The sequence below is a fragment of the Peromyscus leucopus genome, chromosome 5, assembly GCF_004664715.2.
Source record: "Peromyscus leucopus breed LL Stock chromosome 5, UCI_PerLeu_2.1, whole genome shotgun sequence".
Taxonomy (NCBI): domain Eukaryota; kingdom Metazoa; phylum Chordata; class Mammalia; order Rodentia; family Cricetidae; genus Peromyscus; species Peromyscus leucopus.
The window spans coordinates 26,096,931-26,218,826 of NC_051067.1; the positions used below are offsets into that span (position 1 = coordinate 26,096,931).

General features: G+C 43.6%; 3 protein-coding genes and 1 pseudogene across 10 annotated transcripts; 3 read left to right on the forward strand and 1 right to left on the reverse strand.

The window, feature by feature from the left end:
• Positions 1–20,052: 20,052 nt before the first annotated feature.
• Positions 20,053–41,602, reverse strand: Riok1 (RIO kinase 1). 2 transcript variants are annotated; one of them, XM_028856535.2, is made up of 17 exons: positions 41,335–41,602; positions 38,151–38,349; positions 36,430–36,520; positions 35,269–35,338; positions 33,846–33,888; positions 31,465–31,557; positions 30,852–30,964; positions 30,683–30,763; positions 29,746–29,832; positions 29,246–29,383; positions 28,318–28,421; positions 27,919–28,025; positions 25,058–25,123; positions 23,949–24,068; positions 22,439–22,492; positions 21,166–21,318; positions 20,053–20,385 (listed from the first exon to the last, which is right to left on the reverse strand). In XM_028856535.2, the coding sequence occupies exons 1-17, from the start codon at positions 41,403–41,405 to the stop codon at positions 20,275–20,277; spliced, it is 1,701 nt and encodes a 566-aa protein (XP_028712368.1). In that variant the 5' UTR covers positions 41,406–41,602; the 3' UTR covers positions 20,053–20,274. The 2 variants fall into 2 exon arrangements, with proteins under 2 accessions (XP_028712368.1, XP_028712369.1); XM_028856536.2 differs by having other exon boundaries at positions 38,151–38,386; positions 41,335–41,561.
• Positions 41,582–79,546, forward strand: Cage1 (cancer antigen 1). 4 transcript variants are annotated; one of them, XM_028856537.2, is made up of 12 exons: positions 41,582–42,025; positions 52,795–52,882; positions 54,042–54,562; positions 56,580–57,632; positions 61,015–61,161; positions 63,794–63,904; positions 65,181–65,261; positions 65,812–65,919; positions 70,783–70,887; positions 71,736–71,806; positions 77,610–77,678; positions 79,419–79,546. In XM_028856537.2, exons 1-12 carry the CDS (start codon positions 41,756–41,758, stop codon positions 79,501–79,503), a joined length of 2,709 nt encoding a protein of 902 aa, XP_028712370.1. In that variant the 5' UTR covers positions 41,582–41,755; the 3' UTR covers positions 79,504–79,546. The 4 variants fall into 4 exon arrangements, with proteins under 4 accessions (XP_028712370.1, XP_037061685.1, XP_037061686.1 ...); XM_037205792.1 differs by having other exon boundaries at positions 41,933–42,056; XM_037205790.1 differs by lacking the exon at positions 65,812–65,919.
• Positions 79,547–87,748: 8,202 nt separating this feature from the next.
• Positions 87,749–113,460, forward strand: Ssr1 (signal sequence receptor subunit 1). 4 transcript variants are annotated; one of them, XM_028856528.2, is made up of 10 exons: positions 87,749–87,927; positions 90,000–90,112; positions 93,566–93,653; positions 95,421–95,683; positions 97,388–97,464; positions 98,162–98,240; positions 99,862–99,955; positions 100,226–100,240; positions 101,853–101,916; positions 112,707–113,460. In XM_028856528.2, exons 1-10 carry the CDS (start codon positions 87,849–87,851, stop codon positions 112,729–112,731), a joined length of 897 nt encoding a protein of 298 aa, XP_028712361.1. In that variant the 5' UTR covers positions 87,749–87,848; the 3' UTR covers positions 112,732–113,460. The 4 variants fall into 4 exon arrangements, with proteins under 4 accessions (XP_028712361.1, XP_028712363.1, XP_028712362.1 ...); XM_028856530.2 differs by lacking the exon at positions 112,707–113,460 and having other exon boundaries at positions 101,853–103,657; XM_028856529.2 differs by lacking the exon at positions 100,226–100,240 and having other exon boundaries at positions 87,750–87,927.
• LOC114682597 lies at positions 93,281–93,430 on the forward strand (annotated as a pseudogene).
• Positions 113,461–121,896: the final 8,436 nt, after the last annotated feature.

Sequence of the window (121,896 nt, forward strand, 5' to 3'; positions counted from 1 at the left end):
AGCCTGAACTTCACAGTATTAGCCTCCCTCGAAAAAACAGTAAGAGACAGAGACAGAAAGGAGAGGGAGGAAGGGGGGGGCTTTAAGTCATGGGCATTTCAAGATGTCTTGATACTCAAAGCAAGGGTTGGGTATCATTTGTTGCCTGCCACATGACAGACATCTGTACATATCTAAAGACACGGTTAAAATCCATTATTATTTAACTAAAAAAAAATCAAAGTTTCATTTAATTATGTCCTTTCTGTACACTTCTTACACATTGTCCCTGAGCCTCCCCATCTTATCCCTTCTTCTCCTCCCCTTGGCTTGCTTTTCTGTTTACTCATTTGCAGTGGGGGGGAACCCAGGGCCTCACAAACGCTAAGCACACGTGCTATTGCAGAATGAACCAGGCTCCCTTGCCTCCCTGTCTATGACTACACTCAAGGGTTTCCCAGATCACCACAGGCCTCTCCTCCTCCCGCTCCAGTACACCTTTCCTTGCTTGATCACTTCAATTTTTTTTTTCATTTCTCCCATTCGCCAAGATATGTAATCATCACTCTGGAATTAATTCACTAAGGAAAAAATTAAAAAGCTGGCACACCCAGGCTTTACTTGGATAGTCATTTTTGCCATTTGCTCTTGCCCACAAGGGAAGAGGTTTGTTGAAACTGGTCTGTGCCTCCTCCACCACCCCGTCTGGGGTAAATGTAAAACTGGGGTAGTTTTCAAAACCAGGCTTACTGAGCTCAAAGAGATAGTCTTAGGAGAGATTAGGATCAGCAGGAAGCTGGATAGTGTTCGGCTCCAGATAAGATTTGGAGAAGCAAGAGTTCCAGAGAAGTCACTGGCACACACATGCACAAAAATGCATGCATAGCCGGGCGGTGGTGGCGCACGCCTTTAATCCCAGCACTCGGGAGGCAGAGCCAGGTGGATCTCTGTGAGTTCGAGGCCAGCCTGGGCTACCAAGTGAGTCCCAGGAAAAGCGCAAAGCTACACAGAGAAACCCTGTCTCGAAAAACCAAAAAAAAAAAAAAAAAAAAAATGCATGCATAAACACACAAGTACACATGAACATACATGAACATATATGCATATGTTTGTACACACAGGTGCAAATGCATGCACAAATGCACTTTCGCACACACATATCTACCCATGAATGCAAACACATGCACTTACACATGGGTATACTATGTGCACACAAGTACACATGTGCACAAGTGAATACACGTGTACATACATGCCCATGCACCACCAATTATGTATGTCCTCTCCTGGAGAGCTTAGAAACTAAAGCAAATCCTCAGCATCCCCATGAGAACTTTGGCTCTTCTCCTCTTGTCTCCTCCATCTCCAGAGAGAATTCCACCCACACTACAGAGCAGGCTTGTCCACAGAGTGGCATCCTGAGACTGAGAGGTCAGAGGCACAGACCGAATCTTGCTCACACAGGCAGGCTATTCAGCTACAGCAGGAATGAAACTTGTTTACGTTTCTCTTTTATTCATTAGAAGGACTCACAAGGTAGCCCTGGCTGTCCTGGAGTTCATTATATAGATAGGGTTGGCCTCGAACTCACAGAGATCTGCCTGCCTCTGCCTCCCAAGTGCTGGGATTAAAGGTGTGCACCACCATGTCCATCTTATTTAAATTCCTTGATTGATTTTTGTTTTGTTTTGTTTTGGGGTTTTGTTGTTGTTTTTGTTTTTTGAGGCAAACTCTCCCACTGTAGCCCTGGCTGATCTCAAACATGTTGCGATCCTTCTGCCGCAGCCTCTCACAGGCAGGAACTATGGGTGGGAACCACACCACCCACCTTCCTGGGATTTTTAAAACATACATGTTCTCATCCTATCAGAATGTCCTCTGGTGGACAAATACACTATCTTCTTTAGATGCATCTTTTGCATTCCCACTCTGGGTGAGGCGACACTGACTCGTTTGATCTGTCCTCTCTTCTCGCTTGCTTTATCTCATCCACCCTGTACCCTTCATCCTCCTGCTTTCCTGCCTTGACAGTCCCCTTCTGCATCCCATGTCTCCTGGTGCCAGCAGGACAAAGTCCACTTTTAAGGTCATAGGACGTGCCATGATTGGGTCCTGTTTGTCTTCCCAGGACCCTCCCACATACCCAATTCCAGCCTAGCAGGTCATTTATTCTCTTCTGTGCACCCCCAAGTGCATTCCGGGTTCATACTCCCTACTCTTGGTCCAGAGTGCTCCTCGGTTCCTATTCAACAAAGTCCCCACCAGGAGCCAAGAGCCGGAACTTCATATTGATACAGCTGGTCCTGGTGGCTCACGGGAAATGGAGCGCGACGTGAAGTGGGCTGCAGATGGCAAGGTGGGCCGGTACTGGGAGGTGGCCGGAGGAGACCAGTTCGAGCTCTATTGCTGAGAGCTCCCAGCGTCCTAGGGAGTGAGACTGAGACCCAGCACATGCCACTTCCGCTCTTAGCCTTTGCAGGTCACAGAGACCCAGGTGAGCAGGCCTGGGGAACATGAGCTCTTCTGCGTTTCATTTGGCAAGCAAGGGTGCCGGCCTTGTTCTCGTAAGCGTGTTTTAAGTGGAGCATGCATGCTTCAGCTTGCCCCAGAGCTGGATACACTATTCCTGTGGGCAGGGCAGAGTTTCATAAGCACTGGTTTGTACAGAGTAGGCAGTCAATAAAAATATCTGCTGAGTGAAGGAGTGTGAATGAAGGTAGTCATGGAGCCTCGGTACCCGTTCACAAGGGAGCCCTCCAGCAAAGGACCCGTCCCACTTCCCAGGAATGCTGGGCAGCATAATTCATTGTGTCCATAAGGAGACCTGAGCTCTTCAGATGAAAATGAGTGAATCTTGCTGGCTGGGGAGGGAGGGTGCATATGGAGTATGTCTTACCTGGTAATACTGACTACATTTAAAATGTGTGTGATGTCTCCTCCCAATGAAAACGAAAATACAAGCAGTAAAGAGCACAGAATAAGGTAAAATCCCTTTATATTTTTTCTCTTTATTAAATGTCTTCCTCCCCTGCCCCCCAGCATCTAGAACGATCTCTGAGTACTGGGTGTGTGCTGCAAAAGTATCAGAAGAAATGTGTAAGTAGCGCAGAACTGAGCTGGCGTCTGCCTAAGGGTGAGGCAGCCCGGCTTCTCCAGCTGGTTCTCAGGGACACTAAAGCTCTTCACTCAGCAATTACATCTGCTGGAGTCACGCCCAAGCCTGGAGCACCCTCCTGCCTTTGTCTCTGGGGGGAAATGCTGCTGAGCACCAATGAAATCCTCAAGGAGATTACAAATAATTAAGGAAGAGCCACAGTTTGACTCTCCTCCCCTTTTTTCTGGGGCCTAAAGCTGCCTGCTCCCAAGGCGCAGGGCAGGATGGGAGGCAGCCTTCCCGAGGAGAAGGCTGTTGGGCCTGCTTGACCACATCCTGCTTGTTTAAGGGATCCTCCCTGTCTGAGGGACACTAGCCCCCACCCCACCCCACCCCACCCCGCCCCTTTTCCTTCTTGCCAGTTTTATTTTGTTTGAGACAGGAGGATCTCATGTAGCCCAGGCTGGCCTTAAAATCTCCGTCCTCCAGCCTTCCACTTTTCAGTACTGGAACTACAGGTGTGTGCGGTCATGCTTGGGAAATGTTTTGTTTGGGCATTTTTCAGTCACACTAGGCAAGCGCTTCACGGCTCATCTTTGTCTCTAGCTCCTGCAGTCTTCGGACGCCATCGCCCTGTCTGTCTACCGCCATGACTGTCCTCCTTCCCGCTTTAAGACTGACGGTCTTAGCCGGGTGGTGGTGGCGCACACCTTTAATCCCAGCAGTCGGGAGGCAGAGGCAGGCGGATCTCTGTGAGTTCGAGGCCAGCCTGGTCTACAGAGCGAGCTCCAGGACAGGCACAAAGCTACACAGAGAAACGCTGTCTTGGAAGAAAAAAAAAAAAAAAGACTGACAGTCTCAAGCCTCACCTTCTCTCTGGGTCAGTCATTTATTTCTCTGCTGTCAAATACCTTCTCCTCCATCAGGGAGCCCCCAAATCTTCAGATCTTTATACCCATTTACACGGTTGCCTGTTCGTGATGCCCGAAGTGCCACACACTTTCTCTAAAACCCAAAGCTCTGCTTCTCCGATATGGGTTGAGCCACTGTTTACTCTGCATCTGAGAGATCCAGCCTCCTCCAGCCATTCCACTTCCTTCTTTATTTGAGGGTGGAGGTGACAGTTAAAACATGGGCTCATCTTTTCTGACAGTCCCCGCCTTGGTTCCCGCCCATGGTCTCCCCATCATGAGCCTCTCAACACAACCTCTTTGCTTCCACTGTCTCCCCACCCAGCTTCCCCAATCTGGCTACAGGGCTGTTTCTTCACTGGTCTGATTGCACGGTTTCACTCCTGAGATCCCTTGAACAGAACCGCTTCCTGAAAGGGTCATTTTAAACCCCAGTCTCCACACTTGGGGGCTTTTAAAAGCAGACAGTTGGAAATCCCACGGGCTAAGTCAGGATCTCTGGGGGTCTCAAGCAGTTAGCCCCACTGTCTTCAAAATCACTAGCCTGAAGACTGATCTTCAAAGGTCTTTGTAAGACCTTGGCTCTAGCATACACCCTCCTTTTTAGGCAGACAGGATGGCTTCGTTCCCTTCTCTGCAGACACTAACCTGATGTCTGGATGCCCTGTCTTGCTGCTGACTTGTTTGGTGCCTTAGGGGAAGATCAATTCCGTCCTCTTTGGAACTCCTCTGTAGCTTGGAAACCTTGACTAAACCACCTTTTACTCTTCCTTTTCTCCTCCTCCTCCTCCTCCTCCTCCTTTCTCATCCTCTTTCTCCTTCTGTGCTGCTGGTGGTTGGACTTAATGCCTCCCACATGCTCTGCACAAACTGTTCCACTGAGCTACAGCCCTATGGTGCGTGCTTTTAAAAATATGTCTCTCTCTTCAGCTAAGCAATGGGTTAAACCTCCTAAGAGGCATCTTAAATAACTTTACTTCAGCTTTTCTCATAGGGCTGACATATAAATGGCTTTTAATAAATATATACTAAGTATATACTTGGTTAGGGATAACCTTGAGAAAAATCAACCATGTTCACAGGATTTTAGACAGAAAGATAATTAGAAATAATAGTTTCTGAAAGCTTTAAAACTCCAAAAACCCTAGAAACTTTCTATATTTTGCCTGAAATACAAACTTTTACCCCATTATTTCTGAGTCATTCTTCCTAGGACTCCAAAATGATGGCGACCTAAGGGAAGCAGAAGAGGTTAAACGAAGGTGTTGTGTACGAAGATGCCGTCTGTAAGACAGCAGGCCAATCACAGCCTCCTTTGGCTCTCAAAACCACACATGCTGACAACCATTTACTTATTCTTGGTGCTGGCGTTGAACCCAGGGCTTTGTGCATGCTAAGCACATGCTATGCCGCTGAGCTACATGTGCTGGGAATTGGAAACAATATCAATCAAAAAATCCTTCTGGTCCTTTTCCCAATCAAGTAACCCTGTCCTCTAGTGAATCCTGAGTTTTCACTGTCATAAGTAGTAATCCCTGTGATCCTTAAAGCTTCATCAGTTGTGAGTGTGTGTCTGTGTGTGTGTGTGTGTGTGTGTGTGTGTGTGTGTGAGAGAGAGAGAGAGAGAGAGAGAGAGAGAGAGAGAGAGAGAGAGAGAGAGATGTGACTAGTCAGAAAAAGCTGCAGATAACTGAAAACTACATCATCTGCCTTCTTGGCCAGATTGATGAGGTTTTTAAGATAATACAGAGATGATAAAAGAATTAGACATTTATCTGATTATTATATTTTTAAATTCCCTTTCTCCTAGGAGCACTCGCCAACAAAATAAAATATTTCTGCAGTGTTTGCATCTGAACAAGTCTGTTCAGACACAGCTCTGGATAAAGATAAGTAGCAAACATGTCTAATTTCCCTTCAGAAATGCTAAAAACCAAACTGACCCTGACAAGGACAGGGGGAATCAGGGATAAAGCCTCAAATGCTGGAAACGGGTGAAGTGGTAGAACAGGAACTTAGAGGAATGTTGTCACATGGGAGGAGGCCGAGAGTGGAGCCATTTACACTACAGAGTCCTCACAGACTCAGGAACAGACATACCAGGCATCCCTGAAACCAAGGGAGCAGTGACTTGCCACCTAAGAGAACAGCATGCTGGTGGAGGTTAGATCTGGGATTAGCCTGCCCCACAGGCACAGAAGCCAAACCTATATTCAGGGGAGGGCAGAACAAGAGGTCCTCAGGCTGGGGGTCACCAGGCAGAGCTGGAGGAGAGAAGTTGCTGCTGACAGAGAAGGCGGCTGGCCAGAATGCTCACATCCCACAGTGAGATGGCACAGTCCCACCCTCCCCTCTTGTCAAGCAAGACTGTTAAGGATTCTCTGGTGGGTGGGTGTGGGGGGGACGGGAGATCACACACACACACACACACACACTAATCTGGCTAGGAAAAATTGATTCTTAGACTTAGGGACTTAGAAAACAAATTCTATGCAGGGACATTCCTATCATCCTGCAGTGGCGTCCTCAGCCCACATACCTGACAGTGTTCCCAGAGGTCCCAATTTGGGGCTTCATCCCAATTCTGAATTTGGAGTGGGCCAAAACTGTTTAGCACACCTTTGACAAGGTTTCTAATGTCAGTTACTAAAAGGAAGGGAGGCAACTTGGAGCAGATCGGACCCTCCAGGGAGAAAATAACTTCTAAAATCTAGTGGAGTATAAGAAAGAGGAACAGACTACCAGGGCCTCAAACAACTGAGTCAGGAGAATAGGCTTTACAATTTCTTAAAATAATTTATTTTTATTTTATGTGCACTGTGTTTTGCCTGCATGTATGTCTGTGTCAGGGTGTCAGATCTTGGAGTTAAAGATAGTTGTGAGCTGCCATTGTGGGTGCTGGGAATTGAACCTGGGTCCTATGGAAGAGCAGTCAGTGCTCTTAACTGCTGAGCCATCTCTCCAAACCCCGGGTTTCACAGTTTTTAAGGGTTCGTTTAAATTTGTATTTTAGGGGCTGAAGTGGTGGTCCCAGCAGTAAAGGGCACTTGCTGCTCTTGCAGGGGACCTGGATTCAATTCCTGGTACCCACATGGTATTTCACTATCATCTGTAATTCCAGTTCCAGGGGATGTAAAACCCTTTCTTACCTCTGAGGACACCAAGCACACACATGGCATACATACATACGTGTAGGCAAAACACTCACATATAAAAAATTTTAAAAATAAATGAAAAAAAAATTTTTTTAGGATGGGGAATAGAGCTTGGTGGTACAGTACTTGAGGTCCTAAGTTTAGTCTGAAGTACCACCACTAAAAGGGGGGGTGGGCTGGGCGGTGGTGGCACACACCTTTAACCCCAGCACTCAGGAGGCAGAGGCAGACAGATCTCTGAGTTTGAGACCAGCCTGGTCTACATAGCAAGTTCCAGACTAGCCAAGGTTAGCTACATAGCAAAATCTTGTCTCAAACAAAAACAAAAACAAACAAAAACAAACAAAAAACCAAACAAGCAAACAAGGAAAAGAAAAAAAGAACTAATAATTATTTTACTTTTAACTGATACATAAAAACAAAATTGTAGATGTGAATAGGATGACACACATGCTTCAGTGCCTTAAGTGCGGGGTAGTGTTTAAATCAGGAAAACATACCTCAGCCTAGATAAGAGTCGCCTAACTATCTCAAGATCATTCTAATTCTCTGTGCACTGACCAGTCGTGGGCATCTGTACTGATGGCCATCTGCTGAAAAAGGAACTTCTCTTATGTGGCTAGAGAGCCGTGCTGAGCATTCAAGTCTAAATGGGATATCTCCATCACATCCCTCCCCCAAAAGCTGAGGGATCATGGAGGAAGAATGTGGGAAGACTGCTAACAGCACTTGGGAGGTAGAGACAAGAGAACTGGAGGTCAGGGCTAGCCTCCGCTATACAGAGTTTGAGGTCAGGCTATCGTACATGAGACCCTGCCTCAAAAAACAAAACCATGAAAGGGAAAACAAAAGATGTATTTTCCCTATATACGCAGTAAAAGAGCCTTTAAAACCAAAAGAAATCTGGGTCTGGTGGTGTGTACCTGAGATCCCAACGCTCAGGAGGCTGAGGCAGGAGGATCTCCAGTCTGTAGGTTTCAGGCTAAATAGCAAAAAGGGAGACTAAGGAAAAGTCAGAGTTGTAGGAAAGAGAGAGGAGAGAAGGCAGGAGATGTGGGGGAGGGTGAAAATGGCCAAAGTACCCGATACACTTGAAAGAAATTGTCTGTAGAAAAACAAATAACTAAGTCTAATTAGAACTTTTTAATTAAAATACCCATGACAGACAGGCAAGGAAACTGAAGAACTCCATTTCTTTACAACTGAAAAAAGCTGCTGCACTGTGTGTGTGAAAAGGCCCACGGTTCTTTCCTCTGCACACATCCACGGCATACACTGTACCACACAACCTAGCACTTCGAGCCTTGTATTATTTCCAAGCTTTCTTTGTGTGTGTGTGTGTGTGTGTGTGTGTGTGTGTGTGTATGTGTGTGTCATATTCCCCAGAAGACATTGCACAGGGGTTAATGTATAATGTTAGTATATCCTCCTAATAAAGTAAGTCTGCTCAGCATAAAAGTTAAGTCTGGGAGTGGGGTAGGCTGGAGTTCGGGGTGGGGTGGGTGGGAAGGAACTGGGGGGCAAGGTGTCCTGGAGAGATGACTCAGTGGTCAAGAGCACTTGCTCTTTTTTTTTTTTTTTTTTTTTTTTTATTTATTTATTATGTATACAGGATGTATGACTGCAGGCCAGAAGAGGGCATCAGATCTCATTACAGATGGCTGTGAGCCACCATGTGGTTGCTGGGAATTGAACTCAGGACCTCTGGAAGAGCAGTCAGTGCTCTTAACCTCTGAGCCATCTCTCCAGCCCATGTACTTGCTCTTCTTGCAAAGGACATAGGTTTACACTCTGGCTCACAACCATAACTCCAATTCTAAGAAATCCAGCCAGGCAGTGAGAGTCTCTTGAATGCCTGGGGAGGGGCCTTTCTAGAACTCAGGAGAACACTGCCTCAATACTCCCTGGCACTGGAAGGGGGAAAAAGCCTCATGAGAGGAAACCAATGAATGAATGGGTGGTATTTCATTATGCTGTTCATTTTTCCTACTTAAAAAGCAAAAGCAAAGCTGGACAATGGTGACACACACTTTTAATCCCAGCACTCAGGAGGCAGAGGCAGACGGATCTCTGAATTCGAGGCCAGCCTGGTCTACAGAGTGAGTTCCAGGACAGCCAGAGCTACACAGAGAAACCCTGTCTTGAAATGGTCCCCACCACCACCCTCATCCCCCTCATCCCAATAAATAGATAGATAGATAGATAGATAGATAGATAGATAGATAGATAGATAGATAATCCCCAGCACTCAGGATGCAGAGGCAGGCAGATCTCTGTGAGTTCAAGGCCAGCCTGGTCTACATAGAGTTTCAGGACAGCCAGAGCTACACAGTGAGAAACTGTCTTAAAAAAAAAAAGTGTGCGTGTGTGTGTGTGTGTGTGTGTGTGTGTGTGTGTGTGAATGATATCAGCCAACGTGAGGAGGCCGAGACTTGTCTGCTGTACAGGTTAGCCCAGCACTGGCTCAGGGGCAGCACAGATCCCTCTCAGGAAGGACAGGGCGCTGTTGGCCTTAGAACTGAGATGGGATGGTGACATGCTTTCTATTTCTAGTCCCACTCTCTTAGAGTTTCCTGTCACAGAGGAGAGTCTAATGAGCCAGAGAAAGCCGATGCTGTGCTACACCCAAGGCACAAGGAACAGGACATTTCTGCCACTGCCACTGAACTAATCAGGCTGTGGCCTGAACAGATCAGCTTCCCAGCTTGCATTGAGGAGCTTGTCTGTCAGAAACAACTCAAGTGTAGGCTAGAAGTTACTGGATCAGAATTTAGAGAAGAGTTTTAATAAACAGACTCTGTGGACACAGAGGGCAATCATAACGGGAAAATTCTGAGGAGATGGGGCAGGATGGGGGGTGAGGTAAGAGAAATTCGGCTCTTGAGAAAGACAGGGTCCTTTCTGAGAGCTAAGAGAAATTACCTGGCCTTGCCTCTGGGCGATGTGATGGGGTCCTAACTGAACAGAGGTCAAGGGGGCAGTTCCCAATCTTGAGGTAGTAAATCTTACAGTGCCCTGAGACTAGCCTTTGAGATGAAGGGTCAGGACCCTTAGGAGTTAGTTGTTTGAACAAGACATCACAAACCATTGGGTCAGGCTCTGAGCTGTTAAATCTCCCTGCTAAAGCTAGGGGCAGAGAGTGCTGGTTTTTGTTGTTTTTTGGAGGTTTTTTTTGTCCCCTTAGACTCTATTGAGGTGATATGACAAGAGGGAACACAGCTCAGGTGGCCAGATCATCACCCAAGAATTCCAGTTTTACCCACCCAGCCTCTTGGGCCACCCAAGCGGTGAGGCTGTGGATCCTACCTTTAACTTCTGTAAGTATAGGCAGTTCTGTTTGCTCCAAGCTGCAGGCCTCATGACCTGGGTGGCCTGCATTACTATAACCACGTGTCCTGTCACTTTTCCAAGCACATGGCCGGCAGCCCCACCCACAGCTGGTCTCCAGGAGCAGTGTTGCTCGGTGTCCTGCTGGTTCTTCTCCCCTTCTAAACACAAGGTCATGAAAATAAACTCCTGGGCTTGCTCAGACCCCAACAGAGGCTGCCCCAAAGCCCACTCTAAAGGAGGCGTGCCCCTCAGGAAGTGACTGGGTCAGAGACTGCCCCCTGAGATAGGGTAGAGCCTCCCTTTGGCTGGAACAGAGAAGCTGCTGGAATTTCAAGTCTGCAAATACAGTCAGCTCAGGTGTCTTCTGGACTTGCCCTCTCCTCAGGGGCTTGTCCTTCATTACAGAAGGTTTTCCCATCATTCACATGTTTTAATTACATTTTATTCGTGGAGCTGGGGCACACAAGTGGGAGTCAGAAGACAATTTGGAGAATCAGCTCTCTCCTTCTACTTGTGGGTGCTGGGGATCGAACTCAGGTCAGACTTGATGGCGAGTGCCTCTACCTGCTGAGTCATCTTAAAAAAACATTTTACTTTATGTGTGTAAATGTTTTGTCTGCATATACATATATGCACCATGTGTGTGCCTATTGGATCCCATGTTACTGGGGTTATAGATCATTGTGAGCCACCATGTGGGTGCTGGCAATCGGATCTAGGTCTTCTGAAAGGGTAATAAGTGTTTTTAACTGCTGAGACATCTCTCTAGGACCCATGTTGAGCCATCTTGCTGGCCCCCATTTTTAAGGTTTCTGAAGGCTTTCCTCCTGCCCTAGACACACAGGTGACCTCCAAAGCCACAAGTTTTGTATCTGTAGATCCAAGTAGTCATGGATCAAAAAATTCAGAAAGGGACTAATGAGATGGTTCAGTGGGTAAAGGCCCTTGCCACCAAGCCTGACAGCCGGAGTTCAATCCCCAGAGCCCACGTGGTAGAAATAAACAAATCAGGAAAAAAAAAATGTTTTTCTAGAAAGTTCCAAAAAGAAAAATTTGAATTTGCTGCACTATGAATACTAAGCTGAATCCACACAGATGGTACATTCTGCTGTGGCCTCCCACATCTTCCAGGTCCTGGCTCTCCAGTTCCCATTCTTTCAGCATTGTTTACCTGTGTCTTATGTAAGTGCTATTATTAGGCTATGACGGCTGCATGCACCAAAGATGTATCTACTTTTTTTCTTGTAATTATTCCCTAAATAATTGGCCACACACTATTCACATAACACTTCCATGGCATTAGATGTTGTAAGTTATGTAGAGATTAAAGTACACAGGAAGATAAGTGAGGGTTCCGTGCAAATATTAGACCATTTTATTGAAGGAATGTAAGCATCTATGGATCTGAGTGTCCTTATGGAGTCCTGAATCAATCCCCCCATGGGAACCGAGGAATGACTACAGATGTTCCTAAAATGCAGCAAAACCATAGGGAAAACAATCGTGAACACAGGGAATAGAGAACCCTAACCACATGGAAGGGGGATCCTAACCACAGGGGAGGGGGACTCTAACTACAGAGAAGAGGGACCCTAACCACAGGGAAGGGGGGACCCTAACCACAGGGAAGGGGGGACCCTAACCACAGGGAAGGGGAGGACCCTAAACACAGGGAAGGGGGGACCCTAACCACAGGGAAGGGGAGGACCCTAAACACAGGAAGGGGACCCTGAGAAGAGCTGAATTTTCCAACAGAGGAACAAGCTCCTGGTTTTCTCCTTCATTCCAGATATATAGATCTCCACAGGCTGCCATGAAGCCAGAGCGGAGAGAAGCAAAGGAACTAAGCACCAGACAACAAGGTCCCTGTTCTCCTCCAAGGTCCTAATTAGCAACCAGCTCAAGCTAGAGACCCTCTGGGGACTCTAACCCCACAGTCACATGCTTGACTCTGCCCCACAGTCCCACCCTCTGCATGAACATGTGTACAAGGCTACCTGGAGCTGCACCACAGATCTCTGTTCCAACCCCGTTAGGACCCCCAAGCAGCAAGAGTAAGTCTCAAGCCCCAAGTGGGGAATGACTCTCTAACACCAGGAGAAGGGCATGGCAGTCACCCAGCTCTTACTGCGGTGTTAAGCTAGGGCTGGCCTGGCCCCAAGGAAAACTGTCGAGTCGGTAGCTTTGGTTTTTGGACATCTCCACCCTCACCTTTCTGCGTCTCTTCACTTCCTGCCACACCCCTTCCAGCATTCCATGTCCCTTCACTATGTCAAGGTTTGCTCAATGAGAGTGAGCCATTTAACTGAAGTAGAAGTCCTGGCTGGGTGTGGTGAGGCACACCTGGAGTCTTAGCATCAGGGAGGCTGAGGCAGGAGAATCAGAAGACCGGCCTGGGCCTACATAAAGCAAGACTGCCTCAGAACTCAATGGTGGGATATACAGTGGTTGAGTACTTCCTAGAATGCATGACATCCTGGGTTCAACTCCCAGCACCAGAAAAGCCTCCTGCTCTGGAGAACAACATTCCCAGGAGCAAAGCGGCGGAAGTGGTCATTTTTATTCCTTTTCCAATGGCTATACTAAGAACTTAAAGACCAATTTGCATATACATATTCTTTGAGAATTTCATACATGTATACTGTCTTATTTAGGGTTTCTATTGCTGCGGTGAAACATCATGCCTAAAAAGTAAGTTAGGGAAGAAAGTTTATTTGGCCTACATTTCCACAGCACTGTTCATTACGGAAGGAAGTTAGGACAGGAACTCAAACAGGGCAGGAACCTGGAGGCAGGAGCTGATGCAAAAGCCATGGGGTGTTGCTTGCTGGCTTGCTCAACCTGCTTGTTTATAGAACCCAGGACCACCAGCCCAGGGATGACACCACCCACAATGGGCTTGGCCCTCCCGCATCAATCACTAAGAAAATGTCCTACAGCTTGCCTACAGCCCAATCTTATGGAGACATTTTCTTAATTGAGGGTCCCTCCTCTCAGACGACTTTGTCTGGTGTCAACTTGACATAAAACTGTCCAGCACATATACAATGTATTTTAATAATATTCACTGCCCACTCCTCCCCCTTATTTCTCCAAGATCTGCCCAGGAGCACTGTTTTTAAGTACCAATTCCCAGGAGCGCTGTTTGTAAGTACCAAATTATGCTCTTGAACACTTATCCATTTACTTTTTTCAGGGAGACATGCATTCTAGTCTGGCCTTGAACTCTATGGAACCAAGGATGACTTTCAACGTCTTATCCTCCTGCCTTCACCTCCCAAACGCTGAGATTACAGGTGTACACCACCATGCCTGGCTTATCCAGTGAGAAAGCAAACCCAGGGCTTCCTGCATTCTAGGCAAGATCTCCACCAACTGAGCTACATCCCTAGCTCACACTGCATTTGGGAAGTGACACTGTGTGGGGAAATTGCATAGATTCCTAGACTTCTTCAGACACAGCACCATCAGCAGTGTTTCCCAAATGTCAAGTCTTGAACTTTCCCAGGCATCACCTTTGACCTGCACACTCTCCTCATTCAGATGAAGGGCTGAGTCCATCCCGCTCACTACTTGATGGACTTTAATCTCCTGGCCAATCCCATTATGGAGAAGAGCTATGACCAGGTGAGAAATGATGCCCACTGCTTATGAGCTCAGTTCACACATCTGCGACCCACTCACAACCTTCTCTGGGCTCAAAGAGACCTAGGCAGGTCCGCTTCTCCGGCTCTGCCATCCACAGCACACATAGCTTGTCTAGGCTCAGGTCAGCTCAGGTACTCCACACCTGCTGCTAATGGTGATCATCTACCAGTACTCCAAAATGTTGGGAGTTTCCACTGCACTTGTGGTGTGGGGGAGGGAGAGGAACCTTAAATAACCTCCTATCGCTTATAAGTCCATCATCCGGGAAAGTCAAGGCAAGCCTCGAGGCAGGAACTGGAGCAGAGGCCATAGAAGAATGATACTGACATGTTCCTCATGGCTTGCTCGGCCAGGATCACCAGCCCGGGTGTGGCATCACCCACTGTGAGATAGACCCCCTACATCAACCATCAGTCAAGAAAATGCCTTACAGGCTTGCCCACAGGCCACTCTGGTGGGGGCATGTTTTCAAAGAGGGCATTTCCCTCTTCCCAAATGACTCTGTGTCAAGTTGCCATAAAACTAGCCAACAGTTTCCTCCTTCCACGTCTGAAATCATAGGTGGGTCACCAAGCCACCTGAGAGTTATACAGGTTCTAGAAAATTCAAGTTCCTATCCTCATGCTTTTGTGGCGATCAATTTATCCACTAAACCATCTCCCCCGCCCTCTTCATTTTTTTGGGGGGTGGGGTTCGAGACAGGGTTTCTCTGTGTAGTTTTGGTGTCTGTCCTGGATCTCACTCTATAGACCAGGCTGGCCTCGAACTCAGAGATCCGCCTGGCTCTGTCTCCCTAGTGCTGGGATTAAAGGCGTGTGCTACCACCTCCCAGCCTTCAGTTTTTTTAATAAACATTCATGGTGCTAAATTAATTACCTGTATTACAGCTCACTTAATCCTGTTGTACAATTATCGAATTGGCAAAAACTCAGACATACTAACCTCACAAACACAAACTTCCAAATAGTTTTGACAGTCCTGATGTGCCCACTGCATGTTAAATGTGTGATTTCCTGAGGCATCATTCTCATAATCGAAAACCTCAAAAATATTTCAATGGGAATTTATTTAGTGAGTGGAATGAAAATTTACTTGGGATTTTTTTGTTTGTAAAACAAGAGATTTAAGAGCCACACCATCCTTGGAGAAAGATGGTGTGGAAGGAAGCTTGGAGCCAGGTTCTTTTTCCTAATGACTTTTTGAGATTTTATTTTTATATTATGTGTATGAGTGCCTGAGTGTCTGTGCACATGTATGCAGTTCCCATGGAGGCCAGAAGAGGGCACTGGATCCTCTGGAACTAGTTACAGATGGTTGTGAGCCACTATGTGGGTGCTGGGAATTGAACCCTGGTCCTCTGGAAGAGCAGTTGGTGATATAATCATTAAGCCATCTTTACAGCCTGTCTTCCCTAGTAACTTTTGGCAGAAAAATCTGAGCAAATCAACAGACTAACCAAGTACTCTAGAAGAAACAAAGAACAATGTAAATGTCCCCAAATTTAAAATGCTCCAAAATCTGAGTTTTTGAACAATGGCATGATGAACAAAAATTTCCAATTATGAATCAGAATGCTCAACCAGTAAAGCCTATGTAAAAAAATGCAAAATCAAAAAACCCTACATTTCTGGTCCCAAGTATTTTAGATAACAGATACTCAATCTCTACTTCATGTCTTGTTTGTTAAGAAGCCATTTTCTTGTACATAGGAGCCTGCCTACATTTAAAGAGCCACTAAAGGCAACTGAACCATTTTGCCACCTTTATTCTTTAGTAATTAAGATTCCTTAATAAGGAAAATTGAAAAGTACAGAGAATTGGTTTATACAGATTGAGGAAAAATCCCATTTCTTCCTATTCATGTACATAAAAAATCCCTACATACAGAATTTACTTAAAAATTACTATACACACACACACACACACACACACACACACACACACACACAGAGTATAGTATATATAGTATTGGGGGGAGGAACAGGCATGTGCCATAGCACATGTGTAGCGGTCAGAGAGCAACTTTTGGGAGTCAGTTCTTTCCTTCCAGTGTGGGATCCAGGGATTAAACTAGGTTGTCAGGTTTGCCAAGCAGACTCTTGTCCACCGAGCCCTCCAGCACCACATACGGAATTTCAATGTTAATGGAGACAAACCAGCCCAGCACATGGGGATATCCTTTTGACACGTACTCAACTAACAAGTTACTGTTACTTCATTGTTTTCTAAGTGTCTTCTCCACCAGCCATGCTCAGTGCTCTGCGGCCCCCGAACAGTGCGGCCCCCGAACAGTGCGGCCCCCCCGAACAGTGCGGCCCCCTGAACAGTGCGGCCCCTAAGCCGTTCTCTATTCAGTCTTGATTGGATAGCTGAGAAAGGAAACCAAGGTCCAGCAAGATGAAGTATCAGCAAGTGAACAGCATGCTACACCGTCAGTCTACGGCCCTTCAGGGGTGTGTTTCTGTAAACATCTTACTGAATGTGCATCATTTCCAAGGGAAAAACCCACTTCTGGTGCTGTGGTTTTGAGACAAGGTCTGATCTTGGCTAACCACCATGTGACTGACCTGCCTCTGTCCCCCAAGTGCTGAGATTGAGGTATGCTCTACCACACGACTCCATTCTTGGTTAACTACGACTTCTGCAAAGTATATACTGAGGAGCAAGTTTGTCAGGGGCTCCAAGCACCAAATGTGCCATTATCAGGCCAGTTAGTCTTTAGGGAATAGAGATGAACTTGGCTATGAACTTGGGCGCCCTCTGTGTATGTAGTACAGCTCTGCCACTTAGCGCATCTGCTGCCAATCATGCTGGTTAAACATCAGAACTCAAGGACACGTCTCCCTCTAGTGGAACAAAATGACTTCGAGGACAATTAACAGTATTCCATGGCAAAACAGCATGCTAAAGGCTGCCTAATGATTCATGTAATAGCAAACCTGACATGTGCTGGCCTGCACTTTAAACCCCTTTATTTTAGTTCTAATAAACAAGAAGTGGTTCCAACCTGGCCCTTTGGTGTTTAAAACAGTCTTTTCAAAAACACTGATCTGGTCTTTGAGTTCAAGGCTAGTCAGGACAACACAGTGAGACTGTCTCAGGAACAAATTCATTACACCAATCTGATAGATTTTAAAATAATTTTAGGTCAGGGATGGTCTCACTTCATCTAGTGTATGCACAGCCTGTAGGAAGCCTGGGTTTTAATCCCTGCACTGTATACAACAGGACGTAAGAACATGGTCCAAGAATGGAGTCATTTGAGATTTCTGAGTACTTGTGAAAAAACTCCAAGAAACGAGACAAGAGTCTCAGTTTCTTCAAAACATGGAATTGTTCTCATATTGTGCTTTTGGGTGTCCTTCCAGGTGTAGTGAATAGACGAGTGTGCTTCAGAATGTCACAGCTGGCCATTGTTATGTTTCTATGCCTCTGTGGAAACAAACTACTCACATGACTCCTCTTACCCCTCAGAGTAAAGTTGGCTACCGCATGAGACTTTAGTCCACCTCATTTATTGGCTCTTCTCTCAGGTCTCAAAAGCCTCTAGCGTGGCAAACGGTGTGGTGTCACACTTATACTCCTAGCACTTGGGAAAGAAACAAAAGCATAAGGATCAGATTACACAGGGAGTCTGAAGCCAGCCTGGGCTACATGAGACACTGCAAGTGAATCAATTTTAAATGATGTTTTTGTGATCATTTGGTCCAAATCCCACAATTTACACATAAGGACTTCTTCCCCAAAGGGAAGTGACTTCCCAGTGTCAGAGCAGGTTATCAGAACAAGTAAGGGAGCTTAAGGCTAGAGTTGGCACCCCACCCCTCAGAAAACTTTGACACTGTTCCATGCCAAGGCATCAGAATATGGACCAGGCTGCCCCATTCCCGTCTACATATGTACATGGATTAAGTGAACTAACCTTTGGGTTGAGCACTTTCCGTGGTAGCCAAATGGCCTTATGGCAAGCTTGAGTGGTACATGTTGACCACATCAATTCCTAATTTCCATCTTTATGAATAAGAGGCATGTGTGATATCCTTGCCTTTGCTTAGTTGACAGATCATCAATTAAACATCTACTGAATTGACTATGTCTCAGCACATGAAAGGTGCTGGGATACAAAACAGCAAAGACAAATCCCTACCCTTGTGAGGTTACATTCTGGTCTGAGGTCATATGTGTAAGTAAATTCAATATGCAAGGTACTTGGTCATTGGTAGTTACAGAAAAATAACATAAAGGGAGAATGATGAAAGTTTGCAGCAGCTCAGGGACATAGACGACAGTACCAAACCAAATGGGTAAGACAAACCACACTGAGTCTGTGACTACATAGCCCTGGCTGGCCTGAACTTGTTATGCAAACCAGACTGGCCTTGAACACATCTGCCTCTGCCTCCCCAGTGTTGGGATTAAAATAGTGTGTCACCATGACTGGTCAACACTGTTTTAAAAGTGAAGATCTGGGTAAAACTGAAAGTGCTATCTGCATTTTTGAACATACAAGTTCCCTAGCTCTGTCCACAAGTGGAGTCTGGATTTCATAATACAAAGGGCATATGTTATGTTTCTTGTGGCTGTGCAAAACGGCTGTGCAAAATACCAGATAGAAACAGTGTTAACAGTAGCAGTGAGTACCTATAGTGCAGTGTGCCTGAGCTAAAGATGGGTGGTAAAGGAGAGAACAAACAAACATTCGTTCTGACTTGTGACGCCTGTGCCGAGACAGTACATTAAGGCAGTGATGAAGGAAAGCTGCTAGCATTACTGTGGCCAGGAAGCAGAGGAAAGCACCAGGATCCAATATTCCAGCAAGAACACTCCAAATGACCGAAGCCCCCTCCCTAGTTCTACCCTTACTCAGCAATACTGCTACCAACTTGGGACCAAGCTTTTAACATATGGCCTCTGGGGGACATCTAGGCTCTAACTCCACATCCACTTCTAGCATCCTAGGCCAAGTTCCCAGCATCTTTCACCTGAACTGACAACAAGCACAGCCAAGCATCTTCCATCTCTGTCTCAATTCTCCAGCTGCCAGAGCAATGCTTTCAAAATACAAGCATGATCCTGTCACTCCTGTGCTAAGAAAAACTCCATGAGCAGTACACCATCAGCTATGACTTCTCCCTTGATTCTGATGCTGCAGCCATTTCTGATCACTGCAGACATCCTTTTGCTGCAGGGCCCTTCCCGTGGCTGTTCGCGTCACTTGGAGTACTCTTCCTTCCGCTGTACTGACTTGGCTTTGTTGTCTGCATCTTCAAGTAGCCCAGGCTGGCCAGAACTTAGAATCCTTCCATTTAGCCATGGCAGGGCCAGGAAGTTCAGTGGGACTCAGCTTCCAGCATTTTGTCAGGTATCTCACTATGTGGCCTGTGTCTCCCCAGGCATTCTCTTTACTCAGCATTATTTCTCTATATAATTTGTAACCTAAGGGAAGAATGCTACTTACTTTGTTTAATGTTTCATTTCCCTATGAGAATGCAAACTATTCAAAAGTAGTAATTTTGTTTTGTTCACTGTTATATCCCAGTACCTAAAATACCTAAATGTTTGAACATGACAAATGGCCGGATGTGAAATGCTTCTGAACTGAAAAGGTCTAGCTGGAAAGGCATTCTAAAGACAAGCGGGATCACATGACAAACAAGCAAGAGAATACACAAGAACAGAGTTGCTGTGAATTACAACACCATGGCCAGATGAATTCTCTTACGAGTGGAACTCCAGGCAGTAAGCCACAGCTTGGTAATCAGTTGATTTCAGACGTGTCTTTGGCATGTACAAAGAAAACAAATATTCTCAAGTCTGTTGGAGTGCCTTTATGATCAATTTTATAAAGACTGTGGATGTTCATCACATTTAAATATTTATGATACTTCTGAAAATTTGTAGGAGAAAATATATAAAAATAAAATGTACCAAGTTCTTCATTAAAATAGTACTTTAATAAATCCATTAAAAGCAGGGCAGTGACTGGATCCCGAATTACGGGCTTTGGGCTTTCAAGGCAGCCCCATGACCACACCCAGTCTTCCCCAACAGTGAGATGGAGAAGACTAAGATTTAGTCAGGAAGCCATCCTCACAGCAACAACTTCTACTTGAGGTTCACAAAGGAGCTGAGGATGTCCACAACATGGCTCTGCATTCTATTTGCCTTTTTTGGCCTTGGCTGTTTTTTCCTTTCTTTTTTTCACATGTTTAGGGATTTTATTTTTCCTCTTCTCTCTCTGGGCTTCCTTGACCAGCTTTTTTCTTTCCTGTAAAAAGCAAACAACACAACCCCAACAAATTTCATTCAGAGTATTCAAACTGTTATTAGAATTAAATTAAAATTCTTATGTTAACAGGATAAAAGTAAATGTAGTATAAAAAATAACAATTACAGGTTAGTGAAACGTGGGGTACCACTTTTCTTTGCGGCTCCCTCTGTCTCACTTCTTCGCATCCCCACCCTAATACCCCTGCCTTCTTCCAACCCTCAAGAGGGTCTCACTTTGTTGTCCAGACTGTTCTTGGTCCCCCACCCCAACTCCAGCCCATCTACCACTGAACTACATCCTGACCCTTGAACTTTGCTGAAACTGCAGAGTCCAAATCACTATCCCTGTATGTTACTTGATGTTTACAAACTCCCTATTTTAAGAGAAATAAAGATTAGAAAGAAACAAATATTTGCTTCTAGTAGGCAGACATAACCTGTTCTCTGTGCGATATTGAAGAAGCTCCTAATAGAAGCCAAGTCTCTAATTTACTCCAAAAGTAAAGTTCACATTTAGTTATGGAAACTACAATTAAGGGCACTATTGATGCCCACAGTGGTAACCCACGCCTTTAATACCAACATTCGGGAGGCAGAGGCAGGTGGATCTCTGTGAGTTCCAGGCCAGCCTGGTCTACAGAGTGAGTTCCAGGATACCCTGGGCCACACAGAGAAACCCTGTTTCAAAAAAAAAAAAAAAAAGCCAAACAAGAACAAAAGAGGCATTATCGATGCTCCAGAGCTCCCACACTCAAGAGGAATAAAGACCTTGGCTAACCTTTTTATCAACGTCAGGGTCAGCAGTGTGTCTTTTGCACTGGGCATTCTCTCCCTGCTCTTCAGAGTCTGTGTCAGAGCACTCGGAACTTTCAGCATCTTCTGAATCAAAACAAGTCTTTTCCTTAACTTCACTTTCTAGGAGTGCAGGGACCTTGAAGTTATTACAGAACCATGTTACTTGAAGCCAATTACTTATCTATTTGTTAGTCAACATGTCAATGCCACCATTTTATATCAGCATGCCAGATACATGTTAAAGTCATGTACTGAAACATCAAAATAGCAGAATCAACAGAGAAAGATGGACAGAATCCATTGATACCAGTAGGACTCAAGAACATATGCAAATAAGGGAACTAGCACAGGTGTTCAATATTTTGACACTACAACATGATGCTGTCATCTACAAATGTGTGGGGCTATATTCACAGCTAGCCTGGCACACATGTGGTCCATTGCCAAAGGCTGGGCACATGCCTGATTACTAGGGTTATATAGGTGACCTAAAACAACAATGTAAGTCTGCAGTTACTTTTAGCAAGCCAAATGGTTGGGATGGGATTTGGAAAGGATGTGAAATACAGAGGCAAATAATAATAATAATGGTGATGATGATGATAACAACAACAATAATAAAGACCTACTTCAGTGACTTCACAACTTTTTCTATGAAATGAACAGTCAACCAAGAGAAAGTTTCATTTTCCCTGAAATTTACCACATTTACTCAACTTTTTTTTCTTTTTTGAAACAGAATCTCATTACATAGTCCAGGCTGACCTTGAACTTCCCATTTTCTTGTCTTACAGGTAAGTGGGTGAGTGATGGTAGCTGAACTAGGTCTTCTGGAAGAGCAGCAAGAGCTCTTAACCACTGAACCATCTCTCCAGCCCTGACATGTTTCAAAACTGATTGTAAAACTACCAAAAACAGGGAATGGCTACCAGTAATACCCCAGACCAATGCAGATCAGAATTAAAGACAAATATTGCACTTTTAACTGAATTCAGGGACAGAAAAAAATAGGTTCATTTCCAAATTTAATTCTAATACTACTTTACATTAAGTTTTACATCCACAGGCTGGCAAGATGGCTCATCAGGCAGACTGACAATCTAAGTTGGATCCCAAAGACCTAGGAGGTGTAGAGAGTCAACTCCCCAAAGTTGTCCTCTGGTAACCCACCACACATGTGCTATGGCACACTTATGAGTACACACACATAATAAATGTGTCATATATAAAGCAATAGTAACACGTGTTCTCCATACCTTCTGGACGCCTGACAAATCTTTTTTCAATCCCGTGACAGTCTGGTATAGAATCTTGTAACAAAAAGGAGAAAGACAAATATAAAAATTAACAATGATATGTACATACTACACCACTGAACACTGAACTAAACACTGTGATTCTGAGAATGTACTCAAAATCTATCACATAGTAACACAGAAAGGAGCTTGCACTGTTATGTGGCAGGTATGCATGTCCAGGCCCAGCCCAATCAAAGCCTGATAGTGTTCAGATGAGCTTGTAACCCACCACGTGACAGCAAATACTAACTCTGCACTTTTTTCAATGTTACCCAGTCCACAAACAATCCTATTCTGCTCTCATCAGTAGACCCACATAGCAAAAGTTGTAGTTATGACTGAAAGTGCTTCAAGGGGCTGGAAAGACAGCTCAGTGATAAAGAGTACATGCTGCTCAATCACGAGGGCCAGAGTTAGGATCCCAGCACTGATATTTGATGACTCAGAAAGCTCCAAGGGCCCAACAACTTTTTCTGGCCTGGGGGCACATACACAAATGTGTACATGCGATCACACAGACATATAACTAATAAATCTTTTTTTGTTGTTGTTAAAGTGTGTTAGACCAGAGAGCTAGCTCAGTAGATAAAGGCACTTGCCATGACACCCTGACTACAATCCTCCGAAGCCAAACAAAGGTGGAGACAGGGACTCCTGTCCACTGGCCCCCTCCTACAGGCACCACGGCACGCGTGCTCTCTCTCTCTCTCTCTCTCTCTCACACACACACACACACACACACACACACACACACACACGCTCTCACGCACATATCTAACACACATAGCAAGAATTTTTATAAATGCTTTTGTTGTTCATGCATGAAAATCTGGAGGCCGTTTCTTCTATCTTTCTAAAAACTTACATAAACACCTAAGTTTTTCTACATGGCTGCAAAGCCTCAAGGGTTTGTTTACTTTCTGGTCCATTAACAAACAACTATTCCAAGGGGACTGGAGATGCACAGTGGCTAAGAACTTGTTCTGTTCTTGCCGAGGACCTATGCGGGAGGCTTACAATCCCCTCTTAACTCCAGCTCCAGGGCAACTTAACACCTCTGGCTTCCAAGGACACCCAAATTCACTCATGTGCACATACCACCCCCACACATACACACATGACTAAAAATGACATATTTTAAACATTTCTTCAAATGTGTGTGGAAATGAAGCATAGCTTATCAATCTACTACAACTATTTTTATCCTAGACTTCTTTGTGAATCTGTTTTTTTTTTGTTTTTTTTTTTTGTTTTTTTTTTTGTTTTTTTAACGAATTATAGTTCTCTGAACGCATGCAAATGCATCACTCCCCGCCCCTTAAATCCAGGAGTATTCCCTTTACAGCCACCATGTATGGAAGCATGTTTATACAAAGGGGTTGACCATCTCACTGGCACCAAGCCAGGATTGAGCTCAGGACAGTCTCTTTTGTTAGGACTGGCTCTGTAGACAAACCAAGCTACTCACATTATCTTGTTGAGTATTCAAAGCCATGTCTTCTTCCTTCAACCTCATCATTATATCCACATCTCTCTCATAATTTTTCACTTCATTCAAGGTTCTGGGAATGTATGCTTGTTTGAACACCTAACAGAAGAAAGCAAAATTAAACTATTATTCCTATTCCCCTCCATCCCTTCAGTAGCCTCAGCTCTATTAATCATGCAGAAATCTGTATTAGCATTTCTAACACGGACTTTCAGTCAACTTGTATACCCACTGGTACTGTCTCTGCTATGTGGTAAGCTAAAAACAATTTGATAAGATAAAAATAAAATTTTATAACTGATTTAAGGAAGAAAAGAGTCTATTCCAGATGATCCGTAGAATAACGCTCCTCTCGTACATTTTCAATTTCAAAAAACATTTTCCGAGAGGAAGGGCAGGATGGAGTTATAGTTAGCAAGGATTGCCTGCCTGTAAGCAATTGAACACATACATATATTCTTACCATGTAGGACATTACCACCCATCTGCTACAAAACTTCTGATCAGAATAAACTACAATAATAAAAAATATAGTAATAATAAGCTTACTGTGGACCTTAATAAAAATGTCTTGACTTCTTAGGACTAGTTTGATTTTATTTTTTAACAAAATGTCAATATTTAAAGTCTGTTATAATTATAGAATCAGTACGTAGGTCATTTAAAAATTCATACTTGAAAATTAAGTCTTTTCCTTCTTGATTCACACACCCCACAAGCTCTTTCAAAACTACCTAAAAATTAGGCAAAGAGGCTGCTGAGTAACAATATAATTGAATGTAAATTATATGCCATGTATCTATAAAATCAAGTTCATGCTTTACCAACAAAAACAAAACCAGGAAAAACCCTGTAACACCAGAATTAGTTGGGAATGGTGGCACACACCTGTTACTCTAGCAATCAGGCAGCTGAAGCAGAATGAGTGTGACTTTGAGGCTGGGTTATTTATACTACATATCAAGATTTAGAACAGCCTGATTTATATGAAAAGACCCTGTCTCAAACACGCCAGAACACCCCACAGTCCCACAGCAAACCCCACACACAAGTACCCCCCACGGCTGTGAATACATAATCACCCCCACCTCTTCATCCACATGATCCTGACTCGTCTTTTCTTCCTTGGTCCTTTGGGATGCTATTTCCATGGCCTTTGAGAGAAATCAAAAAGTTAGTTTCCTTTACATTCACCCTAGAAAAGATAGTTTTTATTCTGTAATGAATTTTTTTTATCTTAATAGGTGTCATGTCTTCACACTTCTCAAAGTACCTAGAACGAGCATCTACAATATAGGTTGGCTCTCTACCAAAGACTTGCCAGTCATTTAAAAAGAAACAATAAATCCTTCTAGTCTCAAGGTACCTTTAGTCCCCTTCTTCCAGATCAACACTGGGGTGCAGCTCAGTGGTGGAACACTGGCCTGGGCTATCCAAAGCTCCACATCCCAGCACCGGCATCACACTCACACTCAGACCCAACTCATGGTGTCTCTCCACAGCAATAGAAACCCTAACTAAGACAACAGGTAGTTAGTTGCCTAGTACATAGTCAGGTACTGACAACCCACAAATAAAATGTCTGTCCCTCAACGGTTCATAACCTACCAAACACGGCGGTGCACAGCTAGGACCCCCCCCACACACACACACACACACACCCGCACTGAGCAGGCAGCAGCAGGAAGAGCATAAGGTCGGGTCAGCCTGGGCTACAGATAAGACCTAGCCCAAAGAAACAAACACCCCAAAAAGAGACCAAGCCCACCTGCTGTCTTTTTAAATGGTTGCTGCCTTTTAAGTCACAGCTGTCTGAATCAGCAACCGCAACTCTGTTGCTGCCAGCAGTGGCCAGGCCGCAAGGGCTGAAGCCAGAGGGAGTTCCGTTCCCTCCGGTTCTGACTCTTGCAAAGCTATGAAGGGAATTAACTAGACCTCTGTCCCTCTAAAGAACTCAAGATTCAAAGGTTAAAGTGGAATTCTGCTCTTCAGAGAGGCTGGACAAGTAGCTCACCTCCTCTCTTTGATCGTGTCCTCCAAAAAGCCCCAATGTGTCTCCTCGGCCCTCTTTTATAAACCCTTTCTCACCTGGCTCCTCCCTACCACTTCCTGTCAGTTGCTGATGCAGACTCTTGACTGCAGGTGAATTTTATTTAATCAAACACATCTATGTGTCATTAAACATAAACGGTTCCAGAGCATAAACAAAAGTAACACACCTTGAAATAATATCCTACAACACCAACCAACCAAATAAAGGGGCTGGAGATGTGCTCAGTTAAGAAAGCCAGCACAGCATGCATCAAGCCCTTGGTTTGATCCCAGCACTGTAGAAACTGGTGTAGAGGTGCACACTTAAAATCTCAGAGCTCAGCAGACAGAGGCAGGAGAATCACACATTCAAATTCATCCTTAGCTACATAGTTTGAGGCAGCCTGGGATACAGGAAATACCGACTCAAAAAAGAATTTTTAAGAGAAAACAATACCCCTGAAAACAGTATTTCTCCTGAATTTTCTCTTGAGACAGGTTTCTGACCTGGGTTTTAAATTTCACCAGGCAGAGCAGGATGAACAAAGGCCAAGATGGAAAGGCATTCCAGGGGAAGGGGAAATAGGAAAACCCTTACCTGACTCAGAAGTGACTAGAGTAACAAGAGATAAATGGACTATATCAAGATATAAAACGTCTGTTCGGGGGCCAAAGGGTGCACTCAACAAGAGGGAAAAAGGCAATGCACAGGCAGGAGAACAGCGCCGCTCAGGACGAAAAGTGAGCAGCCAGGTTCACACCAGGACAAATGGCCTGCCTCAAACGGTCTAGGCAGGCGTTTCTCCAGGAGAAACATGAGAAGGTGTTTAGTGTCAATCATTATCAGAGGAACACTCAGCACACTCATACCAAGATGCCACCTTACACCCATTAGGACGGCTCCCCGGTGAGAGGGTAATCAGTGCGGGCCAGGATACAGAGAAAAAACGGCAAGTCCTGCCGTGTCAGCAGAACTGGAAAACAGTACAGTCAACAGGCCCCAAACTTGAAGAGACATTTATATGCTCATATATGCTCTCACCGGATTCGTCATGATAACCGAATCATGTGGAAGAGAGCCCGAATGTCCCCTGACTGATGGGACCATAGACAAAGTATGGTCCATACAAATGGACTATTACCCTTAAACAAGGAAGGAAATCCTGTCACACGCTAGAACACAGATGAGCACTGAACACGACGAGCAAAATAAGCCACAAAGGTCAAACAAGGAGCTGAGGGATGGCTCAATAGTTAAGAGTGCTTGCATCTCTTCCAGAGGACCCGAGATTGGTTCCCAGCACTCAATTCAGGTGGCTTCATAACCACCGGCAGGTCTAACTCCAAGGGATCCAAGATACTTCTTCTGGCCTCCTTGGGCATCTGCACACATAGCACACAGTCCCAGAAACACACATATATACATGAAAATAAAAAACGAAAAACTTTAAACTAAAGGAAAAAAAAGAAAAACAGTGTGTGATTTTACTAATTAGCAGCACCAAGAGCAGCTCAATGACACCAGAATGGTGGTTTCCAGGAAGGGGGGGGGGGGATTTAGTAAGCACAGTTTCAGTCTTTGATGATTTTAAAAAAAAGTTCTACAGATAGAAAACTAATGATTTTCACAGTACCCGAAATGCATTTAATGCTTAGCACTTAATGGCATGCATATTTTGCCACATGCCCTGGCAGTTTTCTTACTAAACATTCATGGAAGTTGACATTCTGTAATCTTGCCAGTTGAGTAAGGTCTCAAGAAAGCTGGCTTTCCTGACATCTTTGCTGTCTCTAATTTCACCGTGGAATGAGAAGTGCTAAGCGGCTATGGAAATGAATAATTACACTAGGCAACTCAAGTCCCCCAGATGTGCACACAAGGCAGGTCATACTTATTCCTCTCCTCAGCCCATCTTACCTTTTCGAGATAAGCATCCATGTTCTCAGGGGTGATGGAAGGATCTGTGACAAACTCGAAGAGCTCCCGAACGGTCATCACAGCAACAGCACGTTTGAAAAAGAAATCTGTCAAAGGAAAGCCATTAATGACAGCTCCACAAGGGGACGTTACTACTCCAACTAGGAAACAGAAAAGGAAGGAAAAATGCACCATCTCCAGCCAATGGTTTAAGTGGTTCTGTACTGGACAATTAAACGAGACTTGTTTATTGGTGCTGGTGATCAAATGCAAGGTCTTCCGGTGAGAGGCAAACATAGTGTTCTAATGCCAGACTACATTCCCACTCAAGTGACAAGACCTCATTCTATGCATGCAGGCACAGACGCACGCTGTCAGGAAATGCCACTTTCTACTCACCATTGACATTAGCACAGTCTTTTCTCAAGAATTCCAGTGCATGTGGGTGATCATGCTCCACAGACTGAGAAACATCAATGATGTACACATCTCCACCATGGTACCTTGTGGACAATGAACAGAGGTTAGAAGTTACTACTAGATTCTTGTTTGTTGTTTTTTTTCCCAACTATTCTGAAGCTGGTTGTGGTGGCACACACCAGCAGGATTTGCTGAAGGTGACAAAGGTGGGAGGATCAGGCCAGAATTCAAGGCCAGCCTGGGCTACACATTTTCAGCTTGGGTGTAGTGGTATTCGCCTTTAATCCCAGCACTCGTGAGGCAAGGCAAGTGGATCTCTTTGAGTTTGAGGCCAGCCTGATCTACAAAATACAGTCAAGCTATGTAGAGAGACTCTGTGTCCAAAAAAAGCCAAACCAAAAATAAATAAATAAATAAATAAAAATCTATTCCTGTTTTTTGTTTTGAATAGGGTCTCTCTATGTAGCACAGGCTAGCCTCAAATTCTTAATCTTGCCTCAGCTTCCTAAGTGCTGAGATTCCAGGTATGCCTCTATCTGGCTTAAAAGAAAAAAAATATTCACCTTAAGTAATTCATAAATGACTACAGCAGATAAAAAAGGGCTATCTTGACTAATAAAAAGATAAAAACTGAGAAAATTTCAAAGCTCATTAAGTCAGCTAAAAATGCACCCGTCCCGACACCATGTGGGGCTGAGACTGGAATCCACAGGCTCACATACACATACGAGGCACTTGTTCTACCAACTAAGCTACAACCTTAGTCCTTCACAGTGGTCTATTCTGTGACTAAGGTCACTGAAGGCAGTGACCACATCTTACTTCCTACCATGGGGAAGCCAACAGAAAACAGTATGACTATTGTTACAATAATAAAAGGGCATTTTCTAGGAAACAAATCACTCACAGCATGTTGAATTCACTGAGATCTGCATGGACAAGTCGAGCATCCTGATACATTTTCCTCATGTACTGAATGACCTGCAGGTACAACTCCCGTGCCTTCGATTCTGACAACTGGACATTTTTCAAAAGTGGTGCGGGCCTTGAATAAATAAGAACAATGATAAAAATTATCAAGTTTTCTCACCTCATTCTACAGTTACATGCACCTCTCTTCTGTCATTTGTCATGTGAACTGACTATGGGATAATGGATGCCACTCCAAAATGCTGACAATTACAGGTACTTTCCAGAGCTTTAGGAAATTAAACATTCCTCAAAAACAAGGTTAACTTTGTTATTCTGAAGCCCCATGAAACTTCACAATGGTAAACCATAACAGTTATGCACTAACACAGTAGGAAACACTCACGAAAGGAACTATGAGAAAACTTACTAGTACAGAGCTCACTGGACTTAAGATACAGTTTCACCATGAAATCTTTTGACCTTCCATATACTTACATGTCGTCTTTGCCAATGAAGCCCATGAGAAGAACATGACTTTTTAGCCGGATTGGTTTTGGACATGGTATGTTTGCTGTACTTAGCCTGTGATGTAGATAAAAGGACAACTGGAAGTCAAAAGACATATAAACAAATTATGAATGCTGCTGTTAGGAAACAGTACCAAGTCCTCTCAACTATATCGCTTTTCCTAAACCAGTGGTTTTAAGTGGCACTAGTATGTGCCACCAAGAACATCAAAACTCTGATAAACTATCAAATCCCATAACTTGTGGTACCAAATCCACTTCTAGAGGTGTTAAACTGTGAAAAATAAAAAAGTACATCTTAGAATTGATGAGACATAGCAGCTAAGTCGACAATTATCTTTTGAATTTACTAATCCAAAAATAAAATCACTGTACACAGACCTAGTGGTTAGCTGGCTACAGGAAGATTTCAAAGGACTTCCAAACCAAATGGTACTGGCTTAATAGCAAACTATACTTACGGATATCACATAAAAAGTTAAAAGACACTGGAAAGGGGAAAGAAAACTCCACAAACTGAGAAAACTAGGTAAATGTCCTTTCTTTACAGTAGTTACGGCAAAATGACTTCATGAATGTGTCCCAAACTGGACTAAGAAAAGCAAGTAATTAGCAAAGAGTTTAGGACCTGACAAAATTTATCTAAAAGCCCTGTAATTTCTTTAAATGACAGCATTATCATCGCCATGTCACTTACTACTGTCTAAACTCCTGTAAAAGCCTTATCTTCCTCAAACAAATTCCCCATGTTTTCACATGGCATCAGACTCTTCAGTTGGTCAAGCGTATGTAATAGAGCTCCATGGTCCAAGGCCTCCCACTCTGTGGAAAGGGCACGGCACAGACACACAGACAGACACAGTTAAGGGTGTGCACCACCCCCACCCGACACACCCCCAAGTCACCTGGATAAATTCCTCATTTCCTTTTCTGCCCATGTCTTCACCATTTTTCTAGGGTTCCCTTTACAGTAGCCACGACGAAATCTAGAGTAAGAAAACATGTGTTCCTTTAGTCTCTACATTATACTATTTTAGCACTCGAGGAAAAAGGAATTCAAGAATCTGGACTCACCTAAATTCCCCGGTTACGTACTTATCACGATCTTTGAACACCAAAATAGAAGTTTTGTATATTTTGATTGCTCTGCTCTCTCCACTGGCTGTGCTAGCATAGTATACATTAGCCTATTTTAACCAAAATCAAAGGAAATGAAGCATGTGTTAAGTAACTTATGTCAGTTTTCCAGTTGATTCTAAACTCAAAAGTAAGCTGAAACAACATCTGTATCACTGCCATCTCTTAAAGGTGTGAATTAAAATATGAAACATTGTATCACAATTAATATACCTCCAGGTGGCATTCATGTGCCACCCACCCTGTTATGTTCTGGTCATTGACGGGCCCCATATATCAGAATGGTTCCATAAAATTGTATTACCTATAGTGATATCATAGACAGTTTTTCTACTACACAAAACTGCTTAACGACTCATTCCTCTAAATGTAGCCTATTGTTACATGAGGCATACTGTATACAGAAAAGTCCAATTTAAGTGTAATTGGTTTCACACATGTATCTCTAATGGTAATTTTCTTACATCTAATTAACTCCCACAGAATGAGTTGCTAATTGTGATGGTGTGAATGAGCTGTCTTTCACAGGCTCATGGATCTAAAAGCTCACTTCTTTTCCAGTACTGATACAGCCATGGATCTCTGCTATGTCTCCTTTATCCAACATCTTGAATAAAATCATCCTTGTCCTGGGATCCAAAACCTGAAAAAAAATGTTTGGTTTTGTTGTTGTTTTTAAGTACAATCATGAAAACAAATCAGACAAATAAATTAGAGAACAACAAAGTACATACCCAGGGTGATCAAGATGGTTCAGTGAATGAAAGTGCTTGCCACACAGAACCCACCCATATAAAGGTGGATGGTTGGAACCAACCCCATGAGGTTGACCTATGACCTCCACATAGACACCACTGCACAGGAGCTGCCTCCTCCATCATGCACATACACAAATTCTAGTTTGGTTTCTGTTGCTGTGATAAACACCATGACCAAAACAACTTGGGGAGGAAAAGGTTTATCTCATCTTACACTTCCAGACAACAGTTCACCGCTGAGGAAAGTCAGGGCAAGAGCTCGATGTAGGAACTGAGGCAGAAACCATGGGGGAAAGCTGCTGACTGGCTTGCTTTCCAAAGATCGCCCAACTTGGGGGGCGGGGGAGCAATCACCCACAGTGGGCTGGCACACAGACTTGCCTACAAAGCCAACCTGATGGAGGCAATCCCTCACTGGAGGTTCCCTTTTCCCAGGTGACTCTAGTTTGTAGCAAGTGAACAAACAAACTAGCATACAATAATAAGTTAACATTATAAATAAGATCTTTTCTGTCCAGTGATTCATCAATTCCACAAACTAGACTGCAGGTTAGCTTCTACTTCCTTGGGGGTACAGGGCAGAGGGGTGCTTAAATCTTAAGTCAAGAAGCTGCTATTTCAAAATGTGGAATAGTACATTTACATATAGGTAGAGGAGAGCACAGGTAGGCAGCTGTGGGAGCCCGTTCTCGGGTTCCTCGTGGCTTTACCCAGCAGGTCCGAATAGAGGATGATCAGGACCACGGGCCTGAGTGCAGGTGTCTGAGATGGTCTGCACTTGGCTGTGCTGGGGGAGGAGGTCTTTCGCTCCACCCCCTTGGCGTCTCTATAAAAACCCTGGGCCAGAGACAGTCGGGGCCCGTTGGAATAGGTTCCAGGCCCTCTCGAGGCTATCCTTTATTTTCTATCTGTTTATCTCCGTGATATTCTCCGCAATAAATCCTTCTATCTAATATTTCCTGCTGATTGTACTCAAGAAAAGTCTGGGGAACTGTGGGGGTGGTGGGTAAACGCCCCACAGGCAGCAATAATAATAATCCAAACCTTTTTTTTTTTTTTTTTTTGGTTTTTCGAGACAGGGTTTCTCTGTGTAGCTTTGCGCCTTTCCTGGGACTCACTTGGTAGCCCAGGCTGGCCTCGAACTCACAGAGATCCACCTGGCTCTGCCTCCTGAGTGCTGGAATTAAAGGCGTGCACCACCAACGCCGCCCGGCCCAAACCTTTTTTTAAAATCATTTTCTTCACATCAAAAATCTAGATCAGGTGGGCCGGGTGGCGGCGGCGGCAGCGGCAGCAGCAGCGGCGGCGGCGCACGCCTTTAATCCCAGCACTCGGGAGGCAGAGCCAGGCGGATCTCTGTGAGTTTGAGGCCAGCCTGGGCTATCAAGTGAGTCCCAGGAAAGGCGCAAAGCTACACAGAGAAACCCTGTCTCAAAAAACCAAAAAAAAAAAAAAAAAAAAAAAAAATTCCTAGATCAGGTGACATACACCTTTAATCTCAGCACTCAAGAGGCAAGAGGCAGGCATATCTCTGTGAGGTTGAGGCCAGCCTGGTCTAAACAGCAAGTTTCAGCCAGCAAGGACTACAAAGAGAATCTTTCTTTCTTTCTTTCTCTCTTTCTCTTTCTCCCTCTCCCTCTCCCTCTCTCTCTCTCTCTCTCTCTCTCTCTCTCTCTCTCTCTCTCTCTCTCTCTCTCTCTCTCTCTCTCACACACACACACACACACACACACACACAAGAAATTAGGGACTAGCACCCCACCCCCTGCAAAGAATAAAGCACATGTAAGAAAGAGGTCTCCATAATCTGAAGGTATTGCTCTTTTTTCCTTTTCCCCTCATCTATACATGCCCCAGACACATGGCAGCTACTCAACCTATTTCACGGCACATATTCAACCTATTTAATGGCAAAGACCCTAGTCTGCTAGTCTCTGCCTTCCCCACCTGAGAAGGGGAAGCACTGATCGTAGCTTCAAGAGTTACGGCCAGACCATGGTTCTACCTTACCTAAGTGGTCCTATTATACAGCAAAGTGCCACTCACTGAACTTTACTCAGGAGTAGTTTTAGGTGAGATTAGCACCAAGCAAGGAAGCTAAAAGCAAGGCACAATGCAGAGGACAAGGGAATGATAGTTCCAGACAAGACCACGCAGCACGCATCAAGCATACCTGTTCTACGGTTGCTCTGTCGGCCTTATCTTTAACTCGATACCTAAGCAAAAACAAAGAGAGTCAAAACTCAGTGAGGAGCCAGAATGAGACTTCTAAATGTAAACGACTCTGTGACAATTCTTAAGCAATTTTTCGTAAGAATTTTTCATCCTAATTTGATATTTACTCAGTAAAACTCCATTTCTCTGAGCATGCAAGTCAAATTTCCTTAGCAGACATGTCCAATCTTCTGTAATTTCATTTTAAAGTTATTTTTTCCATTTATTATTCTTGTGTGTGAATGAAACGTAGATAAGAGCAAGCCACTCTGCATATGATGATCAGAAGACAAGTTTGGGAGTTGGCTCCTCTTTCCACCATCAGGGATCAAACTCTGGTTGTAAGCTTGTGTGACAAGCACTTTTACTGTCCCTTCTCTCCACCATCTCCCAGGACCCCTTTTGGTATTTCTAGAGGACATGTCATCTACAAAGCTCACACTCGAGAACCATGTAATCAAGAAACAACAAAAACAACAGATCTCATGTTTTAAGTAGGTTTATCATTTCCTGTTGGACCTCATTCATTATTATCCTCAGTCACATGCACTCAAATATGAGCCCACAGCCACGCACATACATGCACGCACATACACACAAATATATATGTGTGTGTATATAATGTTATGTATGTAATATAATACATTTCACATATGCATACAGAGAAAAGGGAGACAGGGAGAGTGGAGGGAGGAAGGAGGGAGATGGGGGAGTAGAGAAAGAGAGAGAAGAAGAGGAGAGGGAATAAGAATGTGTGTGTAAGAGGAAGTCTTTCTACATTCTTGAGGCAGTACATACAAGAGCACCTGGAGTACAGTGACAAGGGAAATACTCAGTGTGGTCATACTGTTCGTTAACTCTTTAATGCGGACGGACACTTGATTTGCTTCAGCTCATATACTAGATAACTCAATCCAACACACTATCCTAAACTAACAAGGGTTCAAATACAAGGAGGCAGACAGACAGGTCATTGAAATACCAAGTGACTAAGGTGTCACTTAGAAAGTAATTATCTCTGTGGACACAGCAATAAACCAGAGGAAAACTGATTTTCATGTTCAGTTTTAACACTGCTATTGAATTAATGTTATTTTCTATACTGTAATGATCATCCCAGTTATTAGCACATGAGAGAAGTCAGCCAGGTCTTAGTCTAAACTGGAATCTACAAACACTTATCTTTATGAAAACACATTTATGGACTTCACAAGATTGTACTTTTACTACTTAAGACTGATTTAATATTTAGATTTACAAAAGTATACAAAAGCACACTCTACGCTAATAAATGAAAGCACATCAAGATCCTTTGGAGAACAATTATGCTACTCAACAAATTAGTCTCCACCAACCATGCTTATAATGAAAACATTACTTACGAGTCTGCTTCTTTTTGTCTAGTTTTTACGGTGACTTTGTTTATGACAGAATCAGTAACATTCAGTTTATCTAAAAGAACAAAAACTCACAATGTAAACAATACAAGAGGCAAAAAGACACTAATAGTCTCTGAACAGGGTACTTCCCCCTCTCTTCCTCCTTCTACATATATATTTTTGGGGAGGGGGAGGTTCAAGACAGAGTTTCTCTGTGTAGTTTTGGTGCCTGTCCTGGATCTCGCTCTGTAGACCAGGCTGGCCTCAAACTCATAGAGATCCACCTGGCTCTGCCTCTTAAGTGCTGGGATTAAAGGCATGCGACACCACCGCCTGGCCTATATTTTCTTGATAGAATTAAAATATATTTTACTTATGAGGCAAGCAACAAGTTAAGATATTGTCTTCATAGTATGCATTTATAGCACTATAGGTGTGATTTTTGAGCCAGAATTCTAAACTCTAGATAAAGACAATACTCAAAAACATTGGATCTACATATTAAATCTCAGATACTTACTATTTTGCACAATATAGATAACACAAGTGTCTGAATTCAAAGTATAACTCTGCAAACTTCAGTTTCTTAAGTTACATGTACATCATGATGACCGTGAAACACTTACATACATTAATCTGATATTTATGGACAGTGTACATGAAAGACACAGGGTAGGTTTAAAGAATCAAGATAGTGCAAGGAAAAAATGATGGCCTTGCATTTTTAAAGCAGTATAGTTCAAATAGGGCTGGCTTTCAACTAAACCATTAACACCAATATAGAGTCTAACCAAACAAAACAGCATTTTTAGGCTATTTTAATTTAAAATCCAATGTAGAACAGGTAAGAATCGGAATGAGTATCTGAAACTTCATATTACCACAATATTGAGTCGAATACATGTACATCTTGAGCCAACAAAAATGCCTAACATTTCAGCATTTGGAAGTATCTCTTCACAGCCCAGTTAGGCCATATTTTGTGTTTGCTTGTTTTTTTTAAGACAGGGTTTCTCTGTGTAACCCTGGCTGTCCTAGAACTTGCTCTATAGCCCAGGCTGGCCTCGAATTCAGAGATCCGCCTGCCTCTGCCTCCAGAGTGCTGGGATTAAAGATGTGAACCACTACCACCCAGGCTAGGCAATGTATCTTTAAAAAACTTACTTAGATTGATTTTATTTTCAAATTTTCTCAAGGACTTTTCAATTGGAGTAGACATTTTGGCTGAATTGTAGTTAGAAGTCTGTCGATTTGCCTGTAAGAAATTAGTTTAAAACAGGATTAGTTGTAAATTCAAGCCTAAGGTTCGCATTACGTTCTTTCTTCCCTTAGTTATTTTTTTTTATATTTTGCGGGGAGGGGCACCACACATATGGAGGTGAGAGGACAAATTTTAATTGCTGAGTTTCTCCTTCCACCCTGGGGGTCCCAGAACAGCTCAGGTTGTCATGCTTGATGCCGAGTGCCTTTACCTGCTGACCCGTCTCCCCCGCCCCAGTTCAGTTAGTTATGACTTGACACCATTACACACGGGAGCATAAAAGAGAAACACATTTTCTAAGACTTTTTTTTTAAGGTGTTTATAGCTGGAGAGACGACTCAGCAGTTAAGAGCTCTGACTGCTCTTCCAGAACGGGTTTGATTCCCAGCACCCACGTGGCAGCTCACAACTGTCCGTTCTAGGGGATCCAAAACCTTTTTCTGCTCTCTTCGGGCATTTCATCAACTGCATGCACATGGTATACAGATATACATTATAAAAAATAAAATTAAAAAGAGGCATTTCTAAGAAAAAGTTAAGGTTACTGACTAGAACAGAGGTCCCATGTTATTCTCTTCAATGTATTTTTTGTTATTATGAATAATAAGGTTATATTTGTTTTTTATTTAATTAGTTTCTAGATTTGATACTTGAGAATATTCATTTACCTTCAAAGTGTTTAATGAAGAGCTAAAGCTAACATTAAATTCATTCTAGCAATATTATTATTATTTTTTTTTTTTGGTTTTTCGAGACAGGGTTTCTCTGTGTAGCTTTGCACCTTTCCTGGAACTCACTTGGCAGCCCAGGCTGACCTCAAACTCACAGAGATCCGCCTGCCTCTGCCTCCCAAGTGCTGGGATTAAAGGCGTGCGCCGCCGCCCGGCTCTAGCAATCTTATTTTAAGCCTGACACTCAAGAAAGGAAAAGGGGAAAGACAGCCTGAGGCTCAACACTTATATTGGTGCTCTGCGTGTATGTTTATGCATCGCATGGTGTCTGGTGCCCACAGAGGCCAGAAGAGGGCATTGGACCCCCTAGAACTGGAGTTATAGATGGTTGTGAGTTGCCATCTAGGTGCTGGGAATTGAACCCAGGTCCTTTGCAAGAGCCTCAAATGCTCTAAACCACTAAGCCATCTCTTCAGCCCCTTTAACCTTTAAAATAACTTTTGGCCTTGGAATATAGATCAGTAACACAATACTTGCCCTTGGTTTGATTCCTAGCACCACAATAAATAAAAATCAAACACGTTTTCTATCATATACATGTTTGACTAATTGATTTGATTTTTGTCATGCTGGGATGCATGGCAGGCAAAGTGTTCCAACAATGCACTGTACCTACAATCTAACAATTTAATTGCTGTAATCATCAGCAACCCAAAGTAACAACTAACATTAAGTCTATATACATCAGAACACAATCCATGCTGAAATTACCCGGTCTCACCAGTGATTCAGTGGAGGAGCCGCCAACCCCCTCCCCCCCACACACACAAAGAAAAGATAAAGTGGAGAACTAATGAGGAAGATACCTAACATCTGCCATACACACACACACACACACACACACACACACACACACACACACACACAAGCACATTTACAGAATGACTCCGTACCTGAGGGTTACTGCCTCCATTCTGGGTACAGCCCTTGGTGAGTTTTCCAGTTCCATCATCCCAGTACCAATCACTGTCGTAATCATAGCTGTCTTCCTCATCGATCTCACCTTCGCCCCTCACCTCTGTCACATCATCCGGAAGGTTTTTAAGTAGGATGTCGTCCTTTGCTTGAATTGACTTCACTTCTACGCTTTCACTAGACATAAGAGTGTTCTGGCATGTTTATACACCCTCTAAGGGAAAAACCATACACATACATACAATCCTAAAAATTCCCTTACATTTCCCAACCTGCTCCATCTTTCCCCTCACTTTTTGTTATTGTTGTTGTTTTTGTTTTTTGATACATGGTTTCTCTGTGTAGTCCCAGCTGTCCTGGAACTCACTCTGTAGACCAGGCTGACCTCCAACTCGGAGATCCGTCTGCCTCTGCCTCCAGAGTGCTGGAATCAAGGAGTGCACCACCACACCCGGTGCCAGGTTCCATTTTCATAAACTTAGTGCATCCCAAACAAAACACATTCTAGCAGATGTTCTGCGCAGCTCATGCTCAGGACGCTGGGGCTGTTGACTGGGGCTCTAGTTCCCTCAAAGACAGAAGCATTCTTTATTCAAAGAGGTACCGCCAGGAAGTTAGCCGCCACCCTCCTGCTGGCAAGTGCCAGCTCCTACAGTTCCCTTTCCTGTCCCTTTATGACCCAGGATGGTCCTGGCGTCCACTCTTATGTCCTCTGGGGAATTGTTCCACCCTTCTGCTGTAGCCCACACCACACATTTGTCAATAATCTTTGTCACACTGTCTCCAAGTATCCCAGGAACATGCCAGCCATTTCTGATGGGTCTCTTCTAGATACCTCACGTGTCTAAATGTAAGTTTAAGTCTCAGGTGAGGATTACCACTGGAAGGTTTACTGGATTGTTTAGTGAAGATGATTCATACAAATGAGAAAGCTTAAATAAGTGTAAATTTAATGACGGGAGTGTTAGCAACATCATGACATCTGAAAACCACTGGCAGCATAGGGAAGCTGACCACAGCCAATTCCCAGAGAAGCTGGGCATTCACTCAGGGGACACAGAAGCCCCGCTGAAGTACTAGGGTCGGCAGCCAGCTAACACCAAGGAGAACTTCTGGGTACCACCATGACAGGGGCTGTCACAGTCGGCTGTTGCTTAATGGGTGCTATTCAAGGATTAGATCATACCTCCCCACTTTGACTCATCAAGTACCTAAAAACTGCCACATCGCCTGCACTGAGACTGTGGCCTGTGTGTGTGTGTGTGTGTGTGTGTGTGTGTGTGTGTGTGTGTCTCAGAGTTGGGGGGTATATGTCTTACCATCCACTGGCCATGGAATGCTAGACTCAGTTTCTCTCATAACATTTTATTTTGGCACTGAAGACACTTCCTACTGTTGTCCCTGGCCTGTGGCTTCCAGTAAGCAGCCAGCCAGTAACTGGGTTGTTGCTCCTCTAGATGTAGTTGTCATTTTCCTCTTGACCATGTCAAGATTTGCCTCAAGGAAGTAGCTAGACAATACAATCCCCAGCGTTGTACTTAAGCACGAACCGCTGCTTCTTCCAGATATGACAGACAAAAGGTCTGCCCGGCAGGCAAAGAAGTTCACAGAACACAACCATAAATCCTAGGCATATATAAAAAGGGAGTATGTGTAGATAGCACAGGGATCGGAGGCCGAGGGGCTCAGCGAAGGACAGGGAGTCAGACAGTCACACCTTAAAAACTCAGAGGAGAGTCAGTTGCAGGAAGACTTGCTCTGTAGACCAGGCTGGCTTCAAACTCACAGAGACCCGCCAGCCTCTGCCTCCCAAGTGCTGGGATTAAAGGTGCTAGGATTAAAGGTGCTGGGATTAAAGGTGCTGGGATTAAAGGTGCTGGGATTAAAGGTGCTGGGATTAAAGGTGCTGGGATTAAAGGTGCTGGGATTAAAGGTGCTGGGATTAAAGGTGCTGGGATTAAAGGTACTGGGATTAAAGGTGCTGGGATTAAAGGTGCAGGGATTAAAGGTGTTGGGATCAAAGGCGTGCTGCGCCGCCGCCGCCTTTTTAATGGGAACTTTTCCATCACTGCTTTCATCAGACCTTACATCCAATTTAACCTCAAAACCTTGACATTGCTACCTCAATATCATTCTATAATCACAGCTCTAGGAGCCATCGTGTTTGAACCTGGTTTTCGTTTGTTTTAATTGGTTCTCTGTTCCACTCTTACTCTCCAAGAACATCTATGTGACTGACCAGTTCCTTTATTCATAAATCAAACAACTCCCTGAACCTGCTAAACGCCTTCCTCTGGCCTTATAAGACCTGAACAGGGCCGGGCGGTGGTGGCGCACACCTTTAATCCCAGCACTCGGGAGGCAGAGCCAGGCGGATCTCTGTGAGTTTGAGGCCAGCCTGAGCTACCAAGTGAGTTCCAGGAAAGGTGCAAAGCTACACAGAGAAACCCTGTCTCAAAAAACCAAAAAAAAAAAAAAAAAAAAAAAAAAAAAAAGACCTGAACAATACCTTAACTACTCTCAACCACTTGTAAGGGTCTATTGTAAGGGTCTATGTGGCTGGTCTCCCTTCTGCCTCAGTTCTCTCCACTGTGTTCTAGGCTCTGGCCTCTTGCTTTTGTTTTTACAGCCAAGATGAATCAACTATAGAGCCTTCACTTGTCCACTCGGTCACACACGTTGTTTCTCCTCTGCTTCTTCTAGCGATTTAATCTGAACTTCTTGTGGGTTTAGTATTGGAAACAGAATCAGAGCCCTGTCTGTGGCAGGCAAGCGTCCTCCTGAGTTACTAAATCTGGCTCTTTCCTGCTCATTGCATCCCATTTACACTATCTGCTTCTGCCCTCCTTTCCAAATAGACAGTGGAGACTTGATTTATCTTGTTCATCACTATATCTCCAGTGGAAGACAAAGATCTGCTGAGTGTTATGTGGAACCCTGTATGGGGGGGGGGGGTGGTGAAGGCCTGTGTTTCTCAACTATCCCCAACTCTGCTTCTCTGCTGATTACTCTGGGAACCCAGACTCCCTTGACAGGTAGCTTTCACGACCTGCCCAGCTATAAGGACAGACCTTGGAGAAACCACAGCCCAAACCAGCCAGGCGTCAGGAATGCGGAGCTGGCAGGATCTGAGCAGTCCGTGTGGGGTCTCCAGCAGCCTACCTGTCAGAGGAGTCCGCGTCGTCGAACTGCCCGGGGACCACCGCGACCATCCTATCCCGACTGCAGTCCATGACAAGCGGGGCGGAAGAGACGGCTTTTCACCCGGCGAACCCAACCGCGTCTCCGCGACTCCCGCCTCACACGAATCGCTCGGCAATCGCCAGGCGCAAAGCAGCAAGCATGCGCCGCGGGGTATCCGGATACACGATTTCTGCAAACACCACACAGACAGACCGGAGGTTCAGTGCCGGAAGTGCGTCACGAGAAGTTCCGCTCCATGCCGTAGTGCCCTCCCGGCGCATGTGCGTTACGGTGGCCGGGGAAGGCCAATCCGCGGTGCGATGTGGGGGGTGTGTGGCGTTGATTGTAGGACCGGACGTGCGGGGTCCGTTCTTCCCCAGCCTTTCATTCTTGCGCCAACATGGTGTTTCCCGCCTCAGAAAGTCAGGCTGCTCTTGAAGACTTGCGTCCGTTGACCTCCTTCCTCCGGACAACAGAGAGGCCCAGAGGACGTCACACTGGGACGTTCGAGCTCCCTGCGACACAGCCAGTTGGAGACAGCCCTCGGTGGGGACGGTTGGAAGGCGTTCTCGCTCCCGCGGAGCCGGTGTGCAGAAGGAAACGCGGAGTCTTTAGCCGGGGTCAGAGAAGCTCCATGGATCATGGAAGAGAAGCTCCATGGATCATGGAAGTGAGCACAGTTTTGCGCCCTAGACACGTTGGTGCGTTGTTTTGAGATGCAAATGAAACAAGTGTGTGTTTTTGTTTTTAAGTTGGTGTTAGTCCATTGAAATCCTAAAGTCAGAGTTTTGCGTTTGACAGGAACTCTCGTGACATCTGTCACTGTCTTTTTTTTCCCCCCTTAATGTTTAAATGTTATGTACGACCGCTCGCGCGCGCGTGTGTATACAACAGCACATGTGTGAAGTTCAGAGAACAAGAGTCTTGGCGCCTTCCACCTTGGGCTCCAGGAACCGAGCTCAGGTCATCAGCGCTTTTCCCTGTTTAGCCCTCTCGCAGACCCTTACTACCTATCCTAAGTCGTGGGGTTGGGGTGGTGGCGCACGCCTTTAATCCCAGGACTCTGGAGGCAGAGGCAGGCAGATCTCTTGAGTTCCAAGCCAGGCTGGTCTGCCTAGCTAGTTCCAGGACATCCAGGGCCACACGGAGAAACCCTGTCTCTAAACAAACAAACAAAAATAACAGCTTTAGAGCTAATGGCTAACGGAACATTTGAATAATTTTTTTTTGGGGGGGGGGCGTTTCGAGGCAGGGTTTCTCTGTGTAGCTTTGCGCCTTTCCTGGAACTCGCTTTAGAGACCAGGCTGGCCTTGAATTCACAGAGATTCACCTGCCTCTGCCTCCCGAGTGCTGGGATTAAAGGCGTGCGCCACCACCGCCCGGCTTGAATAAGTATTTTTAAAATCTAACATTTTCGAGGGACCGAAGTGAAAGATGGAAACGAAGTCCTTTTTTTTTTTTTATTTTAGTAAATTGGCAGATTGTACAGAGCCTTTGGAGGCATGAACAAACCTTTAAAAATGTAATTAGAGCAGATGGCTAAGCGGTTAAGTACATGGGAGTTTGGTTCCCAGCACCCAACTGGGCCACTAACAACTACTGTAACTCCAGTTCCAGGTAGAAGTATAATTGCAAGTCATAGGTCCATGGAAAAGAAAAACGTTTTGCATTTGGAAAACGACTTATGAGTTCCAGGACAGGCTCCAAATCTACACAGAGAAACCCTGTCTCGAAACCCCCCCCCCCCAGAAAAATGTGTAATGAATCTGATGATTGTCAGGCAATATTCACCCCTGATAACATCACACAACTGGTATTGTGCATGCCATTGTACCAACCTACAACAACAAACACTACACCTCTGTTCAGGTTTGAGACTTATATGTTATGATCTGCAGTGTTTTTACTATGCCTGCAGTTTTCTGGTCTGATAGAAATAATCGTTTCATTACAGAAAAGAGACTTAACATTTTCCTACTCTCATTCTTCGGCATACAAATATCAAAGTAGTATATCTTTGGATGGTATTATGTCAGATAAATAAACATCTGATTAATATGTAAATTTGCTTTCCTATTTAACAAATGGTAAAATTACTTGTATACCAAAAATTGTTTTAAAATAAATATCTTTATGATTTGTTATCAGTGTTTTATTTACATGTAGTTTCACAGAAAAAAAGACTGAGCGGAAAAAGTTTTTTTTTTTTTAAGCTGTGGTCTAATCTACACCATTTGATGTAGAAAGAAGAGACTATAAATATGAAAATTAGGGCCTAGAAAGATGGGCTCAGCCATTATTACATACTGTCATATGTAATACATATGTAATACATACACAGTACATACTGCTCTTACAAAGGACCCGAGCATGGATCTCAGCACCCAAGTCAGGTGGTCCACAACTTCTGTAACTCTAGTTCTAGGGGATCTGACACCACTGGCCTCCAAGGACACATCGAATCACAAGCACATACCCACACAGAATCAAACACATACACATAATTAAAAGTGAATCTTTAAGAATAAAAGGAAAGTTAGTGGGCCGGGGAAAGAGGAGGGCTGACATGGGACAACACTGCCTGAAAAGCTGTCAATAGAGTCCTTGCCAGACAATTATAATGTATAAATGGAAAATTAGTAATGTTTGTTTTTGCTCTTTTGGGGGCCCACCACCCAGCTCCCAAATAAATCACACACAGAGGTTTATACTTAATTATCAATGTCTTGCCTTAGCTTGGCTTGTTTCTTGCTAGCTTTCCTTGACTTTAACTTGTCCCACCTACCTTTTGCCTCTGGGCTTTTCTCATTCTCATACTTCTGTAAATCTTACTCTTTCTCCGTGGCTTACTGTGTAGCTGGGTGGCTGGACCCTGGAGTCCTCCTCCTTCTCTGGCTACTTCTTTCCTCCCAGATTTCTCCCTCTATATATTCTCTTTGCCTGCCAGCCCACCCTATCCTTTCTCCTGCCTTGCCATCGGCCGTTCAGTTCTTTATTAGACCATCAGGTGTTTTAGACAGGCTCAGTAGCACAGCTTCACAGAGTTAAACAAATGCAACATAAATGAAAGTAATACACCTTAAAATAATATCCTGCAACATAGTGACACCCTTTAAGTAGTAGTGAAGACTGAACAGTAGCCCAATATTAGGAATTATGAGAAAGCAATGCAAAGACTAATGAAACACAGAAAACTTAAAACCAGATGGACGGTGGCTGGCTTTTGTCAGCTTGATACAAACTAGGAACAGGAAACCTCAAAATTGGGAACTTACTCCATCAGACTGATCTGTGGGCATTTTCTTACTTATTGATGCTGAACGGTCCAGCCATCCCTGAGCTGGTGGGCCTGAGTAGTGGGGAAAAAATGGTAGCTGACTAAACTAATAAGCTCCTTTCTCTTCCTACCTCTGCTCCTACTCGAGTTCCTGCTCAGAGTTCTGGAGTGATGGACTGTGAACCAGATGTATTAGCCAGTTGTTTTTGGTTGTGGTGTTTAGTCACAGCAAGAGAAAGCAAACTAAGGCAGGGTCTAGGAGAAGCACAGACTCGGAGAGATGACTGGGATGGTAGGAAGCATCCCTTTGTAGGGAAATGAGCCTGATCTGCTAGAACGGGGAGTAGTATTGGGTAAATGATGTGGGTGTGGGGTGTGAAATGCCTCCAAGGACAAGAAGAAGAATTTGGACTCTGGTTGGACCTACTTACCCTGTCTCCTGACAGATGTGTATGTTATTAGATCAGCAGAGACACGATGGACTGGAACGTGGATTACAGACAAATATTTTAAAGGAAAAATGGGCACAATTTGGTGACAGTAGCTATGGGTGATGCAGGACTTCTAAGACACCTCCAATTATTCAGACACTTGCCCAAAATGCTGAAAGTAAACCAAAACAAGTGGAAACCAAGGCTGAATGTCATGGTGGCACCACATAATCTCAGCAGTCAGAAGGCTGAGACAGGAGGATTGTCATGAACATAAGACAAGGTGGGGGGGTGCAAAACCAAAAAAAAAACAATTTCAACCCCCGTCGATTGAGAGAGGAGGTGTGGTTTGGAAAAACTGTACAGTGTTGGATTTGACTTAATGATGTGATGTAGAAGGCATCAAGCAGAAATGCAGCATTTTATGAAAACTAAAAAGCTTCTGATAGTATTTTGGAAGTAACACTTTGTAGGACATTATTGGATAGATGCTACACACATTGGCTTGTTTTGGTCAAATCACTATTTACTGCCAGACCAAATCAGAAAATGATGTTTTAAAATCTGGAGTACTGAACTTTACTAATTTTTTAAAATTATTATTTTAAGTGTATGGGAGTTTGACCTGCATGTATTGTCTTTGTACCACATGTGTGCAGTGCCCAAAGAGACCAGAAGAGGTGTCAGATCCTGCAGAACTGGAGTTACAAACAGTTGTAAGCTGCAGTGTAGGTGCTGGGAATTGAACCCAGGTCCTCTGAAAGAGAAGCCAGTGCTCTTAACTGCTGAGCCACCTCTCCAGCCCCCTTACTGCTTTCTTATTGTGAAGAGGAAAGTCGTTGCACATAGTGATTGACATTAAAAGTGTGTCTTTCTCTTTTGTTTGCTTGTTTCTCAGAGGCCTTCCTTCCATCATTCGGCAGTTAGAAATAAGGACTCTCAAACCTTTTGGTAATCATCCCAAAAGGGGGGGGAAGCTATTATCATCGTCTTCAGATCCTGTATGTTTTGAAGTAGATATTTTCCATGAAAATTTAGAAAGTCCATCAGAGTTGGAAACAATAGACATCAGTGGTCCTTCTCAAGACATCTCTGACTCAGACTCACTCTTCTGTACAGAAGCCAGCTCTGTTGCTTCAGACTTGCCTCGGGTGTGTTCTCTGCAGTCAGAAGTTTGAGGGGATAACCCAGATTGCTCTCATGTGAACGTGTTTTTTTCAAAACTACAAGGGATGGTAAAAGATCTCCAGTAGACACAGAAGGAAGGGGCGTGCAAGGCCTGGTTTTCTTAGTCTTGGTGTGCAAAGGGTGGTGCAGTTTTACACATGCTGAAACAGATCCTTTCTGCTCATGAAGTTCCAGGCGTGCAGGACGGGGACATGGCCACAGCTCAGTCACAAAGAGGATGAGAGCCTAAACAAGGGCCTGTCTCCTGCTCTAGTGCATCTTCCACTGTGTCTGCAAATGAGTGGTTGTTGTGCAAGACATTGACAGCATCCATCCTGTATCTTCATGAGAGGTCCTAGTGTCCTTTCTCATGAAATAAAAGAGATCATGATGTCTCAGGATCTTCAAGAATGTTGAGTTTTGTAGACTGTAGTGGGTAGGTGGTTGAGCAATGCCCTGAAGCATCGCCCCTAGTGAGGTAGCAGGTAATTGTTAACACCTGCCTATGACCTTAAGGTACATGCCTCTGGGGTGTGCCCGCTTGGGGGACCCTTAAGACCTGGGATGCACACTACCTGGTGGCAGCATGGACCCCAAAGTTGGTAGGGTAAGTGTGACTCTCCTGGGTACCTCTGCCATGTTGGGAATCTAAAGTGGGCGGAATCAGCTGCCAGGGCTGCCACTTTAATCCTAGCCATACTGCAGTTTGCAATGATCAGAAAAAGATTATAGATACACAAAAGACATATTCAGATGGAATAAACCTATAAATGGTATATATTGTGTGTAAAAATATATATAGGCTTTCAAGAGAGAGGAAAAGGAGGATAGACAGTTTTATAAAGAAACAGTTTTAAAAATAAAGTCTTTAAAGAGAAAATAAAAGTAATATAATAAGACATATAAAGATGGAAATCACACAGAGAGACTGGATTGTCTTTGGGATTTTTACTGCAGAAAGACATTTGATTGTAAAGGCTGTTGAGTTAAACTAATATGTATATTTTACATGTATCTTGACTTCAAAATTTATGTCTAAGGATACACTGCTTTGGAAAAGAGGTTCTGCTTTGTTTCCACAGAAGATGAGAAGCTATGGATTGCTTCCAGGCTAATATGGTTTGATCAGCCAAGAACCCCTGAAATGTCTCTGATGACACCATGACCCAGATGATCCAACATCCAAAATCACCAACATCCAAAATCAGCAATCAAAGCAACTGGCTGAGATGATCCATCCTCACAGGCTACTACAGCCAAGATTTAGCTATAATTCTTAATTTTCTCAGAATCCCCATAAGGTTACCAGTGCTGCCAATCAGCAGGAAGTAGTAGGAAAAGTCATGCTCATTACTATACACAATTATAATTCCTACAAACCTATATCTCAACCTTCTTTATTTTTTAAACTACATCTCAAACCTAGTTAGAAAAAAACAATCTTCTCTATTTAAACAGTTCCATTTTTACATAAACAGTTCTATAAATCATCAACATTGATAGTCTATATACATAAGTAAATTCAAACTGTACCATTGTCATTTTTTAAACTAAATCTTGAACCTATTTAGAAAAATGAAATCATTACTGTCCATCTCATTTCTTAAGTTCAAAAGTTCAAAAAGAGTTCTGGTCAGCTGCCCTTAAGTCTGTGTATAGCAAAAAGCTCCAAATATGAGGAGTTCCATAACTGAAACTTTCAGTTCAAGCAGGTCTCTCTGAAACATTCAGTTTTCAGCTGCTGCTGCGCTTTGCAGTCTGCAGCCTTCCGTAACCAGGCTGTCTCTGATCTCTGTGTCCTGAGGTCAGAGAGCCTCCGAACAGCTCCCAGCCACATGGGCTCAAGGCTCCTTTCAGCTGCTCTGAGCTGAACTGTGGCCCTTCCACAGCAACCCTGGCTCTGGGCGGAAAGCCATTACCTGCTTTGCTGATGGTCCAAGCGCTCAGCCGACTGGGTCCCAGCAGCAGATCTTCAGTCAGGCTCTTCAGCCTGGAGCACCCAGCAGCTCTCACGTGTCTCAGCGGTTCGTCAGGCACTGACACTATTCTGCTGTCAGCCTCCGAAGCATTCTGGTTTCTACAGTCTCTGCTGCTTGCCGTTCACCCTTCCAATAGCAATGCAAGCTGCTGGGCTCTCAAAGCCACTGTCCACCATTCACTTTTCTCATGGTATAGTGGTATAGCGTCTTGTCTGGGCTTTTCAAGCTGCTGCCTGCCATTGGCCTTTCTTATAGCTTAGCATGTCCACTTCTCACTATGGCTTCTTCACAGCCAAAAGACTGCAGACCCTCTTGCTGGCTCTGCTTTGGCTGGCTCTTGAGGTCCACTGCTTGGGAAGCTATGATGCTCCATGGGTCTCAGCCATGGACACTTGGCTGCTACTTTCTGAAGCTGTTTTTGTTTGTTTGTTTGTTATTGGTGGCTTTTGGAACTGCTTAGTCTGCTAGGGATGCTACTTTCTGCATCCCAGGTTCCTACTTTACTCTAAATGACTTTATTAAACCTTCACCATATAATCCCTCTATTAAACCTTCACCATATCCTTAGACCTAAAGCCTATTTATACTTTATTTACAATTCTTATTTACAACTAGCATGGCCATTTACTACGTGTCATGGCCATTTTTTTTACATTAAACATTTAGACTCACATTCAACATTTAAGTATACTTCTTACAAGCTTATGTTCTTAAGGAAATTCTATAGGGCCACATTAGCAAATATACTTCTTACTCTTAACTAACTTACACTAGGAAGGATCTCTTAGCAAACTCTCTATAGGGCTACCATTAGCAAATATCTAACTTAGCAAACACCTAGAAGATTTCTTAACATTTACATTCTCTTCCAAGAAGACAGAGAGTAATTTTCTTTGGAGTTCATTTCAAACCCAAAAAGAGAATGGGAAGAAAAACCTCCTAAGGAATACTCTGTTTCTGAATTACTTAACTGGCAACTCAACAGATTTCCAATCATGAGAAGATAATTGTCTAAGTTGGAGTGAGGTTCCAGACCTGCAGCTTTCAACAGGTTCCCCTGCTGGACTATTTGCCTTGAAAGCTTAACATATTTCTAAGTGACTTCATTGCTCTTATAGGTAACTCTTTGTCATCCAGCTACCATACAAAACACTGTGCAACTTATAGGCAATATAAGGCATTTTCTCAAAGGATCCTGTATCTATCTGCCTCTGGTTAAAAGTGGCACGGCTCGGCCAGGCTGTGGTGGCACATGCCTTTAATCCCAGCACTCGGGAGGCAGAGCCAGGTGAATCTCTGTGAGTTTGAGGCCAGCCTGGTCTACAGAGCGAGATCCACAACAGGAACCAAAACTACACAGAGAAACCCTGTCTTAAAAAACCAAAAAATAAAAAAATAAAATAAAAAATTAAAAAAAAAAAGTGGCACAGCTCCAAGCTCTGTTTCCTTACGGTTTTTCATTGGAGCTGATACTCAACAAACTCTCAATTTTCCTCCTTCTTAATTTTTTAAAAGCTGCATTTTAAGTTTACTAAGAGCATCTTTTAATGTTATCAATGTTTCTATGGAATATTAAACACAACTCAATCTCATAAGATATTTTTTTTTAATTATCTCTTGTGAGGCAAGCTGTTTATTTGCTCTCAACTTTTTGGGAAGTAAATCTAAGCTTTCTAGAAATGCTTAGGAAGGAAGTTTTATTTCCAGTTTAAAAAAACAGTTTTTCCAGGCAATATCGCCATCTTTAGTGGAAAAACTACCTTTCCCAGAATGGATTTCTCTTGTATCGGCCCGCTGTTACGAGCTACCCTTTGGACTCCATTTCCCATAGTTCTTTTTGGGTCTGGGAGTCGACTTCCGGTTCCCTTTTACCGGCTTGCTTTCAAACAAGCTTTTTAAATACACTATGTGAGGATTCTTGAGTCAAAGGATTTCTGTTCTCTCTGAGGTGATCTTAATAGGTGTTTTTCTTTCATCTAATACTGACCCCAGATCAGAATCACACCTGCCTCGTTAGCACATGTTGAGGCTGGCATCCCTGATTCCAAAATGTCCGCGGGGCTTGTTCATTTGCTTCAGCCAGACAGTGAAAAGGAACAAGAGCACTTAAAGCAAAGCTTTCCTGCAGCTCCTTCAGAGAGACTTTCCCTGATAGACATCTCGTCCTGCTTGTTATTAGGGGAGGTTTTTGTTATCCCTAGCCTCCCATTAGGAGAGGTGTACTTCCCTAATCAGAACTTTGACCTGGCCCAGTCCCCCATTGGGTTGCATTCGTTTGTCCATGTGCTCTCAGAGAGTAGCTTATTCCCAGAGGCAACCACCCTTCAGGGCTTCACTCCCTCGCCTCACCCGGAGTCAGTGGGGGAAAACCAAAAGTGCTTGAAACAAAGCTTTTCTGAGAAAGGTCCTTTCTCTGACAGAAAAAAAAAAAGCTTTCCTGGATAGTTCTCCATCCTGTCCTGGCTCAGATCCTCCCCCCAGACAGAGTTTCTGATGCTGCTTCTGCTGCAGCTGCAGACATAGCTCAGCTTCTACCATGCCAGCAGCTTCCTCAAGCTGCCCTACACTTTCCTGAGCATCTTTCTAGCTGCAGAAGAATTCTGGCTAGGGTCTGAAGTAACTGCTGTTTTTTCTGGTTCAAAAGAAAGACAGAACTTAAAGAGGTTTTGCCCTGTTCCAAGAAGTTTGTTGTTTTTTCTTAGAGTAAACCACTGGTGAATTCCTGCACTAATATCTCCAAGTGATTCTTACTTTTGTCCTTACAGAAAGAAAATCTTAGAGAAAGTTCTGAAAGGCTTTCTAGTTTTTTAGAGAGAGATTAAGTTTTTAAGAAAGCTTTTAGTTTGAAAGAAAAAGATTAAGTTTTCCCAAATTTTCTGTTCTCTAAGCTTTTGACTTCATGGTAAAGAGGAAACTAATTCTGTTGGTACAATGTTGTAAAAGTGCTCTCAGGCATTGCTGGCAGAGCAGAGGATTTTTCTTTCATTCATCCGCATCTGCCACAAGGGAAATTTCCTTCCTCTGCTGCTTGGACTTAACATTTTAGCTGTCCTCAGGCTAAAAGCTTCCATAGGAATCTTTTTTCTGCCTGATAAACTCAAAGAAGAGCTTTTTTCCTGCCCAATAAGCTCAAAGAAGAGTTTTTTTTCTTCCCGTTAAACTCAAAGTGGACAGATTTTTCCCTGTTTGTGTTCCTGGCCCCAAAGTTAGAAAAATAAAGATTTAGTTTCTCTGTCCAGTTGCATATCTTATTTTCTAAATCTTTCCTACACTACCTTACTCTTCTAAGTTATACTTCTTACACTATATATTTCTGACTTTCCCTACTTTTCATAGAAATTAAGAGAGAGACAGACAGAGAGAAATCTTGATAGAGAAGATTCTATGCTGCAGCCTCAGACATCCAGTCTGTTTTTTTCCTTTTCTCCCAAGGAAAACCCCCTTCCCTATTTAGCTTTCACTACAAAACCAGATCGTTCTCTCTTCTTTAACTGGCAGAGCCGCACTCCCACTTTTGCCAAGCACCCTGGATATAAATGTCTATATTCTTTTTTCTTTTTTCTTAGTCTCTTTTCAGTGGTGCCATCTGTGGGGGACCATCCCTCACCCTCACATTTCCCCCAGAGTACTCTTGAGTAGGAGCAGCAGGAAATGTTAGATAGAAGGACAGAGGGGAGGGAAACAGAGAGAAGATACAGGATAGACTAGGGGGCGGGGGCCCAACTGTCTCTGCCCTAGGGTATTTAAAGGAATGCCAAGGGGTGGAGCAAAAGACCTCCCCCCAGCACAGCCAAGTGCAGACCATCTCAGACACCTGCACTCAGGCCCGTGGTCCAGTCATCCTCTCCCTGCAGACCTGTTGGGTAAAGCCCAAATGTGCTGCAACAATATGCAATAGAAATGAACTAAATGCACTAAAATTCACATTCTGTCTGTGAATAAAAAAATTCATAAAAAACTATAGAGTAGGAATGCAAACTTGTACAACCACTGTGGAAATCAGTATGACCATTTCTCAGAAAATTGGGATCTACCTCAAGACCCAGCCATACCACTCTTGGGCATATACCCAAGGAATGCTCAATCATACCACAAAGATACATGCTCGACTATATTCATAGCAGCATTATTCGTAATAGCCAGAACCTGGAAACAACCTAGATGCCCGTCAACTGAAGAGTGGATTAAAAAAATGTGGTACATATACAGGCAAATGGATGGAACTAGAAAATATCATCCTGAGTGAGGTAACCCAAACCCAGAAGGACAAACATGGCATGTACTCACTCATAAGTGGATACTAGATATAAAGCAAAGAACAATCAAACTGCAACCCACAGAACCAGAGAGGCTATATAGCAGGGGGGGACCCTAGGATGACTGTGACTTATAATAAGTTTTGGTTTTACTCAATTACTGGCAAGCCTCAATGAAACATTTCACTAGTATAAGAATTTGTATTGTATCAAGCTGATAATAGAAAAAATAAATAAAAATGAAAAAAAAACTATAGAGTAAATTCTGTACTCCTTTAGAAGAAGCTGATATTTTCTTGAAGTATTAATGTTTTTAAATTATTATACAGGATGAAACAAAGAATATAAAAAGGGAAAATGAGTCTACACACATACTCTCTGAAGATATTTATAGCACACAAGACAGTTTGATAGGTGGTAAGTATCCTTTACTGCAATATAAAAAACAGAAAAACTGTGTGTTCTGTGATAATAACAACAATATCCAGGTACTGAGATTTATATATATATATATATATATATATATATATACACATATATGTTATTAAATAATTATAAAAATATATAATAACATATATATGTTATTAAAGTAAACCACAGGTAATCATATGAAATGTTAGGGTTTTCTTTTTCTGAAATAAGAGTACATTATATTTACATTTTGCGTTAAGAATCTGATTTGCTCAGAGTCATGTATCTTTAATGAGCACGCTGTGATTCAAATCGTCTCAAACACTAGAATACCACACAAGCATTTTAGGAGATGTGTATTGATATAACCAAAATTTCTTATTTTGTCTTAAACTGATACTGGGTTAAAAGCTAGTTAAGAGTTAGTTATAAAACACACTAACCATATTAATCAATGAAAGCCCAAATAATATATAGAAATTTGTTTTAATAACTATAAAGAATAGTAATTTTAAAAGATTTGGGAAACCTTACTCTAGAATTCATTATACACAGGAATAAGAAATGCAAGTGGTGTGAGGATTATAAAAAGGCAGACAAGGGCCTATGAAATGGTTCCATAGATAAAGGTGCTTGCTATGCAAGCCTGGTGACCTGGGTTCAATCCCCAGGGTCCACATAAAAGAGAAAGGAGAGAATTCCACAGAGTTGTCCACTGACCCACACATGTGCTGTGGCATGTCTTCCCACACATCTATACATATACAATAATAACAATTTTTAAGTTAAAGAGAAGTGATATTTGTAAACATGATTTTTCTACATAAGAAATTAATAAGCACCTACAAACTCCTAGAACCAATACGAAAGTTTAGAAGAATTTGCCCAGGGGTTGGTGGCACACACCTTTAATCCCATCACTCGGGAGGCAGGGGCAGGCAGATCTCTGTGAGTTCAAAGCCAGCCTGGTCTACAAAGCAAGCTCCAGGACAACCAGGACTGTTACAGAGAGAAACCCTGTCTCGAAACAACAAAAAAGAATAGAAAAAGTTGTTTTGTTTGAAATAACACACCATCCTTAAAAGATTTCAATATTTAGTTTTAAGTATAACAGTTACAACATATGTTTATGGTAACTCATCATCTACTTTCTTTTTCTAATAAGATGTCAACCTTGGGAATTACTCAGAGAGTGTGCAGAATCAACCAGCTAACACTAGGGTTTCTTCCTTAAGACAATTTGAACCCATTTGCAAATTTCACTGGATAGAAGCATTTAATGATGAGATGACATTTCAAGACCTGGGGGAGGATTTTTCTTACTCGGAGAAGCCAGAGTTGCAAAGCCAGGAATATAATGATACAGCAGATGCCAGCGAGAAGCTAGATGCATATAAGGGAGAAAGTCCAATGGAAGATAGCATTTCCGAAAATAAAGACCAACTTGCTGATGAGCACCTCAGGAGATCTCCTCGAGGCCTTTCTCTGAATTACTACAGAGGAGAGACACAGCCATGTGTGGAAAAGTCACTGGCTAGAAGCACTGTTGTAGATGTCGCCCTCAACATCAGTCAGTCTCAAAGCTTTCTGTGTAAAGAAAATGTCTGCGGAAGTAGTGAAGATGCATTTGATGGTGAGAATTGCTTAGACCTGGTTGACTTCAGAACTAACTATGAAACAGAGGAGGTAAGATCGAACATTGGTGTCATTAAAGCCTGTATGTAGCGTGTTAATGGGTGCAGGGGTGCTTTCACTGTTTACAGACACACAGTCTGAGACTTTCCAAATATCGTTAAATCATCAGGTCAGTTCAAGGGACTGTACTTCCATGGAGAGCTTAACCAATCAGATACAATTTTTCCTGATAAATTCAGTCCATACCTATAGAATAGCTCTACCAAATGGTTATTTCTCTAAGGATTATGACTCACTGTCCTACTCTTACTCTTTACATGGCATAGTACCAACATGGTGCCTTACACCAAACCAGCTGAGACTCAAGAGTCGGCCTTGTGGGAAGGGTTGAGAAAGGGAGGATGTACAGAGGTATTTATTAAATTATGTGACAAAAAAAAAAAAGCAAAAGCCTTGTCTGTTTTGTTGGACTTCTTTGGACAAGCAAATACTTATTGTCTTAGGTGTCATTGGTTGTGGTCACCTGTGATATCCTAAATGCATTGATGACATCAACAGTAGAAAGTCTGTGTGATCAATAAACAACCTCAGCAGAAGAGTTTAATCCAAGAGTAGTGGAAATAATCACTTTGTAGTATGAGTTTCATAAGAAAAGGTATTACTCATCTGTCTGTGACTATGAGCAGGTTTTTTTGTTTATTGATTTGGAAATTAGCAGTATTTGAAAGAGAATTTCTTAGAATGTTGATTTCTAGAAACCAGCATTTCCAAGATCTGTTTAATTAAGGTTTCTCAAAATTGTGTATTCCTAAGCCGGGCGGTGGTGGCGCACGCCTTTAATCCCAGCACTCGGGAGGCAGAGCCAGGCGGATCTCTGTGAGTTCGAGGCCAGCCTGGGCTACCAAGTGAGTTCCAGGAAAGGCGCAAAGCTACACAGAGAAACCCTGTCTCGAAAAACCAAAAAAAAAAAAAAAAAAAAAAAAAAAAAAAAAAAAAAATTGTGTATTCCTTTCCCCACTGCATTTAGTCCCCGTCCCCCCCCACACACCTGCCAAGGAGTTAACAGGTACTCTTGAGAATCTATTGTGTACAAGACAGCTATGTAATGGTTATATAATGTTAAAAACAACCAAATAAGAAAAACACATGGCTCTTCATGAAAATATCATCCCAGTAAAGGAGACAGCTATTAACCAAACAAGCACACAAACCACTGTACACTTGACTCTTAGAACTGTACAGGGTGATGGTTGCCTCTGCTGAGGGTATTTCACCAGGCAAGAGAGTGTGGGGAGGCTTCCTTGAAGTTGTCCTTGGGCTGAGCTCTGATGGGTAAATAAAGGTCCATTGAACAACTGTGGATTGGAAAGCATTCCACAAACAAGGGGTAATATCTTATGGACTCCTTATACCTGCGAGGTCTGTGATACCTACTAGGACCTCAAGGAAGCCTAGAGTCTAGGAAACATGGAGCTGCAAGGAGCAGGGGGTATGGAAGAGGAGGATGACAGGGTACTAGGGTATGCTATCAGTAGCAATTAGCAGGGTCTTGGGAACCTTGGTAAGATAACTGACTTTATCCCAGGGCAATGAAAAGCCATTAAACGTGCAGGGGCTCAGCATCTCTAAGTTGTATAATACTACCCCTGCAGATACTTCATACAGGGGTTTTAATTTCATATTCATTTCAGTGTTCTATACCACAACTTTGCAGTCTTTTGTTACATACACGCACCCAGAAAAATTGTATTGTGGGCATAAAGACAATCATGAAGTATGTCTGCCATTCTAATGTTCATAGGAGTCAGCATGGATGAAGTATTAAAGATCTTTATAGTGTATAGGGTAAGTAATACATTTGCTTAATTGATTTTGAAACCAAAGAAAGCACCTTATATGTGACCAAGGTTTACATCATAAAAGATGATGAGAGCCCAAATGTAATTTTTCTTTTATCTAAGTAAATATGATACACATGTCTAGCTTATGTCTATGCTTGTGTTTGCCATGCTGTTGGGAGTTATACTCAGCAGTCTACTCTTTCACATTTATTTACTATAATTTACAGCCTGAAGTTTCTTCAAAAGAAATAGAGAATTCTGGGGAGATTTCTGAGATGTCAGTTAGTCACCAGGAGGAAGTCACAGAAGATGGTGTAGACAGCCTAGCCATTACCTCATCTTGGACTCCAGCGGGCATCTTCAAGAGCAGATCTCAGGACAAGTGTATGACGCCTGATAGGGAGCTAAGCTTTGAAAACTTGGAGCCTCTGGAAGAGGACATGGCTTTAAACGAAGCCTTGCAGAGATTAAAACAGACTAACAGAAAACAGGAGAAGCAGATCCAAGACCTCCACGGTAGGAACCTGCACTTGGAAAACAGGCTTAAAGAACTACAGATGAAGGTCACCAAACAGCAGGTGTTGGTTGACATCATAAACAAACTAAAGGAGAACATGGAGGCGTTAATCGATGACAAATACAACGTCCTCCTAGAGAAGAATGATATCAACAAGAAATTTCAGGATCTGCAGGAGGTTTCGGCTACCGCCAAAAAGCACCTTCAGGAATCCAAGAAAGACAAGGAGACCTTGCAGCTCCAGGTTAAAAAGATCAAGGTCCATTACGTCCGTTTACAGGAAAGGTACATGGCCGAGATACAGCAGAGAAACAGGTCGGTCAGCCAGTGCCTGGAGATAGAGAAGACCTTAAGCCAGAAAGACCAAGAGCTACAGAGACTGCAGCAGCAGAAAGGCGAGCTGGAGATTGCCACCAGTTCCGCTTTGGGCTTGTTGAAAAGGGAGAAGGAGATCCGGGAACAAGAGTTCGTGGCCTTTCAGGAGGAATTCCAGAAGCGGGAAAAGGAGAACCTGAAAGAAAGACGGAAATTGAAATCTAAAGTTGAGAAGCTGATCGCGGAAGTGAAAAGTTTGCTCTTCACCTGCGAGAGCGAGAGAGCTAAAAGTACGAAGCTCCAGCAGCAGGTCGACGAGCTGAAGCAGGAAAAGGAAGAGCTCCAGCAGCAGGCTGCAAAGGGGGAGGCACAAACTTGCACCCCTAACTTTGAGATAATCCAGTCCAGGGAGCAGCTGGAGGAAGTGATGGAGGCAGCCGGCACCCAGGTACTGATGCAGATGCTGAGTGTCTAATGCAATCCCCAAAGTTTCAAGTGGTCAGTGTTGGACATTTAGACTTGATACTCAGATATAGTACTTGTTCATAGGAAGAATTATTGTTTTTTTAAAAATAGAAACAGAAGGGGAAATGTACCACAAATTTAGAGAAGTTTCTACTGGTTTCTGGGCACTCACCTTGAAGAACAATAATTCTTGGCTTGGCTTGATTTTGGTAGAGGTGACAGTTAACCTGGGAGTTTTATGGGTACCCATGACCACTCCTAAGAATCATCTCTACAGGAATTCCTTGAAAGAGGGTTTTCTTCCTTCCTTCCTTCCTTCCTTCCTTCCTTCCTTCCTTCCTTTCTTGTTTTTTGTTTTGTTTTGTTTTGTTTTGTTTTGTTGGGAATTGTAGGGCATGTCTGATTTACTTGGACTACCAGAGGATTTTTAAAATATGGTTTCAAATCTAATTTAGCAATAAACTGAATAAAATTGTTCTTTTTCTTACAAAGTAAAACTATAGCACATATTACTTGTAAAATTATAAAACATAGAAAACAGCATTAAAACCTTTTATCAACACATTTAGAGAAACTGAATTTTTAATGTCATTCTAAAGCTTTGTCTTGTTTTGTTTGTTTGTTTGAGCAAAATACCTAAAAGTACATCCAGGAAGGGGTAGTTTTCACAAGTCAGGGCACACCTGGTATAGTTCTTCCTTAAAGTATATGAACCTCAAAGAAGAACAAAATCTCAAATCAAATTTGGTTGGTTTGTGACAGGGTCTTGGTATGTAGCCCAGGCTGGCTTGAAACTATGTAGTCGAGGCTGGCCTTGACCTCAAAATGCTAATAATGCCTGCGACTCTGAGTGTTAGATTTTCAGGTATGAGCTACTGCACTGCGTAGGTAAAGTTAATCCTTGTTAGTTGGCTGGTTAGGAAGAAAGCTGATCTGGTAGCTGTGGTGGTGTATGCCAAGGGTCAACTTGCTGAAGAAAGCAAGCCAGTTGGAGCTAGGAAATTGGACAAGTCTAGTGTACTTGAAAAATTATTATTTAATTGTTGGTTGATTGGTTGTTATGTAGACCAAGCTGGCCTCCTATTTCCTGTGATTCTCCTGCATCTGCCTTCCAAGTAGTTACAGGCATGTGCCACTATACCCAGCTTTGTTTATTTTAATCTTGTAATAACTTGAATGGAGTTGGTATATTGCTGTGAACATGTCATGGCGTCATTCTCATAATATTTATGTGTTATTTGAGAGTAAATCTATTATTTTTTGGAAAATACTGTTGTTGTCTTTGTTTAAAAAAAAAAAAAAAACTAAAGAGCTCTCTAAGAATTGCCCAGATCAGTGATTCTCAGTCTTGGACATGCGCATCCTGACAAGGAGGGCTTGTTGACGTAGAGACTTTATAGAACATGCTGTTCTAGGGGGAATGGATGGTGCTGTTCCAGGGGCCACACCTCAGAGCGGCTGACTTCAGCAGAGACCTCGAGTTTAGTGCCTCCCAATCCACGGTACCTTTCCAGGTGGTTTAACTACAGAAGTTTAACATGACATAGATTTTTTCCACCATTAGTTTTTGTGTTAAGAAGTCAATTTCCTGGTCTTATCTTGACTAAAGAATTTCTTTAACATCTCCAAATTCCCACTCTTTTTTATTTTTCTTTATTCTAGATCCATTTTCTCAAAATATGCTCTGAGAGCATCTGTAAAGTCAAAAGCACTTTTATTAAGACATGACTGATGTGGTGTAGCTATTTCTTCTGCCTTCTGTCTCTGTGTCTTTTCAATGATCCCAGCAGAGTCCTTCTGGGGCGGAGCATCCAAGCTGCAGTGATGAGGGCCCAGGAAGCATTTGCTAGTCTCAGTAGAAAACAAGTGGCAGTTATTGGTTATGATGGCCCTAGTCTTTGGATTTGCATCTGCTACTCCTTCCTCCTCCCTCCCTTCCTTCTTCCTTCTCTCCCTTCCTCCCTCCTTTCTTCTTTCCCCCCTTTTTTTAAGACAGAGTTTTATTATGTAACCTAGGTTGGCTTCAGACTCATGGTGGTCTTCCTGTTTTAGTCTCCTGGTTGCTTGGATCATGGGTGTGTGAGCCACCATTCCTTGCCCAGTCATACCTTTATAGTAAGACACAAACTGCTTAAGAAATAAGGTTGTTTGGGGGCTAGCAAGATGGCTCCATGGGTAAAAGCACATGCCATCAAGTTTGAGAACCTGAATTCAGTTACTGAAATGCACGTGGTGGAAGCAAAGATCTGACTCCCCCAAATTGTTCTGTGACCTCCACATGTATTGCACACACAAAATTAAATGTAATAAACAATAAAAAAATTTTATTTATTTATCAGATATAAAGAATGTTCTTAAAAGGAAAAAATCAGTTTGAAAAGTGGATCAGACTCAGAACTCATATAGCATACTATATATATTTATAATTAAGCTAGCAGCAGGGAACAAAGACATTATTATTGCTGGGTATGATGCACAGTCACTGTTCTGTTGCTGTGAAGAGACGCTGTGACCAAGGCAACTTTCATAAAAGAAAACATTTAATTGGGGCTTGCTTATAGTTTCAGAGGTTTAGTCCATTATTGTCATGGTGAGGAGCGTAGCGGCATGCAGGCGGGCACTGAAGCAGTAGCTGAGAACTACATCAGATCTGCAGGCAGTGGGAAAGACTCTGGGCCTGGCATGGAAACCTCAAAGCCCACCCCCCTAGAGGCACACATCCTCCAACAAAGTCACACCTACTCCAACTAGGCCTCACCTCCTTATCCTTCTAATCCTTTCAAAAAGGGCCACTCCCTGGAGACATTCAAATATATGGGCCCATGGAGGACATTCTGATCCAAACCACCACAGGGTGTGTGGATCAAAAATGAGAATCCTGCTGCCTTTTCAACTACAGAATTAAAATTAAATGCAAATGAGTCTGGGTCTGTAACTAGCACAGGAGGAGCACCTGCCGAGCACAAGTGAATCCCTGAGTCTGAACCCCAATACCCTCAAATCTGCAAAAACTAGAAAACTGCTTCTCCACTAGCGTTTTTATTTTTGAGGACATAATTTTAATAAAAGGCCTATTTATGTTCAGATATAATGTATTGTTAGCGAAGTGAATTGGTAAACAAATACTCTAAAACATTCTGTTACAATTTCTAATGTAAAAAATATAGTCCTCAATTTTTTTTTTGTTTTTAAAATTGTGCTTTGTTTTTCTCAATAAATTTTAAGAGTATAAAGGTATCCCAAGGAAAGATGCTTCAGAACCCTGCTTATAACTTTTAAGTGTAGAGCTTTATCGGTATTTTACCTAAAGGCTATATATGGGTCCTTTGACTTTGTTGTGACACATCTGAATTGTGTACATATAGGGTACAAAGTGGCTCCATTCTAATTTGTTCGTGGATTGCTCGCCTTGTAAGGAAACCCTGGAACTTCCACCTATGATGAGGACTTGCCCACTGGCCTCTAGAATCCACAGTCTTTTGGCCCTGACAATAGGACTTCTCACATGTCAGGTAAAAAATAAACAAAATAAAAAAATAAATAAATCAGCTCTTCCAGTGGGGTTGGGGTGAGCTGAAAGAGGCTATGAAAGGTCTCAGAAGTAAGTTACAGGAAAAGAAAAGACAGAACCAGACCTCCAACCACCCAGCCCTCTCCTGATGCCTCGTACTGTTTCTCTTTGGCATCCAGTTCCCACATCTGTGTACAGTCAGATGTAATGGGAAACTGATAAAGAATTGAGATACTAACTAGATATCTAGACCTTCTTCCTTCCAGAGCAGTGGTTTTATATTTTAGGCCAGTCTGCTCTTATGGATTGTTCACATTAATGATTTGTTTGCCTTATTAAAAATAATTTGGAGCAGGGAGATCTATATACATGAGTAGAATGAAAAATGAAGTAACAGTGTTAGAGAGGTGGTTCAGGAGTTAAGAACTGTCCTCCCACAGGACCCAGGTTCAATTCCCAGCATCCACATGAAGGCTCAGAACTGCCTATAATTTCAGTTCCAGGGGCTCTAACTGCTCTTATGGCCTCTGTGGGCACCAGACATACATGCAGGCTGTATAAACACCTATATATCCATAAAATACCAAAAAATACCAATATATCCAGTAGATAGATAGATAGATAGATAGATAGATAGATAGATAGATAGAAGATAATTTTTAAATGAAGTGTCAATGAGTTCAAATCCTGGCCTCACATGTCTTGGTTATGTGACTTGTCCAAGTAATATGAGCTTTCTCAGCCTGTTTCATTAAATAAGGAACCATACTTGCTCTCTGTCCTGTGCAGCAACTGCATTCAACAGAAATGGTATGAAAGGGTATGTACTTGCTAAATTTTCAAATTAGCTTTTTCTGTTGTACTTGTCTTCCATTGTAAGTACATTCATCTGAGCTGAAATATGAGTGCATAGCTTGCCATGGTTTTTGTTTTTGTTTTTTATTTTTATTTATTATTGATTTATTTATTAGTTTTCTGAGACAGGGTTTCTCTGCATATCTCTGGCTGTCCTAGAACTCACTCTGTAGACCAGGCTGGCCTCAAACTCAGAGATCTGCCTGCCTTTGCCTCCCAAGTCCTGGGATTAAAGGCATGTGCTACCATTTGTTGATTCTTGAAAAGTCAGTAAAATGAATCACTAGGAAGGCGTGCACCACCATGCCTTGCTCTCATTGCTGTGTTTTCAATATGATAAAAAACCTTTGTATCATCTAGCTAAATGTTGTTAAACATCAGTATTTGTTGAATGCCAGATAGCACACTAAGCTGTGCAAATCAAAGATCTCAAAGAGGTGGCCCACAAACACATAACTGTGTTTTTAAAGGTTTGACTTAAATGTGGTGTAGACTCTTCTTGGTTACTAGCTTTTCTATCCCACGCTCCTGACAGCTGCTTAAGTGCAATAGTTGCCTAGATTTCCCCTGGTTCCTGGCTGCTGTTCTTCAGTCCACTTATTGGCTGCTGCTGTACTGGATGTCTTAATAGCAGTGTATCATCAGCCCTCTCAGTGGATCCCACCCCACTCCAAATAAATACTTCCTGTTTGCCTGTTCTGTATCTCCCACCCCACTAGATATGCAAACCTTCTGTTTGTTCTGTACCCAATGCAGAGTCAAGCCCATAATGAGCTTGCAGCCAGTATTTGCTGACTTCCTGACTGACTATCTATCCCTGGAGGCACTTACATTCAAACATTTACTATCCCTGACATGTCTGAATCAACTTTACATCATTCTTTGTCTTATTAGGCTTTTGTTTTTAACTCAGAAAAACAAAGCTTTAAAAGAGATGAACTCTTGTCCAAAGTTGCACATGTAAGTAACAGAACTCAAGCACAAAGCCTTGCACATTCAACCTCTAGGTTATCTTGGTATAGTTACCTTCATGCTGGCTACTCTTGAACTACCTAGTTGCAATATTGTTGAGAATGTCTGGCTGTTCTAGTGTCAGAGGTAACAATTTATTTAAGTTTGAGTATGTACACTGCCAGGCTAAGGATCAATATACTATGAATGTATAAGCATGCATTTATTATAGATGAGGATAAGCAAGTATGCTACTTACTCCTTTTGTTGCTGGTTTTGTTTATTTGTTTGGTTTTTTTGAGACAGGGTTTCTCTGTAGCCCTGACTTTTCTGAAACTAGCTCTGTAGACCCAGGACCGGCTCGAACTCACAGAGATCCTTCTGCCTCTGCCTCCCATTCTGGGTTAAGGGTGTGCACCACTACACCACTGGGCACTACCCAACTACCCACTTTTAATAGCAATGTATGTGCATGTGTGAATCCACGTGCAGGCTTTTTTTTTTTTTTTTTTTGGTTTTTCGAGACAGGGTTTCTCTGTGTAGCTTTGCGCCTTTCCTGGGACTCACTTGGTAGCCCAGGCTGGCCTCGAACTCACAGAGATCCGCCTGCCTCTGCCTCCCGAGTGCTGGGATTAAAGGCGTGCGCCACCACTGCCCGGCTACACGTGCAGGCTTTTATATTAACTCTGAGTTAATGAAGAGCATTTGAAGCATGGATTCAATATGATTTATCTCCTTTGGCCCCTTACATCTGAAAGGAGGTTTTCCTTCTCCATTTTAGCTCCAGAGAAAAAATTCAATCTAGTCTCTCAAACCATTACCCTTAGGATACCGTCATTCCTGACGCTGAACATTGCCAAGAAAGCCAGAAAGCCAATGACATAATGCTGCAAAAACTGAAGAGCTTTCACCTTAGGAAGAGAGATTTAGAGAAAGAGGTACTGTATTCTTTATTCTAAAACCTGATTCCGTTTAGTGGGAAGAGATAGCTAAGACATCACAGAGCAGTTGCTCCTAAAATTTCGGATTTGTTTAAGAAGTTCTTGGGGACCAGACTAGCTCATTGTGCCTCTTAGAAGTAGATGGACTAGCCAAAATTTGACTTCTTTACAAATTAAATCTGCATTGGGAATTTTATTCACAGGGGCTGATGACAGGCTCAGCTGCTAGGGACATGTGCCACCATGCCCAGTGACTTGAATTCAACCACTGGAACCCACATGGTAGAAGAACAAACTCTCAGAAGTTTTCCTCTGACTGTTACACATGCACGCGCGCGCGCGCGCGCACGCGCACACACACACACACACACACACACACACACACACACTCTAAATAAGTGTAATAAAAATGAAAGAACTTTTTTTTTTTTTTTCCCACGGCATTACTGATTCCTAAAGAGGAATTCGTTTTGACATTCCTTATAGTGGCTTCAAACTTTGTCACTTAGACACATTTAAAACAAAACCCTGTATTTCTTCATTGGGAAGAAGGGTCAAGGTAGAAGTACCTAGAGTTTCTCCATTGCCTTTTCCAAAAATTTAAATGTAATTGTACTTAATAATGTATGTATGTTGGGGGGGTACACATGGGCCATGGTGCATGTGTGGCAGTCAGAAGACAATATTTAGGAGTTGGTTCTCGCCTTCCACCGTGAACTCCAGGGATCACAGAGGATTCAGTATCCAGGTATAGTCCTAGCAGCTAGGGAAAAGCATAGTGGGGCCGAATCAGAAGGAAACAGGTTCCCAGAGGTCCTGCTGGAGTCCCGAAAGTATGCAGAGCACTTCCCTACCACTAACTAGTGATCACAGGGTGAAGGGTCATGTGCCAGGGGAGTTCAGTAAAACCACTTGCCCATAGAATTTTTATTGGGGAAATTATGTACCAAAGTTCCATCCACCAGAAAGCAAGCAAGTGTTCACTCTAAACAGCATGCTGTGAACAACAGAGTTTGGCCCCATGAGTCATCTGTAGCAAGGACCATAGAAACCTCACACAGTTCAGGGCTCTAGGTGACTTGCTAGCTGGTCTCCCTAAGCGTAGCAGTCTTGAGTCTGCTGTAGGAACTCGTGGTCAGGGAAGTGGTAAAATCATTTACATCATTTAGGCATTAAGGACTGGACTTTGTATGGGCGCATGATTTCATCACAAATGTTCTAGTAGGTAATTTTATTTCTTTTCCTCTAAAACATAAAATACCTTTTTTTCTAGTTATTGAAACATAAAAACAGAATTGCAACTCTTAAAGAGTTAATTGCTCATGAGAAAGCACTTCCAGACCACACTACTGAGGTGAGTTTAACACGTTCTGCTTTGTCTTCAACATGTTAAAACACTGCAGATATTTATGTTCTCTTGGCAGATTTGCTGGTCTAGTTCTTACGTAGCCTTGGCTGTCCTGGAACTCACTCTGTAGACCAGGCTGGCCTCAAACTCACAGAGATCCGCCTGGCTCTGCCTCCCAAGTGCTGGGATTAAAGGCGTGCACCACTACCACCCAGCAAATTCTATACTTCTATGAATCTAGTCTCATGTCACTCAATCCTCAATCTTTGAGCCTTAAAAAAAAGAAAATTATGTGTGTTTTGCCTGCCTGCAGATGCACCAAGTGTATGCAGTGCCTGAGGAGGCCAGAAGAGGGCATCAGCTGGAATTACAGATGTTTTTGAGGCCATCATGTGGTGCTAGGAACTGAACCTAGGACCTCTGAAAGATCAGCAAATTCTCTTAACTGCTGAGCCATCCCTCCAGCCCCCTTTCTTTGATTCTCGAGTTAAAATGATGCTGTAAAATAATAGGAGTATGTAATTACTATAATGTGTGCAAACATATTTAATCTCAGGTCACAGATTTTGATTCGGAAGAAGCCAGGAATGCCAGAGATGCACCTGTGTTACTGGCAGTCAAACTGGATAAATACCACAATCTAAATGAGGAGCTTGATTTCTTGGTAAGACAGACCAATGCCTTATGGACCTTTTTACGCCTATTACTATCCACTACATTTTAAGAAGTTATCAACCTCCAAAGTATTGCTCATTAAAATAGTCACACTGGCATTATGGCAATATTACCAACAAAAGTATGGAAGTATTTTCATGTTTTAATTGTACATATCAGTCTGGAAAAGTGGCTCAGTGGTTAAGCTGTAATTCCAGAGGACCCAGGTTCAATTCCCAGCACTTACAAGGTAGCTCACAGCTGTCTATAAATCCAGTTCCAAGAGATCCAGTGCCCTCTTCTTACTTCTCCAGGTACCAGGCATGCAAGCAATATACAGACATATGCAAACAAAACATCCATACACATAAAATAAAAATAAAAAAGAATTTTAAAGCCGGGCGGTGGTGGCGCACGCCTTTAATCCCAGCACTCGGGAGGCAGAGCCAGGCGGATCTCTGTGAGTTCGAGGCCATCCTGGACTACAAAGTGAGTTCCAGGAAAAGGCGCAAAGCTACACAGAGAAACCCTGTCTCGAAAAACCAAAAAAAAAAAAAAAAAAAGAATTTTAAAAATAATTATAAAAATTTAAATATTGTTCAACTTGATTTGTGTTTAGACTAATAAGATTTATGTCTTTCAAAATGCAGAAGCCAAAAGATAAACATGCTTTTATTTTCCCTAATTCTAGGCATCAAACCCAAGGCTCACCTAATGCAAGATAAGCATTCTACCACTAGCTTTTTTATCCCTCCTTTTATTATTTTCATTTATTTATTTTTTAAAATGTTATTATTTATTTGTGTGTGTATGTACATCCAGAGATGAGAAGAGGGTATCAGATCACCTGGAGCTGGAGTTCTAGTTGGTTATGAGCTGCCTGATTTGGGTGTGGGGTACCAAACTTGAATCCCCTGAAAGAGCAGCAAAGTTACTCTTAACTGCTGAGCCATCTCTCCAGCCCATCATTTACAGCCTTCATCTCACAATATCCCAGCTCAGCTTCTGAAGTTCTGAGCTTACAGATACACACCACGCACAGCTCTCCAAAATAGGTGCTTCTTTCCACTGTGGGTCAAGCACACTTAGCTTTTGTGTATATATAATGACTATTATATGTACTATAATGGCTGCTATAATGGCTGCATTCAATGACTGCGGTTGGAAATAACTCTGAGTTTACCTCAGGTGGCACATAAAGAGAATGCAAGAAAACAGGAGGAAATGAAAACATGATTTTGGTGTTTAGACAGTTACAGAACAATTAAAAAACTGAATTAGTACAGTACAGTATAATATTTTTCTTTTTTCGTACTATATTTTAATATACATATACAATGTGCATTAATCAAATAAATCTCTTCCTTCTTACCATGACTTTGTGTTTGGAGTTTTGGCCACTTCCCTCCTGATTATTTGTAGAATATGGCGCATGTTCCTGTGAACACTGGATCTTATTACCTGTTATCCAACTCCCTGCCATCCTGTCTTCTCCTCTGTTCTTCCCATCCTCTAGATATCACTACTATGCACTCACTTTAACTGTTTAAAAGCATTTATCTTTCAAGCAGAACATGCAGTGTTTTTAACTTCCTGGGTCTGGTTTATTTCATTTTCTATAATATTTCCTTTTCCATTCATTCAGCTGCATAAATATGTATCACTGTCACATGATAATCAAAGATTCTTTTTTTGTTTGTTTGTTTGTTTTGGGACAGGATTTCTCTGTGTAGCCCTGGTTGTCTTGGAACTTGTTCTATAGATCAGGCTGGCATGGAACTCAGAGATGCCTGCCTCAGCCTCCATGAGTGCAGGGATTAAAGGCATGCACCACCATGCCCTGACAATCAAAGGTTTTTGGTTTTTTTTTAAAGGTCTATGAAGATAGAAGTCTGAACCGTCCTAATTTTATCACTATAAATTATGTGTGTTAGATTATTACATTGTGCCACTGTAGACTCAAGTTTCTCAGTCTTGCCTTGGGCAGCAGCTGTTTTTATAAACAATCATTCAGAGACTTAATATTAATTACAAAATGTTTGGTCTATGGCTCAGGCTTACTGCTAGCTATCTCTAATGTCTTAAATTAACCCATTTATATTAATATATATTTTGCCACGTGGCCATGATGTTACCAGTCTGTTGGCATGTTGCTCCTTGGGAGGTAGATTGGCATCTACCCTGACTCCGCCCTTCTCTCTGTAGCTCTGTTTGGATTTCCTGCCTGGCTCTTATCCTGACTTACCAAAGGTCAAAGCAGTTTTATTTATTAACCAATAGAAGCAACACATATTCATAGCATACAGAAAGACCATCCCACAACAATTCCTCTTTTCTGTCTAATCAAAAAGAAAGGTTTTAGATTTAACATAGTAAAATTACATATAACAAAACAGTTACCAAGCAAGAATTACAGTTACAATATCTAGTCTATTTGTATTTTGGCAAAATTAAAGAAAATATTCTATCATCTATCCTATTTTTGTGAGTCTAAAGTTTTATATCTAATTTACCTTTTATCATAACTAAGGAAAACTGTGACTATCTAGTCATCAACTCCATCAAAGACCCCAGAAGAATATAATAATACCTAAGTAAACAGAAAGTGCATTGTAAGCAACTTCCAAAATTCTAGAAATGACAGAGACATCTAGCTGCCTGGACAGTCACCCAAATTTCCTCTGTAATATTGGGGCATCCATCTTCAGCCTACTGGCCTAGAGTCACTGGCATATTTTTCAGTGAAGCAGGAAATTTGAAGGACTATTCTACCTAATGTTAAAGTTCATCAGTTGCTTTCCTCTGTGTCCAGCAGAATGTCTGGCAGTTTCTTCTGTGAAGCAGAAACCTAGAGGACCATCCTGCCTTTTTTTTTTTTTTTTTTAGCAAAGTTCAGTGGTCACCTTCCTATGGGTCCTGCATATCCAGTTTATACAACATATTGTCAAGCAGTCCAGGCAAGAGCAGTTTCTTGCCCAAATGGTTAGCCTTTTCCACATTGTAAGCAAACTCCATAACAAGTTTCTTCGATGCCCATCATCCTCTTTGAAGTAATTGGTGCTTCCAGGAGCAGATGTATCTCACTGTCCAGAAAAGTCTAAGTTCTTAAAAACATATTAAATGCCATATTCTGTAGGTTTTTGAAGTGTTTGAAGATTATAGTTTCCTTGTTAACAAATTTAGGAAAGAAACTCACTAAAGAGATGTAAAATATATAAGTTTGAAAGACATCAAAAGACAGTTTGGGGTTGGTAATACAAATTAGGATAGAAAATGAATTAGGTACAACATTTTTGGACTCACAAAATAGGATAAATAATGGAGTATTTTCTCTGAGTCTGTCAAATGTTAATGGACTGGACATTGTTAATGTAATTATTCCCTGTATATATTGTATATATTTATTATACTTATTGTATATAGTTTTTCTTATATTAGTTATAACCTTCTTTTATTACTTTAGACAAAAAAGGGGAAATGTGGTGATATTTTGTTTTACTCTAATAAAGCTTGCCTGAAGATCAGAGGACAGAGCCAGCCACAGAGTTAGCCACAAAGGTCAGGCAGTGGTGGCACACACCTTTAATCCCAGCTCTTGGGAGTCACACACCTTTAATCCCAGCACTAGGAAGGTTGAGACAGGAAGTGATAATGGCTGGGCAGAGAAAGGAATATAAGGGAGGACATGCCTTTAATCCCAGCACTCGGGAGGCAGAGTCAGGCGGATCTCTGTGAATTTAAGGCCAGCCTGGTCTACAGAGTGAGATCCAGGACAGGCACCAAAACTACACAGGGAAACCCTGTCTCGAAAAACCAAAATAGATAGATAGATAGATAAATAATGTGAGAAGGCTGAAAATCACTCTTAGCACTGCTAGTTAGTGGGAAGGTTTCTGTAGTTTTTCTTCTATAATTTCTTTGAAAATTAAAGTAACTTTCAGAGAAAAATATTAACAAGCTTTCCTGATAACCCTAAATGCCTCTCTCAGAAAAAAGTAATTTTTTATTTAAAATTTTTATTACATTTGATTGATTTGTGTGTGTGTGTGTGTGTAAAACCATATTGATATGGCCGGGCGGTGGTGGCGCATGCCTTTAATCCCAGCACTCGGGAGGCAGAGGCAGGCGGATCGCTGTGAGTTCGAGGCCAGCCTGGGCTACCAAGTGAGCTCCAGGAAAGGCGCAAAACTACACAGAGAAACCCTGTCTCGAAAAACCAAAAAAAAAAAAAAAAAAAAAAAAAACATATTGATATGGAAAGTGCCATGGCACACAGGGAGGTCAGAGGACAACTTGCAGGAGTTCGTTCTCTCTTTCCACCTGGGTCTAGGGACAGTACTCAGGTCATCAGCTGTGGCTGCAGGTGCCTTGACCCACTAAGCCATCTTGCCAACCTGTTTTAATTTTCAATAATATTCTTGAGAAAACTGGACAATCGGCTGGACCATGAAGTACATTAAGCTGAAACTTAGAAATGAGCATCATTTGCAAGGGATAGTGTGTCCCAGACCATGCCTCATCACCCCATCGCTGCTGTGACTCACATTCAAGCATGTCTCTGCACGTGTTATCTAGGAAAAGGACAGTAATGACAGCTGGGGGTGATTGATGTCCATAGGTGCTAGCAAGTGCTTGGTTATTTCCAAAGCCGTCTCAGAGTAGAAAATAACAGAATCAATGAAAGTCCATCATAATCCTTGCTTGTGTGTTCTGTGTGCAATCTAACCCCAGCTCCAGCTCATCTGTGTCACGACTCACTTTAGTAGAACTCTGTTTCAGAGAATATGGACTAAAATATAGCTGGTTGTTTTCATTTTTTACGCCTGTTTCATGGTGGTTTCCAGGTTACATTTTCACTGATGTTTCTCCGTAGATCACAAAGCTGGGGGGCCTTCTGGAGAGCAAAGAAGAGCACTACAGCAGACTCATCGAGGAGAATAACAAGTACCGAAGACATGTGGGCAGCTTAATAAATAAGGTACAAGTTCTTTGACAGGAAAAGAAACAAAACCTTCAAAAAAATGATGCCAGGCATCAAAAAGTGATGGGGCTGTGGCTCAGTTGGCAGAGTGCTGCCTAGCATGTGCCCTGGGTTTGGTCCTCAGCAAAAAAAGCAAATCAAACAATGACAAAACTCAACACAAACATCACATCAGAACCAATGGAACTCCAGAGCCAAAAGGATCTGAGGTCTGCCAAGCCACTTTATACTGGTCCCTTTTTCCTCGTAATGCACATTCCATGCCCCCATTAGCGGGGTAGCTGGAAAGTGGCCAAGAACCTTGTGCCAGGCACTTTAAAGTCTTAATTTTGCTACTTTACCTTCAAGGTAATTAAGTATCTTGCCAACTTAGTGTTTACGTTTCCTTTTTGTTTTCATTTTGGTCTTTTGAGACTTTCTCCATATGTAGCCCAGGCTTGCCTCGGAATCTTACGTTCTACTGCCTCAGTGCTAAAATTGCAGGCATGGGCCATCCATGCTTAGTTTCTAGTTTACTCTAAAAAAAAAAGGGGGGGGGCTGCATTAACTTTAATCAAATAGGCTGTAATCCTTAGTGTGGGAGACTGGGAGATGACAGGGCCCTCACTGGAGTTGTCTAGTTTCTGGGACCCACATCTCCAGCCTGATGAGTGGGCCTAACTCTATGGTTACTCATGTTCCTGAGATCAAAATAGAAAAGGATGTTTTTGTCTGCTGTAAGATTTTCATTTATTGTACTCAGATAATTAAACTTCAACTTGTAAAGATTTTTTAAAAAGGAGAAAGTAATCAAAATTAAATACAAATGCTTATATTTATTTAAAAAAAATACCTGTTTTCTCAAGGTAACGTCATATGAAGAAATTATCAAATGTGCTGACCAAAGACTTGAGATATCCCATTCTCAGATTGCACAGTAAGTTAATAAAACTAATTTTTTAAATTTTGTGAATATTTACTGATGTTTTATTTCATTCTCTGGCTTCTAAGATCTTTTTCTCTGACTCTTAGAAATAGAAAAACAAGGGTGTGTATTTAGGATGGGCTAAAACCTTGTCCCCGGCCGGATTCAGAATAAGCTGCTTTACTACTCGTGGGGGACGCTGCTGGTCCAAGGGCACAGCCTGGCGTGTGACCTGGGGCTGGCTTGCCTGGCTGCTGTTTTCAAGAGTTACAGCTTTTCTGAGAATTTTGATATACAAACGAACTTCCTAAAAAGGCACCACAACAGTTTATATTTAATCCGAAGAAAAAGAATCTCGAGCAACTTGGGACTTCTGGTCTTGGGTTTTGTTTCTTATTTTTTGAAATCTTCATTGACCTTGGGCTTCGAGTAACCTCGCTGTTAGGCCACGAGTGAGGCGCTGTCGCCCCGTGTTCTCACTGACACGCCCCTCACACACACACACCCTAACCCACCCCACCCCACCCCACCTCACCTTACCTCCACCAGTCACAGGAAGAGCTCTCTCACAAGAAGCCACTGTTGTCCCAGCCCTGGAGAGAGAGCTAGTGATGACCAGGCCGCCCACCCCGAAGGAGACCCAGGAGTTCAAAGACTTAATTCTCTCCAACTGCCTATCCCGTCAGCAATCAATGGTCCCCACCAGCCTCAGCTCCATCCTCCTCTTCCAGGTGGAGTACCACCCTGCCAGTGCCCTATGCCTGCAGGGTCCGAAGTTGTTCCTCCTGCAGACAGGGGCTTGTCGGCACCACCCCCACCACGGCCCCTCCTCCAGAGAGCCACCACTCAGCAGCTCCTGGGCGGTTGATGGGCAACTTGGTGCTGAGTAGCTGAGAGCCCCGATAGCGAGCATGGCGGTCAGTGGGTCATCAGCCTTGCCAAAGGCCACGCTGTGCCCCAGAATTAAGCGTAACAGTGTCCTTTTGCATGGTTGGCGGGCCCCGATGGGCCCAGTTTGAAGCTGGACCACAGCTCAGCCACGGGAAGCGGCGCACAAGACTTCCCCTTGCAGCTCTGGCTTCATAGCGGGAATAATTCCACAGGGTGGAGAGGAACTGCTGGCTGTTACCACAGAGCACCATCCCACAGCTACCCCTGCAAGGGCATCACCCGCTCCGGAGCTCCCCCACCATGAGCTCCTTGCTCATGACACTGCCTGAAGCCCCCTAACCAGAGTGGGGAGAGGGAAAGAACAGCACCCTAGGCATCTCAAGACATGCTTGCAAACCCACACAGGTGAGAAGCCTCACCGCTGTGGTGGGGACAGCTGTGGGCAAACATGCCAGCTCCAACGAACTGCCCTTGGTACTGCTGCAGTACACGGGCACGGACCTTCCAGGGGCAGAGGTGTGACCCAGCCTTCTCCAGGTGGGGCTGCCTCACCTTACACTTCAAGAGTCATCTGCAGCCCGGAGCGGTGGCTCGTTTTTAATCCCAGCACTTGGGAGGCAGGCGGATCTTTGAGTTCAAGGCCAACCTGGTCTGCAGATGGAGTTCCACTACATCCAGAGCAACCCGAGAAATCCTGTCTCAAAAAGAAAAGAAAAAAAAGAAAAGAAAAGAAAAAACAAACAAACAAACAAACAACAACAAAAGGAAACAAACAGTTATTTTTGCAATCCTAAACAACAAAACTTCCTAGAAACAACCCAGAGTGTGCCCTGTACTCAGTCAGGCCTTTCACACTCTTCCCAAGAAGGGAGGGGCCTAGCCCATGAGCCCTGTAGTCAAGGCTTAACATGGTTGATTGTGAATGGAGATGCTGAAGACAAGAATCCAGAAAACAGAGATCAACAGATAGGGGCCTAGAGCCAATCGTCTCATTCCCACTCCAAATCCAACTTGAACATCTGGAGTTATAAAATGACAGGGTGGCTGGAAGTTTGGTGTGTTGGGGGTTTATATCAGGTCTGAGTTAGGGAGAGGGAATACAAGAATCCCTTAAATTGTTTCTATGATACAGTGTAAATACAGAGCTCATTCTGCGTTCTCATTACTTTCCAAAAATGATTATTAATGTTAGGAGAGGAAGAAATTCAGGTATAGAAAATGTTCTAGGGCCGGAGAGATGACTCCAAGGCGAAAAGCACTGGCTGCTCTTTCAAAGGACCTGGGTTCATTTCCCAGCACCCACATGGCCGCTCACAACTGTTTGTAATTCCAGTTCCAGGGGATTTGACACCCTCACACAGACATAGATTCAGGCAGAACAGCAGTGTACAATGTACTCAAAATAAAAATAAATAAATCATTGAAAAAGAAAAAGGAAATGTTCTAACAACTAAGTGGTGTTACTAAATGGCTGTCGGCATTCTAAGGGTACAAAATGAGGAGGGTCTAACCCAGGGAAACACATTTGCTTTACGTCCTTAACATTTGTTTGGGTTTTCGTTTTCTTGGAGATTGTTTAGTTTGTGCTCATGCATGTGCACAGGCCTGCCTGTGCCTGTGTGTGTGGAAGTCAATTATCTCCTTCCATGGTGGGTTCTGGGAATCCAGCTCAGGTTGAGGCTTGTGTGGTAAGAACTTCTGTCCACTGAGCCATCTCACTGACGTTCTTCCCACCATCTCTTCTTTGAGCTCTGCCAGCTTAGTTTTGACTTTCTCTTGTATAATATTAGAGGGACCGGCCTTAATATTATACATCCCAGGGGCTCAGGAGAGAGAACTATGAACAGTGAGGACTATATTCGGGAAACAGAATCTCAGCACACAGAGCTCTTTAGTCTATTCACTTTAATTCCTCTGGGATAACATCCTGTTTACACAGCTTCAGTTCTGTTCTCCTTTCCTGCCTTATTTCTCTCTATATTTATCTACTGCTCTCTCTAAGTTCTATCTTAATTCTCTCGTCTTAATTCTGCCTCATCCAGGTCCTTTTCATCTTGTTCTTACCCAGCTAGTACTTCCCGATCTGACTCTTCCTCATCTTCCATCTTGTCCACACGTTCTTTCTGGTCAAAATCCTCCTTATCCCTCTCTGTTCTCTGTCTCTAAGTTCTCCACATTCCTCCTAAGTCTCCCAGCAATCCAGTTATAAACCCAAGTAATAGCAATCCCCTGGTCGAGCGGGTTCATAAAGGCAGGTAAGCATTTTCCTCAGGCAGTGACCACCAGGCTTTCTTTTACAATCCAAAACGGGAGTGGTGAAAGAGGAGGTCACCTGAGTGCTAATGACCGTTAGTGTATGAAAAGGGGATCTGTGTGCTCAGTCTGCATTCCGAGAAGTGGTTAGGTAAGAAGTTAGGGATCTACTAGTAAGGTTGTATAAGAAAGGAGGGTCTCACCCTAAATTGCACAAGAAATAAAGCTATCTGCCTGACCTAGGAGACAGGTGTTTTGTTTGGCCTTGGATGCTTGATAGGAATTTTAGATAAATACACTGTTAGGAGGTCTTGGAAGCACATTTTAGGAACCAGCAAATTTATATATATATATAATCAACATGACTTCTTAAGCCATGGCTTGACCTTTGGAGAAGTCCTTGACTTTTCCAAGTAGTAGCTTTTGTGATAGTAGCTGAATTCCATTGCATTTTCCTGCGGCTTGCAGCATTTTCCTGCAGCTTGTAGCAACTTTCATTTACTTGGCACATTGACTTGCATCTTTCACTTCCAGTCTGTAACTGTTTGCCAGTGAGATGCCTTTCCTAGAGACAAAAGAATTTGGATCTTGCTTTTTAGTCCAATCAGCTAGTTAGTCTTTTTGTTGTTGTTGTTATTTTGGTTTGGTTTTAGTTTTTTGCTTTGTTTTGTTTTTGTTTTTGTTTTTGTGTTTTTCAAGACTGAGTCTCTCTCTGCAATCCTGGAACTTGCTCTGTAGACCTGGCTGGCCTTGAACTCACAGAGATCCACCTGCCTCTGCCTTCTGAGTGCTGAGATTAGAGTGTACCACCACTGCCCAGGTTAGTCAGTGGGTTTTTTTGTTTGTTTGTTTGTTTTGTTTTGTTTTTTCCGAGACAGGGTTTCTCTTGTGTAGCTTTGCGCCTTTCCTGGAACTCACTTGGTAGCCCAGCCTTGAACTCACAGAGATCCGCCTGGCTCTGCCTCCTGAGTGCTGGGATTAAAGGCGTGCACCACCACAGCCTGGCCCGTGGTTTTTTTTTTTTTTTTTAATTGGTTAATTGGACAGTTAAAACCACTTACACTTAGGGTTATTATTGAGAGCGCTGTGCTGATTCCTGTAATTTGATTGGTTGTTTTCCTGGTTAATTGGATTATTACTTGTTCTGTTCTCTCTCTTCTATTCATATTAGGGATTTGTGGGTTTATTGTATCATGCACTTTGTATTCTTTCTTAGTTCTCCCTTGTTCATCTATTTTTCAAGAAGAGTATTCTTCCCTGTGTCCTTGGTCCACACTCTTCCTCCTCTATATTCAGGGTTCACATAAGCATCCTTCAGTGTTGGTTTGGCAGCCCTGATGATGTTTGTTTGTTTGTCTTAAAATAATCAAATTTCTCTACTGTTCTGAAAGACAATTTTGTGGGACACAACAATCTTATTTGGAAGTTATTGGCTTTTAGGACTTGAAATATGCCGTTCCATTCTTTACTGGATTTTAGGGTTTCCTTTGAGAGGTTTGATGTGCTGTGTGAGCCTTTGTCTAATTCCATTCTTTCCTGGTTTGAGACATTTAATGTGCTGTGTTTGCCTTTGTAGATGAGCTGGCTTTTTTTTTTTAACTGTTTGTTTTGAACTTTTTTAGTGTCTTTACTATATGTCCTAAAGAATATATTTGAGAGTCTAAATGTCTTTTGCTTGGAACTCTCTCTCTCTCTCTCTAAATGCATAAAAACAGGAAAATCTCTATCTAACAGGCCAACAGAATGCTGTGACCATGCAGGACACTACCACACATTTTTTTGTGGTAAAGCAGCTCCAGATAAGGAACCCTGTTAACACACTCCAGGGCTACATTACACTGACCCACTGTGCAAACAAACAAATCTAAATGACATTTGTCGTTATCTATTCTTATCTTTAGCCCTGGAACCTATAAAGGGAAAAATTGACCAAGTGTTCTGAATTGCCAAGAAAAGATCCAGATTCCTGTATTTTGAGATGGACAGATGGTGTATGATTAGCTTTGGATTTAATGTTAGTTATGAGAAAAATCTGATCATAAAATAATTTATTATTATTAAGAAATTTTTATAATTAAGAAAATTTTTATTCATTTTACACACCAGCCACAGATCCCCCTCTCCTCCCTCCTCTCGCCCCCATCATAAAATATTTAATAGGGTAGCTTTATTATAGATAACAATCTTAGCTCATAATCCTTACAGTATTGACTCATAGTCTCTGGTGGTTTAAATGAGAATGAGCTTTTCTCCTGTAGCCTCTTGTGTTCGAATGCTTGGTCCTCAGTTAGTGGAACTGTTTAGGAAGGATTGGGAGGTATGGCCTTGTTGGAGAAAGTGTGTCACTGGGGGTGGGCTTGGAGGTTTCAAAAGCCCACACCAGGTCCAGTGTCTGTTTCCCTCTGCCTGCTGCCTGTGGATCAGGATGTAAAGCTCTCAGCTACTGCTCCAGTGCCATGCCTGCCTGCTTCCTGCCATGATGATAGTGGACCAACCCTCTAAAACTGTAAGCCAGCCCCCAATTAAATGCTTACCTTTGTAAGAGTTGCCATGGTCATGGTGTGTCTTCACAGCAATAGGACAGTGACTAAGACAGCCTCCAGAGAAGTTACAAAATATTCATCTTGAAAAGTCCATTTTTGTGTAAAAATGCAATTGTTTCTTCCCTCAGTTTGGAAGAGAGAAATAGACATTTGGAAGATTTAATTAGAATGCCCCAAGAGAAAGCCAGAAGGTCAAGGTAAGTTTCCCTTCCTTTTTAAAAAATAATATCTTTAAAAAATTTCCTCCCCTTATATTTTATTTAAGATTAAAAGATAAATATGAAGTATTTCATATTTTTCTAGCATAAAATAGTTGCATGATCAAAGTTTTCTTGTAGGCCTTGCCCAGTGGCACATATCTAAAACCCCCAGCTATTCTGGAAGCTAGCCTGCAAAGTTTAGCAAGATACTATGTTAAACACAGGTTTTGTTTTTTATATTATTTTGAGATGGTCTTATATCTGGTTGATTGTTTTTTGAGCTGTTTTTTTTGCTATGCAGCACAGATTACAATACAAAATCCTTCCACTAAGTGCTCCCAAGTTTTGAGATTTCAGGCATGTTCCACCTACCAAGTTACAATCAAGTTTTTGTAGAGCCTGAATGAGAAGGCCAGTCTGCCTGCCCTCACAGAAGCTCTAAGCAAGAGACTGCTGGGGTTATGAGCTGAGGTGTTTATTGCCTTCTACGTGTTTATAAACTGACTCCCTTTGCTAACATGAACTCTTAATCTGTAATTTTAGAACAGTCTCAGTCATGTAGCCCCATGCAGCAGGATATGTACGCGATCTTTTAGGTCAACTGTAAGTATGCAGTTGGGTCCTATCTTCAGCAGTACATATACCAAAACTGGAGATTTAGAAAAAAATGTTATTTTATATGATCACTTTGCAAATACTAGTTTAATTCTGCTCAGGAATTTTGATTTCCAAAACAGCATGAATTTTCTCTGAGTTGTAGAAACATACTATGGTATTTTTCTAGAATTATTTAAAAATATTTTCCATATAATTTTATACATTTACCCATTGAGACATTTGCTTACTTATCACATAGCTATTTTTTACATTGAATGCGAGGCATATTTGTATGGATTTATTGACTTTGAAATCAGGGAAAGAGGTCACAAGGCACCCCCAGCTGCTAAGTCCTGGGTGAAAACTCCAGAGCCCTGCAGGCTTCAGCCATGATGAGCTCTGAAGTCTTGACTGACCTCTGACCTCAGTGCACCCTTCAGTGCAGCTTGAGACTTCCTCTGCTTCTTCTCAAAATCACGGTGCTGATTTTGGTCAGTTGTCTCTGGCAGTGGAAAGAGCAGAACTTTGGGGTTAAAAAAACAGTCCCAGATGTCTCACTTTTTAAAATACATTTTTATTTTACGTATGTCTATGTGTGTGTGTGGATATGTACACATGAGTGCAGGTGACCACGGAGGCTTTGCACTCCCTGGAGCTGGAGTTAGGAGCTGTTGTGAGCCACCTAACAGGAGTGCTGGGAACCAAACTCTGTCCCTGCAAATGCTCTCTGTCACTGAGCCATCCCCACTCTCCATCCCTCACCCCTGATGTCTATTTCTTGCTCCTAGTTCTTCACTTGCAAGGAGATTTTTGTAGGTTTTCATTTCAAAGCTAAATCTTGATTTAAGTAAATTAGGACCCTATTAAATATAATGAGACTGTGGCCCAGTATTTATTTCACATGCATTAAGGATAGTTCACACTACGGATGGTCCACACTAAGGATGGACCACACTGAAGATGGTCCACACACTATGTGTTGAAAGTTTTGTCTTTTTAGGGTCTCATAGTTTGATCCTAGAGGACAACTTCTTGAAAGTGATAGGCAAATATGCCAAAATAATGATATTTTTTTAAAACCATATTCACTATTTTAGTCTTCTCTCCCCATTTTTACATCATATTCTTTCTTTCTTACAGACCAAGATTAGAAAATCATCCAAAGTCCATGACCTTAATAGGTCATCTTGATGGACACTGTAAAGAATGTTCTATTTCTGTGTGAACTGACTGTAATACATGATTAAATACTCAATTCCTGAAGTTAATTTATTTGTATTGTGTGTACGTGTGTGTGCATGTGCGTGTGCCCCCGCACGCACTTGAGTATCTAAGATGGAGGACAAGCTTGGGTGTCCCTTCCCAGGAGTCATACATGTTGTTTTAGGACACAGGGTCTCTTGTTGGTCTAGAACTTACCAAAGAGGGTAGGCTGGTTGGCCGGGGAGCCCCAGGAATCCTCCTGCCTCCATCTCTACAGTGCCAAGACTGCAAGCGTGCAGCGCTGTGCCTGGCTATTTTAAAATGTAGGCTAGGAGTATGAATCAGGTCCCCGCGCTTGCACACCAAACATGTGACCTGTGGACGTTCTGTCCTGCTTGGTTTCCCACCTCCAGGTTTGCCTTCACCCCATTCCACCCCTTTGTCAAATCCCCAACAATAGCTGTTGTAGCTAGAGTTTTCCTGCCTGGCCCACAGTCAGGACAAATCTCTGTCACCTGCCAGTCCCACAGCCACTCAGACCCGACCAAGTAAACACAGAGACTTATATTGCTTACAAACTGTATGGCTGTGGCAGGCTTCTTGCTAACTGTTTTTATATCTTAAATTAATCCATTTCTATAAATCTATACCTTGCCACGTGGCTCGTGGCTTACCGGCATCTTCACATGCTTTTTGTCATGGTGGTGGCTGGCAGTGTCTCCCTCTGTCTTCCTGTTCCCTTCTTTCTCCTCTCTGTTAGTCCCGCCTATACTTCCTGCCTGGCCACTGGCCAATCAGTGTTTTATTTATTGACCAATCAGAGCATTTGACATACAGACCATGCCACAGCAAGCTGTTGATCACCATGCTCTGTTGGTAGAAATCGTTTCCTCTCACAAAGTCAGTCAGTTAGGTGCAAGCGCAAGTTTGTGTGGAGTGCGTGACTGGTTCTGAAAGACACGCTGACTGAGGCAAGCTGTTACCACGTCTGTCTTTGCTGGAGAACTCTGTAAGGCAGGGCCTATCCGAACTCGGAAACAGAAAATGTGGTGTTTGCTGGAGCCGTGGAACAGGTGGACAAGGTGGTTCACCAGAACCTCTCCTAGGGGTTCAGACAACTACTATCTTTGGGGAGGCAGGTCACATGACATGGCTGGGTGGATGACAGGCTTAAGAGCTTGCAGGGCTCTAGACAGGTAAGGTGCAAGGGGAAAAGGAGACCCACTCAGACAGCTCTGGGTCAGTTGGGATTGACATGCTCAGCAATTCAACTAATTTATTTTAAAGAGAAAAAGAGGGGAAAATGATAAAAATCAAAATATTGTTTAAATTATATAAAAACATGGAACATCACTTGTGACCAGTTAAGAGAGCTGCAGCCATAGTGGTGTCTCCTTTCAGCAAGGTGAGCATGAGAGCTGTGAGGCCACCCAAGCATAAGAAGAACCCTTCCTTATAATCCAAGGATCCTCTAGGAAAATCGAATGTTCTGGAAGGTAACTATTACAAAGACAGCTAAGTCTGGAGTCTTCACACTGAAGGGATGAAACAAGTGAAGGAAAGCCAGCCCAGGCTGTCCAAAAGCAGGACTCGGCAGAAACCCTGACTTAAGTTATGTCTTGGTTAGGGTTTTTACTGCTGGGAAGAGACACTGTGACCATGGCAACTCTTATAAAGGAAAAACATTTAGTTGACGTGTCAGCTTACAGTTTCAGAGATTTAGTCCGTTATCATCATGATGGGGAACATGGTGGCGTGCAGGCAGATGTAGTCCTGGAGGAGTAGCTGAGAGTCCTACATCTTACAGGCATCAGGAAGTTGACTGAGACACTGGGCAGTATCCTGAGCATAGGAACATCAAAGCCCACCCCCACAGTGACATACTTCCTCTACCCAGGCCACACCTATTCTACCAAAGCCATAACTCCTAATAGTGCCACATTCCCTATAAGATTATGGGGGCCAATTACATTCAAAATACCATGGACTTTATGTCCACAGTCACGGTTTTAGTTCTCGGGCACAGTTTCTCTTGCCTGAAAAAGTAGCTTTGCTGTCTTCTGGATTCTGCTGTCACCTCAATCCACCTCCTTTATGTGTCATTACTAAGGGGGTATTTCAAAAGAGCATGTTCCACATCACTTCCCCACTCCAAGTCCCTCCAAGAGCTCTTGGGACCAAGTTTAAGTTTTCTAGATTGGCATTTCTTGTTCTTCATGATCACCCTTATCTCTCGCCACTGGAAGAGCTTGGGTTTCAAACCTGACTTGAGGGTCCAGGATGGTCAGTCATCTCACCCAGTTTATCTGACTTTAATGGCACTTAGTGCAGTCTGTTAAACTATAGAACAAGAAACAATAGAAATGGCAAAAAGAGCCCTCAACATGAATCCTAAGGCTTGGGTTCAAGTCTTGGAATCTTAATGTTTTAGCATTTCAGATCATATGACATGATGTGTCTTAGCATTTACGAGGGCCTGCTGAGTGGTAAATTAAATTTGGATTTAGTCTCCAAAGGGAATAACAAACAGAATGATGGGGAGACTTGGAAGGGGTACAGAGAGAAAAAAAATCAGATTTAATAGAGACCACTACTCTATCACTGAGCTACATAGGCAGCCCTCGGACATGTCATTTATTTACTTACTTACTTGGTGCTGGGTCTCATGCGTGCCATGTGAGAGCTCTACCACTGAATAATTATCTGAGACAGGATCTCTCTATAGCTGCTCAGGCAGTCCTTGGATTTGTGATCCACCTGCCTAGGTCTTTTGAGTGTCTGTGATTACAAGGCTGTGCCCTCAGGCCCTGCCAGATGGGTTCTTAGTTTATGATCTTAGCTGGCTGGGCTAAGTGGCAGCAGCGGTCTCAGAAGCATGCTTTTATTTCCATTTACCCTGCATGCTGGGATCTGATGTGACGGCTCTTTCAATAACCAAGCAAGCACGTCTGTTCTTTCCATGCGCTCTTTCAGAGGCCATATGTAAATCATCTGGCTGACATACACCTTCATATGTAAAAGTTTAAGTTTGCTCTTCTTTTAAGATTACCTCTCAAGATAGCAATAAAGTGATTGATTTTTTTTCTTTGTAACCACAATATGCAGCTTGCTAGTAAAAGAACTGGCTGAGAAAAATACCCTGCTTGCTCACACTCTGTTCTGTAACAAGTTACTTAGATGTGAATGTACATGGGCTCTTGGAATGACTGATTTATTCATGTAAGAGAAATGTAAAACATGTTTGTTTGTTTTTTTAACCTATATTCATTATAATCATCCACTGGAAAAACAGAATGTAACCACATTGTAATTTTTATATTGCTTGAAAGATTTTGCTGGGTATATAAGCTGTGAGGGGGAAAAATTAAGTCAGTTAGAAGAAAAACATCAAGAATGAGAAAAGGAAAACACCAGGAAAGATGTAGAAGGAAAGTTAGGAGATAGACAGAAGGAAACAATAAGAATAATAAAATGACCAACCAAGCTTTGGCCCTCAGAAACCTCCTCATGTGTGTCTGTTTGTCCTAGTTCGCCGACTCTGTGGATCCCCCTTGTGCCCTGTGCTGCTGGAGGCTGGTCCTCTTTTTTTTTTTTTTTAAGAGTGGACATCCCTCAGCTTCCTGAACTTGAGTCCCATAACTGAATAAATTAGGCAGTGCTCTTTCTGGGGTCTCTGTTGTCAACTAGGCAGGATCTGGGATCCCCTGGGAGACTCAAGAGGGGCTGTCTACATCAGTTGGCCTGTGAGCAAGCTTGAGAAATAGTTTGCTCATTAAGTTAGTTGAGTGGGGAGGACCCACCCTGAACCGGATGGAACCATTTTGTGGACTGGGTCCTAGACTGAACGAAAAGGAGAGAGAGATGAACATAAAAGCATGTTTGCTCTGTTTCTTGCCTGTGGGTGCAATGTGACCAGCTGTCTCTGAATTCCCCCAAATGATGGACTGTAATCTAGAACTTTCTCCCCTCAGTTGCTTTTGTCAGGCTCTTTTATCACAGCAACCACAAGAGGAGGGTCATGGACATAACAGGTGTCCTTCTGTCCCCTCTCTAGGGTGGTGCTTCTTTACAGTGGCATAGCTCTCTACAGACTGTGCCCTCTGCCCATCCCCCTCCCTCTCCTAGTCTCACTGAATCTCATTCTAGCTTGCCAGGCTATTTCTGCCTGTCCCCCATCCCATCCTCTTATCTCCACTGGCCCAGTTCTGTCCAGGATGTCTTGCACTTTACCCTTGTCTCCAAACAGCACCTGAGCACTCTTCCCACTCTTCCCAGGGCCTTTCTTCCCATTCTGCTGAAGGGAGTGTCCTGTCGGCCCTCAAACAGAACCAAAGCAGGTAGGGCTGACACTCCGAGGTAGTGAATCCATTGTCGGGGGCTTCGTATTGTTATTTAGTAGTCCTGCAGAGGAGCCACAGAGTCGAGAAAAATGAGCACCAGGGTGGGGTTTGGCTTTACATGAGTGTTACCGGGTCTATCAAGTTTTAGTAGAGAATTTAAAATCCAAGCTGCACTATACTGAGAAGAAAATTGCAAAATGAGAGTGAAGTCTCACTGATAGGGATATGAGCCGTCAGTTTGAGAGGTGACAGCAGAGGGGAGTGATGCACTGAAAGGCAGTCACGGTGGTGTCGAGAGGAATGTTCTAGAATCATATTTAACACGGGTGACAGGATCTAAACCACAAATGATGACTGGCTTCTGACTGGCCTATAAATGTTTTACTGTAAGAGAAAGGAAGGCAGAGCCTTGGGGGAGAGAGGCAGGTGAAGTGGTGTGTTTTGTGGTCAATCCGCTGTCAGGACTGCTCATGTTCTTTTTGAAGTGTGAGCTGGGGAAGGAAAGGAGGGCCTCCTGCTAACTGAGTCACTGGCCAGGACAGCCTTGCTTTCCATTCTCTTTTCCCATAGATTTTTGTTCCCTCTGAGAGTATACAATAGAAGATTTAATTCTTTTTGCTCCTTGATACATAGAATAACACTTAAGTATTTGTTCACAAACAATAAACAACTGTTTTGATTGATATTTTATTAGACCTCCAAGTGGATTACAAATTTGAGGAGGAAAGATGAAACTATAACAAAACCATATCTCATTAGTTCAATGACTTCTTTACAGGCTGGGCATGCTGGCCCACACCTGTAGTACTAGCCCCCAGGAAGCTGAGGCAGGGTCCAAAGCTGAAGGCGAACCTGGGCTGTACAAGAAAGCCCTGTCTCAAAACAAAACCAAGTTCCCTGGTGTCAGACTGTTTTATATCACCGTGTTAGGGTGTATTAATGGACAGGAGACCCAAGAGCTATGGATTATATAAGAAGATAACAAATGCTATGAAGTGAACACAGGGGACCTGAGAGAGAGCGGGGCAGGAAGGCTGTAATTATGGGTGCTAGGAACCAAATGTGGGTCATCTGGAAACAGCTCTCTTAACCACTGAGCCGTCTCTTCAGTCCAAGGGCTGTAATTTTAAGGCAGATCAGGGTAAGTGGAGGAGATGCCAGATGAGTGAGGTTCTGAAGGACAAGCAGTCACCTGGAGAATGCAGAGAACAAACCAGGGCTCATGAAGCTTGAGCAATGCTGAGGCAAACTTAAGTATCAAGGGAAGTGATTTTCTGCTCCCACATATTATAAAGGAATCAAACGACCAAAGCAGAGAATCACCTGTGGACCTGTCTGAATTGTACCAGTGTGATTATCCTGGATGCCTCATCTTCCTGGAAAACAGACACCTTCCAAAAGGTAGGTCAGAAGTTGGGAGGGGACAGGGAGACATGAGAGGGGACATTAGGGAAGGCTTAGATTAGTAGATGGGACTTTAATAAATACTACAGCCAACAAAGGGGAACTTTTCTGGTGGGCACTGAGGGAAAGCTGGCTTGGCTCAAGACTCCCTGAAACACTGACTTCTGCTTTTTAGATAATTAAATGACTGTATATGCTGGCCTTTTTCTCTCCCGTTTCCATGTTTTATGTTCCCTGAGGTCGTTACATACCAGTCACCTCTGAGCACACAAACTGGTTTCTGCTGCACCTTTCACAGCTAATTACCTAAAAGTGCTCAACAATGGTCACCAGTGCTGCCACTGCTGCTGCAGCTACTACTGCAGGCTGCCATGCAGCAGCAGAGGGGCTCCCCTAAGCCACCTCCCACTTCCCTGTCTTGATGTGGCAGAGACTATACTGGGTTCTCCACTGGATGGACTAATCCTTCACCTCCACTTCAAGACCTGTTTTGAGGACTGCAGAGAGAAACATTGTCTCAAAAACCAACAACAAAAACAAATTTTAAAAAAGCCCTTTTGTGTCATGGGTATCGGTTCAGACCTGCTCTGAGTGGCTGAGGTGGGAAAGGTCATTGTTTTAGTCACTGTACTGTTGCTGGGAAGAGACCCCATGACCAAGGCAACTCATAAAACTTGTCATTGGGGGCTGGCTCACAGTTTCAGAGGCTTAGTCCATTATCACCGTGGCAGGGGCCATGGCTGTACACAGGCAGAACGGTGCTGGAGAAGTAGCTGAGAGTTCTACATCCTGATCCACAGGCAGCAGGGAGAGAGAGCGGGGGGGGGGGGGGGGAGAGAGAGAGACAGACAGACAGACAGAGACAGAGAGAGAGAACAGGGCCTGCCATGCAAGGCCACACCTCCTAATCCTCCTTCTTCCATAGCACCACGCTTAGATGACGAAGCGTTTAAATATATGAGCCTGTGGAAGCCGTCCTTATTCAGACCACCAGTTTTTGTTGTTTTTGTGGTTGTTTCAACAAGCATGTCCTGGTGCTCCCTCCTGGCACAAGAAACTGACAGGGACTGTAACTGAGGTGAAGTCACACATGCACTGTTACTGTTCTGAGGGCCTCACTGACTGTCCCCTTCCCAGGTCTGACTTCAGGTGGTGAGTACTTCTGGTCCTTTAACGTTTCAACCGGCCTGCACCTGTTGAGGTTTGTAAGTTTTGATGTAAGCTGTGACTTCCACTCCAGTCAACAACAATTGCTAGGGAAGTTTGTTTATTCCCTATGTGGCTCAGAGGCTCCAGACATCCTGGTGGCTGCTTAGCCTCTACAGTGGTTTGAATGAGACTGGCCCCCATAGGCGAATGTTTCGTCCTAGTTGGTGGAACTGCTTGGTAAGGAGTAGGTGTGGCCTTGTTGGAGGAGGTGTGTCACTGAGGGTAGGCTTTGAGGTTTCAAACTCCACACCATTGGAATTACCTCTCTGCCTGGTCCTTTTTGGCACAACACTAAGCTCTCAGCTACTGCACTAGCAACATGCCCGACTGCTCCCATTCTCCCTGATGTGATGGTTATGAATGCATCCTCAAATCATAAACAAGCCTACAAACTAAATGCTTTCTTTTATACATTGCTTTGGCCATGGTGTCTCTTGACAACAACAGAAAAATAACTAAGAAAATTCCCACAAAGGATTTTGTCTGGAGGTTCTGATGAGTTTATTTCACACGGGCCAGCTGAAGTTGCCAGAAATAAACCAGAAGCCAGGACTTCTGGAATGGAAACAGCAGAAATGCTAGATGATTTCTAAGTCTGGGTTTGTTACATTTAAAAAAAAAAAAAAAAAATCCCAGACTGAGCCTGGGAGATGGCTGTGATGCAAGCCTAAGGACCAGAGTTCAAGTCCAAAACCCACATAAAGGGGGACAGGAGAAAAATCAATTCCCAGTTGTCCTCTGACTGCCTCCACATCTGTGCACCGGCAAATACACACACACACCGCGCACGCACCCAGAGTAAAATTTAAAAGAATAAAACTTCAGAACTCTCATTGTTTATTGTAGAGGATGGGGGTAGATCTTCCTGTCTGTGTGTTCCCCTTTCTACCTGCTTTGTTTTGTGACAAGGTGTTTACTCTGTAGCCCAGACTTACCAGGAGCTCACAACATAGCCCAGGCTGCTCTCGAACTCGCCGCAATTCTCCTGCCTCAATCTCCCAAATGCTGGGATTCCAGCGGGAGGCGTGACTCGTGGCTTTTTTGTCGTTACCCACAGCCCTCCCTTTCCGTCCTCCAATCGCCACACATGCAGGAAGTTTACGTCCCTCACGTCACTGTCACTTACCGAGGGGTCTGACCCTCAAAGCACCCACAGCGAAGGAGCTCTGTACCTGGAAGGGGCGGGGCCGCGACTCTCGCGGGAGCCCCGCCCCCGCCGGCCACGTGATCCCGCGGCCCGCAGGCCCCGCCCCTGGGCGCCTAGAGGCCACGTCGACGGTGACTGGGCGGGACCACGGCTGGCGCGCGTGCGTGCCCCGCCCCTCCCGCGGAGCCCGGATGAAGGGTAACGCCATTACCGCCCGAGCCGCCGAGAGCCCGAGCGGACTCGCTGTGGACGCTGACCGGCCGCACCATGAGACTCCTCCCCCGCCTGCTGCTGCTGTTCCTGCTGGCCTTCCCCGCCGCCGTGCTGCTCCGCGGCGGCCCCGGAGGTGAGGGGCGCGGGGTGGGGTGGGCCCGGCACCGCGGCCGCCCGGGATCTCTTCCCCGGGTGGTGGTGGGGGCCGTGCTGCCCCCCAGGACCCACCGTGGCTCGGCGCCCTGTGCGAGCGCGGGCCCGTAGCCCTCGGTCCGCGGGACCCACGCCGGGGCCGGCCTCGTCTCTGCCCGCGCGGGCCGCGCGGGCCCCCGACCCCCAGCCCCCCGGCCTCCAGCCTCTGCGCTGACGTGTCGCTAGCCCCACGCGGGCGCGCCTCCATTCATTCGCCCAGGGTGGACTCTCCACCCCGGCGCGGTGGATCGTAGCCCCTCCGTCTCCTTGATCGCCCAACGTGGTCCGTGTGGACTTCGAGGCTCGATGTCCAAAAGCGCCCCTTCTTCCTTCTGCTCGTCAGCCGCTACTGAAGAGTTCCCACCGGGTGGCTTTCTTTTCGTTTTCTAATGTCTCCCTCCTGCCCTCTCCCTTTCCCAGCCAGTTTCTGCAGGTTGGAAATGTGCTGGGGAAAAGTTACTTCGAGACTTATGAGTTTATTCTTTCCAACGATTGACCTGGGGTAAAAACTTGGCAGAATGTAAAAACGTAGAAACTTTTTCCTCTTGCCAAAAATCAAAAACTTTGATTTTCCAATTTATAAAAAGAGTTTGAGTAATGGCCAGAATTCCTTTCCTTTTTCCAAGTTTCCGCGGCCCAGGGCATAAGAAGTAATGATCCATGTTCAGAAGGTGTTCCTAGAAAACAGGAAGGGATTGGTTTCTATTTAGTAGCTAGTATGGTTTGAGTAACTGTTACAGATTTTGGTTGGGGGCGCGGTGGGGACACGGGACAGGTGTTGAGACAATCTCACGGAGGTAACCCTGGCTGGCTTCGAAATCTCTGTAGCCTAGCAGGACCTTGAACTTTCTGATCCTTGTCCCTGTCCCTCTGGAGTGCTGGGTTTCAGGTGTCTGGCACCGCACCCCATCAATGAGGTGGTGGGGATGAACCCAGGACTTGCAGCATGCCAGGCATGCAAGACATGCACGCTAACAACTGAGCTACAACCATAGCCCCTTGGATTTTCTTTCTTTTTTTAAAACTGGCTTTGGAAAATGATGTATAAACTACGAATGAACCGTTTTAACTCGGGAAGGTGAAAAGACTTAAAGATGCATGGTCCTAAGGACAGATGGCTTCCCGTAGGTATTGCACGTGTGGCTCTTCCCACATTTCCTTCTCTACTGAATTGCCACATCATCAGTCTCTGACAAGTGCTGGGAAGAACTGCTAGAACTTTGAAGGGCTTCTGAGGGTTTTGCCTGAAAGTAATGTAGTGTGACTTGCTGAGAAAGTTTTGTCTGTAAAACTGTGACTTATAATTGGGCATTATGATTATGATTTATTTTTGATATTTTAAATCTATCTGAAAATATGTTTGAAGTCATGTAAAAATAATCGGATTTTTTTCCCTTGCTACTAACCATGAAGATACCACATATTTTAAAATGTTTTATTACATTTAGTGTGTTGTGTGTGTGTCTGTGTGTCTTGTCTTTCTGTATGTGTGACTTGCAGTGCATATGTAGAGACTAGAGGACGCCTTTCAGTGTGAATCCTAAGGATCAAATTGACATGGTCTGGCTTGGCATCAATTGCCCTTAACTCACTGAGTTTGAGTCTGGCCTCCCTATTTTGTGCCTTTTGATATTAGAAACATTCCCTTTAATATGCAGTAGTTAAGACTACTAATAAAATAATATAAATATTGTTGTGCAGTGACATTGTTCAGCTGACCAGGGAAACGGAATTACTATAGGCAGAACATTTTTTTTCTTTCTTTTATTTTATCTATTTATTTATTTTTATTGTTTTTTGAGATAGAGTTTCTCTGTGCAGCTTTTGACTGAAACTCACTCTGTAGACCAGGCTGGCCTTGAACTCATAGAGATCCACCTGCCTCTGCCTCCTGAGTGCTGGAATTAAAGGTGTGTGCCACCACCGCCTGGCTTAGAACATTTTCTTATCCATACCTGATGTTTAAAAACAGTGATAAAAGTTAAGTGTTGATTTTTTTTATTTTATTTTCAGGATCATTAGCAGTGGCTCAAGATCTTACAGAAGATGAAGAAACAGTGGAAGATTCGATAATTGAAGATGAAGATGACGAAGCTGAGGTAGAGGAAGATGAACCCACAGATTTGGTTAGTGCTGTATACTGTATCTAGTATGTATAGGATACACGAAGGTGGGGTCACCCCCAATTTTGAGGTAGTCTCACTGTAGCCCAGACTGGTTCTAAACTTACAGTAGCTGGGGATAACCTTGAACTTCTGGTCCTCCTGCCTCCTCTTCCCAAGTACAGGACATAATGTGTTTTATTTGGTGTCAGAGATTGAACCCAGGGCTTCAGGCATAGTGGGCAAGTACACTACCAACTGAGCCCAAGAAAATGTTCTTCTTATTGGCAAGTTAGGTAATTTTTTTTAAGTTATATGAATGCATGGATACTTGCATGTGAGTCCAAATGCCTGAGGAGGCCAGGGGCATTTGATCCCCTGGAACTGGAGTTACAGACAGTTGTGGGTTTTAGATATGAGTCCTCTGCAAAAGCCCTATGTGTTCTTAGCCTCTGAGCTACCTCCCCTGGGTTGAAGTTGGCCTAAGGGCAAGTCATTCAGAATGAACACAAGGATTTTCTGGAGGAGGGGAGGAGAATCGATGCACTGATCGTTCATATGTGAATGGAGGAGGAGAACAGTGTAGTGGGGCTAGCACAAACCTGAGCTGTTAAATTTGGAACCTACGGTGCTCAGCTTTCTAGGTCTGTCTTTTCTGTTTTTGTGCTTGCTTACTTTCATTCAGTAACCTGCCGTGACTCCCGTGGGGCCATCTCTACTATGTAGCAAGGCTCTATTCCGGTACTAGATAGAACAAGTGCGATATTTTCTCTGCTTTCTTAAAAAGTTGATGTTCTTGTGGATAATGTGAGTGTGTTTTGGGAGCAGGGGATAAAGAGCAGGTGATAAAATAGGCCTTATGAATAGTAACAGTTAGAGAAGATCTCTTAGAAGTTAGCTCTGAAATTTGTACTCTGTAATAGTGACAATATGAATATCTGGCTTAGAGCTGGAGAGACGGCTTTGCAGTTAAGAACACTGGCTACTCTTCCAGAGGACCTGGATTCTTTTCCCTGCACCGACAGAGCTGCTCACAAACATCTGTAATTCCAGTTCCAGGGGATCTGATACCCTCTTCTGGTCTCCATGGGCACTGTGTGCACATGGCCCATAGGTACACATACATGCAGGCAAACACACACACACACACACACACACACACACACACACACACACACACAAAGTTCCAAAAAAAAAAAAACCCCAGCTCAAATTGGAGTCATTGCTACAACATTTTTCCTGCTAATGCCTACCTCTTAAGCTGGTGGTTTGCTCTTTTTTTTTTTTTTTTTTTTTGAGTTAACATTTTGATATACAGGCACATGGTGTTTCATCTGAATAGAATACCCTTAATGTTTATGCTTAGCTGGCTCCCTGCTTTGAAGAGACCTTTACTGGTGATCTGTGCCAAGCCTTATGCTTAGAAGCTGTGCATCTTCAACTCATTTCATTAGAGGAGCAGCCTTAAATAGATCACCTGTGCTACCTGCCCTGTCCTCTGCTTATGGAGGTGGTCTGGGATACACGGAGTCTGTGCTGTTGTACCAGGTAGTAGGCACTGGGCTTTATATTCCTGTGACCTGAGGTAAATCATAAGGTTATTGTCTTCCTGTCCTAAGCTTCCTGTGTTGTCATCTGTTCTTGCAGACATTGCTAGCTTTAACTCCTGTGTCAGTCCTCTGGCGGCAGTGTTGGCTCTGGTGTCAAAATGAAGGCCTTCAACAGTGAACTCTCAGAGTTCCACCTCTGCATCTCCTCCTGACAGTGTTATGCTCCGTCTAAGGATCTCCATCTCACCCTGTGGATCGTACAGGATTCTTTGCTTTTGTCACCTCCGGCATTGGTCCTTCTTGTTGGCATTCGGGTCTGGAGCTGCACACATGCAGATACACTATCTTCCCACCTTCAGTTGCTACTTGCTTTTTTACCTTTGCCGGTACCTGGTACTTCCTAAAAGAGTAATCTGTGCTTTCTGCTCTTATGTAGCTTCATATTCGTTACCCATCAGGATCTGTCCTATATGCTTAGTGAAAGTTGCTAAGGTCACCAGCAACCTCATTGCCAAATTCCTGGCCCACTTTCCTGGTTGCATAGTTCAGGCCCTTTTTAGCATTTGCTGTTTCCTGCCTTTCTCTTTCCTGCCTACTTGCTGCTGGGATTCTCTCTGCTACCTTCTTCTGGTTACACCCTGATGTTGGTAAAACCTGATTTTAACCACTACAGCCTTTTGTTAATAGCTTTCAGGTCTCCTTTCTAGCCCCTTACCTTGAGCTCCACAAATATTGCCACCACTTTGCAGGATAATACACTTCCAATTTCATATGCCCACAGTGGAGTCCGGCACTTACGAGCTATGCTTCCCCCATAAACGATTGTCTGCTTGTATGTGGCTCCAGTGGATTGGACTGTTGTCTTTTTCTTTTGTTTTATTTTGAAGTCCATTAATCGAATCGTAGTTGTGATTTCTCTCTTTCACTTTTTTTCCCTCAAGTATACTTTGCTATTTTATTCTTACAGAATTTGTTAGCCTTCCTGTCTCAGGTATATTTGCCTACTTGCATCTTGTATTTTGGAGACACTGTATTGCCCAAACTGGCTTCAAACTCCTATGCTCAATCAGCAATCTGCCTCTGTCTTCAAAAGTCATATCTTGCCTTGTGTATTCCTCAGATCTGGGGAACTCTGTCTCTGTAGAGGGGTGTGTATTCACCATTACCATATCATTTCAGTGGTATTTGACAGATATACCGTTTGAGTGGTGTATGGCTGATTGTCATGAGGAAATTTTAATTGGAATGTAAATCTTTCTGGGCTGCTAATAAGGTGCTTGAGAATGGGGCTAGGCAAAATGTTGTTACTGGCCAAATCCAGCTCTGCTCATCCATTTATTATCTGGCTGCTTTCACACAGCAGAAGCAGAGGTAAGTAGTGACGAGGAGGGGGACCTTATTATGGTCCCTCCTTAGAAGGAAACTAGCTTGCCAGTCTCTGTTCTAAGGACCTTGCAGTTCAAATTGTGGCTAGATTCCTATCCATGATGGCATTTCCTGAATGCTTATGAGAAATTGAAGCAAAAGTTCAGTCTTTACCTGAGGTAGAGCTACCAGATTCCCAGTGGCTTGGTGTGCACATTTTCATGAGCTGTTCTAGAAGTTCTGTTTAATTGATGAGGTAGAGCAAAGTAATACCATTGTACTTGGCTGCAGAGATGCTGTGGTCCAGGAGGTAGCTTTCCCAGGGAGAGGTTCATTGTCTTGGGATGTGCTGACTAGTGATTTCCCCAGTGCAGAAAACTCCACTGTATAAATTGTGACAGTGGGAGACTGTGTTTGTGATCTCCTCGTAAAAAAATAAGAAATTCATACCACCAGTACCAGCAAATCAGTATTTTATCCCAGTCTAGTGAAGTCTGTACTTCAGTGATTTTTTTTTCCCACCCCTTTCACAGCAATCTGTTTTTGATGTTGTTGTCCTTAGGCAGAAGACAAAGAAGAAGAAGATGTATCTGGTGAACCGGAAGCTTCACCGAGTGCAGACACAACTATCCTATTTGTAAAAGGAGAAGGTAATGCAGAATTATCTGTTTAATTCTGATCTTACGTTTATGAACACTGTGTGGTAATGCTGGTATTTAAAGGGGAAAGTAAATGTTATTTGGTTTACTAGAAATTAAACATTCTTCTAAAAAATACTTTTAAAAAAATGTATGCGTGCATGTGGGTGCACACATGCCAGTGGGAGCATGTGGAGGCTTGAGGATGACTGCAGGAGGCCTGCCCTTGTGCCAGGGCTTCTGGGGACCAAACTCAGGTTATCAGGCTTGCTTGCTGGCACTTTGACCCACACAGCCATCTTACCAGCCCCAAAAGTACCATTCTTGGAACTTTTTCCAAGCTGTGTCAGCAATACCAGTTTGTTCTGTTTTGATGGCTTGGGTTTAATCCCTGGAACCCATGTTAAAGAGCCAGCAATCACACAAAAAGCCCAGTCAGGGTAGCTCATTGAGGCTGTGAGGCAGCTAGCCGGGAGTAGGCAGCCCTGCAGAAACAAGACGGCCCTTCCTGAGCAAGTGAAGAGGAGAACTGACTCCCAGAAGTGGTTCTCTCTTCTGTGTGTTTGCATCCACACTCACACCCATACTAACTTTTAAAAGTAGTTTGGTTTGTTGGTATTGAACTGAAGGTCCTCCTGCCTCAGCCTCCCAAGTGTTGGGATTACAGGCATATATCATCAGACCTGTCTGGAATTTGGTGGTATTTTTGAATGATTAAATATCAGTGAAATACTAAATGTTTACAATTAGGCCTTGGTTACAGCATAGTATTAATTTAGAAAGGAATATTAAGGTTGCATATTTCTTGCTCCAAATGCATAGGACAAGAAGTGGTTTTGAATTTCTTTTTTTAAAGTTTTAGAATATTTTTATAGACATGAGCTATTTGTAGGGTGGATTTGTTTCATGTGCATCACTTGAGACTTGGATTTTCCACTTGTAGCATCTTGTTGACCCACAAAGGTTTAGATTTTGGAGCATTTCCAGTCTTCCGGCTAGGGCTACTCAAATTCTTGAGTGCATTTATTTATTGAGGGCTTTGTGGATAGCATTGTTCTTTATACATTGCAGTGCTTACTTAATCCCAGCAAACCCCGAGGATATAGTTATTGGTGGTTTTGGATTTAGAGGGGTTAAGAAACTTGTTCTGTGATTACTCAGAACATAAACTAGAGTGCAGAGATAAGATTCTAATAACCCAGTCTGTCTGTAGCCTGTGTTGTTCTAGGTGGAGTTCAACCTATTAGGCTGTCGTACAGTGTTATGGAAGACATAACAACAGAAACCATGCATTTTCTTGGTCTTAAGTGTTCTGTTTTCCATATATTCCAGCTTTATGCCTGCAAAAAGTGATTTGATTGCTGGGGATGTACTCAATAGTTCTTTACATACCTTGAAAGTACAAAGCCCCTGTTCTATTCTCAGCACTTAAGAAAAGGGAATTTAAATGTGTGATGACCCTCCTTCATTTATTTTTGTAGTAACATACTGAGTTATATAAACCTCTTGCATGATAATCTTGATGTTATGCTTTTTCTTAGCCTCTTAATCTGGATGTGATTAGGCTGAAATTGCAATACCCACTTTATCTCCTAAATTGGAATCCCAGAGAACAGACAAAAGATTTTTAGTTTGTAGTATAGCTCTGAATCAGAGCTAGTAGTCATACCAGAGTGCTCTGGTGAAGAGAATTCTGAAACCAAGTCCATGTCTGTGTTTCCTTTTGAACTCTGAATGTGCTCTGACCCCCATCCCCACCCCTCCTATTTTGTGTCTTAGATTTTCCAGCAAACAACATCGTGAAGTTCCTGGTAGGCTTTACAAACAAGGGGACAGAAGATTTTATTGTTGAATCGCTAGATGCCTCATTTCGTTATCCTCAGGACTACCAGTTTTACATCCAGAATTTCACAGCTCTTCCTCTGAACACTATAGTGCCACCCCAGAGACAGGCGACTTTTGAGTATTCCTTCATTCCTGCAGAGCCCATGGGGGGACGGCCTTTTGGTCTGGTCATCAATCTGAACTACAAAGATTTGAACGTAAGACCCTTTGAGTTGTGTTTTGTTTTTGCTAGAGACTGCAGGGGACAGTGGCCATTGTCGAATGCTTTTCTGTCTGATAAGTGCTTATACAAAAAAGGATTGCCTATCTGTCTCTAACTGCGTTTACAAGGTGGTGAGGGAGATGGCCAGAAATAAGCAGCAGCACAGTGTGAATGTGCCTGCCTGAGCTCTGTGGTACCAGATGCTGCTGTTAGGATCTTGACAAGGGCCAGGAAGGGCGAAGTGGAGTCTGCCTGTTACTTAGATGCTACTGAATAGTTTGTTCTGTCCCATTTTGTTGTAGACATTTTGCCCATTTAAATGCTTCTAAAGACTTTGTTACAGTTTTGCTCTTTTGTATACTCATAGATAAAATACAACCCACTTTTGCTGAGCAGTGGTGGTACATGCCTTTAATCCCAGCACTTGGGAGGCAGGGCCAGGTGGATCTCTGTGAGTTCAAGGCCAGCCTGGTCTACACAGCGAGATCCAGGACAGGCACCAAAACTACACAGAGAAACCCTGTCTTGAAAAACAAACAAAACAAAACAAAACAACAACAACAACAAAAACCCACCCACTTTTAAATACAGTTTTAGCAGCAAAGTTTATGTATTAATTTCATTTAAGCCCAAGAGGAATCCACTACTGTGGGCCAGGGACCCCAAGTGACAACTCTTACGTTCTCTATTGCATGAGGCTGTGTTTATCCAATTTCCTTTTCCAAGAGCATCCTTTGAGGAGTGGGTTCCACCTTCCCTCACCCCATTAATGTGTTCACCTTGTGTCTTCAGCGTTGTGATTAGCACAGAGGAAGAGCTTCTCATTCTGTCTCAAAGTGACATTTAAATAGCTAGAGTTACTTCATTTTGTGTCTATCATCTTGTTTTCAAGTAAGAATGAATTGAGTTAGGTTCAGTTTTTTTTTTTTTTAAAGATTTATTTATTCATTATGTATACAGTATTCTGCCTGCATATATGGCTGCAGGCCAGAAGAGGGCACCAGGTCTCATTACAGATGGTTGTGAGCCACCATGTGGTTGCTGGGTATTGAACTCAGGACCTTTGGAAGAACAGTCAGTACTCTTAACCGCTGAGCCATCTCTCCAGCCTTGAGTTAGGTTCAGTTTTAAAGTGCTACATTTGTGGAAGAACAGCCATTGTGTGTCTGGTGATTCCCTGTACTAGAAAACTAAAGTTTTGTTAAATTGTCAAAATTGTTTTAAGATGATAATAGAAAAAATACTTTGGAACTGGAAATAAATCACTGGTCCATTCCTTAGAGTGGAATTGGTTTCCATTCCAGTTCAGTGTAGATCATGGACCTGACTTTGTCCAGGTTTGCTTTGTGAGTGGTCTGCTCCTGCAGCTGCCACTGAGGAGCTCTGTGGGCTCTGCTTCTTCCTGCCAGTGCTCTGTGACCTTCACTGCTGTCCTGGCTCCTGAAGCCACTACCTCCCTGCTCCCTGAAGAAAGTAAAGGGTGGTCTTGGCAAGTTTCTGGGCATTTTTATTTTATGGGGGAAATAACATCGTAAGGTTTTGTACCTGGCGTTGAGTCATGCAGTTACATGTGACTTCATTGTCCCTTATGACTGATGGGAAAGTTAAGTCTAGTAGGATAACAGTTTGAAGGACACTTGTCACTTTTACTCTTTCAGCACATCTCGTATGTGATTTTTAATGTGTGTTTTTTAAACAGGGCAATGTATTCCAGGATGCTGTCTTCAATCAGACAGTTACAGTGATTGAAAGAGAGGACGGGTTAGATGGAGAAACGTAAGTAAAGCAGTCCTTGTGTATCTGGAGCTCACAGATTGAGCTGAAGGGCAGTGTGCTCAGATCCCAGAACATCTTTAAATGGTCAGAATGCAATGGTCCCTGCAGATTTGGAATACTTACTGCAGAGTCCATATGTTACGTGCTTCTTGTGCTTATTAATACAAGTCAGGAAAGATGGTTGAAACTGGAAAAATGCTTTTACAAAGGTAGTAGTTGACTCTTCTCTTCCCACATCTCTTCTGTTTGAATTGAGCTTTAGCCCATCTAACATGTCTCTATGATAATCACACAAAATAGGGTTTTTTCCTTGAGAAATGGTTTTTTTACGTGAAGAATCATTTGTGAACTTAAATGTGACTTACTTGAAGGGATTTATAAGGCTAGTTATGAAAAAGGATATAAATGTAAGGCAAACCAAACTACTAAATTATCTTAAACTGGGAGTTTGAAATAAAACACAATTTAGCTGGTAGAATTTTTTATTGACAGAGTGTTCTTAACTATAAATAAAAGGAAATTTGTAAAGTAAATGTAAAAAAATGTAAAAATTTGTTGCCTAGAATTAACTAAAATTCTGTTATTTTTTTTCCTACAGTTTATTTGGAAAGCTGTTGTAGCATGTGTTAGGATTTTGTTTTTAATTAGATATAGTATGTATGAATTAACACAAGCTATATTTTCTTTTTTGTACCAGAATTTTTATGTATATGTTCCTTGCTGGTCTTGGGCTTCTGGTTGTTGTTGGCCTTCATCAGCTCCTAGAATCTAGAAAGGTAATTATGAATGAACAGCTGGGAAACCACACCCAGCTGTGACAGTACTAATACACTGGAGTTCTTACTGTAGTTTGTTGTGCCTTTTAAAACAGTCCCCAGAGATAAGACTTTGGGTGTGTGACTTGAATTTGTTTTGAGATGTGTGCTAGTTACTCTCTCTAAAGTGATCTCTACTGTCTAATTGTAATGTTCCTTGAGTTCAGAAAGATTTTCTTCCACCTAATACATTTTTTCGTGAATGGATTGAATTATCTGTAATTGACCAATTTATTTGGGTTAGAATTCTTAGTGAGAGGGGGTACTTTTTTGTGTATTCAGAATTTATAGACTATGTAAAACTGTTTAAATAGATTATCAGAGTTTCTACCTGCTAGGCAAGCATTCTACACTGAGCTGTAAGTATAGCCCTTGGTTTTTGAGAGAGTTTTTTTCTGTGTAGTTCTGGCTGGCCTTAAAGTCCAGTGTAGCTCCATCTGGCCCGGCATGATCGGTCCTTCTGGGTCCTCCCAGGTGCTAGGATTACAAACTTACTTTCCCACAGAATTTTGAGACAGTCTTAACTATGTAGAGCTGGCTGGCCTCAGACTCATGGAGATCCACCTGCCTCTGCCTCTTGGGTACTGGGATTAAAAGTGTGTACCACTGCACCAGTTTCCTGCACAGATTAGATTTTTAAATTTCAGAGCAAGGCTAGAGAAAATGGAATTAAATTGGTTTTATAGTCCAGTATTGCAGCAGATATGCTATAGAGAAAGTCTCTCCCTCTCTTTGTTTTGTTTTTTTGTTATTTGTTTTTGAGACAGGGTCTCATGTAGCCTACTCTGACCTTGAACTTACTGTGTTGCCAAGGCAGGCCTTGAACTCCTGACCCTTCTACCTCTTCCTGCAGTGTCCTGGGATTATAGATACATTCCACTATGCCTTGAAAATTTCATGCCATTAATGAATTCATTATAGTCAGCCTATGTGAGATTTTGTGTGGTGGTGTTTTTTTTTGGGTTGTTGTTTTTTTTTTGTTTTTTGTTTTTGTATCTGTGCCTACTTTTTAATTGCATTTAACTACCAATGAAAGATTGCCTGCTTGCAACATTTCAGTAATTATCCTCAGTTTCACTGACTGGAACTTTATTTTTTATGATCTAATTCCTAAATGGAAATAAAATTATTGGGTAAATGGTGTTCTTATTTGATCTGTCAGTGGTATAACAACAAATTAGGCTCTTTACAGGCCGAAAATAGTCAAGATTTATTTTTTTAAAGCATTTTCCGATTACACTTACTTATTTTTGGGTGGGTATGTATACACATGCATTCACATGTGTGCAGTTTGGCATGTGAGGAGGTCAGAAGTCAACTTGGAGAAGTTGATTCTTCTGTCATTTGGGACACTGGGATCAAATGTAGGTCATCAAACTTGGTTGCAAGCATCTTTACTCACTAAAAAGACATGGTGTTTTCATCCTTCTAGCAAATAAAATGTATGTTAGGGTGTTTGAAAACAAAAGAATGTAATTTGTCTGCTAAGATACTCAAATTATATATGTTGATCAATGTTTTTAAAATTAGAATAAACAATGCTGTGACATGTTTTTGAAATACATCTTTTATGCTCTTGTAGCGCAAGAGACCCATACAGAAAGTAGAAATGGGCACGTCAAGTCAAAATGATGTTGACATGAGCTGGATTCCTCAGGAAACTTTGAATCAGATCAGTAAGTAGCCTTACAAACTCTGTGAAAATTTTTTCTCTAAATAGAAACTAAGTAGTTTCAATTCAGCAAAAACATGCTTGGTCAGTACTATTTACCATTGATCATTTCCATTACTTGTTTAGACTCTGGTGTAATGATTAACTTAAAGACTTGTTCTGTGTATAGTGTTTTTATGATTGAATGTAGAAGTGCGTTCAGACATGCAGCTTGATTGTAAATGTCTGGGTTCTCTCTAATCCGTTTCCTGTCTTTTCCTCCCTGTCGCTTCAGTGCAGAGTAGAAGAGGTGAGGTGGTTCATTTCTTCATGGGCTTTGCTACCGCAGTGGGGGCTCTTGCATAATGCATGAGGAAGCAAGTTGAATAATGGAACTGTAATTTTGGGGGGAAAACTACCACAAACTACTTTTTAGTTTTTCAAGACAAGGTTTCTTTGTGTAGTCTTGGCTGTCCTGGAACTTGCCCAGACTAGCCTTGAACCCACAGAGATTCACAACTGCCTATAAGCTACTTTTGAAAGAATGGATCTAAAATATTACTTAATATATTCTGTTTTGTTTTGTTTGTTTTTAAATAGGCAGTTTGGTTTTTCAAGACAGGATTTCTCTGTAACAGCCTTGGCTGTCCTGGAACTCGTTCTGTAGCCCAGGCTGGCCTTGAGCTCACAGAGATCCGCCTGGCTCTGCCCCCCAAGTTCTGGGTTAATAGTGTGCACCACCACCACTCCACTAGTCTTCAGTTATTCTTGATAAACATTTATTATAAAATGTATCCTAGTAACTTTTTTAAGAAAAAGGATGTTAGGCATATTCTTTCATTTCATAGAATACTTATAAATAAACCTCACACCTTGGTGAAAGTATCCTTTTCCAGTTTTTTTTTTTTTTTTTTCCTTCAGAAATCATTTGGTGGTGATGACGAGATAACCGGATCTTGTATATTGCCCAACCTGGCCTTGTATCTGGTTTCAAATGATTTTTGGCTGCCACAGTTAGCACATATCACCAGGGTGTATACATTTCTTTATTCTTTTTGGAAAAATATTAGCTTATTCTACAGTGAGCTATTCTTCCTGGTGCACAGAGTGCTCCTAGAAAATGAGGAGAGGGTATGTCCAACCTTTTTTTTGAAACAGTCTTTGTAGATATAGCCCAGGCTGGCCTCAAACTCAGCTTCCCCAGGACTGAGATTACAGGCATGAACCACCATACCCATCTTGGCCCTCTGTTTTTAAAAGAAACATATAGATTATTTCTTTTATAGAATAGTAGAAACTCAACACTACATATATTTCTGTTAAATTCTAAAGTGATTCTGTGTACTGGAGTGGTTTTAGCTTTGAGGTACTAATGTTCTTTGCTTGCTTTTTCCAGATAAATTTGTATAGTTGCCCAAACTTATGCACCCACAAATACCAACTAAGTCTTGTATTAGTGTCCAACAGAAGTATGCTTCAAATGTGTCATATCTTTTAAATGTTTGTATTTGTTTTTTAAGCAGAATCTCATAGTAGCCCTTGCTATAAGCTTTGAACTCCTAATCCTCCTGCCTCCACCTCCCAAGTGCTGGGATGTGGCCCACCATGCCTAGGTCTTTTAAAGTATCTTTAAACTCTTGCTTTTGCACATATAAGCATGTTATAGAATGTGCATGTGTGCATGGTGTCTGCAGTAGTAGATCAACCATTGTCAGACCATTTCCTACATTAGATGGGAACATTTTATTTTAATTGGTATCACCCTTGAAGGTTATTTTTAAACGTATTTTTAAAACTTAGAGCTAGGTAAGAGACATTTGTTACCAGATGGGTGTGTGTGTGTGTGTGTGTGTGTGGTTTACTGCTATCTGAGAAGGCAAAACACTCTTGAGGTAATTAGCTTCTTACTTGCTCTCTTTCAGATAAAGCTTCTCCAAGAAGGCTGCCCAGGAAGCGGGCACAGAAGAGATCGGTGGGATCTGATGAGTAAATGTTCTTTGTGCAACAATTCAGTCTGTGCTTCCCCTGCCCTAATGTTTTTCGGCCTGATGGGAATTAGTGCAGAGAAGCCATATCACCATAGAAGGCAACTACTGCTTATGTGTGGACTGAGCAATCAGAGTCTGTGGCGATAATATTGTGAAAATGCACTGCATTCATTTTTCTAAAGTAACAAATTTGGTTTTTTTGGTTTTGTTTTTTTTAAACATTAAACTGTGTGGGTGTGAATGTCTAAGCAGTTGTCTTACCAGAATCATTGTTAAACTACCTGAACCACGCCTTTAGAATACTCAGCAAAATGCTGGTGCCGCTTCCCTCGTGGTATTTTCTGAGTTTTGCCCCCAAGCTCAATTCATATTTGTTGTCAGTGTGGTTCTAGATGTTCTGCCGTGGATCATTTTGAGGAAATAATTGGTTTATTTCTTGGAATTGATCAAATCCAAGCTGATGGCACAAACTGGCCTTTTGCTTGCTGTCTGCTACAGCTTATATTCTAAAGGTACAAGCAGGAGGGACTGCTCCCTGAGCAGCGGAGGCCTGCTGGGTATCTGCTGCTCTTTACTGTGTGCGCACCTTCAGGAACTCACCAGTGGAGTCAAGGAAGTTTGGAATCTCTAGCAACAAACTGTGAAACCTGACAGTTCTATTGATGTTGGTATATAAATCCTAATTTTACACCTGTTTTCCTTTTTGGTTTCTTTTTTTTTTTTTTTTTTTTCTTAAACAAAAAGTAGTTTGCGCAAACTGGGTTGTTGTGTTGTCTGTTGTTCCTGTGACCTGGGGGAGCTCTGGAGTGGCCTCCTTTCTTTGCCTCTTTGCTTGTTGTTGGCTTTCAGCAGTGCATTTTGTTCTTAGAAACAATTTAAGAAAACTTGTCATGGTTTACAGACCAAGGGGATCAAATTTTAGGGGCAGAGATACATTTTGGTTAATCCTAACCTACAAAAACATTAGTTGGAAACTTTTAAAGTAGTTACAAGATTTATCTTTGGCCTGATCTTTTGGGGTTTTTGATTGTTGACCTACTTCTTGTCTTTGTTAATGTGGAAAATTCCCAAAATTTAAGCACTTAAGATTTCAGGACCAAAGTTAAGTTGGTTTTGATAACAATCCTTTAGTTACTCTTGCCTGAACTAGTGAATTAAGTTTGGCATTATTGTCAGACTTAAAGTAACATTGAGTTCAGTGAATGGGTCAGAGGCTTCCCTCTGTTTTTAAGCCATAGTCTCCCTGTGTGTATTACAAGGAAGTAGTAATGTCAGTAGTTCTTTTATTCCTGACTTCCTTTTCATTGGAAGGTCCATTCCCTTCCCCACACATCTAAAGGAATACAACGAAACACAATACACACAGAAACAGAACTTCCAAGCTGTTTAACATGTGAGCCAAAGCCAATAACGATAGAAGGTCTTCTGTAATTGTTAATCATTTTGCAAAAGGGGCTGAAATGTCAAATTGCCTGTAATTTGCATTGCTGGACTGTAAACTTTCTATGGCTGTAATATAATGTGTGTGGGTTTTTAATTGGACTGCATAATCAGTTTATTTTGAAAAGATTCTTTGAGGCCTGAGGAACTGTATGGTTTTTAACTTGATGTAATTAATATAGGAGACCCTTCTCATTCTCAAGAAACATTTTCCAGAACCTTCTGTAAATATCTCAGTTTGTTAAGCTACTGTAACATATACTACAGTAAGGTATCAGTGATTAAAACCTTTAAATGGCCCCTAGAGTTTGACTAAACACCTGGTAACAACATGGGCAGTTGCAGAAACCACACTTAGAGCTGCCACGTTCTCATCCCTGAGTAATTGCCTTATACACCAGCTCTTTGTTTCTGAGGCCCAGATTAGAGCCTCGGGAGTGTAGAATGTATTACTTTTTAGTGGAGACTGGGGACAGCTGAAAACTCGGGTCTTCAAGTGCCAGGCGTCTACTATAGCATCAGTAAGTATTTAGCAGAACCTAACTCCATAATGAATGGAATTCAATTCCACACATGGTTTGTTCAAGCACACTTAATAAGTAGTCTACTTTTAAATGTCTTTTTAAATGTAAATACTTGGATGAAGCGCTTTTTTTTTCTTTCAATATAGTCATTTGCATCATCAACCTTGGTTTCAGAATTCATCTTTTGAACAAGTGGGTTTCAGAATCTGTTAAATGAATTTAAGGATCATGTGTATCAAACGTCACCCAGGCCTTTGAGAATAACGTGTCATAAAGCATGGGTCTCACTCTGGTTGTATAGCTTCATCATTTGAATCATGTTCTATAGTAAGGGACTTTGGGACTGATACACTGTCCACTGAAGTGTTGCCTGAGGAGTTTGGAAAGGAGAAGTGAGACTAGAAAGCCTAAGGGGAAAGAACCAGGTAGAAATGCGAAGTAGCAGTAACAACAGAAAATAGAACTTGATACGTCGGGTGGCTAGTTTATCAGCCTAGAACTGCTGGAGGGAGAGGCAAGCGGTACAACATTGAATAACGGTCATGCTCATATTTTGGAGGTATAGTGGATGATGTTACATGCAGGAATACAGAGTGTTTGTCTCTTGTAGTGCAAAGGTGTTCGCTCATACTTTTGTTATAAAGAAAAATGTGCTTGGTAGTTAGTGCATTTGAGTCATGCTTTTTGTTTGTCTTTAGATGGGGTCTTATGGCCTTGTTCAGGATATTCTTGAATTCCTACAGTATGGCGTGAAATAATTTTAATTCAGCTCAGAACAATATATATGCTCTCAAAGATATTGATAGGCTAGACCCTTGGTTTTTCTTTTGAGTTCCAAGATTGTATGTTAGCTTAAATTGACTATTTCTAGATACAATTGAAGTACTTACACAGTGTTGGGTTGCATTTATAGCCATAGATCTGTATTTCTTTAATAAATCCTCCCTTACTCAGCTTAGTGAAGGGCAACCTCATGGTCAAATTTCTAGTCAGCAGTGTGTGTGTGTGATGTTAGGTTTCATGTTAGGTTACATTGAGGTTACGCTGGTCTGTGTTCCAGAGAAAATGACCTGTACAGAGTACTTCCTAAGAAGGGACAACAGGGCTATGAATTATTTCGGATAGCTAAGCAATAGTTGCTCTGGGGCATTAATTTTGTTGGTATTTGCATGCTTTTATCTCTTTTTCATTTACATAAAACCTAGCCTTGTGATTCTACCTGAAGTGTTCTGGTGGTCTTTTCTAGATGGTAGAATTGTGTAGAACACACAGTGAATGAAGCTGGGTATCCTGCCTTTGTAAAGGTGTGGGAAGGGAAGCTTGTTTGTTGAACATGAGTCATGAGATGTGTTCTGTGGGCCCTCTTCTTCATGACCCTTCACAACAGCTCACTGGGGCAGCCGCATTATTCTCACTTAGTATGTATAAAAAGGGTCATGGAATTTAAGTGACTTGGAGGCTATGTATTAAATAAGGGCTTCCAAGAGATGTCTTTTTAAAAAAAACCTCAGTGTACTCCAGACAACATGGACATTTTATAAAACCAAGCATTTGGGCAGCTTACAAATACTCAATTTCCAGAATCCAGCAGCTAGAAAGCACCTGTAATCCCAGTACTGGGGAGGCAGAAGTAGAAGGATCGTGAGAAAGTCCAGCCTGGCCACATAGCAAGACCTTGTTTTAAAAAAATGAAAATGATGTTTGGATGGTTTGAATATTTTTAGCTGAAATACCCATATTTGTGTTAGAGATGTTAATAGCTGCTTGTATTATACTGGCAGGTGGGGGCAGGTCTGGGGTTACAAGACTTCCGATCTACTTTCTATTCAGTTTGGATTTTCTTTGGGCACAATAAGACATTGCAAAGAAAGTCCAGTGTACCTGAAAAGTCCAAAGGATAGGTCTTTAGTCTTCAAGACCCAGAGGTAATTTGTGCCTATTCTGTTCCTTTGCTTCCCCTTATACTGACTTCTGTAGGTGCCTGTGACAGTTTGTCCTGCTGTCACTTCTCCCTCTGCTAGATTAGGAGCCCCAAGACTTGGGTATTGACAGCCTCTAGCTCCTTTGGTTGGAAACCTGTTACTGCATAAAGGTTAGCCTAGTCTTAGTGAGTTCTCGGCCAGCCAGAACTACATAGCGAGACCCTGTCTCAAGAACAAAGGCAGCATGGACTGGGGACATAGCTCAGTTGACAATGGCCTTGCAAGCATGAGGACTTGGGTTTGAGCTCCTGAAACCATGAGAATGCCAGGTATGGTGGCATGTGCTGGCCAGCTGTCTCAAAGGTAGAGGACAGCATTCCTAAGGATGACACTCAAGGTTGTCCTCTGGCCTCCGTACACCTGCAGTCTGAAGGCATTTTAGACAAGAGAATGAGAAATAACTGAAGAATGGTGTGTGTAGAGTGTAGCACAAGACCCTGAGTTCAGTTCTTAGCACCAAGAAATGGAAGTGTTCAAGTTGGATGTATCAAGCACTTGCTCCCTGTTCATTCTCACTCAGTCATCAGCTATGTGACTGACATAGCCTCTGGAACTTGACTGGAGGTGTAAGGAATCCCTAGATGAGTATGTGCTCACCAGTAGGCTCTCCTGTGTTCTAGCGGTAATCCTCAGGACTGCAGGAACCTTAGGCTTCCCGAGGACTTCGTGGATTGGACTGTTCTCGACTCCAGATGGACTCTTCCTTCCGTCCCATCCTCTCCATCTCTGACTCTTCTTTGCCTGCTTCTGAAAGCTTCGTCTTGAGTCCTGCAGGTCCTCCTCTTCCACTGTCTGCTTTTCCTCTTGTCAGACTGTCCCTGTGCTGCCGGCCTTGCTGGCCTTCACTAGGCCTGCAGTGTTTCAGGTTCCTTTTGACTTAGCCCTGCCCGGGCAGAGCCTGCTAATCTAGGATCTCGTGGCACTCCATGTGGCCAGAGCCATCTTCATTGGCCACCAACCCCAAGTCCCCTTTCCCATCCAGGGTCATGCTTTGGCACTAAAGTTTCATGTTTCGTGTTGTTGAACTTGTTAGTTCAGCCCTGGGTTCTTTGATCTCAAGTATTTCCTTCAGGGCCAGTTAACTGCCTGTGGCCCTCTAGTCTCTCTCCCCACACCAGTAACACATGCTCTCTTCCGTGGCCCTCTCCAGCTCCTCTGTCACCTTTCAGCAGCACAACTTACCTTTTAGCCTTAATGAATGAGTGACAGCTAACCCTAGCTCTGCTGTGAATTACTATTAGATTTCAGTCCTCTCCACTTCTGAGTTACCTCTGATTCAAAACATTACTTTTTCTACTTCCCAGTTTCCTTCAGGAGACCTGGAGCTGCTGTTTGAACTCAGCGCTTCCCACTTGTGGTTTCCCAGTGTACTTCAAGTGGATTCATCTATTAGGAAGCTTTCCAGTGGGGGGTTCTTGGTGGTCATGTGTCTGAAGGTGTTCTTTGGGTGGCTTTTGTGTCTGTTGAGTGAAAATGGGGGCAGTGAACTAGTAGTTCTCATGCAGCTTTGATATTCATTCCTCATATAAGTGTCAGGATGGCTGTGCCGAATCTGGTGAGCCCAAGAGGTAAAGGTGCTTATCTGTGTTGCTTCTGTTTCTAAGGCATACCCCTCACAGCTGCTTGGGAGAGCTTCGCTGCAGTCTGAAAACTTTCTCAAGTGCTAGCCTGTCACTGTTGATCTTCAGAGATGAGATGCTCAAACATATCTAAAATACTAAACAGAAGAAGAAAGGAAAAAACAGTCCAGGCATGATAGCACATGCCTTTTATCCCAGCACTTAGGAGGTAGGTAGAGGTAGGTGGATCTCTTGAGAGTTCAAGGCTAGCCTAGTCTATGTAAGTGAGATTCTATCTTAAAAAAAATTTGATCATGATTTTGGCCAGAATTATGTTTTTAAAAGTTAACCTATTTTCTACATACAAAAATGTTGCCATTCCAGATAACAAAGTGTTGTAGAATCAAGAGGACTAACAATGAATTTCATATCAAGCTTGATGGTGTAGGCTTTTAATCCCAGCTCTTCGGGAGGCTGAGGCAGAAGGATTGTGACTTCTAGGCATGCTTGGGCTGTAGGGTAAATTTCAAGGCCAGCCTGGGCAACTTAATGAGACCCTATCTGAAAAGGAGCTCAGCGGTAGAGAGCTTGTTCAGTATGTGTGAGGCCCTGGGTTCCATCCCCAATACTGCACACGCTCATGCATACACAGGTGCATTCACACACGCGCGTGCGCGCACACACACACACACACTTCACGTGTGCTGCTGGCCTGTTGACTTTGCAGATCATGGTCGTAAAAGATACATGAGGGTTCAAAGACCTACCCTCCTCTCATTCCCACTCACACTAAGAGTGGGTTTCCAGTTATTCACACACCCCACGAACCAGCCAGTTAAGCGTTGTCATCTGGACACCCGGTGAGGCGGCAGCACCAGGTGTCCCCCCAGTTCAGCTCTGTGCTGTCACATTGAATGTTCCTCACAGAAAGGTCACTTGACTGGAAGCTGCAAACTTGGAGAGTGTGGCTGTATAACTAATGTTTTCAGTCTTCTGTGAAAGAAAAACATGCTCTGAAGAATTAGAAAAAAACAAGGACTATAAGAACTAGTATTTTTATGTTTTCTTCTAAATGCTTGGAACAGTATTAACTTTCAGATTAACCTTTAAATGCTAAATCTAGGGAGAGACATACCAAAATGCTGATGCAGTCTTTGTGCTAGGGTGGTGAATTTTCTTCCTTTTCAAAATGTTTGTAAAGTGCTTATATTTTATACTGAAAGCAATAAATATGAATGTTGACTTTATCTGGGCCTCCAAAGATGAGTGTGATCCTCAAAGCAGTTGCAGATAGCTTCCGTGTAGCCAAAAAGAGAGTGAGCCATTGCCTAAAACGTGTTAGCACACGTCCTGTTTGAAGGTCGGGATAACTAGTCGCAGAAGCCCCTACAGGTGTTTTATATCATCCTCGATGTGAACTATGAATGTCCATTCTTCCCTCCGCTCTGCACTGGTCCAGCCCCCCACATTCAATGCTGCATCCCTGCCATGGCCAAGTCAGGAACTTGACTTTGCCCTGCTGAAGGTTTCATTTCCACAGACACAGTCTGTTTGTGGTGCTCCACTGTGGCCTGCAGGGTGCTCAAGGGTCTAGATTAGAGGGTCCCTCCCTGCCTTGCCATCCCCTCACACCCTCTCCAGCTTCTCACCGTCGTAAGCCCCCACACTTACTCCAACAGTGGGACCTGCCCAGCTTACCTCAGGGTGTGCATCACACTCCGTGCTTTGTTGTCCATGTCCTACTCCCCGATCCTTATGTTGTTTCACCCTATGAAATGGGAACTTCAGGACCAGAACTGTTAAGGACTAGGTGTGTAGCTCAGCACTAGATCCACTGCCTCAAATACACATGGCCCTACTTTGCACATCCAGCCCAGGCAACCAAGTCGCTAGATGGAGTCTTCAGATAGTACCTCAATGGTAGGTGTTTGATGATAGGATTTTTTTACACAGCCACACTGTGATACATTTGCAAATAAGGAAATTAAAAGTACAAGTTTGCCGGGTGGTGGTGGCGCATGCCTTTAATCCCAGCACTCGGAAGGCAGAGGCAGGCGGATCTCTGTGAGTTCAAGGCCAACCTGGTCTCCAAAGCAAGTTCCAGGAAAGGCGCAAAGCTACACAGAGAAACCCTGTCTGGAAAAACAAAAAAAAAAGTACAAGTTTACTTGATTTAGAAATAAACTCCACTATTAAGCTGCAAAACTGAGATTCAAACATAGGTGTGTGTGTGTGTGTGTGTGTGTGTGTGTGTGTGTCCCGAGCAGTTATGTGATGGTGTGCCTCCCTCCAAAACAAAACTACCTCCTGGTCACCATCCACTAAAAACCCAAGCGGAGAAGAAGCGTTTGCATGCCACGCTTGGGATTCACAGGCAGAACCTTGCAAGCTGCTGCACCTTGAATCTATGCAAAGAGCTGGTGGCATCGAGTGTAGACTGCTGCTCATTTGGAGAAGAAATGGCAGCCAAGTCCACAAAGTCACTGGTAAATGGTCCCTGTGAAATTCCATCAGGTAGCTCTAGAAAAGGCACGAAAACATAACAGCTGTAGCTTCAATATGAAAAACTTGTTCCTAAACTGACTTGTAACCACAGATACTTTCTTACATGCGTGATGACCAGGCATGACGCCAAGCGAAAATTAGCCCCTCACAAGCCGCACAAACTGCCCACTAGCCATGACAGCATTGGGAGGAGAGAGGCAAGGGAAACAGTCAAAGGTTAGCCCCTTACCCATGGTTCTGCCTCTGAAGACTAGGTGCCACTAGTATTTAAAACTAACACCAGATGCTCACAGTGAAAAAGCAATCAGAGGGCTGAGGCAAGAGGCTTGCTGGTTGAGGTTGCAGAGTGAGTCCTTGTCTCGGAAAACCTAATTAGGGCCAATGAGATGGCTCACAGGATAAAAAGTGCTTGCTGGGCTGGGCGGTGGTGGCGCACGCCTTTAATCCCAACACTCAGGAGGCAAAGGTAGGCAGATTTCTGAGCTTGAGGCCAGCCTGGTCTACAGAGTGCGTTCCAGGACAGTCAGGGCTATACAGAGAGACCTTGTCTTGAAAACAAATGAACAAAATAAAACAAATACAAAAAAAAATGCACACATTTCTAAATGCACATAAAAGTCAGTTTCTTACAGGAGATAGTCACTTTCACTTGTGAGAGGTTTTATTTTGTTTTGTTTGTTTTCTTCATAACTTTTCCCGTAGATCCACTACAGGGAGCTTTCAAATGATAAGATATTGCAGGGCAGGCGAGATGGCTCAGCACTGAAAGGCATTTGCCACCAAGTCAGAGTTGGATCCCAGAACCCATATGGTGGAAGGAAAGAATTGACTCCACAAAGTTGTCCCAGGATCATATACGCACCATGGCGCACGAGAAAGCACACACACACACACACACACACACACACACACACACACACACACACACACACACTAACAACAAATATAAAAAATTTAAAAAGAAAATATTTTCATGTGTGAGGTATTCCAGACTCCCTTGGAGCCAGTCTGCACAGATGTATTTTTGCTGCCCTCTGCTGGCCATGGAAGGTATGGCAGTGACTGAACCACCCATTCCCAAGGCCTCCCAGCCCTGAACGCTGGAAAAGTCTGGGAAGAGTTCATTCCTAAACACACTACCTTACTCCAGTATGGGTCATGACCCCTTTGGGTTGCATACAGATATCCTGTGTGTCAGATATTTACATTACAATTCATAACAGTAGAAAAATTACAGTGATGAAGTAGCAACGAAAATAATTTTATGGTTGGGGGGGTCATCAGAACATGAGGAACAGGATTAAAGGGTCTCGGCTTTAGGAAGGTTGAGAACCACTGCGCCAAGAGAAACAAGCTGAGCAGAGAAAGCCAACCACTCCTCTGCTTTGCCTGCTGCAGGGTCTCCTTGAGTATGAGATGGCATGAGAACAGAGCGGGTTGTTTCCATCCATTGGATGACCGTGTTGTAGATTGGGTCAGCTACTGGGATGAACCCTTTCCTGAAGCCACCCACCCATGTACTGCATGGATAACCTTCCTCTAGTCCCCTGACTTACCTCCACCTGTGTCTTCACCTGTCATGTAGGGATAATAGTAACTAGAATTACTAGTTAATCCAATGAAGCTCTCTAAATCTTTTAGTTTATCTCTGCTTTATAAAAAAAAAATGCAGCATGACAAAAAAAAGCTGACCGGAATGCCTGACCCACAGTAGCTTTCTTGTTTCTCCCTCTAAAAGCGGGGATCATGTGTCTGCCACTAAAAGCACTGGAGCTTTTCCCTCCAAACCATGACGTATTTAAACAGTGTAGCCCTCTCATCCTCCCTCACTTTGTCTCCAAGCAGTCTCAGACTGCTTTGGGCACACAGTCAGCCACACTGCCTGCTGCCCAGCCTAGACAAGTGTGCGTGGATCCACCTGGTTCCTGCACGCTTCTAAAGATGCCAGATGCCAGTGTCCCCAAGTGGTAGTGGTCCCTGCCCATGGCGCTGCCAGAGCCTTGACCCACTCTAACTGCCATCTTGTCCCTTCTGAGTCCACCCAGCATGACATGGATCCTGGGGAGCCAAATTCTGGTCCACGCTTGCATGGCAAGCCTTTTATGAACTAAGCCTTAGCTCCTTAGCGGCATCACCCTGTATCGGAGGAGCTTTTCTTGGACTCTCTGCCTTATACTGAGGGTAGGTGTCTGTTCCATAATCCCAGGCACAGGGTTTCATTCATTCACACAGTTCTCAAGGTATGCATGCCGCCATTGACTGTGAGGGTCATGCCTTGCTCCCTAGGACAGCGACAATGACAGCTCCCAGTCTGGAGCCTGGAACACAGCAGGCACTCAAAACGTGTTAAGTGGGTGAGGGAATGGGAATGGTCAGGCACTGATTTGGTTCCTAGAGCAAAGATCCATACCTCTCCTTTGCTCTGCAGCATGGCGAGACTTGTTTTCACACCAGGTCCCTCCTGAAGCATGCAAGTGCCCAAATCTCAATGGGAAGCACGCTTGTTTGGCCTTCTTTCCCGGAGGGACTCATACTCTGGGCCGATTTTAATAACTTGGAACTCCCGGCTTAGGCTTCTCTCTGACTCCTCATAGGAGGAAGAGCATGACGGGGAGAATCTTTGATGGGTGACGTGTTCGGCTCCACACAGCAGCATAAAGATGCCTTTAAGATGGTCCTAGGCCCCGTTGCCCCATCCCCCAAGCTTCGGACACTGGGGCAGTGGCTGGGAGCACATCATGCAGCCTCTTAGGTCACCGTCTCCCTCTGCTCTTTCAGGCGCAGAAAGAAAGAGGCCCACTGAGGGGACCCTGCTGCTCAGCCATCCTGCGGTCTCAGGGGCACGATGTGCCTGCCTCAGCTGCTTCAGGAAGTTGCCTAGACCAGTGGCCCCTGGATGTCTTCTCTGCACCGGCTTGCTGTTTGTGACATTTAGGACAGCACCAGCTGCTCAGCTGAGTCCTCTGTGGAGTCACCGCTGGAAATGGCTGGGTCACTAGCTGTGGCTGATGAGTGACGACAGCTGCCGTGTGTGTTGTCTCAGGGTGGAGTGTTCCCAGGAAGCCCCGCGTCTCTGACAGCTAGTGTGGAGGAGGGGAGGGGCCCCCGGCCAAGCTCTAGGGCCACTTGGGTCAGCGGGCTTTCATGTCCCCACATCATCTATGGTCTCATGACAAAGATGGCAGGAACCAGAGGATTCCGTGTGAAGGAAGCCAGCATACCTCCTTGACTGGACGTACCTTAGCAGCTTCTGTGACCGTTTGAGGAGATGTCCAATGACGAGTGTCCTCAGGCTGGGCTGACGGGACCTCATCAAGAGCTGAGTGGTCCCCCCACTCCACAGGCCCTCCAGTGGAGGTGAGCCAGGCACCCCAGCTGAGTAAAGCTTCATGCAAATGTAGATTCACCTAGCTGGCTCTCGGGCAGTTTGCTGCGTGTTGATGCTCACCATGAGCTTGAATTGTGCTGATGTGAATGGAGTTGAATTACTTTGAATCAAATTGGGTGGAAATAAATGGATGTAAAAGGCTTACAGATTTATATGAATTTTTCTGGGTGCCAGGCCCTAGAAGGTCAAAGGTGAAGACAATCATCCCCCCCCCCCAGGTGTATCCAATGGCAGTGCTGTGGGATTGTGGATAGAGCACATTTGGGGTTGTGGGTTGTGAATGTGAGAGGAGCTGAAGTGACGTGATGTACTGGCTGACGGAAGCAGCCTTGCGTCTGATCCATGACACAGGCTCACCTTTGTTCATACATCGTCACATAGAGACAAACTGTATCACCAGCCCTACCAGTGACCCGAGTACATCTGAATCCTCTGGACACAGCCCCTCCCCTACACCACCTGTCTAAGTCAGACTCTGGAATTTCAGAAAGCTGGCTCAAGAGCCTGCATTAAAAAAGAAAAAGAAAAGCCAGGCGATGATGGTACCGGCCTGTGACCCCAGCACTCTGGAGGTGGAGGCAGGCAGATATCTGAGTTCCAGGCCAGGCTGGTCTACAAAGTGAGTTCCAGGACAGTGAAAGCTGGAACATGGAGAAACCCTGTCAAAAAATAAATAAATAAATAAATAAATAAATAAATAAAAATGGAACCCTTGGGGAGATGGGGTGCTGCTGGATCTCAGCAGGGCTACCAGCACCCCACTTGCCTTTCCTAACTTCATGGTCCACTTTCTCTTAGATTCAGATGAATATATTTGCACCGTCCAAGCTCTTGAGTACACAGGAAGCCCTTCAATTTTTAGGATTCTGAACTGGTTCTTGAGGAGCCATTCTCTAGTGCTAGTAAAATATTAAACTCAGAAGCCTGGATGGTACCGTTTGAAGTATCAGGTAATGCTTGAACTCAGGAGTTAGAGGCCAAAGTCGGCAACATGGCAAGACTCATCTCAAATGAACACCAAAGTTTGAACTCAGGACCCAACAGATGGTATGATTGTGGGGCAAAAGCAGGTCAGTGATCCTTGAACACCTGCTGGGTACCTTCCCTCTCCTGAATCTGACTTGTGATGAAGGGCTCACACCACCTAATGGAGAGGAGGAGAACTGCACCAGAGTCTACTGGATGGGATGTAATTCCAAAAATAGCCGACCGAGGAGGACGTCATCATGCAGCATCACCACAGCAGGCCGCAGCCCAAATGGCAGTGGGGGCTTTCCCATTGCCCACTTCCCTTTTAGAAAAGAAAAATTCACATCACAAGAGTGATACATTATTCCTGCTGGTGATCAACCTTTTTTGTCTTGCGGGTCTCACTGTGGTGGTCCAGGGTGACCTAACATTCGCAATCCTGCTTCACGCTCCTCAGTGCTTAGATTACAGACCTGGGCAGTCGTGCCTAATTAGAAGAGATGAACTTTCTTTTGTCTACACTTATTGTGTGCATGCATGTGCCACCTCAAGCAAGTGGGGGCACGTCAGAGGACAACCTGTGGGAGCCGGTCTCCCCTTCCACCATGTGGATCCAAGAGATCAGCTTGTTAACCTTGGTGTCCGCACGGCTGAGCCATCTCCCCAGCCCATAAGTGATCATTTTGAAAAGTGGATAGAAGTATTTAGATAGGTCATGTTGGGGAGACTTTACATCCTTTCCCCATAATCATCTGGAAGATGACAATAGACATTGTTAGAGTTACCTCTTGATTAAAAAGAATTATTCCGTTTAAAAATATTTTGTGTTGGGGGGAATTTACATACCAGAGCTTGTGTGTGGAGGACAAAGGACAATTTGGTGGGAATCCGGTTTCCTTTCACCGTGTGAGTTCCTGGAATCAGCTGATGGCAGGTACCCACACACACTGAGCCATCATGGTGGCCCCCAGCCATCTCCTTTGAAAGGACCTCTTTTCCAGCACTTTCCACTTAACTACTTCATCTGTGTGACTCCTGGCTGTGGCTCTCAGGAGCTGCTTAGGCCTCAGTTGAGCCACCTAAAGGACTTGCAGGGAACAGTCGTCTCCTTCCTGGTTACACTGCCAAGTTTTCTTGGGGACCATCCTCCTAACGATAACCTTCCTGGGGACTACCTTCTGGTGGTCACTTCCTCTCAAAGATCGCTTCCTGGAGATCATCTTCCTGGGATCCAGTTTCAAGGGACCACCTCCTGGCTTCCCCCATTCTGGGGTCTGGCCTCCTTTGTATCACTTCCTAGTAACATATTGGGGGGTGTTACTTGGATTCTAAGGGCTCCCTTTGGAGTCCATTGAAGGTAAATAAAGAACTCCTTCATTCAATAACAGGGAAGGCCTTCTATACCCTCCTCCCAGCACCCAGTCTGTGTGGTCATTCCTCATTGGCTGGGCACGATCAGGAACTCTGACAGCGACCAGGACCTCTGATAGTGACCAGGAACTCTGACAGCATCTGTTGTTAGGCCTTCAGGCAGACTCCACAAATCAGGAACTCTGACAGTGACTGTAGCTAGGCCCTCAGGCAGACTCTGCACAATCAGGAACTCTGACAGTGCCTGTTGCTAGGCCCTCGACTCCAGGTTGGCTCATAAGGAGTACATTACGTGCATGCCTTGGCAACTGGTCTGAGCCAATTTCCTCAACCCTATGGGCCTGTCCTACTACACTGGGGACCACTCTTCTGAGGACCAAGTCCTTGGAACCATCTCTTAGGGAAAGAAAAATAAGATTAAGACTCAGTCAACATACCAATGTTCTAATTTGGAGACTGAGAGAGATGACTATTCTGTCCATCTCTTGTGGCCTTTCCAGGCAGTGAGTGATGTCTGGCTCATCTATTACATGAATGGCTTGTGGCCTGACATGGGGCCCTGGTTCAGACTGGGTAGGAAGAAGAGTCCCGATCTCTCAGCAGAACAAGCTTCTTGGTTTGCTCAGCTAATTCAGTATCAAAGTGACCTGGTGGGGCCACCATTGATGCTGTACTGGGGACCTGATGGTAATGAAAGAACAGGGAGGGAGGAAAGCCGGAGGAGTGTGGCAGCTAGGCTCTGGAGCTGGCCCCAGAGTACCCGGATCTGTTTGCTTATAAGGCCACTGTCTGGACTCCCATGACATAGGTTGACACTTGGACTCTGATGACGTAGGCTGACACATTCTCATCTGTATCAGAGCTGGCCTGATTCAGATTTTCCTCACTTGCTAACCAAGTGTGACTTAGGTGCCTCAAATAAGACAGAACCTGCAATCTTATGATCCATCAACTCAGGTTTCTTTGGCTTATCATGGCCTCATCTCTCCCAGCCCCCAAATGACAACACTAATGTGTTGACTTAGCCCTCATCTTTATGTTTTTCATCCAGTGATGTGTTTGAGCATTGCCATTCTCCTCTTAGCGCTGTTCTATTCCAGCCTGACTCCCTCTTGCCTAAGCCAATGTATGTCTAATCCTGGCTGTCATTTTGACTGGACCTAGGGTCAACCAACAGGCAAGCTGCTGGAGCTCCCCTGAGGAATTTTCTTGATCCGATTGTTTGAAGTGGGAAGACTCACCCTAACGGTAGGCAGCACCTTCTGATGGCAGCCCAGATAAAAGGATATGGAAGAAGGAAATCTTGTGTTTGCCTGTTCATCTACCCTATTGCTGGTACTTCTGACTCCTTTGCTGATATTAGAACCAGGTTTTCGGGGCTTCCGACGTGGGCTGAAGACCAGCAGCTCTCTGGAAATCCCCCAGGCCTTGTCAGAGCCATAGTGGGACTGTGGAGGCATCCAGTCCCATGGTTTGAGTCCTACTCCTGGCCTCTCTGCCTTTCCAGTGTAAGACAGCCATTGTTGGATGACTCCAGCCTCATCATCCAAGTGGTCTAGAGAACCCAAATTAATGCAGCTAGGTTACATAATTTTGAGAACTCAGTTAGCCCCTGTGCTAAATGCTGTGCTCAAGAACCTTCCATGGCTGTCTGCAGCAGGCACAGAAGATAGGCAGGGCCACAGCCGCCACAGTGGAAAGGAAGAGAAGGTTTTCTGGGTGTGGGTAGGTGAGGATCTCAGGGACAGAAGTTTATCACTTTATCATCAGTGAGACCAGACAGGGCTAAAGATCCTTAGAAGGAGTGCTCCAGGCAGAGGACAGAGCCAGCTTCATGCCGTGTGACCTCATGGCTGCCCCAAGAGCCCTGGGCTGGGCAGTAGCCTGTGCTTGGAGGCGTCATCTTGAAATCCTCACTGGATTCTCTCTGAACTGGGTTAGTGAGTGGATTCTGCAGGACAACAGTGTATGCACAGAAGGCTTGCAACTTCAGGGCCCATGTGGTCCCGGCTCTCTGAGCAGATTCTGGATTGCTTGTGACCCCAACCACCTTGCAGGCCAACCACCTCCCACCCCGCCTTCAGGTGGCGGCCTGGGTGTAGATGTAGGTATGGAGGGTTGGGGATTGGGTTCCATGTTAATTCTGGAAGTGAGCCACCCAGGCCTGGCCCAGACACTTGCCCACGGCATCACCATGGCACGTGACCTTAGCAAATTAGGTTTTCTGTTTTAAGATGGAAGTATTGCTGGGTTGCACAGGAGGTCTGACACGTGTGGGCTGAAGCCGTCCTCTTGCCTCAGCTCCCTGTATAGCTAAGACTGTGCCTGGATGAAAACTAGGACTCTAGAGAACACAAACAAAGAAGAAAACTCTTCCCCCACCGTTTTGAACAAAGTCTCACACATTTCATCACCAGATCTGGCTGAGGAACATGTAGGTGCCAGCAGCAGCGTGCCTCAAAGTTCCAGACAGGAGGTAGAACCAAGGTCTGCATCGAATCTGCTTTAGCATGGGCCTGAGAGGTGATGATAGGTACCCATCCTGAATCTTTGTGGTCCACATCTCTAGATGTAACCGAGGCAGATAGGAAAGCAAATGTTTTAAAATATTGTCTGTGTTGACGATACAGAATTTTCTTTTTCTTTCTTGTCATTAGTCCTTAAACAATGGTGTAGGGAAAAGGGGCTGGCTAAAGAACCCCACCCTGACCCTGCAGCCCAGAATTAGGGAAGGATGGCTCAGATAAGGCCAGTGAAAGAAACACAGTTTAGCCTTGAAATCAGGGCCATCTTGTAGCCCACAGTCAGGACAAATCTTTGTCACCCGCCAGTCCTACAGCTGCTCAGACCCAACCAAGTAAACACAGAGACTTATATTGCATACAAACTGTATGGATGTGGCAGGCTTCTTGCTAACTGTTCTTATAGCTTAAATTAATACATTTCCATAAGTCTATACCTTGCCACGTGGCTGGTGGCTTACCGGTGTCTTCACATGCTGCTGGTCATGGCGGCGGCGGCTGCAGTGTCTCTCTGCCTCAGCCTTCTGCTTCCCACAATTCTCTTCTCTCCTTCTCTCACCTACTTCCTGCCTGGCCACTGGCCAATCAGTGTTTTATTTATTGACCAATCAGAGCAATTTGACATACAGACCGTCCCACAGCACCATCTCTGCCTCTTGCCCACAAAACTGGCCAATCCCTGGGCAGAAAAAAAACTAACCAATCACAGTTGACTCTGCCTCCTGGACATCCTATATAAAATGTCCTGCCCGGTCAGTTGTGAGCTGTTCTCTCCACCCTGGTAGAGGCAGCTACTCTCCTGGACTCCTCCTTCCCAAATAAACCTCTTTCTCAAAAGAGTTTTGGGTGAAGACCTTCATTCGCTAGTGCACAAAAGAACCTTGCTTGGACATCCCATAGTGGATTGAGCAAGGGGGAGCTGAACAGAAGAACTTTGCTGGGACATCCCATAATGGATTGAGCAAGGGGGAGCTGAACAGAAGAACCTTGCTAAGATGTCCCATAGTGGATTGAGCAAGGGGGAGCTGAACAGAAGAACTTTGCTGGGACATCCCATAATGGATTGAGCAAGGGGGAGCTGAACAGAAGAACCTTGCTAAGATGTCCCATAGTGGACTGAGCAAGGGGGAGCTGAACAGAAGAACTTTGCTGGGACATCGCATGGTGGATTGAGCAAGAGAGAGCTGGTAACACTGAGCTGGAGATTGCAACTCTCCAGGAGAAGAGCAGGATTGCTGTATCCTGCAGGGAGACTGTAGCTAGAGTTTTCCTGCCTTGCCCACAGTCAGGACAAATCTTTGTCACCCGCCAGTCCCACAGCCGCTCAGACCCAACCAAGTAAACACAGGGACTTATATTGCTTACAAACTGTATGGCCGTGGCAGGCTTCTTGCTAACTGTTCTTTTATCTTAAACTAATCCATTTCCATAAATCTATACCTTGCCACGTGGCATCTTCACATGCTGCTGGTCTTGGCGGCGGCTGCAGTGTCTCTCCACCTCAGCCTTCTGCTTCCCACAATTCTCCTCTCTCCTTGTCCCACCTACTTCCTGCCAGGTATAGCTTGACTTTCCCGGAAGAGTCAGGATACCCTTCCCTGCTGAAGCAGTTTTCGGCCTGACTCTCTCGAGAAGTCAGAAAAATTTCCCTTCTAGAGTTGGGCTGTTTCTTTGCAGTCCCAGCTGTCAGAGCTGTGCTAAACAGCTCCAGGTGTCCGGGACACCTTCAGGGCAGAGCTGTTGTTCTGAGCAGCTGGAGGTGTCCAGGATACCTCTCCCTCCAGGGCTGAACTGTCTCCTTGCAGTTTCAGCCATCACAGCTGTGCCACACGGCTCCAGGTGTTGCCTGACTCCCCAGGTAGTCAGGACCCCAAACCCACAGAGTTGCAAAACTCACCTTTTGCAACCAGTTTACTAACATTTTTGGTGCAGTTTACCAACACATGTACTAAACAACTCTTCTTACAGCAGTTACTTTGTATTCTCAGCAGATAACAGCACCTACTATCAAGAAGATTTCTAGCCGGGCAGTGGTGGTGCACGCCTTTAATCCCAGCACTCGGGAGGCAGAGCCAGGTGGATCTCTGTGAGTTCGAGGCCACCCTGGGCTACAGAGTGAGTTCCAGGAAAAGTGCAAAGCTACACAGAGAAACCCTGTCTCAAAAAACAAAAAACAAACAAACAAAAAAAAATATTTCTAAGATCAGCATGATGAAAAGAGAGAACCAACTCTTGCCAGTTAACCTCTGCCCTCCACATGCAGCACACCATGTCATGTTCACACATGTGTGCATACAAATTATATAAACAGAAATGTAGAAAAGAAACTATGGGAAGATGTGCACAAGTTCTGTGCAGACATGATGCCATTTAAATAATAGTAATAAATTAGTAGTAGTAGTAGCAGTAATGAGTGTTTTGCCTGTGTGTATGACTGTGTATCACGTGCATGCTTGGTGCCTTTGGAGGACAGATGAGGATTCAAGATGAGGACATCTTACCCTCTGGAACTCTAGTTGGGAACCACCATGTGGATGCTGGGAATTGACCCCTGATCCTCTAAAACAGCAAACTGTGCCATCTCTTTAGCTCCTGTGATGCCATTTTATAGAGAAGTCTTGATCATCTTCCAATGTTGGTATCCTGGAGACAACCCCTACTGATACAGAGAGATATCACGGGAACAGAGTCCTGGGCAGTTTCCAGCTTCTAGAGCTGTGGCTTGCAGACTTTCCCAAGCTCCAGAACCATGAGAATTTCATGGCTAGGTTCCCTTGCCTGAAATCCTGTATCAGCAGGTCTGAAAATGGGTTTTCAAACAAGCAGCCTAGGGAGTTGTCTGAACATGTGTGTGCTGTCCCTGAGTTTCCTGGCAGGAGGGAAAAGACACATTTCTGGATAATCCATCCCAACATAGCAGGTGTGAGCCATCACTACAGAGCCCTACCTTACATCACAAGTAGGTCACTTGTAATGCAAGGAGAGAATGGGATGTCACCATCGGCCTTGGGTTACTGGGAGGGTGCCCCATCAGATCTGTCTCCAGAGTTCACAGGAGCTGTGTGTTACCCGTTTTCAGCCACTGCCCTTTGGGTGGGGACAGATCCATCCTCCTGTCCTGGACACCTCACACCCAATATGTGCTGAGCCTTGTGTCTGGTGGGCAGTTTCATCCTAGCAAGGCAGACTTGGGCTACTCACCTCACCCTTCACCCCTGCTCTGAAGGGAAAGTTTTTTTTTTTTTTTGGCTTTTTGACAGGGTTTCTCTGTGTAGCTTTGGAGCCTGTCCTGGACTAGCTCTGTAGCCCAGGCTGGCCTCTAACTCACAGAGATCCACCTGGCCCTGCCTCCTGAGTGCTGGGATTAAAGGTGTGCGCCACCACTGCCCGGTGGGAAAGGGTTTTATTTCTTCTCAGCTCATTGGACTGAGGTTGAAGGCAAGACACAAAGGCACCATGTACAAAGTCCTGGGGATGAGTCTGAGAGCAGGGTGGGACAGGGTGTTGTGCTACCCTAAAATAGCACCACATAGTGCATGCAAACTGGTGGGAAGGTAGACGACTGCATTTAGGTTTGCTGTTTGGTTGGTTTGGGTTCCTCGAGACAGAGTCTGTCTATATAGCACTGACTACTCTGGAACTCCCTATGTAGACCAGGCTAGTCCTGAACTCACAGAGCTGCCTGCCTCTGCCTCCCCAGTGCTGGGATTAAAGCCGT

Excerpts from the sequence above, each read along its gene's own strand:
- Riok1 (XM_028856535.2), bottom strand. The coding sequence starts at position 41,405 with ATGGACTGCAGTCGGGATAGGATGGTCGCGGTGGTCCCCGGGCAGTTC. Across the intron at positions 36,521-38,150 it reads ATGGAGGCAGTAACCCTCAG|GCAAATCGACAGACTTCTAA; the intron begins GTACGGAGTCAT and ends AATTTCTTACAG. Across the intron at positions 22,493-23,948 it reads TGAATACTCAACAAGATAAT|ATTCTATACCAGACTGTCAC; the intron begins GTGAGTAGCTTG and ends TTTTGTTACAAG.
- Cage1 (XM_028856537.2), top strand. The coding sequence starts at position 41,756 with ATGGTGTTTCCCGCCTCAGAAAGTCAGGCTGCTCTTGAAGACTTGCGT. Across the intron at positions 54,563-56,579 it reads CTAACTATGAAACAGAGGAG|CCTGAAGTTTCTTCAAAAGA; the intron begins GTAAGATCGAAC and ends TATAATTTACAG. Across the intron at positions 71,807-77,609 it reads TCCCATTCTCAGATTGCACA|TTTGGAAGAGAGAAATAGAC; the intron begins GTAAGTTAATAA and ends TTCTTCCCTCAG.
- Ssr1 (XM_028856528.2), top strand. The coding sequence starts at position 87,849 with ATGAGACTCCTCCCCCGCCTGCTGCTGCTGTTCCTGCTGGCCTTCCCC. Across the intron at positions 93,654-95,420 it reads CCTATTTGTAAAAGGAGAAG|ATTTTCCAGCAAACAACATC; the intron begins GTAATGCAGAAT and ends TTTGTGTCTTAG. Across the intron at positions 97,465-98,161 it reads GACGGGTTAGATGGAGAAAC|AATTTTTATGTATATGTTCC; the intron begins GTAAGTAAAGCA and ends TTTTTGTACCAG.